Below are 143,033 nucleotides of genomic sequence, written 5' to 3'. Positions count from 1 at the left end.
ACAGGGGGACTGGTTTTAAAGGAGCCTTTATGCCGCTCCCTATACATGCATGTTGGATGCAAGAAGAAAACCAAGACACTTTTCCAAGGATGACCTAGGGGTAAAAGGACTCTGGCCCAGGGCTTCAAAACCTTGTGGGGCTCACATTACAGAACAGGAGGGGCGAGCAGCGGAGCAGTAGGGCTCATGGAGTCGGCTGTGAGGAAAGGCTGCCATTGGGACTCCAGTACAGGCTGGTGGGCACCAGAAGTAGCTACCATCTGCTGGCTCTTTGTGGACTCAGGCCAGGTGCTTATGGGGCAAGTGTTCACCCTGCAAAAGCCATGGGCACAACAGACCATTTCACTGGGCATCTCAGTAGAAAGAACAAGAACTGGGGGAGCCAGAGAGCTCCTGTCCCACCCCCTGGCTCTCCTCCCCTCAGGGCAGGGTGGTGGTATGTTGCATGGAGGAGCTTCAGAGGTCGCTTTTCTCATCATAGGCCTGATCTGAAGCCTTCTGAAGTCCTTGGGAGTCTTTCCACGGGCTTTGGATCAGGGCCTCTGTGAAGGAGAGGAGGGTGTCTGCCTCCAGGGTCGCCATGGCAGCACCTTCCAGCCAAGCCCAAACCAAAAGCCAACCAAGGTGAAAGCTAAACTAGAAGCGCAAATGGGGAACTGTGCTCGTCAGAGACCACCACATGCTCATTTAAACCAGAGGAACTGTCCTAGTTCAGATCCAGCTCTTGGGAGACCTGGGTTCAAGTCCTGGCTGTGCCACATACTTCCTGCATGACCTTGGACAAGTCACAGAGCCTCTCTGTGCCTTGGTTCCCCAGCTGTAAAAATTGCGAGGTGCTTAGATACTGCAGTAATGGGGGGATCATGAATGATCCATTGATCTGAACATATCCTAGGCTTGGGGGCAGTTGGAGCTGGGAATCTAGTTTGGCCCATCCCTGGGACCCAACTGCGAAGATCCACTCCAGACCTGGATCCCACCTTCCCAGGGACTCTGAGCTCCCAGAACGGTGGGTGAGCCACTGCTGTGTGTGTGTGGGGGGGGTCTCTGCAGGGTTCTTGTTTCATGAGCAAACATTAGAGGGTTTCCCACCAGCAAAGCGGACTTGCCTCTGGCCCGGGGCCCGCCACTTTGTGTTGGACAGCACTGAGGTGGAACGGACTCCGTAGCCCATTCCATTTAAAGCAGCTCGTCTCACTAGTTGTTAATGATGATAGACTGGCGGGCTGCTCGGGATCAATAGCTGACAGGCACGCATGACTGCCAGGGCTCGGGGGCAAGCCACCCGCAGGCAGCTACTTTGCAAATGTAGCTCCAGCAACTGCTAGCGCTTGAGCAGGGACCAGTCCGTGAAGGGGGGAACTTCTCCTTTCCATCTGCCCAGTGTTATTTACAGAGGGCCTGATCCTGAGCAGCACTGAGCGCTCTCCTCCAGTTAAAACCAGTGGGAGCATGTGTGCTGCTCCAGCCAGCCCAGGAGCCTCCTTAGAGCCTCACTTATCACCTGCTTTCTCTGACCCTCAAATCCCAGCCTCTCCTCTGCCCTCCAAAATGGGCAGGGGTAGATTGGAACTAAACAGCCCCCCTTCCTCAGCAAAACTTGCCCCACAAAGATTAATTCTCAGAGCACCCTATGGTTAGGGCCCTACCAAATTTACAGTCCATTTTGGTCAATTTCATGGCCGGGGGATTTAAAATTAGTCAATTTCACATTTTCAGCTGTTTACATCTGAAATTTCAGGGTGTTGTAACTGTGGGGGTCCCGACCCAAAATGCGGTTGTGGGGGGGAGGGTCACAAGTGCATTGTAGGGGGATCATGGGATTGCCACCCTTACTTCTGCCCTGCTGCTGGCAGGAGCGCTGCCTTCAGAGCTGGGCAGCCAGGGGGAAGGCTGCTGGCCGGCACCCAGCTCTAAAGCCAGCACCACCACCAGCAACAGTGCAGAAGAGAGGGTTGCAGGGTATGGTGGGGGGGGCGTTACCATATGTCTGGTTTTTCTGGCAGTCTCTTGCACAAGTCGGGGGCTGACAGCTGGAGCTGCAGCCTCTCCACGTGGGGAGGTGACAGCTGGAACCGCTGAGCTTCCTGCAGCCAGGGGAGATCCCAGAGGTGGGTCTGACCTGCCCGGAGAGCAGCTCCTACAGGGGAAGAAGAGGTCTTGCCCCCCTCCCTCCCCAGCTGGTAGTAGCAGCTAGAGCCCTGCACAGGGTAGGAGCCACCGGCTGTGTGCCAGATTTCACAGGGGAGATCAGATTTCACAGTCCACGACATGTTTTTCACAGTCGTGAATTTGGTAGGGCCCTACCTATGTTCCTTGATCTTCCTCCATCAGCCCCACACGGATTCCTTCTCCCTGACCCCCACTGGGGGTCTCCATCTTACCCACCCAGCCTCCTCTGAAGGAAGCTTGGTCTGTCACTAGCTCACTATAGCGCTGGGCACCCTCTGCCCGCCTCTATCCGCAGCACCCTGCAGGGTGATGGTGATGTCTCTCTTTCATTTAGGGACCCTTCTTCTCTACTACCGTCTTTTTCTTGCCAAAATCAAAGGATGGTCCCAAGGGACAAGGTGGGATCCAGCTCCCACCTCTCCAAACGGAGAGGACTGCCTGGAGCAGAGGCTTTGCTCAGAGGTGGGGTGACAGCATGTGTAGATATACCCGAGCTGGCTTTGATCCAGCTAGCTTGAGAACCTGTAATAATGAAGGTGCCAGCACGGACTTCAGATCCTATTACCCAGGGTCCCATGGCTTGCACAGGCCATGCTGAAGCCCACATTGCTGCAGCTTCACTGCTGTTGTACCTGAGTAGCTGGATTAACGCTAGTGTTGGTGTGTCTACAAGTGCTGCGGTCATGCCTCTGGACTGAGGTGTAGATGTTCCCTTAGCGAGAGGCCAGTTGCAAAGCCCAGCTCTGGATCTCAGTTTAGATTTGAAATCCTCATGGAGTTTGTGGGCTAGGAATTAGATTGAGACGTGACTACTTCAAATCTCTCCTCCTGCTGGGTTTACAGCCAGAGAGGCAGGACCCAAACATCCCCAAAGAATGGGGAACTCTGACTCCAGATCCAAACTGTGGGACCTGGGGGTCCATCTCTATAACCAACCTGACCTAGAAAACCATATGGGAACCCCTCAAACTCTGGGAAGGTTTAGATCTCGCTCCGACTCCACATTTGGGCTTTGTGGCTTGGCACCGTTTGTACGTTAAACATTCGCCGGGTTGAGGACTAGCCCTCCCGGGGCAGAAGGCGTGCTGGGTTACATTGCATGGCTGCAAGGAGCTGGATCATGTGGTACGGCCGTGCTGTTCGCCAGCCGCTTGACAAGACACCTTGTTTACCTGCACTGGCTCCAAAGACAGGCTAAATCACCCGTATGTTCAGTGTGGCGTGGGGCGGCTTTTCCCTGCTTCTTCCTGGGAGATAGTTTTCAAGCCACATTCCCCAGAGCTGCTGCCTGAGGGAACTGGCACATACCAGCTGTGCACGGAGCCCTCCTGGGACTGAGATGCAGCAGCTTTCCAGGGCTCAGCCCTCGGGCTCTGCATTAGCGCTGACAGCATTCCCTGGCTCTGGGCTAGTCCCCTGGCCAAGCAGCCGTAAAAGCTAATGGGTGATGCAATATTCAGCACTCACCCACTGAGACAGCGGAGTGCATTAGAGCGCTCGCTGCTGCTTTGCAAACAAACTTCCCCAGAGCAGCCCCCATGCAGCTGTTCATTCAGAGACAGTGGGGAGAGAGGCCTCCCCAACTCAGGTCCTGCGTCTTGGTGACCATCTCTGACCCAAGAAGGGCTGGACGGGTGCTCCATCTGAGCCCACGAGCTCTGCTCCAACCGCTGGCCAGAAAGGGTTGCTGTTGAGAGCTCTTCATTGCCAAGGGCTGCCAGCACAGTCCCTCTGAGAAATAGGCTTCTCCTACCCCTAGCAGCTGAGCTACCTGCCTCTCTGGGGCTCCTGAGAGATGCTTCCTCCCGCTGGCCTGGGGTTCATTGCTGCTGTGGCCGTCTCTGAGGAGCTGGCTGAACAAACCCTCATCCCCACATTCCATATGGGAGCTGGCGAGAGGAGCCCCCCCCGGCAGACTCGGCCACCTGGTGGACAAAGCTTGGGCGTCGGCTCCCCTCCCCTCAGTTTTGTCACAAAGCTCATCGGGCGAGGGGCGCAGCTACGGGAGTGCCACAGGCCCTGGGTTCAAACTCTGGATGAGACACATTGTCCTTCACAAAGAGCCCCCATTTGTACAGACGCCTGGCAGGAGCTGCACAGGGGAGTCCGAGGAGGATGGGCAGGAAGTTGACCAGGTGGGCAGATGCCCTGGCAGCAAGATCAGTCCAACAGGGAACAATTTCCCAGGGGAAGGGGTGGAAGCCCCATCCAGGAATCACTTGGCAACATTAAAGCCTTTCCTGTAGGGAACAGTCTCATCCCAGCTGTAGTGTGGAGCTGGCAGGGGCTGACCTCACAGGCCCTTTCCAGCCCCCAGGGGAACAGTGAGTCACCACCTTTCCTGGGAAGCCCTGGGGAGGGGCCGTCTGCAGCCACTGGCTGAGCTCATCCTCCTGGGTGGGTTTGTCTGCAAAAGCAGAAGCGTGTGAGCATCAGCCTTGCCAGCGACATATCCCACCAGAGCTGCGGGAGCGCCACATCCCCTTCCCCATTAAACCCACTGTCCTGTTGGCTGGCAAGGGGGGCTCCAAGCCAGTCTATGCATCAGTCCCTGGCCTGTCAGCCTGGCTGCCAGTTCCCCCAGGACATGTGACAAGCACTGTGGGCTCTTGCCAGCTGTGGTTTTAGCAAGTCATAAACATAAATCACTAACGGCCAGCTTTCCAGCTTTCCTTCAGCCTCCAACGCCCCCAGGTGATTGCAGCCATAAAACTCACCATTGAGCCAGCTTTCCGAACACCAGGCGTCTGCTGCCTGTAGCCGGGGCCCATGCCTCTGCCCATAGTCACAGCTGGCCAATTCCTGCATCGCCAACCCCGAGTGGCCAAAAAATCATGAGGGTCTAATCCCCATGTGGCCACCCACTTCCCATGCACGTAGTGAACATCTCTGCCTCAGCTTCACAGGGTGCCCTCCCTCACACTGGGAAAACGCGGCATACAATAAACACAGCTCACCACAGAAAGAGGCAGATACAGCTCTGGAGGGAAGTGGCTCCGAGGCAGTTCTGGGTAAACTCCCTTGCAGCTCAGTTTGCAGCCAGGAGTGGCCTGGCTCTGTGTGAAGGAGGGAGGCTTGGGGCTATTAAGCTAGGATACAATTTTGCTAGGCAGGAAACTGAGGCATGAGGCAATTACACATCAGATACACACAGATTCTTTGTGTGGGATGGCCGTAACTGACCCTGAATTATGGAGACCATGTTTGCGAGCATGTAGCTGTACCCAGCATTTAATCTTCTTGGGGGCAAGGAGACTAGCAGAGTGTTTTCTTGTTCTTCATAAGGCCTGTTATCTCTACAGAAGTGTCCTGCCCCGTTTGGAAGATGACATGAGCTGATTGTTATTATTAATGTTTTCAATAGCACCTGGAAGCACCAGCTGAGATTGGCATCTCATTGTGCTAGGTGCTGTACTAAAACTTATTAAGAGACAGGCCCTGCCTTGAAGAACTCACAATCTAAATAGAGTAGGATCCTAGAGTAGGATCACTATTCCCATTTTACAGATGGGAAACCGAGGCACAGGTTAACTTGGCTGAGTCGGCAGCAGAGCTGGAAAGAACCCACATCTCCTGCCTCTCAGTTCAGTGCCTTAAGCACAAGACTGCACCTCCTCTCTGAAGGGAGAGATGGAAAAGATGGAGAATCGGATCCTGTGTCATGGGAGTTCTGCCTTGGAGAAGGAGGAGGTTGTGGAACCTGAGAGGGGCAATAGATTGCTCAGCATGGCTATAAATTGTACATTGCTACCAACAGACCTATCCAGCTTAAAGGAGATGTCCCCAGAACATTCCCAATTGTGGATTCTGAGCCATAGTGGCTCCCAGGTAAATTACACCCTGCTAAATATTTTGAGGTTGCTGGAGATTTTTCTAGCCCAGTGGAAAAAATCTCTTGACGAAGCAGGAACATTACATTGCATTCTGACTCTGCCCAACACAGCAAGTGGCAAGACATGCAAGGGCTGAAGTGCATTCTTACCTTTCAGGCAGGATAACTTAAGTCCCATGTTTTCATCCTTTTAGCATGGAGTGGCTCATAAATTAAACACACTGCGCTCCAGATCTGCTCCTTGGCTTCACTACTGCTGCAAAGAGACGAGTATTTCAGAAAGCGCCCAAACAGGAAGCAGCACTGGTAGGTTTCTCTTGTTTTGCATTTTAAAGGTTTTCTAAGGTGGCTCTGTCTAGCTGTGTGTGTATATACACACACATGGACAGTATCGAACTGGGAAACAACAGGAAGCAGTGGTATTCATGACAGAAAAACCGCTAACTGATGTCATGGCACCTGATGACTCAATCTTGGTTGTTTAGTTTAAAGAGGAACACTTAAACTTGGGGAAACTTTCATACATAGGTTATCTGAGTGTGAATCAATTTGCCCGTATGCTTTTGCATCACCAGTGAATCATGGTTAGGGAGGATTTCGCCACTCCCCTCTTTCTGAAACAGATGATGGGACCATAATCAGAGGAATATGACACACAGGAAATAAAGACAGGTCCACAGCTACAAAGTTTGGGTCTGGGGTTTTGGTTCAGGCTCTTCTCCAAGGGGAGGACTTTGCACCCACAGAGTTCACAGTCTAAAGAACCATATTCTGCCCTAGGTCATGGGTGCATACCTCCTACTGACTGATCGCAAAACAAGCCTCTCATTTGGAGCTCAACTGGGAAGACCCTTGTGCCCAAAGAATCAGAGAAATTTAGGACTGGAAGGGACCTAAAGAAGTCACCAAGTCCAGACCTTTGTTCTGAGGCAGGACCAAGTAAACCTAGAGCATCCCTGACAGGTGTTTGTCTAACCTGTTCTTAAAAAGCTCCAGTGATGGGGATTCCACAACCTCCCTTGGAAGCATGTTCCAGTGCTTAACTACCCTTAGAGTTAGAAGGTATTTCCTGATATGTAACCTAAATCTCCCCTGCTGCAAATTAATCCAATTACTTCTTGTCCTATGCTCAGTGGACATGGAGAACAATTGATCACCACCCTCTTTATAGAACCTTTTACATTTTTTAAGACTGTTATCAGATCCCCTCCCCACCTTCTCTTCTCTAGACTAAACATACACCATTCTTTCAACCTTTCCCCATAGCTCATGTTTTCTAAATCTTTATTTTTGTTGCTCTCCTCTGGACTCCCTCCAATTTGTCCACCTCTTTCGTAAAGTGTGACACCCAAAACTGGACACAGGACTCCAGCTGAGGCCTCCCCAATGCCGCGTAGAGGGGAACAATTACCTCTGGGGTCTTACGTACGACACTCCTGTTCCTACACCCCAGAATGACATGGAGCCCCGTTAATATCAATGGGGCTCTACATAGAGTGCATAGATCTGCTTGCCCAGAGTTCAGAGCAGGATCAGGGCCTTAGACAGATGTAATGCAAAGAATTACGATGTGAGTTTGGAAGCACGTAGTACTGGGAGGCAGAGGGGATCAGCATGGGCAGTGGGATATGAACAAAGCATGATTTTTAAGAAGGGAGGTAAAGGAAGTGGCTTGGAGAAGGTCAGAGGGGTCACTTGTGGCCTATGAGGTGGAGGCAGTTTAGAGCATAGGGGGTGGCATGGAAGAGGTATATAGCATAGGCTGGGAGTAAGAGAGACTGTAGAAGAAGAATAGCTTGGAAGAATAGCTCCTGGACCTGATTCTGATCTCAGCTGTACCAGGTTTACACCAGCTTAAGTTCACTGACTTCAGCCGAGCTACTCCTGATTTACAGGATCAGAATCAGGCTGCTTTGGTGTCTGGCAGCAGAAGAGGTTGGCCTGGGAGGGGCGGAAAATGCTTACCAAAATCCAAATATCTTTATTAGCAGCACAGGGAACTCAGGACACACTGTCCATTTCTTTGTGCATAAGCGTTCCCTGTTCCAGCTGTACCTGTGGGAACCCCCTCTTGCTACCACCTAGTCTAATATCCAGTTCATCCCTCACCGCGGGACGACATCCAGGCTTTGCATTGACTCAGTGACCTAGCAGCAACTTTCCATCTCTGTTGGCTACGATCATATACATCAAAGCAGCCTGATTCTGATCTCTGTAAATCAGGAGTAGCTCTGCTGAAGTCAGTGAACTGACTTGTCAGGAGCCATGTTAACTGTTCATTCAGCTCACATGGTGTTGCATTTAATCATTAACTTCTGCTCAGCACCTCAGGGCTGCCATTCGGTAACAACAGGTAGTAAAATATTAATTTCACTTTACATGCAGCCAGATTTTTTGGCCTTAGAAGTGGCTGCTGTGTGCCCTGCCTCAGAGAATCCAAGTGGCACTCTGGCTAGCACGTGGCAAAGTTGGGAAGGCACCTGTAGATTGTACCCTGCGCAAGGCAATGCTAATGGAACACATGGAAAAGCTGGGATGATGGACAGCTCTCGTGTTCCACGCTGAGACACCATTGATTTCCCTTCCTTAATACTTTACCAAAACCCACGTGCTTCGCTGCTCAGACTAGCGCGAGACAAAACAATACCCGCAAACCCGCTTTGCTATCGCGGCGGGTGGCACAGCTACGGTTCTGCGTCCATACCACTGTAGCACCGTAGTGTAGACACTTCCTACATCGCCAGTTCCATCCATCAATGTAGTTCATCCACCTCTCCGAGGAGCGGTATCCAGGTCGATGGAAGAATTGCTAGCTGTGTCTTCACTGAGGATTCAACCGACCTAACTACAGTGCTCAGAGCAAAACATTTTCACAGCCCCGAGGGATGTCGCTAGGTGGACCTAATTTTTAAGTGTAGACCAGGCCATAGTGAAGCAAGGCCTGTGCTCAATGTGAGGGCATTTCTCTGATGGTAACTTTTGAATGCCGCATCCAATCAATTTCAAAATGTCCAGGAAGGTTTCAGGCATCAGTGGGCAGAATTCTATTGATTTTGGGGAAAACTGTAAAACCAGAATGGGAGAGCAGGGGACGCACCTAGCCCTATGGCATCTGGTTAGCACACCCATCAGCTGGAATTGTCTATAGATCAAAGACCTCTTTGATGGGAGTTACTAACACCCTCCAGCATGGACTCTGCCCATCCTCCCAGTGGCACTTGAAATGGGGACCCCCTGACATCTCTGAGACAGACAGAAAAGAAACAACTTAAATTACAAAGTGTGTGCATTGGGTGGGGCATGCATGGGGGGATTCAAGCTTGGCCAACAGAGGCAATGAAATGTGCGACCCACTAGACCAGAGATGGGCAAACTACGGCCCGTGGGCCACATCCGGCCCGCGGGACCCTCCTGCCCGGTCCCTGAGCTCCTGGCCCGGAGCCTAGCCCCGGCCCCTCCCCTGCCGCCTCAGCTCACTGTGCCACCAGCGCAATGCTCTGGGCGGCAGGGCTGCGAGCTCTTGCTGGGCAGCGCAGCTGCAGAGCCCGGTCTGACCGGTGCTCTGTGCTGTGCGCTGGTGTGGCTGGCTCCAGCCAGGCGGCGCGGCTGTAGCGCCACCCGCCACCCGCTCCAGGCAGCACAGTAATGGGGCAGGGAGGGTTGGATAGAGGGCAGAGGAGTTCGAGGGGGTGGTCAGGGGGCGGGGGCGTGGATGGGGTTGGGCGGTCAGAGGGGGGGAACAGGAGGGTTGAATGGGGACGGGGGTCCCGGGGGCGTAGTCAGGAAGGAGAGGGAGGTTGGATGGGGAGGTGGGGGGCAGTCAGGGGCAGGGGTTTCGGGGGCCTTCAGGGGACAGGGAGAATGGGTGGTTGGATGGGGCAGCGGTCCCAGGGGGGCAGTCAGGAATGAGAGGAGGGGTTGGATGGGGCAGCAGAGGGTGGTCACGGGACAGGGAGCAGGGGGTGGTGGTGGATGGGGCAGGGGTCCTGGGGTGGGCTGTCGGGTGAGAAGCAGTGGGGGGTTGGATAGGCTTTGGGGGCTGGGCCACACCTGGCTGTTTGGGGAGGCACAACCTCTCCTAACTGGCCCTCCATACAATTTTGGAAACCTGATGTGGCCCTCAGGAGAAAAAGTTTGCCCGCCCCTGCTCTATACATAGGTAGGTTAAAACAAGAGCAGTTGCAAGGGGAATGGGAGACACACGAAGCCCCTGCCATGGGGTGGAGTGAGGAATGAGGGGCAGGGGAAACGCAGAGCCCTTGGCAGTGGGGAAAAGGGGCACCCAGAGTCCCAGGAATGAGGAAGGCAACAGGAGGGTTGCAGGGAGTTCCTGAAACACAGGAGGATGTGAAAGTGAGAAAGCTGCTTGGGGGGAAGGGGGGCGTTAAAGAGGACAAGATGCCCTTGGTGTGTGCAATGCATTCAGCCTACAGAAACTACGAAATGTGTGACCCTTCAGTTACATCTTGCTAAACAAGGTTGGATTTTTTTCTTGCCAGGAGACGGATGTTCTTGCTAAGATATGGCACTGGCCCCTTCTAAACAGCTTGTCTGTGTATTTATCAACATTATGTGATCGGATGATGCATTAACAGTACAAGTCTCATGTTTTTCTATAATGCCTTTCATCACAAGAGCTGTCAAAGCACTTAAACAGAAATTGTTCAACACTGAAATGCAGCCAGCTCTGGGGGGAATACGGCAGCTGTTTCCCAGTGAAGAGTAACACCACACAACGAATTAGGCCAGAAGGTGGCAAGAAATGTTAGGAAGCATATTGCTTTATGCCAACACAAGGTTGAAATGCACTCCATTTTGTAGTTGCGAGGCGTATTCCACAACTGCGGATTATTGAAATATTTATTTGCTGCTCTCTTTGGTTTTGTCTACACTAGAAAACTTTTGCTGGCATAGCTACGCTGGCAAACCCTCCCAATGGAGATGCAGTTTATACAGGCATAAAGTGCTTCTGCTGGCACTGCTCATACCTGTTCCCCAAGGGACATAAGCTATGCTGGGAAAAGCCCCCATGTGCTGGTATCAGTGTGTCCACACTAGAGCTTGTACTGGCATAGCTATATCAATAAAAAGCAATCACCCCCCCAACCAAAACAGCTGTGTAGGTGTCAATGGAAACCAAGCCTTAGGGATCATAGAATAAGTTGGAAGTGACAGGGCAAAAGCCTTAGCTCTTGGAAATGGAAGTAACCTCAGTGGCGTTATACCCATTTACACCCTCTTGTCCTCCATCTCCCTCCAGCTGCTTGAACAAGCTGTGCATCGCTCATTCCCTCTAACCTTTCAAAGCCAAAGATCCTGCCAACCCAAGCCACATGTTGTCCTAGTCTTGTTAGGATTCACGTCACTTATAAACCAGTTTGTGGCTTGCTAATTGCAAGAAAGCTATCTGGCAACAAGTCCTGTGCTAGACTGGAGGCTGGGTCCGGCAAGATGGGAAAATACTGTGTCAGTTACATTACATTACATTACATCCATTACAATCTACATACCATACTGACTATGCTGACAGCTTGTGCCACACACTCTCAAAGAAACTGCGGAACCACCTGATCAACATCCTCTACAGCAAACAGGGAAAGATTAAGAATGAGCTCTCAAAACTGGATACTCTCATAAAGAACCAACCTTCCACACAAACTTCCTCGTGGCTGGACTTTACAAAAACTAGACAAGCCATTTACAAAACACACTTTGCTTCCCTACAAAAGAAAAAGGACACTAAGCTATCTAAACTACTATATGCCACAAGGCGCCACAACAATGGTTCCCGTAACCCACCCAGCAATATTGTTAATCTATCCAACTATACTCTTAGCCCAGCGGAAGAATCTGTCCTATCTCGGGACCTCTCCTTTTGCCCCTCCACCCCCACGAACATGATACAGTTCTGTGGTGACCTAGAATCCTATTTTCGACGTCTCAGACTCAAGGAATATTTCCAACACACCTCTGACCAACATATTAACCCACAGAGACCTTCCTGCCAACACTACAAAAAGAAGGATTCTGGGTGGACTCCTCCTGAAGGTCGAAACAGCACCCTGGATTTCTACATAGACTGCTTCCGCCGACGTGCACGAGCTGAAATTGTGGAAAAGCAGCATCGCTTACCCCATAACCTCAGCCATGCAGAACACAATGCCATCCACAGCCTCAGAAACAACTCTGACATCATAATCAAAAAGGCTGACAAAGGAGGTGCTGTCGTCATCATGAATAGGTCGGAGTATGAACAAGAGGCTACTAGGCAGCTCTCCAACACCACTTTCTACAAGCCATTACCCTCTGATCCCACTGAGAGTTACCAAAAGAAACTACAGCATTTGCTCAAGAAACTCCCTGAAAAAGCACAAGAACAAATCCGCACAGACACACCCCTGGAGCCAGGACCTGGGGTATTCTATCTGCTACCCAAGATCCATAAGCCTGGACATTCTGGACGCCCCATCATCTCAGGCATTGGCACCTTGACAGCAGGATTGTCTGGCTATGTAGACTCCCTCCTCAGGCCCTTCGTTACCAGCACTCCCAGCTATCTTCGAGACACCACTGACTTCCTGAGGAAACTACAGTCCATTGGTGATCTTCCTAAAAACACCATCCTAGCCACTATGGATGTAGAAGCCCTCTACACCAACATACCACACAAAGATGGGCTACAAGCCATCAGGAACACTATCCCCGATAATGTCACAGCTAACCTGCTGGCTGAACTTTGTGACTTTGTCCTCACCCATAACTATTTCACATTTGGGGACAATGTATACCTTCAAATCAGCGGCACCGCGATGGGTACCCGCATGGCCCCACAGTATGCCAACATTTTTATGGCTGACTTAGAACAACGCTTCCTCAGCTCTCGTCCCCTAATTCCCCTACTCTACTTGCGCTACATTGATGACATCTTCATCATCTGGACCCATGGAAAAGAAGCTCTTGAGGAATTCCACCATGATTTCAACAATTTCCATCCCACCATCAACCTCAGCCTGGACCAGTCCACACAAGAGATCCACTTCCTGGACACTACGGTGCTAATAAGCGATGGTCACATAAACACCACCCTATATCAGAAACCTACTGACCACTATTCCTACCTACATGCCTCTAGCTTTCATCCAGATCATACCACTCGATCCATTGTCTACAGCCAAGCGCTACGATATAACCGCATTTGCTCCAACCCCTCAGACAGAGACAAACACCTACAAGATCTCTATCATGCATTCCTACAACTACAATACCCACCTGCTGAAGTGAAGAAACAGATTGACAGAGCCAGAAGAGTACCCAGAAGTCACCTACTACAGGACAGGCCCAACAAAGAAAACAACAGAACGCCACTAGCCATCACCTTCAGCCCCCAACTAAAACCTCTCCAACGCATCATCAAGGATCTACAACCTATCCTGAAGGACGACCCATCACTCTCACAGATCTTGGGAGACAGACCAGTCCTTGCTTACAGACAGCCCCCCAATCTGAAGCAAATACTCACCAGCAACCACACACCACACAACAGAACCACTAACCCAGGAACCTATCCTTGCAACAAAGCCCGTTGCCAACTCTGTCCACATATCTATTCAGGGGATACCATCATAGGGCCTAATCACATCAGCCACACTATCAGAGGCTCGTTCACCTGCGCATCTACCAATGTGATATATGCCATCATGTGCCAGCAATGCCCCTCTGCCATGTACATTGGCCAAACTGGACAGACTCTACATAAAAGAATGAATGGACACAAATCAGACGTCAAGAATTATAACATTCAAAAACCAGTTGGAGAACACTTCAATCTCTCTGGTCACTCGATCACAGACCTAAGAGTGGCTATACTTCAACAAAAAAGCTTCAAAACCAGACTCCAACGAGAGACTGCTGAATTGGAATTAATTTGCAAACTGGATACAATTAACTTAGGCTTGAATAGAGACTGGGAATGGATGAGTCATTACACAAAGTAAAACTATTTCCCCATGGTATTTCTCCCTCCCACCCCACCCCCCACTGTTCCTCTGATATTCTTGTTAACTGCTGGAATTAGCCTACCTTGCTTGTCACCATGAAAGGTTTTCCTCCTTTCCCCCCCCTGCTGCTGGTGATGGCTTATCTTAAGTGATCACTCTCCTTACAGTGTGTATGATAAACCCATTGTTTCATGTTCTCTGTGTGTGTGTATATAAATCTCTCCTCTGTTTTTTCCACCAAATGCATCCGATGAAGTGAGCTGTAGCTCACGAAAGCTTATGCTCTAATAAATTTGTTAGTCTCTAAGGTGCCACAAGTACTCCTTTTCTTTTTACTGAGTCAGTTGTGATTCTGCCCTGCCCTCGCCCTGGCATGTCTAGTGAAATGTTCCTTCCCTCAGCAGAGGAGGTGTGCAGTTCGTTTCGGGTTACCCAACTGCCAGATACTTACACTGCATATGTGTGTCACTAGATTTCTACTCCCCTGCAACAGAGACACCCCCATCCAACACTCTGCCTGCCCTTGACCCTCTTTTAAAAACACACCAATCAACCTCTGTGTTACCTCCAGAGCTTAAATTCAGCCAGAGCTGTCCGGAGCAGAGCTCTGGTAAATATTTTCAAACCCACAGGGTAGAAGCCCCGAGCCCCAGTGCCCCCCACTCCACGGGGGCTGAAGCCCCGAGCCCTGGTGCCCCACTGCTGAAGCCCGGAGCCCCAAATGGGGGAGGACATGGGGGGGTTCTGGGAAATACTCTATGAAAATTTAAGCCCTGGTTACTCCAGATCAAACAGCCCAGCAACAAGATGTAATGCAATCCATGTAAGATATGAGCTCAGCTCTCCCATGATGGGCTACCTCTGCCCATCAGCCATCTCCTCACTGGCAATTGGGGAGAAGCCAGCTTTGGAGGTTAACTCAGACTAAGCAGTTAAAGGTACTTACTTATACAGCCCCCATCCCCAGAGCATCAGAGCACCTCCCGATCAGCCCTGGTAGCAGGTCAGGACTGTTGTCCACAATTTACACATGGGGAACTGGGATATGAAGAGACTAAAGGACTTAGCCCTGGTCTACACTCCACGCTTATGTCATCGTTTAGGGGTATGGAAAACCCGCACCCCTGAGCAATGCAGTTAGACCGACCGAACAACCAGTGTAGACAGCGCTGGGTTGGCGGGGGGGCTTCTCCCCTCGCCAAAGCTACCACCTTTTGGGGAGGTGGATTAACTACATGTTGGCAGCATCTTTACTAAGTGTTACGGCTGTGCAGCTGCAGTGCCGTAAGTGAAGACGAGCCTCAGAGCAAGAGATTGAAGCTGGGTCTCCTGAGTCCCACCCAAGCACCATAACCACTAGACCACGCTGCCTCTTTAAAGGGCTGGTTCAGACCTAAGGAGGAAGGGAGTTCCAAAGGTCTGGGGACCTAATGGAGCCTGCCCAGCAGCCACACCCCGCTCTCTGGTCCTAGTGGGACTCCAGCTCAGGCTCCTTTGCTGACTGCAGCTGTGGCAGCATATGACAATGAGCAGAGGTGGCCTCATAGGCTTGGTGGTGAAACTTACTGACCCTCCAAGTCGCATATGATAATCTTCAGAAGTCAGAGAGCCAAGCGCACCTGCCGGGGCTCGTGGCTTCAGCCCAGCTCCTGCTGAAGCCCCGAGTCCCAGCACCCTGCCACAGGGCAGAAGCCCTGAGCTCCCCCCACCCCAGTCTGGTAGGTGGAGAATGGGAGGGGCGTGGGGGGCTTGGTGAGCCGCACTTTAGCTGTAAAAGAGCCACATGCGGCTATACGCTTCCGATTTACACTGGGATAGCCACAGGGCTGTAAACAAATCCTGCCCCCTAGCCGACAGACCTCGCTATGCCAACAACCCCCCTCTGCCAGTGTAGATGCAGCTCTGTGAGTAAAAGAGTTCTTCCCAGGCTGTGTCCCTACCCCTGGCAAAATACTGCGTCTGTTGGTGCACTCTGCATCTACGCGAGGGGGCTACGCTGACGTCAGCTCCGGAGTGTAGACACGGCCTCAGTTCGGTAGGTCCTCAGGCCATTTGGAATCAATGGAGCTACGCGCCAAGTGCGACACTACTCAGGGTGAATAAGTATATCAGAATCTGTGGCTGTGCATTTTCCGTGTACCCAAAATGCCCCTTCCAGCTAGCGTTTGCCGTGCTGTTGTAGCCGTGTCAGTCCCAGGGTATTAAAGACACCAGGCGGGTGAGGTAATAGCTTTACTCTGCCTGGCTTGGAAGCTCGTCTCTTTCACCAACAGAAGCTGATCCAATAAAAGATCTGACCTCGCCCACCTTAACACGAATGTGACTAAATATCAGAATGTTGCAGGAATTCCTGTTTCACGGGCAGAGAAGCCTGCACCCGCTGTGGCAAGAGACAATCTCCCAGTTACCTAGAGCTGCCCCACTCTGTTATCCTGTGCTTAGATTGGAAGCTCTTTGGGGCAGTGAGCATCTGTTGCAGGGGTTCTCAAACTGGGGATCAGGACCCCTCAGGGAGTTGCATGGTTATGACATGGGGTGGTCCCGAGCTGTCAGCCTCCACCCCAAACCCCACTTTGCATCCAGCATTTATAATGGGGTTAAAATTCAGTAGTTCTCAAACTTTTGTACTGGTGACCCCTTTCACATAGCAAGTCTCTGAGTGCCACCTCCCCCCCCCCCCCATAAATTAAAATCACTTTAAAATATATTTAACACCATTATAACTGACAATTATAAATGCAGGAGGCAAAGCGGGATTTGGGGTGGAGGCTGACAGCTCGGGACCCCCCTCGCTGCTGTAGCCAGGGCAGAACAGACGGTTGGATGTAGACCTTCCTGCATCAATGTTTTTACAAGCCCCAGCAGGACGGGCCTTGGAGGGTTGGGATTTTGTTGCAAAGCTCCTGCCTGGGGGCAGCCCCAGCCTGGAACGCGTTTACATTGCCAGCGAGCTCGGCCCCTGAAACCTTTACACGCTCATTGCTCAGGGCGGGACCGGTGTCGGGGGATGGACACAAAGGGACCCGCCAACAACGTGGCGGTGCCTTGCGGCGGGGGGAAGGACCCCGGGGGCTCGGGAGCAGCAAGGGACCCGCGTTCCGAGGCGCAGCCAATGGCAAGTTCCTCTACCCGCGTGGCCCCGGGAAGCAGAAGCGCCGGCTGCGCCCAGCGCAGCGTTGAAAATGCCGCCTGCGCCCAGCGCAGCGTTGAAAATGCCGCCTGCCCAGCTCGCTGCGCGGCCGGGAGGCACCTGGATCCCAGACGGGTCTGCGCTTTCGAACAGAACCCAACCCCCGGGGCCAAGCTGGGAGCCGGCTCTGCCTTGATTTCCTGGCGGCGAGCGCTGCACCTCCGCCCCCCTGGCCGGAGGGGCCGGAGTGGGGCTTTCGGGAGGGATCTGGCCGGAGAAAGTTCCCAGGACGCCCGGGGGGCTGGGGAAGGAGGAACTTACCCGCGCTCTGGTCTCTTTCCCTCCGCTCGGTCCCGCCGCCGCCGCCCGGACCCGGAGCCGGAGCCGGACCCGCTCCCGCACCACGCGAGCCTGAGGAAGGCAGCAGCCGGGCGAGCTGTAGCCGCCCCGCCGGAGGGGTGGGGACGATTTGCATATCCCTGCCTGGTACCACCTTCCTGAGTCACCTCGCCAGCAGCGGGAGGGGGTCCCTCTGCTGCCCCCCCCTTCCCATCTGGGCTCTGCTCCTTCCCTGGGGCTACCTCTCCCCCTAGTTCGGGGGGCTATATGGAAACGGCTGGTGGCTTTCCCTCGTGGGGGGGGGGGAGTTCTCGAACACACCCACAGCAAACTGGGGGACGGGGGGGAGGCTCCCTGACAGATGGGGCAGGGAGGAGAGGAGAGGGAGCAGAGTAAGGTTGAGTTTAGTCTCTCCAGCGTTGTGAGTGGACAAACTGTGCGTTAGAGTAACTGCAGTCTGGTTTGTGGCTGCAACACAACCTGATTTGATCAGATTATTTTATTTATGACAACAGGAGCAGCTTTTCCAGTCCCTTCCATCTGAGGATCTCAAAGCACTTTAAACATGTTTCAATTCATTAAAGCCTCACAGTCCCCTCTGGAGGAATGTTTCATTATTCCTACGTTAGACACAGGTAAACTAAGGCACAGAGGCTGGAGGACCACACAAGGAGTCTGGGGCAGGGGCAAGGCTGGACACTCGGATCCTACTTCAGTGCTTTAAACGCTATATAAACTATGCTTCCTCTGTCTCAACCTTGACATCCTTTCATTTACTGCCTGCAACTGTAGCTACCACTAGTGGTCTCAAGACTGGGATTGCGAGTTGCAATACAGGGTCTGACAGTACTTTTTAGGGCTGGTTGGCGTAACCCGCACAACTGCCATTAGAATGGCTGTAGAGGCAACAGGCTCATGGTTTAGGAACTTATTTATTTGTGTACATTTATCTAGTACCAGCTGTTGTCAGGTGAGAGGCAGACAGCAGCTAGATTCCCTGGATGGCATCCTCTGGATGAGGCTGACAGTATCTTGATTCCCCATTATTCCAGATGTCTGTCTCCAGGTGAGAAGCTGCATGACCTCTGGAGTGGTGAGCAAAAGCATTTAGATTTTCCTCAGACAGTGTGCCAGCTCAAATACTCATTGTCCCTGGTGGCTACCGGGGAAAGCCCTTATAGTCTCATTCCAGAGGAGTTGGGAGGGTGGTAGCAGTAGATCTGTTTCCTGTGATCCAGTAAGGTCTGGCCCTGCTCCAAGGGTTAGTAGAAGCACCTCACCTATTAACCACTAAGGAAAGAGAGAATTGAAATCTATAAGTACATTAGTATGAATTATGAATTCATATAAGTACAATATAACTGCACATTCCAGTACTCCACACTGTGCTGCCTGTAACCCATGCAAGCAATCACTATCACTCAAGCATCCCAAGACATTTCAAACAGGATTATGAACAGAACTTTGCTCATCACATATTTGAGGAGCTAGGTTCTTTGTCTTCCTATTCTTTTCCCTGCCAACCTGCCATTTTGCTACCTGGGCCACCACTCCCTGATAGATTTTCCTCCATCCTATGAACATCTAGTTCTGACCTTACCGTTATTAACATGCAGTAATGGCAGCTGCAGGAGGTAGTTATCCAAGAGCATACTGGGTAAAGGTCTGCCATATAGCCCGTGGGTTTTTTACTGGCTGGTTCAAATGATCTGGTGCATTCAATACATCTCAATCTTCCGTAGTCTAAATGTTAATTAAAACTAACTGAATGTAGTGCTGGTGAGGGGTGCTGTATTCACAGCATGAAGTCTTCTGCATACCAGCATCGTGGGAACCAGCATAAGTGGAAGTTTCTCCACTGTCCAGCTAATGTGCTTCAAGCCTGAGCAGAAGAGACCACATCTAGGAATGTGAAGGTTGCTCAGAACTGGATTAGAAAGCAGATTACTTGACTCCTAGTACTGTCCTTTAACCACAAGACCCTGCTCACATGGTGGGGATCAGAATCTTGGTCCAAGGGCCAATTAAACACTTTGGATCAGTAGGTTCAGAGGACAATTTATTAGCTGGACTTTGGAAGACCCCAGGTTTTTGTCATGGGATGCTTGCTTCAACGGACCATTTGAGATGCAATTTGGGGTGGCCATGTGTACCTCCTTGAAGACCACCGAACTCCAGTAGAAAGATGTGGGAAGCCAAGACAGGATTGTGTCTCATGAATTTTGTGGAACCTCTAGGATACTGATGTAGAGTCTTGGAGAATCACTGAGTACAGAAGCCAGTGTGTCTCATTAGGATCTCACACCCTACCGTTGCAAATATCCCAAGCCAATAATGACTCAAACTGATTTCAAGGAGTTGTGTCTATAAAATATTTCTGGCCCATGTCACAGTGTGTTTCAAATCTCCAAGGCATTCCTAAGATACAATCAGAGTTTTAGTACACCAATTAAACATTTCATGTCCTGTCAGTTCCAAAAATCTAAAGACAGTTGCTATGTTTCCAAAGAAACTTTAACACACACCTGGTAATCAAAGGGCTGAAGAATCATTTCAGTTGGAGAGGTCTTGTCTAGGCATGCTCTGCTCAATTATCCACCAGATGATTTCAGCTTTCACAAACCAGTTTTAAAGATGAAATGGCTTGTGCCTTCCACCTGGAATCATCTAATGGCTTTATATTACTCTGCAATTGTACTCTCCAGGCTGTTGCCTCTCCTCCATCCATAGCCTGACAAGGTTGGGAAAATGCCTAGCCCATCACTAGGTGGAACAATTTCACCTTTCACGCAGTCCTATTATAGGAAACCCCAGACTACAGCCGGTATTCTGTCTCAGACTACAGCTGGTTTTCTGTCTCAGTTCACTATGGTTTTATAACTGTAATCTTTTGCAGAGTCAAAAATGAAATCAAGGATAAAACTGTCAGTGCAGAAGTCTTTCTGATGAGAGAGCCAAGCTGGGTTAAAATGCGGTCTAAAGGGGATAAAGACAATGGCCTCAGTCAAGCCCCTAGTGGATACCTGTACATGGATCAACCACTACCTATTTTGGAATGATTGATTTAGGGGAGGCTAGAATGGCAAGGGATCTTGCAGCATGGAATTAAGATGCATTGGCAGAACAGCATGGGGGCCTAAAACCAGAATTATGAGATGTTATCAGAGGGTGGGCAGAACATGGAGAAGCAACTTGCACAGCTTCCTTTGTTCAATAGATGCCGGTGCTTTACAATTTCCACACACAACTGTCAGTGGCTTAGGCCCATTAGGGTTCTTTCCAGAAGCTACATTAGCATGTACAGCAGAAGCACTGCTCACAAATGCAGGGTAAGCAGATTTCCAAGTTCCAGTAAGATTTAAGTTACTATCTATTAAAAGCTTCCTGCATTTAACATTTCGCTGACTCTCTCCATTGATAGCACCTTCCAGCTGAGGATCTCAAACACTTTACAAATAGAGGCAGCCCATGCCTCTCTTTATCCTTCCACTCTCTCTGTGTCTCTTCTCCATTTAGAGTGTAAGCTGTTTGGGGCAGGGACTGCCTCTCAGTATGGGTTAGTACAGCACCCAGCCTCACTGGGATCTGCCTCTCTGCACTACTGTCATACAAATAAAAGACTAGCAAGTGAAACCTCATCACACACCACTGTCTCTGTCTAGATGGGAAAACAGAAGGAATTTGGCAGCCTGGTTTTCAGAAGAGCTGAGCAACCACAAATCCACTGAAACCCCTGGCAGCTGCAGGGGAGCAGCACCTTTGAAAATAGGCTCTAAGGCCCAGATCCTCAAAAGCATTTAGGTGCCTATCTCCCACTGAAATTAATGGGAGTTAGGTGCCTAAATACCTCTGAGGATCCAACCCTCAGTGATCTGCACAAGATCTCACAGCAAGTTTGTGGCAGATCTGGGAACAGAACCCAGTCTCTGGCATCCCACTCTATTTATCTAGGTTCTTATCATGCTGATGGGCCCCATGATATCTGAAAGTCAAGCCCTGTGTTTTAACCACTGTGCATCATGCATCTCCTTATATAACCATTTGCTCTTTCAAGGAGTACCCTGATTAAAGCTGGCACAAGGCAGCCTTCGTGTCTGGAATTATGAAGAAGAGATGTGGGTCAAAATGTGCCAATTTGCTTAGGCTAACAGAAAACTGACAAAGTGCTCATCCTCCCACTTCAATTGCATGATAGTGGGAAAGGAAAAAAGCTTCATTTTTATTTACAGCACAGCAAACTACATTATATAGAATTAAACATCCCCTGCAGGCCAACCACCATTGCCAAGTTACCAGGTATTTGACATTCCTTTAACCATCACTGAGCACAGCCATCCCAGTGTGCCACAGTACTTTCAGTCACACATACTACTAATTACCAGCACCTTTTGATCCTACAGAGGGAGGCCCCTGCCCACACGGAACTACTTAGTCTGGCACTGCCATGCCAGCCAAGACTTTCAAAAGTGTCCAGTGATTCTAGGTGCCTCTGTTTTTTTGTGTCTAACTGGAAATACCTTTCAAGAAGTCTGATTTCCAGAGGGCAGAGGCTCAAGCCTTTTTGAAAGAGTGTCTCAAGCTAGACACCTAAAATCAATGAGTCACTTTTGAAAATCTTGGCCATGGTGCCTAGTGATTAGAAGAACCAAGGGGCAGAGCCATGGGAGCTGTATGCTGCATGCCCTTTAGCATGTCACCCAGCCTCCATGGTGTCAAGTCAACTTGGACAGCTGCTTGGGAAGAAAGCAGGATTTCCTTCAAAACCATATGCTGCAGCGAGCCAAGCTCCCATCTTCACCCTGAAAGACTCCCGAATTAGTGCCCATTATTGCTCCTGCCACTAACCCGGAGTCTGTAAAGCGGTAAATAGCACATTAAAAAAGCCCAACCACTTTACATTCAAAGTCATTCAGAATACCATCATTTTTACCAAGGGTGCTGATTGCCTGTATTTATTCAAAAGCAGCACTTTAAATCAGATTGAGCTGGGCTTTTCCCTCCTTTTGTGCCAGTTTTCTACACATTCATTTGTTAGAACTGTTCATCAAAATATTTCAAACACTAATATAAAGGGAAAATAGCTTCATAATAATACCAATACAACCAGGAGGGCTTTTCTGCATTGGGTATTATGGAGAACCCTAATGCAGAAAGACAGCGTGGCAGGGCTAGCGTTTGATTTCTGATCACAGGAAATTGGGCTGGCAAGACCAAAAGAGTGGTAGGAGCAGAAACTTAAGACATTTGTCAATGGGAGGAGGAGGGAAGAGACCTCTCTGCATGGCATTCACTGATGGATGATTGGGGTTAATTAAAGGAAAGTTTTTCGTAGGAGTGGGTGGGTGAGATTCTGTGACCTGCGTTGTGCAGGAGATCAGACTAGATGATCAGAATGGTCCCTTCTGACCTTAGTATCTATGAATCTATGAAAGAGGGATATGCTCTGAAAGTAGTCTTTCCAGCCAGAAGCATGGTGGCTGTGACACTGAAGTAGAGGTAAAAAAATCATCAGGGTTCTCATAGGAATGCAGACTTTTCCCCTCCCACCAGCTTTTTCTTCCCTGAAAGTTAAAAAAAATAAATAAATTACTGTGCATTCCTTTAATCCAGTTGCTGCCCAAGCCAAGGAATATACAGCTGCTCACACAGATCAGTGACCTAGATTTGTGGTCAGGTCAACATGTAGGCAGAGATCCACCCTCACAGAGATTACCTGCTTCCACTCTTCCTTTTGCATGTAACCAACACGAATCAAAGCAAGTCCAAGGTTCACCTTTATAACATGGCTTTTTGTCCAGCTTTCAATGCAAATGAGAAGGGTCGGATGGAAATTGTTCAGGTGACAGGGCAAGTCTCATTGGTGCCCTACTGCACCTGCCCTTTGTTGTTTAAAACCAGCCTCTGGCTTTATTGGTGGGCAAATGTTCAATGAACCTGACTAGAAACCTACAAGCAAACAAAAGAGGGTGGGGGTAGGGGAGGATATCATACGGTGCTTCTCTCCTGTCCCTTCCAGCAAAGTCTCACTGTTTAACAATACACTGCTCAGCAACAGCATTTATCATTTCTATCAGAGCCCCCAATGATAAAATTAACTCAAAGCAAAATATGTATTTTACAACAACAAAAAATTGATCTTTACAAAACATTTAGCATTTTGGGAAGCCTTAACTGGGTAAGATCTGAGTATCTGACAGAACAAATTAGAGCGTGCGAATGCATATGTGTCCAAAAACTTGATGATATGACATCTAGTTAGGAAGAATGAGAAATACATTTCCTGTAGCTTCAAAGAAATACCAGCTCGTACTTCAGTGCTGCTTAATGACCCTTCATGTAACCGGTTCAGTTCCCAGTGGCTTGTTAGGATAATGTTATCAGCTAAGTGAAACTCTGTTATGGGTTCAGTTTATACCTCTAAATTGATCTCTGAATGAATCCCCCGTTTAAGTCAGTTGTAAGAGACAGTTAAGGGGCCACCCTTGAAGCAGAGCCTAATAGTCTGCTCAGAAACTAGCACCAAGTGGGCAGATGGTTTGACTGGGTATTGTCATCATGTGCGCATTGGCAGGCGATCACACACACAACTGAGAACAGACTGAGACAGACTGAAGCAGCAGCTGAAAGCATGTGCCTGGACCCTGGAAAAAAAAAAATCTGGAGACTTTTTTTTTTTTTTGAGTCGGGGTGCAGGGTGAAAAGGCTGCTCTTGGCGAGCAAAAGAAGCTGTTTCCTGTTATTTGATCCCTTCTGCATTCACAGACACAGCACTTTGTACATTCTTTGTAAATAAATAAAACTACATTGAAGAAATACCCAACTATCACCAAATTCTGCTCTCAACTGGATCACCCACAGGACCATGAACTTTGACTAGCTACTCAGGTCAAAAAGGGGCAAACAATAACATCTGTCCCTGGAAAGAACAGCAGATCATAGGCTTTGCCTTATATTCTGCAAACATCTTGAAAAGCTCCGTTTATACGATGTGTATGATTGGTAATGTTTTTTCTGTACATGTACTGCTGGGAACACTCCACTAGCTAGTATATTTAGATCTGTGGTATAGCAGCACCTGAAATAAGTTTCGCTGGTTGTCAACTAGATTTCAGTTTCACTTGTTCAGTAATGACTATTCAGCATTTTACTTCCCCAAATGATGTCTGCTTCATCCTTCTCCAAACCAATTTATCATCACTGTGAAACAAAGGGAGCAGTAATTTCTGTAATCCTCATTCATAACAACTATTACTTTAGAGTGGGATTTTGGCCTTAATTCTGTTACCATTGATATCAATGGTAAAACTCCCATTGACTTTAATAGGCACCCACCGAGATCAACTCAAGAATGGTTTTGAAAGTTTCCCTTACTTTTTGCACAAGTTACGAAAGTTTAAGAAAAAAAGCAAAAAATTAGGAGATAAATACAGCATCTGGATTTTCATCGTGAAGGGTTTGTTTTGGTAGGGAACTTAGGAAAAGACTTTGAGCGAACTATACTACAACGTGTGTGTGTACCAAATACTTATTATGATCAAGAGACCAAATTCTCTTCATTTCTGATCTAATTAACAATTGAACGCAGGTCTTTCAAGGTAAAAGACAAGTTAGTGCATTAACTGCACTAAACAGCCAGTGATTGAGTCTCCTTATCTTGCGCTTCTTTCCTCCCTACGCCCCCCTCTCCTCACCCAACCCCACCAAAGATGCCACAAAGTATCTGATTGACATTCCCCATGTCATCAAGTTTATTTTCAGCTGGTGGGGGACAAGCTACAATAGCAGTTGGTCAGCTAAAGCATTTTCCTTCCATTTGTTGTTACTGTTAAAAAGTGTTGAATGATATAAAATTTATCCTTTTGAGTTCATTAGGTTCACCAGGTTAAGTTGTTACAAGTTCTATAGTAACATAATTAAAAGAAAGAGACAGAAGGTAAGGTACAATGCCTTTGGTGTACCTGGTACAAAATAATACATATAAAAATGACAAAAGAAATTCTGCTATAAAGCTTCCCCATCAACTGGTAAACTTTTGTTAGAAACAGATATTAATTAGATAAACAGATAGATTTAAGATGAACTAGAGTGTTTCAAGGTTCCTTTGATCCATATGCTAAAAAGACAGATCAGGTGCCTTTAATTCACAGATAGGTACATTTCAGCCCTATTTGAATGGACAGTGCGAATCAGCTCAGAATTAAGAGTATCTGTTTAAAATCCAGATAGAAAGATTGCATATAATCAAGATGGCATTTTACTCTTCTCTTCTTTGTTTTCTCAACTCCTACAGAGCCTTTTAGTTGATTCAAAACCATTAATGTGCTCTACGTCCTTTTCACAAATCATAAAGTTAAGATTTGTTTTGACCTTGGTTGTAACTATTTCTTAGGTAACAATTGTGGTTGGTAGTCCCAGCATGGTTGGGAATTTCTGCAGCATTTGGAATATTGCTTTCAGTACATGTTATTCTGTAGCTATGATATGCTAAACTGCTGCAGAACAAATGCAATATGTGCACAGAGTATAATCTTTAGCAGTTAGCATTATTCTATTGCATCAATATAATGCCGCTAAGAACCAGGTCAAAAGACCAGTTACCACTGGATTTTGTTTACACATTTGTGACTTAAAGAGTTTAAACATCTCATCTAAGGACAAGATTCATTTTTGAAAGACAGTTCATAAATCTTTAAAAATTACTCTCTCTAAAGATTATAAAAGGTTAGTCAAAACTTTTTAATATGAACAATTTGGACAAGCGGAAGTAGTTCTGGTTTTAAAGGTTATAGCAACAATCACTACAATTGGGACATAATCCACAAGGATGCCTATAACTGACAATTTGTATTTCTTCTAAGGATTCTCATTAAAAAGATTTGACTGCTTATGGGCATGTTACCTTTTCCAAGTGACATGCCACTCTTTTTTAATCTGCTGTTGGCATTCCCCAGAATGTACTGAAGATAACTCTATTTACATTCAAAAATATTTTTTTAAAGTATCTTCAGCATAGTGGAAATGCCCATAAATCAGTCAGTGGAAGCCTCCCTAACATAGGTGTAGGACAGCTTTGTTGATCTCTGGGTTTGTCCAGTCATTCCGGATGTCATCTAGGTGATTATCGAAATCCACAAGGGTTTCATAGGATTTGCTGTCCAAGAGAGATGCGGCGATCCTCTGGGCTTCAGACCAGTCTTCACAATAATCACTAGAATGTAAAATAACTAGGAATTAATAGTTCAAGGAAAATGATCTCCCTAGCTCTTTCAATTAAAACATAAGCCATAGCACTATGCAGTGTGGCTACAGCTAAGGAAGCAGAATACTGACAGAGATTTTGTTTTTTTATAAGCTAGATGTTATCTCTCAACATTATGAAAATCAGAAAGCTTTCAAAGCATGGTCAACTATTGCCTGTTTTCTACTTACAAGGTCATTCTATATTATGTTGTTCGAGTGTAATAAGATAATTTTGCTCTTTACAGATATTTACACAAAAGAACATCTCTATCACAACCTAGATATGAACATACTACTTACAAATGTGGGTCTTTGCATCTCCATTTGTTTTCATGATGCTCATACACATGAATGGCAGGTTCTATGCACTCCATCGTAAATTTAGTGTTATCCACCTAATATGCAACAGAAACAAATCATGTTCTTTCCTTCAAGATCCCAAATAAAGAGATAATATAAAAATGACAGTGTGGTTTTGAACATAATAGCATCTTCCATTCACCTCCATTAATCCATTCAGTGTTTCATCTTGTTGCTGCTTCTGAAGTGCCCATTTCTAAATGGTCTAAAGCGGTTTCTTTTAAACCACCAACATTCCACTGTAGCCCACCATTGCTTTTGCCCCATTGAGAAGGTAAGCCATTATGTCATGAAAGGTTTTGGAAGAATAGACCTTTACTCTCCCACCACATACACAGAATGCAGCAACTCTCTCCATGACCAAGGAGGGCCAAAAGCAGGCTCTCTTTAGAGCACAGTAACTGCTCTGCTGCCCAAAAGAGGTTGCTTGAATGCCCTGCAAGGGACTCCCCATGGCACTCTGAGGGCTCAGCAAGTTAGTCATTACCATTACTTTATTAACAGAGCCAAGAAATGGGATTTAAATGCTCATTCCAATATCGTGATTATAATCAGAAGAGAGATAAATGAAATTATATACCATTATGAGTGCCGGGTCATTAAAGCCCTCTGCAATCCTGGAGGCTACCTTTTCAGCGACCTGGTTTGGACTACAGAAGAAGGTCAAGTTAATTGTACTATATATTTCAGCTGAAGCCAGTAGGAAATAAGAGCTGAGAAGAGACATGAGAAAAACAGTGTAGTTGCAAACAGGAACAAGATATTAAACTGATACTACACTTGATCTAAATCAGAAGGGTAAGAAAACACTGAATCATCTCCCTTTAGCACATGATCTATATCTTAGCTGTGTTCCAGCAGTAGACATGATATATATTGATTTTAGTAAGGCTTTTGCTACAGTCACATATAACATTCTCATAAGCAAACGAGGAAAATGTGGTCTAAACGAAATTATTATAAGGTGGGTGGCACATCTGGTTGAAAGACTGTACTCAAAAAGTAGTTATCAATGGTTCGCTGTCAAATGGGTAGGGTGTATCTAGCGGAGTCCTACATGGGTCAGTCCTGGATCTGGTACTATTTAATATTTCATTAATGACTTGGATACTGGAGTAGAGAGTATGCTTATAATGTTTGCCGATGACACTAAGGTTGGAGGGATTTCAAGCACTTTGGAGGACAGAATTAGAATTCAAAATGAGACCTTGATAAATTGGAGAATTGGTCTGAATTCAACAAGATTAAATTTAATAAAGATAAGTGCAGAGTATTTGACTTAGGTAGGAAAAATCAAATGCACAACTGCAACATGGGGAATAATTGTCTAGATGGTAATATTGCTGAAAAGGATCTTGGTTATAGTGGATAACAAATTGAATACGAGTCAACAATGGGATGTAGTTGTGAAAAAGACTAATATTCTGGGGTTCATTAACCGGACTGTCCTATGTAAGACAAGGGAAGTAACTGCCACACACTATTCGGCACCGGAGGCCTCAGCTGGAGTACTGTTTCCAATTCTGGTTGCCACACTTTAGAAAAGAAGTGGACAAACTAGAGAATGTCCAGAGGAGAGCAACAAAAGTGATAAAAGCTTTAGAAAACCTGACCTATGCGGAAAGATTAAAAAAGCTGGACATGTTTAGACCTGGGGGGCGGGGGCGAAGACTGAGGTAGACCTGATGATATGATAACTCTTCAAATATGTGAAGGGCCGTTATAAAGAAGACAGGGATCAATTGTTTTCTATTTCCACTTAAGGTACAACAAGAAATAATGAGCTTAATCTGCAGCAAGAGAGATTTAAATTAATAAGGAAAAACTTTCTAATGATAAGAGTAGGTAAGCTCTGGAATAGGCTTCCAAGGGAGGCTGTGGAATTCCCATCACTGGAGGTTTTTAAGAACAGGTTAGACAAACATCTGTCAGAAATGGTCTAGGTTTACTTGGTCCTGCCTCAGAACAGAGGGCTGGACTTGATTTATCGAGGTCCTTTCCAGACCTACATTTCCATGATTCTATAATTTTTCTGCAGTAAATGCTTACTCAGACTTGATGTGGATCCAATAGTTTGCAGCCTCCAAACCTTCCCACCAGATCAATATCATAGTTATCTTTTGCTCCATTTCCAGGAACTTGGAAAAGGAGATTTCTAAATTTGCTCACTAATCTACATCTAAAACTCATTCAATACCCAGTTCCACTAATAAGCAAATGTACTGATATTTCTTTAACAAGGTAGTAAAAAGTACAGTCACTGTATGGTGCAAGGGTATCTTGGCAAGCAAATTCATAAATTTAAAGTGAATAATTGCGTAATATTCCTTCAAATTACCCAAGTGCATGTAAAACACATTCCCCTGGAAGATCTAGAAACATAAGAGAAGCACATAACTTAGAAGTCTTTAATGGATTTACTTTGCTCTAAATGATAAGTCCAGAGCAGTGATCCTTAAAACTTCCTTTATGTGTGAAACTTCTAATACAGATCCTCCTGCATACTAGCTTCCCTTCATTCCTAATATTCCAAATGCACAATTTCTCTGCAGGAACCTGAGTGCATAGCTACATGGAACAAGTAGCATTAAAATAGTATTCAGATTAAAAGTTCACTTTAATGGGATAATTGTGGCTATTTAGGCTGTGGAGGAATTTAACCGTTTTGTAGATTTGCTATTTATTTCTTCTGCCTGCATGTAGACAGTTACATTGAATAGTCCCAAATCTCTCCTCATTGCCTACAGCAATTGCTGCTTTACTCCCTTCAGGTCACTTTGGAATTGAGTTCTGTCGTCTTGTGTTTGCCACTCCTTTTAGCCTTAGTGGAGAAAATCTGATCGCAGCTGAATTTACCCAAAACAAAGCTGTGCTGGGTGCAGACAGGTGTGTGTGTGTGTGTGTTTCAGTTTAGTTGGTCCAAAATACCTCTGGAAGTCTTAAAATGTCCCAGACTGTGCTCTTATCAGAAGAATGCATCACAACTTAAAATGTGACAGATGCATCACCACCTGAGAAAAGGAGTTCTGCAGACCACCTGAAAATCCTCCACAGACTATAGTAATATATATAAAGAGAAAGACAGCGTATACAGACAAACTGATATATGAAGTATGGTATTTTTCAGTAGATTCAGTCTTCATTGTGAGTTTACAAACTCTAAAAGGCAGAGGCACATTTGCGTAAGAAGGACTTAACCCCTTATCTATTAATATTATGGTGGTGTCTGGAGGCACTGATCAAGTCGTTGTACATATACAGAGAGAGTCTCTGCTGAGAGTTCCTTAAATGCCTTATCTTATATTTCTGGCTGGTCTTATGGCAATGTGAAAGTCAACAGCAACATCTCCAAAAATTCATAGCGTCTCTAGCAAGCCATATGCTGAAGCATACATAGTATTAAAGTATCGTGGAAGTAAATCCCCCCAACTCCGTTATGTTATAATTAGTAGATTCCAAAGAAAATCTGCTTGCACCTAAATCATTACTGATCAAATGGTAAACCCTCTGAACTCCTCTGACAGCTTCTGAGACATGAGAATTTTTATTTGGAGATATCCCTCAAGACCAGAAGAAACTTTGCTCCAAAAAATGGCTTGAATAAATTAAAATGTTTTACTGTTAATGTTGTTAATATTAATGTTAATATTGATTTAAAATGAAAGCATTCATGTCCTCAAATTAGTCTTAATACTGGATAAGCTTAATGATTTAAACATGGGAAGAAAAAATATTCAATATACATGTGTAAACTTAAAATATTGTCCCTTAGGATGGCTTTTATTGGTTATTTAATGAGCTGAATTAATGAGACGGAAATAGAATATAGAATGACTCAGTTTTAAGATAAGGCATACATTTCAGATGCATTTGAATGTGATTTTGAAGCTTTTCCCCAAAATACTATTTGCTGAACTAAAGAGCCTAAAAAACTTGGTATTAATCTACAGTAGTGATACACAAAGCAGACAACAAATCCATTGTGTCACTACCGTATCTCAAAAAGCATAGTGTTTCTGATAGGACTGCAAATAAAATTTGCTGTCTATAGTGGTTTTCATTTTTGCATCAGTATAGCTAGACCAACACAAACCCCCAATGTGTAGATGTATTGCACTAATGTACAAATTACAAATCACACAATTTAAGTCACCTCTGGTACTGGCAAAGTGTGTCTACAACATTAGGCACTTCCACCACTATGACTACATATCAGTATAGTTATAGTGACGCAAATTTCCTGGGTCTAGATAAGCCCTAAGTGTGTCTTAGTTGTAAAATATTTACAGTGGACTTTACTTTTAAAAAAAGAATTAACACAGGACAGTTAAAATTCTATAATTAATTTACAGTGAAGGCATGTTGGGTAAAATTTACAAAAATAGCATGAGTGAATTAGAAGCCTAAATAGTTCCATTTTCAGAAGTGCATTAAGTCCCACTGACTTTCACTGGAATTCAGACTCCTAAATAACTGATGGTTTTGAAAATTTTACAACTTGTTATTAAAGAGTAATCTTGGGGAAAGTGATGAGTAAGAAATCACATCTGTGCGCTACTTACATGGTGTACCTTGCAAGATAATTCCATGACTAGGAAGCAAAGAGCTTCATAAAAAATTAAAGGCAATTAAATCATCTGATAGAGATTAAATCACTTCAAAATGGGTTCCTAAAAGATCTATAGATTCATGAATAGATCTGTGAATTCTAGAGATTTCCCTGATATCTGCCAGTTAAATTGATTAGCAAGCACTGAAACACCCAGCAATTCTATAACATCTACAATATAGGAGTAATTCTGGAAAAATGGAGGTTTGAGACTACACAAAAGACATTTCACAGATATCTAATAGTATTAAGGAAACAAGGTGAAACCACATGATAGTTGTCAAAGTTAAACAACATTCACAGATTATACATGCAATTATTTTTGTTGGCATAGTACAAAGTGCAGCATGAGAGTAAACAGGAAGAGATATTGCGTCGACACACCTGGCATCTTTCACACGCTCGTTAGCCTGATAATATCCAGCTATCACGTAACTATTCTCTTTGCACCAAGAATCAATCTGAAAGAGTAATCAAAACAATTGTGAGTCCAGAAAAATCACACTAAACTACCAAAAAGTATGCATCTTTCCTGAGGCTAAGATGGCAATTGAAACCTTATAACATTTTGCCAATTGCTAATAAAGTTAACCAAATGCTAATATACTTAACCACAACACAGGAAGAAACACAAGTATTAGGGAAAAGATATATAAAACATTAATTAAATTAAGTTGAACAAGAAGATATTTGAATTGTGAGGTACAGCCTGAAATTCAAAGAACAGTATATGTTCTGAAATGCTTGAGTAACCACTGGCATAAAATTTTAGGTCTTACTGGCTATTTTCTGCTAGTGTTTAGTTGGCAATGGGAAGTAGAGCAATGTACAGGATGCGAGACTATACCCCATTTCACAAGACCGTTGCATCCATTTTTCTCAAAATAGTAGAAGTTCACATAGTGTTAAAATGTAAACATTTTTATATTGTATAATGTTCTCTTTAAAAAGCAACTGATGCCTTAAATTTAAGAACTGAAAGATATGACAAAATTCTGACCATTGTCTCATTCTTCCAAATCACACCAGTTTCTAGGGGGATCTGCATTAACACAAGATTATTTTTTCTTAATAGTTTACCTGTGAGGGTAATTAAACATTAGAACAATTTACCAAGGGATGTTGGGTGGATTTTCCATTGCTTAGTCTTTAAATCAAGATAGAATGCCTTTCTAAAAATATGCTGTAGCGCAGCTGAAAAATACAAGCTTGATGCAGGAATTACTGAGTTAAATTCTATGGCCTGTGTTATACCGGAGGTCAGACTAGATCTGTGGTTCTCAACCAGGGGTACATGTATCTTTGGGGGTACGCAGAGGTGTTCCAGGGGGTACACCAACTCATCTAGATATTTGCCTAGTCTTAAAACAGGCTACAGAAAAAAGCATTAGTGAAGTCAGTACACATTAAAATTTCATACAATGACTTGTTTGTACTGTTTTATATATTTACACTGAAAAGTAATCACAATATTTATATTCCAATTGATTTATTTTATAATTATATGGTAAAATGAGAAAGGAAACAATTTTTCAGTACTAGTGTCCTGTGACACTTCTGTATTTTTATGTCTGATTTTGTAAGCAAGTCGTTTTTAAGTGAGGTGGAACTTAGGCGTACGCAAGACAAATTAGACTACTGAAAGGGGCACAGTAGTATGGAAAGGTTGAGAGTCACTGGACTAGATGATCATAAGGGTCCCTTGTTCTATGAATAAGACTTCACATATGCAAATACTTTAACAAAAAAAAAAAACTATGAAAGGTTATATAGTTTTTTGAATGAAAGGGACAAATTCAGACCTGGCGTAAAGCAGGAAAAAAATAACTGGAAAACAATGGATATGGTCTGAATTTAGTCCATTATCCGTTGTTTTGAAAATACACATCTACCATTCCTGTTGCTCATAATTAAGAGTATCAGGCCAGGATAATCCAGAAATTTGGGAGGTGGAGAAAACAGCTAGTGCTTCCCTCCCCAGTTACTATGCATTTTAAAAAACCCAAACAGATTGATTAAAATGGATTCCAAAATGTATTTGATGTTGAACATTGGCATCCTGTAAATCAAAACAATTTCATATTTAGTACAATAATTACAGTATTTAACTGTCTAAGCAGAAGAAAGCTATGTGAATAATCCCTCATCCACAGGGGATGACACGGATTTATGTTTTATTAAAATGTCATCTTCCGGCACTGAAACAGCAGTTGGCCCTTAACTGGAGCAATTATAAACCCCATTTCAAGGGTTTATGATTTCAGTTTTAATTGCTAGTGGGCTGAAACCCTGGCACTAAAGCCAACAACCCTGACAAGTTTACTTTAAAAAGGAAAATTGTCAATTTAAAAATTACATTTGTCTGATATTTTTACTGTGTATGCTACTAAAAACAATTTCAAACAAGTGTAACTTCTAAGTTGACAGTTTCCTTTTCACCCAGTGAAAAAACTCTTTCTGTAAACAAAGATTATTAACTTTTTGAATTTAACAGCAATTTCACTAGATTTACACTAGCACTTTTCCTTACATTTCACATTGTAGCAATACCACCAATGGTAACCCCAGCGTCAACTGGCCACTGATGTTTCTATTCCTGTTGTCTAACCCTGATCAGAGACAAGTGATAAAAATAACAATACCTAGCTCTTATATAAAGAAAAGGAGTACTTGTGGCACCTTAGAGACTAACAAATTTATTAGAGCATAAGCTTTCGTGAGCTACAGCTCACTTCATCGGATGCATTTGGTGGAAAAAACAGAGTAGAGATTTATATACACACACACAGAGAACATGAAACAATGGGTTTATCATACACACTGTAAGGAGAGTGATCACTTAAGATAAGCCATCACCAACAGCAGGGGGGGGAAGGAGGAAAACCTTTCATGGTGACAAGCAGGTAGGCTAATTCCAGCAGTTAACAAGAATATCAGAGGTTTCAGAGTAGCAGCCGTGTTAGTCTGTATTCTCAAAAAGAAAAGGAGTACTTGTGGCACCTTAGAGACTAACAAATTTATTAGAGCATAAGCTTTCGTGAGCTACAGCTCACTTCATGCATCCGATGAAGTGAGCTGTAGCTCACGAAAGCTTATGCTCTAATAAATTTGTTAGTCTCTAAGGTGCCACAAGTACTCCTTTTCTTTTTAAGAATATCAGAGGAACAGTGGGGGGTGGGGTGGGAGGGAGAAATACCATGGGGAAATAGTTTTACTTTGTGTAATGACTCATCCATTCCCAGTCTCTATTCAAGCCTAAGTTAATTGTATCCAGTTTGCAAATTAATTCCAATTCAGCAGTCTTATATAGTGCTTTTCACCTGTGGATGTCAAAGTACTTCACAAAAGTAAAAATGCCAGTGGCCAGTATACCCACAGGGCAGATCCTTAGCTTGTGTAAACTGTCACAGCTCTACTGAAGTCAGCCTTCTCTAGCAAAGGGTCTCCCCCCAGAGCTTCTACCATTGCTACCAGAAGTGGAGCTGCATCCACAGTGATGCAACCATGGAGGATTTTGAAAGACTTGCGAGTATAGATAAGGCCTGAGTATACAGGCAGTGTCACTGTTGCTCATGTATAACCAGTCAGTGGAGAGCAATTGCACTACATCAGAAAAGAGAGTTTTTTAACTGTGGTTGTAAAACTACAACAACCGGCTGGGGGAGCCGAAGGCAGTACCTGAAACTTTCTGTAACTTGCTTTTTAAAAATGACAATTTCAAATTCAAAACAAGTGTGCAAATTAAGAATCGTGCAAATTTATTCCTTCCAATCCTTTTGCTGAAAAAGCCTGGTAAACACTATGAATGTTTCCATTAAAGCTGTTGTGCCCACGGAAGCTGCTGGCTTGGTACATGTTCCTTTCCCCATATGTACTTTGAAATTGAACTGTGACATCATTTCAAATGTCATTTGATATCAATAGGATTTTTTTTTGTATTACTTTAATAATCATTTTTAGAACTTTTTTAAAATGGACAAGGCTGGCACTGAAAATGTACACTCTGAACTAAGAATTAGATTTGGAAAATATTAACTCAATTTGATGCTCATGCATAACTTGGAAATCAATGGGAGATTTTGTTCATTAAGAGTCTGATCCTAAAAATCCTCATTCTCATAAGCAGTCCATTCACCGCCAGGGTAATAATTACTCACCCAAGGAAGAGTTTATAGTAATAGGCCCTGAAGGGGAAAAAAAAAATACATCCCCTCATTAAATTCAACCAATGCTGCAAGACGCTTTGGATATCTAGGAGTTTCTGGTTAAGGACATCAACTTTAACTGCATGAATTTTATTGACTTGTTCACTTAAGATGGCTCCTTAACTCAGGATTTTCCTTGTATTCACGTTGTTACATTACATGCAAAACAGCCTCCATTTTAAAAGCCACAACAATGCAGTTACTATGAGCTGTTACGTAAATACTTAGCCTTTGTACAAATAGAGAAAGAGACTCTGGGCTCTTGATAAGTTTTTAAAAATTGACAAGTATTGTAATTTGCAACCCATCTTCATTAACTTAATCAATTTTTGCAAGCCCTAATTATAAATTGTGGGAAAGACAGGGATTTCATGACTTTACTTTTAAAATCAATAACCGAGTACAAATAAGAAGTGGTGAAAAGGCAATAAATTGAGGATTTTAAGGTTTCTTAAATTACATAATGTACTAATATTTCAATTTTTCAGCTGTGTAAGAAACAGAATATACAGATTAAGACCCATTTGTAATGAGCTTCACATGTGGACCCATTAAGGATCAGGGTCCAATTTTGGATTTTAAAAAAATTCTTCCATGTCCAGGGTACCTTTTTACAGAGTTGAATCATTCTGTAATTGTGCTGTATCCCAATTTTTCCCAGATCTCCAAATAAAAAATATAAACACCACAACGTTTGGCACAGCAGTCTCCAAGCATGTTTGCAGGATTGGGGCTTTAATCTGTGAAGCTCTTGGTGTTTTGTGTTGGTGTTTTAAAAAAATCTTGGAAGCTACTTGCCCACACAGGGCCCCAACTGGAATCAGCTGTGTTCTGTGGGGCTGCAGCAGTCCCTCTGCAAGCCACACATTGTAGGATCAGGATCTAAGGAAACAAGGCCCCCTTCCTAACAGTTTAGAATCTTAACTCCAGAAAAACAATGCTTCTGATACAGGCCAAACACTGAAATGCTCCACTGCACTTGGGAGACTTACACACTCTAAGGGAGTGGTCCCCAAACTTTTTATGTTGCACCCCACCCCCATTACTTGTAATGTAATCTGTCTGAACTCCCCCAGGTGCTGGGGCCAGAATCAGAGCTGCAACTACGGCTAGGAGTGGAACTGGGGCTGGAGCAGAGCTGAGAGCAGAGCTTCTCCCACCAACATAGCTTTTGTCACTCGCAACTGATGGGAGAGCTCTTCACCAGAGCATAGAGAATCCTCACCCCATGTACAGCTGCGCTGCTGCAGAGCTGTACGTATAGACATAGCCTGATGTACTTGTATCACAATCTGTATGAACTGAGTATTTACCTGTACCTTAAACCAATTAATCACTGGAAATGAATAAATACATAAACTGTCGCCTAGTTCAGCTCATCTAGACAGAGCTGGTGTTTCTCAAAAGGCTACTGCCCTTCATTTTGTCTAAATGTTGCTGTTTCAGGGTCCAGTAACTAGACATTCTACGACTGTGTCCAGTCATTTTAAAAACTAAGAGACATCATCTCTTACCACAGGCTCAGTTTTCAAATTTGGCTGCTTGCAGCTAAGCATCTACGGCCTCAATCATGGAGCTCTGAGTGAGTGGACCCTTATACCCACATGGAACCGCACTGAAGTCAGTTGGCTTCTACACAGGGACAAGGATCTGCCCTTATGCATCAGCTTGCAGGACTGGGCCAAAATCTGTGTATTTAGGTATATTAAAATCCACATCTGGGCACCCATGTTTGAAAGCTGAGCCTTATTTTGTTTCTTAAGCATTGTCACATCTTTTGCTCATCAACATTAATACTTCATTTATATTTTATGATGTCTACTATAACTTCAAGAGGTACACATTTAATATAATGAAAGCCCCAAGTATACATCAGTCTTAAAATATTAGCTCAGTATATTCCAGTGCATCACAAACAATATAATGTGGGACACACATCATCAAAGTAGCAGGCAATCTTGAAAGTCACAATTTCAGCTTGTTTTAGACTGATGATGCCTGAGCAAAAGTTCCTTAAAGCTAGTCATGGTGGGTGTCAGTCTGCTTGCAGCCACGTTATTCATAGACTTGAAGGCTAAAAGTGACTGTTACCGTTGTCTAGTCTGACCTCCTACATAACACAGGCCAGAGAATTTTACTCAGTAATTCCCTGGATCAAGCCCAGAACTTGTGCTTGAGCTAAATCGTATGTTTTAAAAAGACATCCAATCTTGATTTAAAGACATTATGAACACCACACATCTTAAAAAATACAGTATAACATTTTATACTGTACTTTAATAGCATCTTTCATCCAAGGAGCTCAGGACCCTTTAAAAACACAAATAAATTTAAAGTTCATCCATCTGAAGAAGGGTTAAACCAGGCCCTCTCTACATAAAGAAATTCACACAAATGTGACTATATTGGCATGTTACTGGATTAAATCACAGTGCACTGCTGTGGCATAATCCCTGTTTTGCACTGGTGCACCATATATACATTAGGGGTTTGCTTTGGCATAATTACACCAATAGTGTTATACCAGTGGAAGTTTCCTTAATGTAGAAAAGTTTTGAGTTACCCAGGGTATCACAGCAAATCCATGGCAGATGTAGAAAAGAGGACCCTCATCTCCTGTCCAAATCCTGTGCTCTACCAACATCAGGCTATATGTAAATGTGTATTTCTTTAGTTTCTGTGACCCTGTCTTGACTAAGAAAAACTGGTGCATTTTTAGAAAGAAATGTTTTTTTAAGGTAACATGATTAAACTGGAAGTCACTGAAGTCAAGAATTTAAAAGGCTTCAAAAAGGGATTGGATATTTATATGGATATCTAGAATAGCCGAATTTATAATTCACAAGAATAGATCTGGGAAGGAATATTAAAACTTGTGCTTCAGGGTTGAAGCCAATTTCTGTTAGAAACCAGGATAACACATAATATGGGGAGCAAATTATCTCAAATATGCCTACTGTGAGGTTCTCATTCCTTCCTCTGTAGCATCTGGTACTGGCCACTGTGAGAAAGGACACTGGACTAGATGGACCTTGGGTCTGATCCAGTCTGGCAATTCCTATGAGCTGTGTGTCATCATCAGAAGCAATCTCCCCACTGACCAGGGCACACCAACTCAAAGCAGCACTGGACCCTGCCAGAACAACAGATGCAAAACCTGCAGACATATTTCCACTGGTACAATGATCAACATCCACCCACAATACATCTTTCAAGATCTGTGGGTCTCACACATGCCTATCACAACATGTGGTGTACCTCATCCAGTGCACTAAATGCTTCAATAATAACTATGTGGGTGAAATGAGACAATCACTACATTCTCAAATGAACTCACACAGAAAAATGATAAAAGACAAAAACACCATATCACCATTTCACAAAACTATCACTCTATATCTGACCTCTCATTCTCAAAGGAAATCTACACAACATCTTCCAAAGACAAGCCTGGGGACTTAATTTCATAACTTTTCTAGATACTAAGAACCATGGACTGAATAGAGACACTGGATTTATGGTTCATTAAAACAATCTATAACCCACTAACCCCTCCCCATAGCACTGGCCACGTCACCTTGAATGGTCCCTTGCAATGTGTTAACTACTTACGCAGTGTTTATTTATTTCACCTTGTGTTTAGTTGTGACACTTTGGGTATGTTTACACAATAAAGAAAAACCTGCAGCTAGCCTGTGCCAGCCGACTCAGGCTGTGGTGTTGTTTCATTGCTGTGTAGACTTCCAGGCTCAGACTGGAGTGCCACAGGGTTTTCTTTGCTGTGTAGACATACCCTCTGAGTACAGTTCCCAGACCTGAAGAAGAGCGCTGTGTAAACTTGAAAGCTTGTCTCTCACCAACAGAACTTGGTCCAATAAAAGATATTACCTCACCCACCTTGTCTCCCTAAGAATTACCTACCTTGACTTAAAATACCATTTGTAGCATGTAAGCAAAGTTTAATGCCTGTTTACAACATGACTAGGTAACACGATTTAAAAGGTGTTACATTCAGTGCTAAGTGGTGTTTCAAGTCACATTAGCCAACACCATTTTAAAAAGCCTAGGTTGTTTTCCAGTCTAGGAGACAGACCTTGTCTACATAGGAAAGTTATACCTGTAAAAGCAAAGTTGTGAATTTAAACCAATCTAGTTACATTTGTATAACCTGCTGTGTGGGAATTCTTATTTCAGTATACGAGTGCCTTTTTCACTTTAGTTGCTATCACTTTGGAAGGGGTACGTAGGAATAAGTGTGTCCACTTGGGGAATTAGGCTGGTATAATTATGCTGCTATAACTGTCAACTTCCTCTTACAGAGACAATCACTAAGTCTACACTAGCAAAACAAAAAGAAAAGGAGTACTTGTGGCACCTTAGAGACTAACAAATTTATTAGAGCATAAGCTTTCGTGAGCTACAGCTCACTTCATCGGATGCATTTGGTGGAATCCGATGAAGTGAGCTGTAGCTCACGAAAGCTTATGCTCTAATAAATTTGTTAGTCTCTAAGGTGCCACAAGTACTCCTTTTCTTTTTGCGAATACAGACTAACACGGCTGCTACTCTGAAACTAGCAAAACAGGAGCTGTACTTTTCAGCTGGGGCAGTTTTTCACTGTAGTGCAGACAGTGTAGAGCACCCGTCTGCATGAACCCTTGCTTTTCCACGGCTCAGTCTACCAGCTCTTCTGCGAGGCCGAGTTCGCATCTCTCTCGGCCATTGCATGCCTCTCAGGACCCTGTTTGTTTGGGGGCCGTTCCGTGGGTCTCTGCGATGCAGCTGGGTCTGCCTGTGCGGGCGCACGGGCGAGTCTTCCCCCTTTCAGCTTTGTCTGAGGGAGCCTTTCCGCGTCTGGGCTCTACCCCTAGCCCTTCCACGGATCTGACAGGCCACCTCGGGGTGGGGGGTGGGGGGGGCGCTTCCCCACCTGCCTAGCGCTCTAGGGGAGCCGTGAGGGCGCTGACGATGGGCCCAGTGCTACTCTCGCTCCTTACCAGCGTCAGCGCCACCTCCAGCATGGGGGCCAGGGCCAGGGCGCCGTGGAAGAGGGGGATGCAGTCCACGAAAAGGGTGTGGGGCTGCGGCTGCCCGTGGGGCTGCTGGTCCTTGCGGGGCGGGGGCGGGGGCGGCTGCTTCTCGGCCACCAGCAGCCCGTTGACGGCGCAGTGCGGGTACTTGGCCCCGTGCAGCACCATCTTGCAGTAGGCCTGGGTGGTCAGCTTCATCCTGGGGCGCCCTGCTCCGCCGCGGGGGCCGGCCCCCAGCTCCTCACGGCGCGGCGGGGGGCACCATAGGCGGCGGGGGAGGGGACGCTGGGGCTTCTCCTCCGGGCGGCCCCTGAGAGGCCAGCTCCCGCCTACCGGCCTCACGCGCGCGACGCCCTCGCTGCCGGCGGCCGTAAAGCGCCCCCCCCCCCCTCTCGCGGGAACGTGAAGGGGAGGGAGTCCGCCGACGTCCCACTCTGCACCGCGGCGGGGCTCGCGCTATTTCCCTCCAACCGCCTGGCGCTCCTCCGCTATCCCGGCGGGCCGTGCGCCAGAGCGTTTCCGCCTCGCCGCTCTTTCGGCTCCGGCACGGCAGTCGCGTAGAGGACGGTCGCCAGGTCGTTGGCAGGGGCGGGCGAGAGAGGCCTTAGGGTGGGTCAGGCTCCGGCTCCGTGGAAAGGGGGAGCGGGGGGGAGGGTCCGCCCGGAGCTATCCCTGTGTGGGGGAGGGGGGCCCGTGATTCCCCCCCCCCCCCCGGGTGTTCCTGTCTCCTGGGCTGCACCGCCTATGTCTTGCCCCCGCTGCCCAGGCCCCTGCGGCCTCCGCTTCCCTCGAGCGCGCCCCGCCCACCCCTGCGGGTAGGGAGCAGCCGGGCTCCCCGTGCGCTGGCGGGCCCTGCACGCCGCTGGCTCGGCAGGGGGGGTCGAGGCAGTGGCCGAGTGGCGCTGAAGAGCCAGGTGTGTGGGAGGCCGGGCCCGGGAGATCGAGCTGGGAGCTCAGCCCTAATCAAGTGGGGGTGAGGTCCCTCCCAGGAAGAGATGATTTAATAACTGAAAGCTGATCTGTGCTGGACAGGACACAAAAGACAGACCGTCCCTGCTCCAGAGAGCGTCGTGCTAGTCTGGAGAGGTCGTGCTCATTTATTGGCGTCTCAGTGCTCCCATCACTGTAGTATCCGAGCATTTTGGAAACGTGAATGAATTTTTGTTTGGGCTGCTTGTGGTGGGTAGGGTACAAACACAGAGATTGTAACTTCCTAAAGTTGCAGTCTGAGTCATAGTCAGACATAGAATCCATGTTTATTTTAGTCCTAGATCAGTGTTTCTCAGTCAGCGGATTGTGGCCCCTCTCTGCCCCCGGGAAGTCCCAAAAGGCACAGGGGGGAGTGGTGGTGGACAGGGTTGAAAATTTTATAACAATAATGCAAAGACAAGCTGGCTTCTCCGCTTCCCCATACACTGTTACCTTTCAAGGTCATGTATTCTGTCTGCCTCTTGTAACACGCACAAATTATATAGGCATATTATAATTGATACTTTATTTACAGTAAATGTAAGGGAGTCATGACAACTTTTTAATAAGGACTCAGCACATGAAGAGGTTGAGAAATCTGGCCTGAACCAATGCCTTTAACTATACAGTATTTGGGATTCACTGGGAAGCACTGAATAAGGTGTTTAGGATTTTTCTAAATGTATTGATCTTATTGATTTGTCAAGATGTCTTCATCACATTCTCCTCAAAATGTTAAAGAAAACATAAATTTGCCTACAGAATTGAAACCCCAAAACAGCAGCATCTTGGTAGTGCAAATAATTATTTTTAAGTGGTTTTAGTAACACACGCAAAATATATTAAATATTCATCTTCGCAGTGACCATTGGCATTGTGCCTTTTTTGGATGCTTTTTCCACTGTCAATCAAAATCTAGTTTTTCTGTTGCTAATAGGTCTTGTAATGACTCCATGCACAAAACGCTAGGATATATTTCACAACTATTGAAATAATAATCTTAATTATTTGTAACTTCCCCTTCCAAGATTGCATCTGAAATCTCTTTCCTTCTTATCACCCCTTCTGCCCATGAGCCCTGGTTTGTTGAAAGGTCATGACAGAGTTGAGGGGGTTTGGGTAATTGTGATTTCTTGGGAGAAGAAGCCTGGAAAAAAACACATCGGTCTTCAAGTACATTGTTATATTCTAGTAGATGGAGGACAGCATTCTTCCAATTGTATCTATGAATTTGATATCTTTTAACTGGTAATTTTCTATTTTTTCTCCCCTTAGAATGTTGGCGTCTAGGGCATTTAGCCTAATTGGCAAGCGTGCCATTTCCACCTCCATCTGCTTGAGAGGACATGGTAGGTAACTTGTTTAATTTTAAATATGACCGCAGAAGTAACTTAACATTTTAGGTGCCTCTTCTTAAATCACCCTGTATGAGCAGCTTTAAATTTTCTGTATTTTCCACCAAATGCATCTGATGAAGTGAGTTGTAGCTCACGAAAGCTTATGCTCAAATAAATTTGTTAGTCTCTAAGGTGCCACGAATTCTCCTTTTTTTTTTAAAATTTTGTAAAAACAAGCGTTCTAAAGTCCAAGCTAATCACTGGTTCAAATAGCAAAGACTGGAAAATCCACTTAACAGAAGAAGCTGTTTTTTTTTTTTTTTTTTTTTTAAATGAAGTGTTTTGAAACACTTCACAAGAGGATCACAGAATTGCATTTAAGGAATTTTTGTAACAATGGCCATTAAAAATGCAATTTATCCTCTATCAATGTTCTTGTATGCTGAGCAATATGAAATTTCTCTAAAAACTTGAGATAAAAGTGCACTGAGATCTGTAATTGTTCTGAATTCAGACCTAGCTCTGCTATCACAGCAATTTCTATGAGAGCCAAATGTGCTTTGTTGGCAGCACACCGTTATTTGGGAATCTTTTTTTTTTTTTTTTTTTTTTTTTTGTGGTGGTGGTGGTGGTAATTTGGTACTTTAAGGATATTATTTATTGACCCAGCACAGGCTGGGCATTTCAAACTTAAGTGTGTTTGGAGAGAAATATCAAGTAGTGACTGTGAAAACAAGGCAGCAAAAACCGAATCAAGGAGCGGTGACACACTCTGATTTAGAATTTATCTACCCTAAGGACTTGTCTATACTGGCAATGTTAAAGTGTTGTCGCAGCAGCGCTTTACTGTGGCTTGTGTAGTTGCGGCAGAGGGCTGGGAGAGGCCATGGAGGTTTTTTCACACCCCGAGCGAGAAAGTTGCAGTGCTGTAAAGTGCCAGTGTAGACAAGCCCTAAAAAACTACATCAGCACAGCTGCACCTGAATTCTTCTGTCAACCTAGTGCTGTCTACACAGGGATTTAAATTGGCTTAGCAACGCCACTCAGAGATGTGGATTTTTCACACCCCTGACAGATCTTAAGTGACCAAATTTGCTAATGTAGACCAGGTTTTACTTTTCCAGTAGCAAGAAAGTTTAGTTCATAATCTGTGCCATCACCAGTAGATGGCATCACAGAACTACAATAGCCTTAGAGGGATATTGGATTAATAGAACCTAGAAAGGGTAATCTCATGAAATTGTATAGGAAAATATAACTTGAGGGCTTTCTAAATATTTAAAGGAAGATTGTCAACTTTAAATAGAGTAAATTTTGAGAGGGGGAAAAATAGTTGAAATTAGTTTCAGGTACTACAAGTTCCACTGAGACCCTTTGCCAATTTTTGTAGTCTGAAAGTATTTACTAATGGGTATTTAAAAAAAAAAAAAAATCTCTCCTTTGATGCTGTGATACACACACAGTACACAAATTGGATAAAGAATTACTCTTTTAATCTTTAAATTATGGTAATCTATGGTGTTTCTTGTAACAATAGTAGTTTAAAAAAAATCAGACAGAAGCATTTCCCGCCTTTAAAACTTCTTTCTTGGCTTTTTTACCATAGAAGTTCAGGTCTGCTGTCCTGGTACTTTTGGATTCTGCACATGTGTACATTTGACTCTCTTGTCTCTTAAGCAGGTGTTGCAAAAGTGGAAGACTTCAGTCTTCCAAGTTACACTGATCGTCGTGACATTCCCCTTCCTCAACTGGAATACGTAAGGAATCTATCTGCTGAGCAGAAAGCCCTGAAAGAAAAGGAAAAGGCATCATGGAGTGCCCTCTCCACTGATGAGAAGGTTGGATGTAGGTACTCAGGGCATTGGAAAAATAAAATACAACCCTACCGCTGAGGATGATGTAATCTGTTCTGTTGTGCATACTGTATTGATAGACATCTCTCAGGAAACAGATGAACAAAGAAGGAAACCTCCAACTCTCTAGTCTTAAGCCCTGATCCTGCAAATGGATCTGTGTGGGTGGAGACTCTTGGGTCAGTTTGGAGCCCCACTGAAGTAATTGGAACTCCTCTGTTTGCAAAAGCCCTATTCTCCTCCCCTCCCCAAATCTGATTGCAGTATCAGTCATCTACTGTAGCAGTCTGAGTCCTGATTGTCTCAAAGGCTTGCCTTTTTTTAACTCCCCGTGGTACACATTGATTTCTTAAACTCATTGATAAAGGCCCCATGGTAGTTTGTATAAAGCTAACTCTGTTAGCAAATAGTGATGTAGGTGCAGTGTCTTGGGGTTACTTCAGAATCACCCTGCAAGTTCTCTCCTTCACTTTGGGGTGTCCCAACTGATAGCTGTTCTTAAGAACTGCAAAATAACTGCTCATTTTTGATTCCCAACTTAAGCTGTGAAATGAGTTTAGGCTGTACGCTATAGTCAAGGACATCAAGCTGTATACGTTGCTCTACTGCTTACTCTGGTTTTTCGAGAATCCTCCTGCTCTCCTTAGAGCTTTAGAAGCTTCTGCTTCCTCCCCTGTTCTCCTCCCTTCTACTTTACACCCATTTTGCAGCTACCATCTCTGTCTGAATCCTTCAGCTGGAGGGGTCACTGCTGAGCAGTCAAAGGCACTTCTTAACTCCTGCAGACTTAAGTTGCTGGCTGAAGGAGAGGGAAGCTGGTGAAACCCAGGTTTCACACTGGGTAGTGGAGAACATTAACACCTCTCAACTCCCCTGCTTATGTAATTAGAAAAGCTGAAAAAAATTTATTATATGATTCTTTATTCCGTGATGGGGAAACAGCTGGAATATATAATTTGTTTTTGCTTGTTGCTAACAGCAGCTGATATTAATTGCAAAGTATACTCCACAGAACGGAAATATTTGCATACTTTTAGTCTGTGATTAATAAAGTATTAAACGTTAACATTATTGGCTAAGTCTCAGACTTAGACACACAGGCATCTAGAGTTGCAGGTGAAACTGTATCTTTATACCAGTCTGTTGTGTGGAGGTATCTAGTGAGGGTTCCCAACATCTTGGGAGCTATGTACAGTGTGTACTGTCATATCCTCTTTGCCAGTGGCATGAGTCTTGCATCACTTCACCATTGTAAAGTGTAATATGTTTCTTTCTGAAGCTTCTCTACATATATTTTTCAAGATCCCTTAAACATGGATGAAATTAAGACTCTTTAACAGAGTAGAAATAGCCTTTTAAAAAAACCTTAAATGCAATTCAGCCCCCAGATTAGCTACAAGACAATTCCTATTAAAACAAAAGAACTATGCAGGGAGTCAGGAGATGTGGACTTTATTCCTGATTCTGTCACTCACTCTGTGACGTTGGGCAAGATCATACAATCACTCCAGTGCCTTGACTTTCCCATCTACAAGTGAAGCTGAAAATAGTGTCTGAACTCAGGTGTGATGAAGCTTAATGTTTGTAGAGAGCCATGAGATCTTTGTGTGGAAGATGGTCTAGAACTGAAACACTGTTATAACTTCTGTGCAATCTAGAACTGCTCTACAGATTAGTGTCCTCTCTCTATATATTCCCCAGCCCGCTGCACAAGGATTTCAGCCACTTCTGTGCCAAGCAGAGTGATTCATACTGTTTGTTTGAATAGGGGATTAAAATAGATATGGCACAGTTGAATTCCACTATCTATAAACTTGTGGAGAAAATAAGTGATTAAAAAAATATTCCAAAAACCTAATAGACTCAAACACACGTTCTGTGGTTTCTGTAAGATGCATGCTCAACCTCAGGAGCCATGTGCTAGTTGTTAAAACTCAGGGGAGAAGTCTTTTGTGTAGCTTACAAATAATGCAGTAAAAAAGATTGATGCTGTCTCCTTTTCAGTGTATCGTATCAAATTCTGTGAGACCTTTGCTGAAATGAATAAGGGATCAAATGAGTGGAAGACTGTTAGCGGTGGTGTGCTCTTCTTCCTTGGCTTCACTGCCTTAATTGTCATTTGGCAGAGACTGTATGGTAAGTAAACAACATGTAAGAACAACATGTTCTTAATTCTTGCACACTAGCTCATAACTATTTTCAGTTAAAAAAAAAAAAAAAATTTCCTACCATAAACTGTGCTTAGAACTCCAGATCTTGCATGATGCTGATAGACACTGTGATTCAGGAAACGCTGAAACCTTAAGCCATTCTGGTTTCTACAAGGTTCTTTTCTATCTGCTTTAAGCAGGTAAATAACTTGGCCACCCAGGAATCTTAATGAGATGTGCTTGGGGAAACCGTATTCGTATACCAGTGATCACACAGCTTTCCTTTCCTCCTTCAAAACACACTCCCCACGCGATAGAATCAAAACTCACCCCCTTCTGAGAGTCTGGCTTTATTTACAAGAAAACTAAGAACCATAAAGCAGACTCCAGCCCAAGCCTTCTCAGCATGGTTGGTTGCTCCTAGGGTTCTTCTAACCCTCAGAACTGCCCAGCTCAGATCCTGTCTCTCAAAGATAGCCACTCTTGCTCTCCATCACAGAGAGCAGTTAACTGAACCACCCACAACAGTGAGTTGGCAGGACTCCTCTTGCATCTCCCTGCTGTCCTGACATCTGCTAACAAGGTGAGGTACAGGAGAAGGCTGCCCCTTCTTACAGCATCCGTGCCAATCAACAGATCAGTAACTGGACATTTAGAATTCATGCAGGAAACTAAATAGATTTGATGGGACTTAGTCCCTGGGTGGGTATTTTAGTGTGCATTATCAGCTTTGAGTTGATAAAAGTGCATTTTTCATGAGATCAAATAGATGACATTGAACATCATTGTGTCACAATAAAATCCCAACTGAATTTTGAATTTCAGTTTACGGTCCTGTTCCTCACACCTTCTCTGAGGAATGGGTGGCTATGCAGACCAAGAGAATGCTGGACATGAGAGTTAACCCAATCGAGGGCTTCTCAGCCAAATGGGACTACGACAAGAACGAATGGAAGAAGTAAAATCACTCCTGGGATCACTGGACCTGCTGTCCACTTGAATTTTAAATGATTCCATTATCTACATGTGACCTCACTGCTTATGTACTGGAACAAACTCCATTTAAATGCTAATAAATGTCTGGTTTACTTGAAAGTTTCTTGTATTGATCTTAAGTGCTTTCAGTTGTGTAGGCTATAATGATTAGTACAATTTGCTAAGGGGCAAAGTCTAAGTACTACTGTATTGTCATGGATTGATGGCACAGCATTACAGGTTCAGTAAAAGGGAATGATAAACCCGTGTGTCCAGTTATTTTTAATTTAGGAGGTCTTATTTTATCAGAGAATAACACCAAAATTAAAAATGCAGTTTAAAAAGCTCCAGTACATGAGCTCATCCTCACTTATTTTACCGAAATAGTGATGTTTCATGCCACTGCGTACCAAGTGCTTTTATCTAAGCCATTGGCCCTGGAAGTCCCAATATTAAGTGGTGGTTTTAGCTTTCATTAGCATAAAGCATTTGGAATTCTTATGGCAAGGGTTTAACAGAAACAGTCTGAAGAAAATATATCTAAAGTGTTTCGGTTGCACAGCCAGAAATCAGTATGGCTACATAAAGATCTGAACTGCATTCAGTACAAGCAGATCACAGCTTCCAGGAAAGCTGCTGTGGGCTATCTTCGTCCGCAGATAGAATTTCAGTGTGCAGAACACAGTAGCTTGACAGATTTCAATCTAACTCTCCCCCCTCCCTTTTTTTTTTTTTTTTAAAGGAAACTTGGCTGAGTATTTTCATTGTCTAGCTTTTGACCTCCATTTTCATTGGCCCATCATCAGTTCCACGCTTATACTGTCATTTTTGGAGGGCAGGGGAAGTTTATAATAAAGTGGGATAAGGAGAGGCCACTAGCTCATCTGTGCTTGGGCCTGGACTATTTTGTTTTTTTAAATGCAAATTAACAAAACTTACTTGAGGGAGAAGAGCAATATCCAAGATGTGGCAATGACTATATTTCAATATACACATTTAATATTTATAGTCAGCCTCTTATCCTAGAGGGTGACCGTGTAGATGGATCGCTTCTTCATCTCTGGAAGAACGTCAGCAACACTAAAGTTTTTAGAAATGAGTAATACCTTATCCAATAGGAATGAGCTGTTTACCTAAAATCCCTTTGTATTTACCTAAGCTTGGTCTGAACACATTCCAAGGTCACACCCTTTCTCTTGCAGCAATGGCATAATGTGTGAAGCAATTTAGATGTAAAAACAATGCATCCAGCTGGGCAGGGGGAAGTGCTTAGATAGTATGCAAAAAGAAAAAGGAGTACTTGTGGCACCTTAGAGACTAACAAATTTATTTGAGCATAAGCTTTCGTGAGCTACAACTCACTTCATCCGATGAAGTGAGCTGTAGCTCACGAAAGCTTATGCTCAAATTTGTTAGTCTCTAAGGTGCCACAAGTACTCCTTTTTCTTTTTGCGAATACAGACTAACACAGCTGCTACTCTGAAACCTGCCATTAGATACTATGGTGACTGGTGCTAAACAAATCCTAAAGTATCTAATCGGTGCCCCATAACACATCATATTGGATCAGAACTAATGGGATGGTGGAGTGAGCCACCTCTGGGGTCACTTTCTACATCCTGTAGCTGCTGGATTTTCCCTAGGGAGACCCCGTCTAACTGACCTGTGCCATAAAATTCCTTTGGGCAAGTTTTCGGGCTCAAATATTTAAAAGTGGTCTCTGTTTGTGCACATTAATTTTTGGGTACCATGCTTGAGTGGGATTTTTTTTTAAAGTGTTTTACAGTAACTTCCTTTGTCAGTTTGCCTGCCTGCAAACTAGGAGACAATACTCCCCCTTCGCGTGTGTGTGTGTGTGTCTGTCCCCTGATTCTAAAACCAGTCACGTGTTTGGCATTCCTGTGCAGGGGTGAGGATGGTCAGAGAAAAAGCAATACATCAAATAATTCCTGGTCCCTTCCTTGTGCATATTTGATGTCTACCCTACCAGAGGTCAAGTGATCAATCTTTGTTTCAGGAAATGAACTTTTCAATATGCATTTAATATAACAATTAGGGGGAGATTTTCAAAGGCAGGCAGATGCCCCTCTCCCATTGACTTTCAAGGGAAGTTGTGTACCAAACTCACCTTTGAGCATTTTGAAATGTCTCCATCTATGTACACCAGGCTGCTACAGACTACTGGAATGTACATCATAGAGGTGAGTGTGGTATGTCAGTTTAGCAGATTCACCATGTTAGTTGGTGCAAAATTCTGTTGCTCCTGACTCTAAGCCTGGAAGAGAATGATGACTGAAATTCAAAGCACCTGTCAGTATCCTGTGGACCAATGTTGGTGCTTTTTGTAGGTCATGTCATTCAATACATTTTTTTTTTCAGCCTAAACAGGGGCATTGTCACTCCCCCCCCCCCCCAACTCCCATCTGTTTTGGGAATTAGAATTAGGTCTCTACCATTTTATTGTTTCCAGAGAATCCGACTGATTTGGAAGATGATGATTTAGGGGATAATGCAGACATTCCATCCAATGCTGGAGTGTAGATATTTGATTGTCCGGTTTTAACTACTATGCTGAACTGCTGCTGTTTTGTTTTTCTTAGTGCTAAGGGCCTCTATTGTGTGCTACTGACACTTTCACGGTGAAAAATAATTTTGGGCCTCTTCAGAAGAGAGTTTATTTCGGCTTCCTTGGAGGGGTTGATTGGTCTAACACCTCCTTTCTCCCTCACCCCCAATAAATGCTCAGGTTTCAGAGTAGCAGCCGTGTTAGTCTGTATTCGCAAAAAGAAAAGGAGGACTTGTGGCCCCTTAGAGACTAACAAATTTATTTGAGCGTAAGCTTTCATGATCTACGTTTACTTGAGCATCTCTCTTTCCCCTCTTCCCCCCATTGCAAAAAATATTTAAATACCATGGGCCAAATTCAGACTGTATTTCTCTGTAAATCTGGAGTAACTCCACAGGTGAGAGAGACATGCTTTGGAGCTTACAGGGAGCACTTCAGGTCTGGGAAATATAAGGTGAAACAGATTGTTTAGCAGCAGCTAACATATTTCAAGGGATTATTCACGGTGAAGTGGCCTATTAACACCCCTCCATCATAGGGAGGAAAGGAAGAAGGGAGGGCTGTTAGTTATAATAACCCAGCGCTAGGGGTTAATTCTCTAGTTATAACCCTGATAGTTGTAAGAAGCTATAAATCCAGTGTCTCAGTCCATGATTTTTAGTGTCTAGCAAAGTTATGGATTTAAGCTCCCAGGCTCATTTTTTTAAGCTGTGCCATTTCCCTTTGAGGAGGTGGCCTGACAGGTCAGATATAGTGATTGCTTTGTGAAAAGCGTTCACCCAGGTGTGGTGGTGGTTCCCTGTGTGAGTTAATTCGTGAGTATACACCACGTGCGTAGGAGCCATGGATCTCGAAAGGGGCGTTGATCATGGTAGCAGTGGAGATTTGTCTGACTATATCTTAAGTGAGAATAGAACCCAGCCCTAAAAAAGGAGAGAAATGAATTGGCTCGGTAGGAGTTATAGTCCAGACAGCAGCTTGGCAGAATGTTGCCCACCAGGTGAGCTCAGCTGTGCCATGAAGCACTTGGGAGAGCAGTGAACAGATGTCTGGAGCAGATGGTGGGGGAAGGGAGGGAGATTTAAGCTGTCAGGTGAAAGGGACAGAATGCAGCAGCCCTGGGGATAATAGCCAACTGCAGGCGGGTAGGTGTCCTGCTGAATGCCCTGGAAATCAGCATAGGGATTGCTTGCTGCTGCTTTGGCCCTGTACTAGCACAGACAGTGTCTCACTAAAATATTTAAGTCCTCTTCCTGTGCTACATTTCTGCATCACTACCGAGATTTTGAGCACCTTCCTTTGCAGCAGCAGCTGCTGCAGTGAGATCCAGGACTGGACTGGCAAAGGAGAGGGGAAAGGCACCGTACTGTGATGAGTGAATGACTAACTCCAAAAGCTTCCTAGGAGCCGGTGTGCTTGCAAGAGTCTCCAGAGGGACAGAGAATCCGGAAGAGAAACCGGAGCCCCACACATCCTGGGAACCTTCCTTCGTCCAACTCTGCCCTGCACTGGCTGTAGTGCACAGTGCTCCCTCATCCCACTGAGACCTAGGCAGAGCTGCTGCAGCTGGCAGGTGAGCTGAATTTGCTAGAGCTTTGCAAACTCCTACCTAGTGCATGCGATCCGCTCTCTCCTCTTGGCAGCTGCTCACACAGCTTTGGTTTGTTCTTTTGGAGGAGGCAGATCTCACTGTCCTGATTTGTTTGTTTGCAGGGAGTCCTGTTTACTGAGAGGGAATCTGCGCCCTTTGCCTGGGGAAAGCGCTGTCATGGGGACTGGAATGAGCAAGGTACATGCACCTCAACACTGCAGCTGTTACATTTGAGGCAATAACCCTGATGCTTATGAAGAACCTTTTACTCCTGTTCAGCCTGCTGCACTAGCCAGTAAGGAAAGATGGGATGCCCTAAATGTGATCTGATAAGTCTTTCACTTCTATGCCCTGTATGATTCTTACAGCTTAGAGACTTACTGTAGTTTTCCCTGGGAAAAGAAAAAGAGATTTTAAAACAAGCAATGATCCTTGGGTTGCTTATACCTAGATAGTAAGCTCCTTGGGGTAAGGACTGTCTTTTTGCTCTGTATTTGTACAGCACCTTGCAGAATGGAGTCCTGACCCAGGACTGGAGCTCCTAGGTGTTATCACAATACAAATAAACAATTTCAGGGAAGGGAATGATAAAACCATTAGGAAAAAACGTTAAAGTTAGACTGGGTCTGGACCCTCATTTCTTGTTCTTGGGGTAATAAGAACTCCACACCATTAGCATCTCTAAAGCCAGTACTCACCAATCCAGTGAGCCTATTAACCCTAATTTGCTATTGTGCCCATGTGGGAGGGAGGTTGTATTTTCCCCACTTTTTAGCCAGTTATATATATTTTTGATATGTTGCTGTCACCTGGATATGATTCATTGGGAGAGAAAGAAGATTTTGATGGAGTTTTTGTTACTCTAGTGCAGGCAGTGGAAGGATCGATTACTGTTCATGTCCCTAAATAACTGGGAGAGGCATGACTTATCTAATTTAAAATTAGATCCTGGAACTAACATAGAGACACTGGATCAGCACAGACTCTTGCCATCCTGTTCTCATGCTGCTGCATCGTGGTATAACACCAGTTTCACAAACAGGATGGCTGGTGTCTCCGCAAGAAAGGCGGGGGCATTTGTTTTATGAGAACTTCTCCAAAGACAGCCTGGATTTAAAAACTGTCCCTCGTCTGACAAACTGTGGCCCTGGTCCTGCAATAAGAGCTCTGCAGGGGACACCCTTTCAGGATTGGGGCTTATGTCTTATGGCTCCAAATGCAAACCTCAGAACTGAAAACTCCAGGGAATATCAGGGCTGAGTATTTGGGGACTTGCTATCCTGGCAGATCCAGCACTCTGCTAACAGCACTTTTATCTCCCAGAGATGGGGGTAGGTATGTGCAAAAAGAATGAGGAGTACTTGTGGCACCTTAGAGACTAACAAATTTATTTGAGCATAAGCTTTCGTGGGCTAAAACCCACTTCATCGGATGCATGCAGTGGAAAATACAGTAGGAAAATACATATATACACAGAGAACATGAAAAAACGGGTGTTGCCATACACGCTATAACGAGAGTGATCAATTAAGGTAAGCTATTATCAGCAGGAGAAAAAAATGTGTTATCCTTAGGGCATCAACACTAATACAGAACTCAGATTTCTAATTCAGAGCCATTTTCAGGTCCTCTGCTAATCTTTTGAGAGCTCAGTAACTCCATACAGCCATCAGAATCAAATAATACATATTTTTACACATTTTGGGGACCTATTCCACTGTTAATTCTTGTGGTGTTAGATTCTTTAGGTTTAAAGTGGGATTAATTATTAGGAATTATTTTCCCCCCTCTTTTGTGAGATTTTTCTACACTAGGGTGTGTTGTGGCCATACCTACTGCTGACTGGGTTTATTATACATAATGATTGGACTTTTATGGGGATAATATAGTTGTACTTTGTCATTGTTACAATAACTTCAGTAGTCCTAAGTAAAAAATACATCTGAACTGTTCTTCCTGTGTCAAAAGAAGACATTGAGGTGTAGCGGATTGAGGTATAGGTAACATGTATGTTGCAGGGCAAATCTCTGGGAAAGGGATATGTTTCCGGGGGTAGGTATTGGCTCTGCAGCAGTGACTAAGCCAGAAGATGACAAGGCGAAAGCATGGCTTCCCTCTTTGTGTCCATAGCCAGAGGAGGGAGCAGCTAAACAAGTGAGATGAGTCATGTTGCAGCAGCCTCAGGGAAAGATCTCGGCCTCTCTACAGGACAGAAAACAAGTGCACTGAGTTGCCAGTGGAATGATTATTTACTAATGCTTTAATTTTAGTATCCAAGCTTCTGCATGAGAGATCAGGAGTTTTTAGTGATGATTTGTAGAAGCACAGAGAGTGTGCTTAAATCATTTAAGCAGCTCTATGGCATTTAAATATTTATTAGCCAGGGAGACAGCATAGAGGGTTTGTCTGTGTATTTTTCTGATAAGTTAATATTTGCATCACACAAACTGCAAACTTTTCTGATTTAGCAAAAACCAAACTGAATGACAGAGCAGGTCTGGACAGAGGTAGAGTCCATTTCCACTAAATGTGCTGGTGTGACATTTCTATGCATAGAATGGCTTGTCATTTGGATGCCAGGAGCCCTAATACTGTTACGAACCTGTGCCATGATCACTTGGGAAATCAGCGGTGTGGCTACAATTCAGATCCTCCTACTCCAAAAGCAGGAGTAGCAGACTACTGACGTCTTACTTGAAGGAGAATCTGTTAGTTATTAGCAGTATGGGGCCAAAGATACACAGTTGCACTGTTCTGATTTCTTTTAGTAGATGACAGTGGTGCACATACATGCTACACAGTTCATTACACTAATTAGCACTAGAACTGGTAGAAAAACCAGGAGGAAAAAGAAATCACAACCAAAATAAACAATTTGAAAAATTTCAGCCAGCTTTTCATAGTACATATGATCTTAAAGGACTCTGCAAACACTCACTCCCTATTTCCACACAACAACCCTTCCTCATATGTGCTCATGGTCCTTTGCCCCTGTTCCAACTGTACATCAAAGCGGGGTCAAGATTTCATGGTGCTTCAAAGGTCAGGGGCTGACTGGAATAAAAGCAAGAGCTTACAGGGCATTCTGGGTGGTTGAGGACAGGCTGCAGCAGGACACTGATCTGAGACAGGGAAAGGACACCAGTACTGTCAGACCCAAATATTCAAAAATCATGAGTCCAGCCCCTCCCCCAAATCATGATAATTGGCTTACAACATGAGGTTTTAAATAAATAAATAAATAAATAAAATAACAGTTGGTTCATTTTCATTTGCCTTAGGGCTTTTGAGCCTCTCAGATATTCTGGCTTCCTGCCTTTCTCTGCAGCCATGAGGGCTAGCAACTTGCTGGTTTTGAAAGTGAAGGCTGAGACTCTTCTGCAATAGCATGGGGCTGGCGGCAGGGAATTTATGAAAAGTGCTAGAACTTACTAGACTCGTGAAAGTTGCAGAGCCCCAGATCACGGCTGCTGTTTCCTTTGAGGGTTGTGAGCCTAGATAGTGCAAGGCTTCAGAGCAGCCCTTTGCAAGAAACTCAGGGAAATGTTTACCCTCCAAGGAAGGATCCTGAAAAGCCTTTCTCAGGCTGTATGTAAGGAGCCCTGCAGCAGCCAGGGTGACCTGCATGGCCTAAGGGAACTCACAGACCTAGCAAAGTGTATTATGATTTTAGTTACAAAAAGAGCACCCTGAGCCCCATAAGGAGGAGCTCTCTTATCTCAGCCCCTAGGGACACACATCTCTGGGGCCCAGTCCCAGCCTTAGTGCAACCCAAGGGCGGTCCCGCTGCTGTCTCAGGCCTTGGGCACGCAATCATAGCTTGGTAACTAGCGCTTTCCTCTATAGTTCCCTGCAATGCTCCCACTCGTGCAGGAGGCCCAACGGCTAGTCAGAGGTCGAAAGGAACTGCCCCCACTGACTCAGGGCCTCACACCTTCCATCAGACAGTGAAAACTACACCCCATTTTAAGGCCTCCACGCAGTCAGGGGCCCTAAGCCTCGGCCAGCCCCTGGAGCCCAGGTAATTTGCTTATCAGCAGCAGAATTTCAAAGGCAAAGCACAAACTCCTTAGGAAAATTAAGGGGGAGGGGGAAGAGGATGCTCCCAACTCCCCCCAGTAAGACTAAAATCTTCTTCATCAGTGTGAATAGCTACCACTGTCCTGGCCTGTTGATCGATAGCCCTGTCCAGGCCTGCTCCATGCCTGATGAGCAGGAGGAGAGGCAAGGCACTTCCCCAGTAAAGAACTAGCTGGAATAGGGAGGCATTATGCCCTCTCTCCTTGGCAATATGTTTCTTCCACCATAGCGGTGAGCTTTATCGGACATTACTTACAGCAGCCAGCGTTCTTGCTAGGGCCCCAGAGTGAGACAGCCATGCACAGACAGGAGCCAGGCAGCAGGTGGAGGGCATCTCAGCTAGCGCAGGGAGATACATGACTGTGCAGAGAGAGATGCCCAGCTGGGCATTAGGTAGGGTAACCTGCACCCCAGCGTGAGGTGGGGCTGTGCAGCCATCAAATGGTGTCCCACGGGAGTTCCCAGCAAGATAGCAAGCAGTATGTTTCCCAGCAACCCCACCAAGATGCCCAGCTGTGCATCGCTCCATGTTGCCGAGGAGATATACAGCTTTGCCATGACTACCAGAGCCCTGCTTTTCAGCACTTGGAGTTTTCCTGCTGGATGGGGACTCACACCTGCTGCAGGTTTGTGTTGTCCTGTGCCAGATCCTGCCTGTAGTTAGGGACTCAAAGCTGACACGCCCGAAATCGCTCTTAGCTACCTCATCTCTCTGATTGTGGGCTCAGTCAGTTCCCAGCAGAGCGATGTCTTTTCAAGTTGCCTCTGTGTAGAGCGTGACCTTGAGGCAGGGATCCATTCCCGACTGTAGCAATGTCCTCGCAAGGTCCTCCAGCTGGCTGCAGGGAGTGATCAGTCATGATGACGCTGCTGGCTTGGCTGTTCTACCAGGAGCAGCACAGTGCTTGAAGACAAAGTGCCTGGTTTCTTTTCCTCCCTCCTCTCTCTTAGCTCCTTAGAAGGGCAAAGAGTTCAGTCCTCTGATGTCACGAGAGCTAAAGCCACTGCATAGCCAAAATCATTCCCAGACAGAGTCTAGACATGGCCAGTCACTGATCATAAACCGTAGGCCCTGTAGGCCAGCCCCAATACTCTGAGCCACCTGGCCCCTGGCAACTCTGCTCCTCCGGTCTTTGCCTTTCTGATGATACACTAGAGGAGCAGAGCTCAACTAAGTAGGTGTGCTGCCTCTGTCCCATCTCCCATTGAGGTGGGGCAGCGCTGGGGGAAGGCAGAAGGAGCTGGGGAGCTCCTGCCTGGAAACCCCCCAGGCTGCAGGGCCTTGTGTGGGATCTAAACAGCTTCTGGGGCTGCAAAGGAGCAGCCCGGGGTTGGGTAGAGGCATTAGGTCATACCTCCCCTTGCCTATGATGGCTGGCTTATACAGCCTGCAGCTGGCCCCAGGGAAAGGGGGCTAGATGGTGACTAGCAGTGGCCCATAGGCTGAGGCAAGATGGGGTTTGGGGGGTTCCCTGGGGAGGGGAGACCCAGAGACCGTGGGGGTACTGCCAGAGGGCAGACCCCCCAGACAAAGGGGCACCGGGGTCTGGAAGGGACACGAGTGCCAGCAGCGGTGATGACACTGGCCTGCAGAGGGCACTCCAGAGCTGGAAAACGAGCTAATTCCCAGCAGGAGACAGCCAGCCAGCAGGAGGCGCCGCGGAGATGAGTCTCGCATCGCTACAGGAAAGTATTAAAAATAGGCCAGGCCTTTCCACCTCTTCCCAGTCCTGGATGCCTCCCCAGAGCCAGCGCTTAAAACTGTTTGCAAGAGGTTGTTGCTATAGAAACACAAAACAAAGTCCCAGTGTCTCTTGGCACAGCCCTGGCTCATCATCGTTTAAAGTCAAGCCGAGTCTCTTAAAAGGTCATGGCAGGTGCTGCTTGTGTTTTGGTTGCCATGCAACTTGACATGCGCATGGAGCTCGGCAGCGGGTCGGGTGATCTGGTTTGGCATTTGGGCCGCATTCCCCATCGGAGTCACTGGCTGGTTGGATGAGTTTTGTTGCCTCTTGCAGCGGTGTCGGATGGTTAACATACTGGATGCTAGGAGAGTGGACAGCCCGGGACATTGGGATACAGGAACCTTTAGCTTCTGCTGCAGCTCACGGGGTTGTTGGTGACCTTGGGTCACCTGGGGGAAATGAGCTGAGATTCTCAGACCAGTTCCTGGTGCTCAGGTGTTCTCATAACCCCACCTTCGCAGCTGGCCCCCTCATTGGCAGCCTCAAGTGGAGAGGCCAAGGGCTGATTGGGCCATGGAGACTGAACTCCCGTCTCACCCTTTGAACTGGACTCACCCTGTAAAGGTGGAGACACATTGACTTGGCAGCATGGGGGCAAGCTGGTACCTGCTCTGGTGATAAACAGAGACTGTCCAGCTCCAGGGCTATTGACCAGCACTAATATTGGGTTCCTGACCCACCCATGTTGCAAAAAAAAAAGCAAATGTCATTCTGGGATGTATTAGCAGGAGAGTTGTAAGCAAGACACGAGAAGTAATTCTTCCGCTCTACTCCATGCTGATTAGGCCTCAACTGGAGTACTGTGTTCAGTTCTGGGGGCCACATTTCAGGAAAGATGTGGATACATTGGAGAAAGTCCAGAGGAGAGCAACAACAATGATTAAAGGTCTAGAAAACGTGACCTATGAGGGAAGATTGAAAAAAATTGGGTTTGTTTAGTCTGGAGAAGAGAAGACTGAGAGAGAGGGGACATGAGAACAGTTTTCAAGTACATACAAAGTTATTACAAGGAGGAGGAAGAAAAAATATTCTCCGTAACAACTGAGGAGAGGACAAGAAGCAATGGGCTTAAATTGCAGCAAGGGTGGTTTAGGTTGGACATTAAGAAAAACTTTGTAACTGTCAGAGTGGTTAAGCCCTGGAATAAATAAATAAACACAGGGAGGTTGTGGAATCTCCATCATTGGGGATTTTTAAGAGCAGGTTGGGCAAACACCTGTTGGGGATGGTCTAGATAATCCTTAGTCCTGCCATGAGTGCAGGGGACTGGACTAGATGACCTCTCGACGTCCATTCCAGTCCTATGATTCTATGTGTAAAAATGTAAACCAGCAAACGAAATGTGTTAACGTCAAAGACCTTAGTTTGACTGAACTCTGTATTTCTCCATTGCTGGACTGGTGTTGGGCAAGACACCCAGAGTCTTTGATACCACTAGAAATTTTTACACCCTAATGCAGTTTTTTGCTTATTAATTAAGATGGTTTTTAATTATACACGTAGCTTATAATTTCTCCAAAGGGTTTGCAACCCCAGGTCCTAATCCTACAAGCCCTTACGCATGTGTTTAACGTGAAGCCTGTGATAATTCCCGTTGAATTCATGCCATGGGACAAATCTTAGGCTTCAAGCTAAGCATGTGTGTGTTTGCTGGATCAGGGCTCGAGAGAAGGAAGCATGTGCTGGGAAAGGAGGGAACAAAACAAACAAGAAAAAGTCAGTTACTCCCTCCTCTCCGCTGTGTCAGGGGTTCACTACTCCCTGCTGGGGCACCTTCTTGTGGCTGTGTCTGGGGAATAGCTCCGCCTCTTATACCCCCTTCCATGTCTCATTCGTGCTGAGCCCCCCATCACACTATAAGAGTTGCCGTGCTTCCCCGTTGAGACTCAGGATGCTTCCTCTTTGGGACTGGGCCAGGTTATTCTAGCAGTCCCTTTCCTGGGTATCAAAGTCTCACCGGACTGGCTGTCCGGGTATCATTCCCAACAGTCCTCCAGTTCAAGACTAGGCCACTTCATTTGTGGCTAGAGGGGAATCCGGGCCTGCCTACTACTCAGGGTTCCAGCCTAGGGACCTTACAATCAGCAGCCAGGGTCTGCTCCATCCCAAACCTTGCCGCTGTTTCCCTGGACTGCTTCCTACTCTCTCTATCAGGCTTCCTTATCCACAACCCTCCTGAATAGGTACGCCCTTGTCTTAGGGTCAGTGTCCCAGGGCTTCTACTCTCCCCCTGGGTTTCTCCTTCATTCCTCTCTAAGCCAGGAGAGTGACTGCAGGTTTCCACGCTGAAGTCTCCTTCTGCCTTCATGCTTGGCCTTATACCAGCCCCCTGCTCCTGCTCAGCCGGGTGAGGCTTATCAGGTAACTTAACCCCTTCTGAGCCACATTAACCCTTTTCAGGCTAGTGTGGGGTAAACACCCCGTCATACTTCAGCCACTGCCATAACCTCAGCATCTGTCAGACTGTTAAACCATTTGGGACCACCGAGCACACTACTGACTAAGCAAATCACGGTAACAACACGGCATCCTTTGTGTTAGTCATTGACTAACAGCACCACAACCTGCCCTCACTCCAAACAGGAGACAAGCTGCTCCTTGTAGTCTGGTGCCCTGTCTCTGTCACAGGCCAGAACCTGATGCTTTCTAAGAAGGCATCTCTAGCCCTTAGATACCTGCTCATTGTGCAGTGCTGGGGATCACCGCAGACCACCACATGTCTCCCCCTAAGTGTGAAGTTTCATTGCATAGCTAGGAAGGACGGTAGGGGTCAGAAATGATCCAACCCACCTTTTAAAGTCCTGCCACAGGATTGGTGCCAGGCCGAGTGACATCATGATCACAAGGTTTAATGTCACCATTGGTATCATTGCATAATCCTGCAATTCACCTGCTCCAGCAGCAGGATTCTTACACTGAGGCCCCTCTGACATCTCTCCTTTCTCTGTCTCTTTCTCAGGTTGTTGAGGGCCTCTACCTGGGAAACATCCGGGGTAAGTATCTTTTGCTCATTCCCTCTCCCAAGCACCATGGGAGATTGTTGCCCGAGCACGATCAGTGCACTCGGTGTTGTACAGGAAGACATGGTTCCTGCCCCACCAAGTAAAGAGTCCAAGGGCCTGATCCTATCGGGTACTGAGTGCCTCCTGCAAGGTGCTGAGCATCCTCAACTCCCAGTGATTTCATTGTGAGTTGAAGTCTCTCCACACCCACCCAGGACTGGGCCTTTATGAGCCAGAGGCTGTAAATGGGTCACGCGCTATGAAAAAGGGTGCTCCCTCCTTCCCAAGGAGGCTTTCTTCTCAAGGCTCTAGAGAGACCCCCCTGTGCATACACACACTCAAACATGCCTGACAGTCAGTGATGGTTCTGCAGACAGGTTCCTTGGCAGGGTCCTGGGAACTATTCCCCATCGCTGTGCCACAGAGAATCTGCCTTCTGCAGGACCCACATTGTGAGACAAAGCAATGTCCCTCGTCCCAGTCCTGCATGGCCTTTTGCAGAAGGAGCTACAAGCAGTTCTGGCACTGAGGAGAGAGACCCACTCACTGCACTGAGGCCCTTGGCACATGGCTAGCCCTGGGGAAGTTCAACAGACACATTGGAGCCCACACCGTTGTATTTACTGTGAATTTCCTGCTGGGCCAATAGTTAGACCTTCTTAGCCATGCTTTCCAATCCGCTGGCAACTTTGCCCTTTGTGGGCTGGGAGCCAGCCACAGGCATCTTGCATGAAAGCTGCTGCCTTTTTAAAGCTAGCATGTTAGCTGTTCTCTGGGTGGTGATTAGGTGATGCTAGGAGACCCACTGGTTGTTGGCCCATCAGAACAGCCAAGCTGTTGGAAGTAGGGCCTGGAAGTGTTTTATGTATCTCTTGTACTGCTGATGGCGCGGTCATTCCCCTTTGGCTGGGCCAGGAGTTTTTCCACATAGCGTTAGGAGGATGAAGAGTAAAGAGAAGAGGCAGGATGAGTGAAAAAAGTTGAAAAGAAAATGAACTACAGAGCTGAGTAGGGTTGCCAATTTTTGTTGGACGTGTTCCTGGAGGTTTCATCGCATGACATAATCTTTCATTAAAGATTATTCTTTAATACCTGGAGACCCCAGGACAATCCTGAAGGGTTGGCAACCCTAGAGCTGAGGCTCTTTGGACAATGTTAATTCTGCTTTCAATCTGCGTGCTTGGCATGGAGATGGCAGCCAAGTGGAATTTACCAGGTTGGTTCCCTGAGCTGATGAGAGCTAGCACGGTGGAGTATGTGCCCCGGGTTGCAGACCTGACCTAAGTAAACCCACCCCCCAGGTTACTGGCTCCTTGTGTCAGCACTGCTGAGACTGGTGGGATTCTAGCAGAGAGGAAGGCTGCTTGATGTTCTCATTTGCATATCATTACCCAGCATGCCTTTCCAGCTTGCAGCTGTTCTCTGGGAAGAGGCTGAGAGGCACCAGGGTGCTTTGTCTGATGAAAGATATGAACTCATTTTAAGTGTTCCTCAGGAGGACTGGGCAAATGGGGATAATTAATTATTAGACGAACCTTTCAGAACTGCCATGCCATTGCTGCTATGAAACATTGCCAGGATACTGTCTGTGGGCCCTCTCTGGGCACCTCACAACCATTAATGTGTTTATCCTGTGAGGGAGGGCAGCATAGGTGCTGGCACTCAGGATGCTGGGGTGTGGCAGCACCCTCTGGCTTGAAGTGGTTTCCACCATATACCAGATTTATAGTTTGGTTCAATGGCTCTCAGCACCCCAACTATTCAAATTGTTCCAGCACCATGGGAGGGCAGTGCTATTAACCCCATCGCACAGCTGGAGAACTCAGGCATAGAGAGATCATGTGATTTGCCCACAGTCACATGGGAAGTCAGTGGCAAAGCAGGAGATTGAAGCGGGTCTCTGAAATGGCCACTAGTGCTCTAACCACTGGACCATCCTTCCTCTGTGTGTGTTTTTTTTTGTCCATCTGATGTGTTGATCTTAGGTTTCTCCATCTCTCTATCCCCGTACTATCTGAGAGCCAAGCAGGGAATGTAAGCATTGTGTGCATTAGGCAGAGATTCCATAGCAGGTTGGCTCAGTTTACAAATAAAACAAAATATTTTCTGGTGCATTTTTAAAGGCTGGTCCTGCAACTGCACTGTAAGGCCGCTCGCTACCCATTCCTCCTTTATATGTCCCCACTGGACCCAGCTCTATGAAATCAGCTGCGTCAAGGGAGGGCAGATGTCACTTCATCTGTTTATAATCAGGTAAAGAATCTCAAATGTGTGTCTCTCCCTAACCCTTGTATGGTATCTATTAGAGTATACGCCTACCCCCACACTCCCCAACCTCACACACCCCTTAACTTCTTCGACTGTAAACTCCTTAGGGCAGAGACTGTGGTTTTGTATGTGTTTGTACAGCTCCTAGCACAATGAGCCCTTCTGGGTGCTACCATAATATAAATATTTAAAGAATAATAATACCCAGGTGATATAATCTGCCTATTGCATTTATAGGGGACGGTAAAGAGATGTCACCCCTATGCTCAAACACACCTATAAGGAACCAGCAGTATATAGGCACTGCAATATATAGGCACCAAGGTCTTTATATTTACACTAGCATAACACAGAGCCTGCTGTGTATCCCAGGGCTTAGCCACTCAGGCCGGGTGTTTTGTATTTATTTTGTAAGGATTGTTTTCCAGGCAGCCCTGCACTTTAAGCATGAAGTCTGGGTGTCGCTGTGGGCTTGCCTTGAATGCCAGAGCAGACAGCCTGCATTTACCAAACAGGGTGACATTTTTTCCAAAAAAATTTCCATTTTTTTGCTTTCCACAAAATGCATCTGATGAAGTGAGCTGTAGCTCATGAAAGCTTATGCTCTAATAAATTTGTTAGTCTCTAAGGTGCCACAAGTACTCCTTTTCTTTTTATTTTTTCCAGAGGATGTGAAGGGCTGGGTTTGGTTCTTCAGTGATTCACACCCTCCTGGATTTCTCTCCCCTAGCGAGTTAGTGATCACCATGCCTGGAATGGTGGCTGCCACTGCAGAGCTGGTGTCCTCTGCAGGAGCAAGTAGAGAGGAAACATGGGCCAGTGGTTTGGGTAACTAGGTTTAATTCCCTGCTCCAGCAATGCCTCCCTGTGTGACCACAGCCTCTCAGTTTCCCCCATCTGTGCAATGGGGATAACAGCAGTGCCCTGGCTCCCGGGGGCATTGTGAGGGTGAGTACCTGAACGGTTATGGGGTGCTTAGATACAGCAGTGATGGGGGGCCAGAGAAGTAGCACAGAGAGGGGGCTCTAGGTGACTGGTGTGTTTTCAAACTACTACGCCTGTCCTGATGGGAAAAGCCCCTTGTTACTCAAGCATCTGGTTACCTGGACTATGGGATCCTTGCCTCCTGTTTATATAAGAGGTGCACTGTCTCTAAAGGTCAGGGAAGGGCTAGATGGAAGCTCCATTCGGGAGCTTTCTTTCCGGTTAAATGATTTCTCTTCCCCCAGTGCTGGTTTCTAAAGGTGTCTGATGCGACTGGCCATTGTTTGTGTTTAAATGCAGCAGTGGGGCCACAGAGCAGAGAAAGGAATGAAGAGAGAAGGGCTGTATGTTTGCATGTCAATAGAACCTCTCCATGGAGAGACTGCAGAAACCAGAAAGGCCACAATGGGTACGTCTACACCACAATCAGGAGGTGTGATTGCAGCACGGGTAGGCATGCCTGAGCTAGATCAAAACTCACTTGAGCAACAATAGCAATGATGCCTGGCAGCACAGGTGGCTGCATGGGTTAATTCTGCCCATCCAGGACCTAGGGGATATACTTGAGTGGCCATTAGCTCAACACTAGTGTTGAGCTATGTCTGCAATGTCAACTTACCCGCTGTGTGTAATGTGTAGGCAGGGGAAGCCGCCAAACGTATATTTTTAAAGAGAGAGAAAAGAAGCATTGCAAAGCTGTGAGCCATCTTAATAAGGAGAGTGGTCTGTGGTTCTGCGGGATGCAATCTGAATTATGCCCATGTGTGGCAGAGTCCCCAAACTGCTAATGGAAACTCTCCTGTGGCAGGGGCCAGGACTGTCAGAGCAGGAGGAAACACGCTATCTCTGGAGTAGCGGCAAGGTTCTGAAGGACACTTGTGCGCAGCAAAGAGACAGATGCAAAGTCCTGGGTGGGTGTGGATTTGTTCTAGTTATCAGCACTTTTCATTCTCAAAGCCCTTTGACATTAACTTGTTAATCCTCGCTCTCCCTCAGAGAGGTAGGTGGAGAACTAAGTATGAGTTTCCCATTTAAGAATGGGGGGGAAACTAAGGCCCAGAGTAGTTGAGTGGCTTGCCTGAGGTCACAGAGGGAGATGGTGTCAGCGCTGGGATTAGAATTTGGGAGTTCTGGCTGTAAGCGCTAGGCCTCTCTTTGCTTTGTTAGATATAGCAGCACCATTTGCAATCCTAAGTGGACCTATAGGGTATGTCTACACTGCAATTGGAAGCGAGCCCCCCAGCCTGGGTCCACAGATTTGTGCTGGGGGGGCCTGAGCTGCAGCTTCTACACAGCTATGTTTAGCATGCTAATGTGAGCCCTGCCACAGCAAGTCTGTGGATCCAGGCTGGGAGACTTGCTCCCAGATGCAGCGTAGATGTACCCACATAGCTGCTACTCTGAAACCACATAGACTAGGTAGTCTTAGGAGCTGTTCTCCTAGACCTGCTTGGAGTCATAGCCAGTCATCCCGTGCTGCTGGTGGGTTTATCCCTTACCCAGGGTCAGGGACTCCTGAAGGAGATGGGCAGAGGGAACCGAAGAGGAGATGGTGATGGGGTTTGGAAAGTGTGTGGTACTGCAGAACAATCCAGCAACAGGTCATGATGCCTGAGGCTGGGCAGGATTTGGGTCACAAGATGTAGCCACTAGAGGGAGCAGTTTATGTCTCTCTAAGGCTAAGCCTTGTTGAACTAGTGACTACTGCCTTTAAACAGGAGAATGGGCTGTAATTCCTATGGGCTGGGCACATCTCTGTGCATGTTTGTGCAGTTCCATGGGGTCCCAACCATGGAGGGAAATCTAAATCATAAGAGCACTCCAGACTTGTCAGTTTTTCAGCTGGCTACAAGTCGGCTCGGCTCCACCAATGTGGCTGGTGGAGGTATGATCTTAATGCTGAGAGCCCTGGCATCTTCCAGAGTGAAAAGACATCAAAGCAGTATGGAAGAGGAGCTGTATCTGCATCCATGGTCTCCAAAGGGCTGGGAAAGGTGACTGTAGGATTCAGAACATGTCAGATGTTGCTTCTGTTTAAATATGAGAATGTACAAAGCCCCATGACCTTTCCCACTGTCAAAAGATTGTGGGATTGGATTGAAGGATCCTGTCCCTGAATGGTCCCTCAAATACAAGGAACCCAAGCTGGCACTAGTAAACAGGTATGTTTCTCATAGGGCTGATGACATTTTTCTATCAACTTTTTTGGGGATGAAAATTGGATTTTCAATGAAAGAAAAATTTTCCGGCAAAATGTCTTTTCTCTTCAGAAGCGTTTCAGTTTTTTTTATTTATCAGAAAATCAAACCCCCCAAAACTGATTTTTTATTATTATTATTATTATTACTATTATTTATTATTTATTATTTTGGCTGAAAATTGAGCAATTGGTTTTGGTCATTTTTGTCCAAATATTTTTTTTTGGCAAAGTCAACATTTCCCACAGAAAAATTTCCATGAAAACCAAACAAAACAATTGCATTTTTGTTGAAATTTTCCATGGAGATGGGGGGGAGGGGATTTGTGCAGTTCCAGGGGAGGAGAGGAGGGTTTCAAGGTTCAGTTTTAATTTCTAAGATCAGAACTATTAGCAATGGGAAAGACCTATTGGATCATTAATTTCCTGCCCCTCTGAGCGCAGAATGTAGTCGATGTAATAGAAAAGACCTAGCATGTACTAAACTGACACTCACTTGATCTTAGCCCAAAGACCATTATGTGTTTAGCTGCTGCAATCTAATATTCCTACTTAATGCTTTATGGGCCAGCTTTTAAAGAGAGGGTTGGGTGTTTATGAGACTTTTTCTGCCTACAGATTCTGAGGACAAAGAAAATCTGACAAAGAACAAGGTCACCCACATCCTGTCGGTGCATAACAACGCCAGACCCATGCTGGAGGTGACTGGGAGTGCATTTGCAACCTGGGGAGCTGGGAAGGAGGGAAATGTGAGAGGCGAGCATTGCTGCTATCAAGTGGGGATAACAACGCTTCCTGTAGCCAGGGTTGTGCAGCTCAGTTTGCTAATGTTTCTAAAGTGCTTTGAGATCTCTGGATGAAGCTCTGCGGCTAAAATACCAGCAAGGAGGATTGCAATGCAAAGCAGAAGTGCTAGGCATAGACAGGGCCACCAGAGGGCACCCCAGCTCTGTGCAGCGTTACAAGGCTTCTTCCAGGCCAGAGAAGGAGCCATGGATGCGGGAGGGGACGTGGCAGCCATTCGTGGGTAGGGTGACCAGATGTCCCAATTTTATAGGGACAGTCCTGATATTTGGGCCTTTTACTTGTACGGGTGCCAATTATTTCCCTCCCCACCCCATCCCAATTTTTCACACTTGCTGTCTGATCCCCCTATTAGTGGGTGACTCGAGTGTTCCTCCTTTGGGATCCTAGACTGTGCAAATAGCTTGGTGTACACACACAAGCTTGAATCCAGGCCTTTGTCAACTCCAGGCTTGTACTTCTGCCAAGCGCTCCACACAGGTCAGATTTGCGTGGCCTGGGGCCACTTGGGGCACGTCTCTGCTGGCAGCCGCTTTGGGCTCAGGAGCTGGATTCGTGATGGGGAGGGTAATGAGTGGGGCAGGTGCCGGTGCCTGGCTGCCATCTGGTAGAGGGTTTTGGGGTTAATCCCAGACACTGTTCCCCAGGTGCTGGCGATGGGAGTGGGGCGAGTTTTGGACACCAGCCCTTTGTGTGTCATTGAGATGGGAGGCCAAATCTCAGAGATCTGTGGGTATACAGGGGTGGCTCGCCCTCCTTTCCAGGGCAGGGGCTGGGCTGGGGTTCCTGGTGAGAGCGAGGTGCAGGTAGAATTGCACAGTGGAAAATAGCAGGTTAGAGTGAAAAAATAATCTGGAGGAAACCCAGATCCCACTTAGCCAGCCCCATAACCTCAGGCCCTTCTGCAGCACCCGCTATTGTGTAAGTGCACAACTGACCTCTAGTGGATAGGAAAGCAAATGTGTGCGAACTTAGTACCCCTGCCTGCTGCTTCTGGGGGGACCATGGTTCTGCTGGTTGGGGATGCATTTAGCTTATGAGATAAATCCATACATCTCATGTGTCTCTCGGTTTCTGCAGCTTGGCCCTCTGTGTTTGTGTTCCCCACTCCCCTATCTGCTAGTCACTCCCTTCCAGCAACTGTTGTTGTTGTTGTTGTAGTTTCCCTCGAGTGAGATGAGGGCCCCATTGTGCTAGGTGCTCTACACACACTTAGCCAGAGACAGTCACTGCTCAGAAGAGCTTTCAGGGCAAAACAGACAAAGGGTGGGAGGGGAAACTGAGGCACAGAGCCGGGAGGTGACTTGCCAAAGGTCACCCAGCAGGTCAGTGGTAGAGCTAAGAAGAAACTCCAGGCCTCTGGAGGCCCAGTCCAGTGCATTACCCACTGGACCATGCGTCCTCCCTGCTGGGACACTATTCTGTTCGTCTTCTACCTCCTCTTGGGCAGGGAGTAGGCTCAGTCCATATTGCAGTGCGGGCAGGACCTTCTGCTAACCCCATGGGCTGGTATGGTAACCTGAGGGGAACTCTTTCGGTGAGGGCAAAAGATCAAAGGGCATTCTCCTGTGGGCTGTTTAACGGTAGCGATAGCCGCGCTGATGGCAGTTGTCTGTTGTCTTCGGAGTGGAAGGTTCTCAGGTTGATCCCTGCTGACGGCTGTGAAGTCCTGTGTGGCCCTGTGCGGTCGCTGAGGATGCTGAGACTGTCCCAGCAGCACTGGGCCTGCACTACTGGACCTTCCTCCTGCTCAGGAGGATTACAAAGAGAAATAACAGCGGGAGCATTTTCCTCGTGAAGGGCCATTGAGAAATTTGTGGGGTAAAATCAAAGATGTAGAAACTGCTGCGGGCGCAGGGGGAGCAGCAGCAGCTGCCTGGGAGCCGTCCCTGCCAGAGCACGGCCCCGCCAGACGGGTGGCAAACCACAGTGAGAGCTTACAACACGTTCGAGCACGTGGGGCCGGGGGAAAAGGGGAACCGGAAAGGCATGGTGGGTTGAGCAATGTGTCAATCACAGAGCCAGGCAGGGAACCGCAAACCCCAGTGCTGTTCCCAGGCAGGCATCAGTGCTGACATCTTCCCTCCTTGGGCTGGGGGACCTGTCTCCAGCAGGGCAGAGGAAATGGCTAACAGAGCAGCAGTTAATCCTGGGGTGTGTGTGTGGGAAGAGGGGACCTGCTGGCAAGAAGCACCGAGGAGCTAGGCGGTCTCCTGGGTTGGAGACTGTTTGCAGTGCGGCTTCCCTGGCTGCTGGGAAGCTGCATATCCCGGCCAATGTGTTTTTGGTGCAGTTGACTGCTTAGTTTGTTGCTGGGAGTGTGGCGTGAGGCCAGCAGGTGCCAGGCAAGCTGCAGCTACATGGCCCTGTCAATGCTGCAGCACCGTGTGTTGTTCCAGGGCTGCTCCTAGCCTGGTTCTGCCAGTGCACCTCACCCCTGAGCAGTGCTCTCCCGCTTCACTCCCCTCCTGCATTCCCTGCTATTCTGACAGTCCACTTCTGTCACAGCTCTGCCAATGCATCTCACTCCCAACTTGCAGCCCCCCGGCCTGTCCAGGCCTGGGCTTGCCCCCCCACAACCCACTGTGCCAATGCACCCCACTTTCCTTCAGCTCTTTGGCAGCAGCTGCCAGTCCGTGGCAGAACAGACAGTGGTTTGGTGATGTGTTGGGATGAGGAAACCACCAGACGCCTTTTCTCCAAACTAATTTGGACTCTCTCAATTGTGTGAGAGGCGAATTCTCACGCTATGCAGAAGGCTTATGAAAGGGCAGGGCTCCTGGGTGACACACCACAGTGCATTACACCCAGCCCTCTCTTTCCGGCTCCTCCGGGAGTTCTTCCAAAATGGGGTGTGTGTGTGTGTGTGTGTGCACATTGAGAAGCTCTGAAAGGAAACAGTCAGCCTCAGGGTCAACAGTTCTGATGGTCCCCAGACACCAAGGTGATGGGCACAGCATAAATCTCTAGAGAGGGGAGGCAGACCAGTATAACTCTGCTCCAAGGGAGACAGTTGAGGAGAGCGCATGGAGATCCCAGAGCAGCCTCCTCCACCTCTTACAGTCTGAGAGGTGGACCCGGAATATGGTTTTTCTCCTAAGAAGGCCATGCTGAAAAGGAGCAGAGTTCTTGGCAGATGCATAAGCAGTGCACGCGTGAGAGAGATTCCCCAAGGGTGGAGTGTCCCATTGTTCTTTGGCCTGAATCTGCCAGTGGATCCTAGCCAAAGACACGGCCTTCATAATCCCCACCTGTAGCAGTACTGATCGGCACAGCATGGGCCAGGGCACTGCTGGCTTCCCTTCACCCGCAAGGGTCAACTCTAGAGGTACAAAGGTGGGTAATTCAGTCTGTAGCTCATTTGAACCTTGGCTTCTTAGTGGAGAAAGCCAGTGGGGTGTTGCCGTTGAAGGTAACCTTTGAGATCTGGACAGCTGCCCCTCTAGAGACTGGACTGAGTACCACCAAACTGCTTTCCCAGAGCGACTGTGCTCTCAGATGCCTGTCTCTGCTGACGGCTCTGGTATTGAAAAGCTCCATCTCCCATTCAAAGGCTCCCGCACCGCCTTCAGACTGACCATTCGTTAGGCCCAGTCCATCCAAGATCACAGCAGTGAGGAGCTCTCCATTCGTAGCTGGGTCTCAATGAACATTTGTGCTGCTGGAGACAGGAAGACGCCCTGCACTGGCTGTGCTCACCCTACGAAAGTGGCCTTGTTGAGGCCCATGTCTGTGGGAGACTGCGCAGCAGCTGCCCCCATTGTGCCTTGCTCTAGCTGCTGCGTTTTCACAGCTCCATGTTCACGGATTTCTCAGATCACTAGCTATGTCTTGTCCAGCCATCACGCAGGGTGAGGGTCTTCCACAGGGCCTTAGAAACACAGGTGAGATGAACGCATGTAGAGGAGATGCACAACCTTGCAGAAGACCTCTGAGCTTAGGGCGAGTGAGGAACTGCTTTCCCACGTCTCGGGGGTGGTGGTGAAGAGAATCCCTGAGATTCCACATGTACCGGCTGACTCCAGACCCACTTTCCCAGCAGTGAAGTGGTCCCAGTCCTTCTGCAGCACAATGGGCACCTCCAGCGTCTCTGACCAGGCAATGAGCGTCTAGAACTGGCCCAACTTGAGCTGACAGTGGGGTGTGAATCCCGGGCCTTCAGCCCTAAAAGCCTCTATTCTGGAAGTAAGGAATGTGGGCCCAGAGTTTTAAACATATGTTGCTTAAAAACCTTTTGAAAATGAGATTTAGGCTCCTAAGTCAGGCGTTGGGATGCTGAGCGCAGCAGTGGCTAAATGCCTTTAAAATCTGGGCCTAAGTCTATTAACTGGCAGCAGTAGTAGACTTTTATCCTCTGATGTGGAACAGCCCTTCAGGAGGACTAAGACCCACCCACTCCTAATCAGAATGACATCAATGGAGGGGAGCTCCCCTGGCAGTGCTGCTGGCTCTGCCTGCTGTGGCCGGGACAGCCCATGCGTCCCAGGTGAGGGGGATAGTTCTAGCCAGCGAGTTTAAAGCCCCAACCTGCAGTGACACACTGAAGTGCTCTCCAGGCAGCTGGGGGAGAGGGAGTAAGTCCCAGCTGTGGCACAGGCTCAGGTGCTGCATGGTCCCTTGGCCAGCCTGCATACTAGAGATAGGGCTGAGAAAGCTATGCAGGCTGCAGACGAGCAGGGTGAGGTGGGTTGTGAGTCCCAGGGGAGACCTCTCCATAACTGACCAGGCAGAGCAGCTCCCAGCAGTCGGCCCCTCAGTCCTGGCCCGTCCTGGAGACTGGACCCTGTTTCCTACCATGCCCTCAGCAGCATGCAGTGCAGGGGCTCTGTCCTGCTCTTGCCAATGGGAGATGTGGGTCTCAAATCCCCACGGCCCAGCTGAGTCATTGCTCCCGAGAGTCACACACCCTTGCGGAGTGTCTGCAACAGCATTGTCTGGGGGGGCGGGTCACTGTCCATTCCCCATCCGTCATTTCCAGGTGAGGTTTGCTGGCCCTGCAAACTCAAGGCCTGGCTGCAGCTAGTGTACCCACTTCTTGCCAGAGGGCTCTGGCCTGCAGAACTCCCTGCCACTAGGGTTTAAGCAGAGGCCTGAGCCTGGCACTTTATAGGTGAATGCTTTGCACAGGCCTCTCCTCCATAGCGGAGCATCAGAATTGCCTGGCTAAACTGGAGACGGTCCCCAGGTAAACCCAGGCTGGGGCGGGGAGGTTAGGCCCTGCTGAGAGATTCAAGGTACATCCTCTATGGGAGTGGGAGGGCTAGAAGAAAAGATGAGATTAGGGGTAACAAGCGCCGCCGGCCCATTGGCTTTGTGTGACAGGGCAGTGGGAATTCTGGCTTCTAGTGTGCGCTCGCACGTCAGCCACCATGGGACACGTGCCCTGTGGGCTGGTTTATACGTGGTCTCGTTGGAAATCCCACGGGCCTGGATTCAGTGTGGGAGCAGTGCCCAGGAGGGGATTCCCAGCCTTGCAGACCTTGGAGGCCAGGGTCACAGGGACAGAGGCCTGAGCTACTTCATCACCACAGCCAGGAGGGGGCAGACACAGGTGACTCGAGGCTCGAGTTTCCTCCACAAGGAGAACAACCGACCGGGGTCCCCAAATCCCGTCCGACCTGAGTCCCGTGGGGGGACCGGACTCCCCCCCCTCCTCCCTCCAGGAAGAGAGGAGAGTCTCAGGAAAAGGCAGAGAGCGATCTACAGCCCTAGGAGTGAGCTCCGGTTGTCTGCAGCGTATCGTGAAGTGCACAGGGCGGACCGAGACGGGGGTAGTGTCGGCTCTGCGATGAGGGCTACGTGTGCAGGGCGGGGTTGCGTCTCTGTGCTTGGCTCGTCCCGTGGAACGAAACGTCTCCTTTGTGCGGAGAGGGGCCGCGTGGGAAGGTTCTGTGGCCCGTGTTCTCATGGGCGGTGGGTGGAATAGGCCAGAGAAGGCTAAGCCTCCCCAAACCCAGGCTGTGGCCCCAACCACGCTCTGCCATGAGGTCTCACCCTCGTTTTGCGTCTCCCCCCCCGCCCCCCCCGAAGCCAGCGCGAACTCAGCTCTGGCCGGTGGCCTGGGGCTCAGGCCCACCGGCAGCTCGGGCCAGCTGGCAGCCAAGGGCAACTTGGGCTAGGCAGCTCAGGCAGGCGGGCTGGTGTTTGGTCCGGCCGGCGTGGCTGGGGCAGGCCGGCTGGCAGCTCAGGGCAACTTGGCCGGGGCTCCTCCAGCTGCAGTGGGGTGCTTGGGGGGGCAGAAGGGACAAGGTAGGGCTAGGGAAGGGACAGAAGGAAGGGGCAGAGGTGGAAGGGGCAGAGCCAGGGACTAGCCTCCCCTAAGGGGGGGTTCACATGCCGCCCATGCGTGTGGGGCAGGTCTGACTTGATGGTCTGTGAATTGATGGTCTCTGTTTCAGACGTTCGGTCCCCTTGTGTGTTTGTAGCACAGTGGGGTCCTGCTTCACTCCTAGCTGCTATGATAAAACACATAAATAAATAATAATCACAGTATGTTTCCCTTGGGCCTGCTCCAAAGCTCGCAGAAGCCAATGTGAGTCTTTCCACTGACTTCAGTTTGGCTTTGGCTCTAGCCCGAGTTGCTTATGGGTTGTTTTTATTGAAAAGTCCACTGCAGCTGATCACCGCCACCCAGCAAAGAGACTGAAGGAGAACTGCAACAAGCTGATGTTTACCTGCTCAAATGCTGACTGGCAGGATTCTCATCCACTTTGCTGTGGAGCAGGAGCCTTAAAAACATCCCACTTTCTAATTTTAGTGCAGTGCTGGGAGGATCTGGGAAGCATTGCTTTAGAGAAAAGAAGTCAATTTAAACCTCCCCTCGCCCCCCAGTGCAGCAGGCCTGATTTATATCTATATAAAGGTAACTAGAAAAGGAAATAATGCACAGATGAGAGTGATTTCATATGTACATGTTTACACACCATCTTTGTAATCCAGGTGAGGCCCCCATCTCCATGACAGCTTGTTCCATGGCAGGCGAACTAGTTACAACACCTCCTCCCCCAGCTTCAATACAGCATGATTCCACATTGGTGGGAACTCTCTGTGTTCTAACGATGTTCCCGAACTGTGCCAAATATTGGCTTTAGCGTAGTCTCAGCACTTGGTTAAAGTCCTATTTGCAGCACAAGAGGAAACCATGTTGGAACTGGGTCAGGGAAAACTGTTGTAACGAGGGCCCCTAAATATGGGCTTGTGAGATTCCCATATGCTTTCAGTAGCTTCACCATGGGAATCACAAGTGCTCCAGAGTGTGTGCCTTGGTTGCACCATGTGAATTTCACTTTATTTTAGGTACTATCCATAGAACGCTTGACCACGTTAAGAAAAATAAGCCCCTCCTCACTGGGCTCAGGATGGGGCTAGCTATTCCGATTATATGTTAAGCAGATACAGTGGATGAAATCCTGGGGACATGATGATGTTAATGGCAAAAATCCCATTAAATTCCATGGGGCCAGGATTCCACCATGTGTTTTAAACATGGCTGCTGTTAGCTGCATTTTAGTGTGTTTACATTGTGAGCCCCTTGGCACAAGGGCTGTTCTTAAGTGCTTGGAAAGTGCCTGGCACATAGTGGATGCTACCCTTAATAACTCCTTTCACTGGTCTGGATAGGGGCTGAGGTTGTCTGAAAAGCATGTTCTAAATCATCCAGGATCTACAAACTGAATTAAGTCAGGAAATTCAATGACATTTTCTCATCCTCCTCTGGGGAAATTTTACCCATATTCCACCCTGGATTTTGTGTGGCCAGCCTTTTGCTGAGACCTTTGACTTCAACAGGGCCAGGATTTCATCCCAAGCTGGTTGTCATGCAGTCTGGAGTGGCTCGCGACTGTGAGTGCCAACCTCAGGGCAGACTGTCAAAAGCAGGGCAGACACCCCAAACTGGTGCTGTGTTCTGTAATTAGATTTCATCAACCCAATAACAAATGTGACCTCCTGGATCCCTGTAACAGTCTTACCATGGAGTGACAGACAGCCCCCTTGGGCATTCGGTCTATCTTGCCACCCAGGCAAGTTGCACTTGGAGATAAATGGTCACTTACACCAAAAAACAACAAAATATTCAGGTTGCTCCCAGTCCCAAGAAACCAGTCACTTACCCCAGATCAATTTGTACCTTAGATCTCACACCAGAGACAATGCTGGTAGTCAATCCTATAGCAAACTAATTAAGGATTTATTAACGAGGAAAAAGAAATGAGAGCGTTATCTATAGGTTAAAGAAGGCAACAGATATGCATAAATGAGTTGCAGTATATGATTCCAAAAGTGACAGAGATGTAGTAATCTGTCAGCATTTAATGACTTTTCAGGGCTAATCCAGGTTGATCTTGGGGATCTCTGCTTTTTGTTTCTTAACTCCAACCCTTGTAAGAGTCGAGACAGCAAAGAGATGAAAAATCTTCATGTCAGCTATCTTTATTTTCCTCTTCCAGCATTCAAACCCATGGGACGAGGCCTTCTGCACATAGTTTCCCATGTGTGCATGGGGCAATCAGCAAAGCTTTTGTTCTAGGATGGCTCACCTAAGTTTGATAATCTTTCTGGATGGGCGGAGGGAGCCACTCTTCCCATCTGAGTTCACAAGAGCAGGCATTTTTACAATTATAAAACAAACATATTTTACCTGGTAGCCTGGAATACAGCCATTACAAGTGAGATTAATGCAGGCAGCAATTTACAGGCATTTTATAGAGACTAAACACATCCTTACACGTCTAACATCTATCTTGAACAATATTAACATAGGTGAACTGGTCTGGTTTCCAGCTATAAATTTGTCAGTGCTCACCTGATGCTTACAAACTTGGCAAGAGTTGGCACCTGGTTTAAAAATGTCACACGGGTGATGCTGCAAGAACAGTCGGGGGGGGGAGGGGTTTAAGAGGGTCGTAGGGGTTAGAGATTTCTGGTTACAAGCTTGTTGAAGGCATTTTAATGTTGTCTCCTTCCTTCTGTTTCAGGATATGACCTACCTCTGTATATCAGTGTCAGATTCGTCCAGTCAAAACCTGTAAGTTCTTTCCAAGTTTTTACACAAATTGTTACATGGGCAGCAAATTGTTAGTTTTCAATGAATGAATGTCCCATCAATGAAGGGGTGATCATTAGAATTTGAACTATCTTTAGATCATTGCTGAGCTTAAACACAGCCTGCATATTAATAACATTTCTAGATTTGATATATATGTACATGTATACTCATACATAGAGGTATATATGTATGTGTGCAGAGCTAATCAAAAAATGGCAAACTCATTTCCCTCAAGATTTCCAAGTTGATTTTTTGTCAAAGGATTTGAAATGGATCCATTTTTTATTTGCTTATATTTTTCAATTGCCATTTCTCCCCGATTTTTCCCTCCAAACTTTCCTTGGAAGCATTCCTGAAATAATTGTCAAAACTTTGCACAAACAAGTGTCAATAAGCATTTAGATAATGTTTTCAACACTAACTCTAAAAGAAACATTGAAAAAAGGCACAACATTTTTCACAAAACCCCTCCCCACAGCATCTGACCAAGTAGACAATTTTTTGCCCAAAATATTGTTTCTGAAAAAAGGCCATTTTTAAAAGTGAAAATGCCCCCTTGGACACAGGAGAGACAGGGCGGGTGAAGTAATATCTTTTATTGGACACTGCATACAACCACTGGAAACATGTTGACAGGTCTGTTTGTGTGTGTGTATACACATAGATACATAAAAACATAAGAACAGCCATACTGGGTCAGACCAAAGGTCCATTTAACCCAGCATCCTGTCTTCTGATACTGGCCAATGCCAGGTACCCCAGTGGGAATGAACAGAACATGTAATCATCAAGTGATCCATGCCCTGTCGCCCACTCCCAGCTTCTGGCAAACAGAGGCTAGGGACACCCTGCCCATCCTGGCTAATAGCCATTGATGGACCTATCCTCCATGAATTTATCTAGTTCTTTTTTGAACCCTGTTATAGTCTTGGCCTTCATCCTATGGCAAGGAGTTCCACAGGTTGACTGTGCGTTGTATGAAGAAATACTTCCTTTTGTTTGTATTAACCTGCTGCCTTTCATTTGGTGACCCCTAGTTCTTGTGTTATGAGAAGGAGTAAATAACACTTCCTTATTTACTTTCTCCACACCAGTCATGATTTTATAGACGTCTCAGTCATATGCCCCCTTAGTTATCTCTTTTCCAAGCTGAAAAGTCCCAGTCTTATTAATCGCATCTCATACAGAAGCTGTTCCATAACCCAAATCATTTTTGTTGTCCTTGTCTGAAACTTTTCCAATTCCAATATATCTTTTTTGAGATGGGGCAACCACATCTGCACAGAGTATTCAAGATGTGGGCGTACCCTGGATTTATATAGCGGCAACATGATATTTTCTGTCTTATTATCCATCCCTTTCTTCATGATGCCCAACGTTCTGTTTGCTTTTTTGACTGCCGCTGTACATTGAGTGGATGTTTTCAGAGAACTATCCACAATGACTCCAAGATCTCTTTCTTGAGTGTTAACAGCTAATTTAGACCCCATCATTTTATATGTATAGTTGGGATTATGTTTTCCAATGTGCATTACTTTGCATTTATCAGCATTGAATTTCATCTGCCATTTTGTTGCCCAGTCACCGTGTTTTGAGAGATCCTTTTGTAGGTCTTCACGGTCTGCCTGGATCTTAACTATCTTTAGTAATTTTGTATCATCTGCATATTTTGTCACCTCACTGTTTACCCCTTTTTCCAGATCGTTTATGAACATGTTGAATACGACTGGTCCAAGAACAGACCCCTAGGGGACACCACTATTTACCTCTCTCCATTTTGAAAACTGATTATTTATTCCTACCCTTTGTTTAGGAATAAATGGCTAAAATGAGAGGCAGTGTACTGGAGTGAGTAGAGTACTGGATTGGCTTCTATGCCTGGCTCTGCCACATGACTTTGGATAAGACATTTCCCCTCTCCGTACCTCAGTTTCCTCATCTGTAAAATGGGGACGATGATACTGACCTCCTTTGCAAAGTGCTTTGAGATCTCCTGAAGAAATGGGCTAGCTAAGAGCTAGGCATTATCATCTCTGTGTATATGAATAGCTGCATGTGCATTTGGGGCCCTTTCAGGAATCCTGTCACTCCAGCACACGGTACTGTACTCTGCAATACTAAGTGTTTGCTGAGGTGCTACTGCTTTTGCATCCATGCATGATTGCCCTGAGTCAGCCTGGCATGCTCTGAGGTTCATGCAACTGCTTTCATACTGCAAAACCCTCTTCCCAGGTAAGATATGGCTGGGGGCAGAGCTGATTACAACTCCTCCTTTGTGCTGCAATGCTTGGAAGGAATGCACTGGTGAGGGAGCGTTGGGGGTGTTACTCTCCAGCCACTCTGGAACCTGACTTCTAGGAACTGTTGCAGCGTTATAACCCCAGGGAGATGGCGCGGAGTAGTGACTTTCTGCATCAGACTGGGCCATGGGTCTCTGTTCAGTTCTCTCTGGTGCCTGAGTGGGAGGAGCTGTGCAGCTCCGTCTTTGGGATGCGAGTTCTCTCCTTATCTCCTCTCCTCACCCACAAATCCTTTCTGTCTTGCTTTGCTCCTTCTCACCCCACTTTCCCCTGCTCCCCTGACCCCCATGCCCAGGATGGAGTGTGTATGTGTTTGTGTGTTGTGGGGGTGCAGTGGATTTTCTCCCTCCCGGGCCCCTGTGGGATCTGAAGAATGGGGCTGGTGGACAGGTCTTTTCCCACTGCTGAGCTTTACTCTGCTCAAGGCCACACAGCGTCAGCAGAGTGCCTGTCAGTGCCCTCTTGATCCCAGTGGATCCATGTTAAATTCAGGATTATTCACAGTGGTGATCCCTCACTGGTGGATTTAATGAGCCACAAAACCCAGCTCCAGACAGAGGGTTGTGTGTTTGGAGTTGGAGGTTTTGACTTCTCTTCCCAAGACCCCCTGCACATGCTGGCCAACTCTTGGTGAGGTACCATCATCACTGAAATGTTCATGGTATCGGCCCCCACTGAGCATAATCCGGTGGCAGAATCTCAAAGTGGCCTCTCCACAACATTTAAATTGCAACCCTTCTGTTCTGGGGCACATACCTGTGGGTGCTCCAAAGCTCATCTTTCCATTCACAAATAGTAGTGGGGTGCCCCATGAATGACGCCAGTCTGACATCATCTCGCCACCCCATTTCCACATAGAAATGCCACTTGTACATGCAAACCTGCAGTTCTGAGTGCCCAGAACTGTGGGTGTGCAAGTTCAGAGGCTGCTTTGGAAAGTTTGTCCCTGGGTATTTGGAGAGCTGCTAGTGTTCCACTGGAAAGTGCATCTTTCGGAGAAAGAGACATGTCTCGCCCTACTAATTCTGCTTGCTCATGTTCCCACTGAGCGGAAAGAGAAGCTTTACAAGAAAACCTTTCCTCAGCAAGATCAGGATTTTTTTTTTTCCTTTGTAACATATCTACACAAAACTGGCCACAGGAAGGAAGAGTTGTTCAAGGAACTATTTTTTGCACATTGCTTTATACCAGAGATTTCACAATGCGGGTGAACTTGCAAAGGATTTCTAAGAAGGGAGGTTTGTGACTGGAGACCTTGGAGACTCATAATGACCTGCATGTAAAGAGGGAATCTGTACCGATTAGTCTAGGACATGACTGGAAATTGAGTATGTTCCTTGGGGCTGATGCCTGTAGACATGAGATAGAGGATTTTGGTGGCTGACATGGTCTGGGAAGTCAGCTGGGGTAAAGAGTCAGCAAAAGTGGGTTCCCATGGTGAGGAAGTCAGCACTACATTAAAAACCTGAACCAAACAATTACACAAAAAGGCTTGGCCAGCAGTGCATTTCCGGGGCTGTTGTATTGTGGGACATGAAGCCAAAGGCTTCAAGCTACTCAAGAAGAGCAACAAATCCATCATAACCGAGGCCCTGTGTTTTTGGTTTTTATTTTGTTTAAAATTTCCGGGGAATGTATCTGTGTTTATTACAAAAATTAAAAACTGGGTGAAAATTGGTGCAAAAAATTAACTTCACAATTTTCTGGGTAAAAATCCATGTTAATATTATGGGATGGGAGGGCAGAAAAAATGCAACAAATAGAGAAAAGTAAGAGTATTGAAAGTGAAAGCTGTTTAATGCTGTGGTTTATTTTATGAACTGTACATTAATAGTACGTACATATATGCACACAGTGTCTTATTCCTACAATGGAATGGAAAGTATTACAAAGACATTCTTGTGGATATATGAGCTGGGAGTTGTTGACTCATGGAAGATGTTACCCAGTCAGATAGCTGTATTTGGGCTAGTTTCGTGACCTAGCCATAGGGCTTTGTATAAGACAACTCAGGCTTCCTTCACATCCTTTTCTTTTCACTTCCTTAGCCAGTAAGCATGGGAGAAGGTGGCAGCAGTAGTCAGTCCCCTGGAGATATGCGGAAGGGGTGGAGGCATCTTGTGACTCAGTCCCCCCTCATGGCTGATTAAAGCGTCAGCTCCAAATGGAAACTTTCTGAGTTATCGTTTGGAAGGATGGTGGTGAATGGCTGTGACAGGTGGGATGGTTAGAAGGAGTGAGTTCAATGTGGAGAAAATAGGGGGCTATTCCAGGGCTGTGTCAGGAATGCAAAAGGTCTTGGGATGGAAACGAAAGAGAATATCTGAGAGATGATGATAATTTACAAAGCCATCCATTCATTTTTATATGAGAGACAGCAGGGGGTGGGGAACTATGTAGCAAGAGAAGAGGAGTGAGAGGGGAATTGATTGAGGACTTCAGAACATTGAATGACAGAGTCTCTTTCCCATAACATGGAAGCAACGGGTCCCTGCATGGGATAGTTCTTCTTCAAGTGACATATCCAATATGGAGGCTGTCCACCACCACCACTACCACCCATCCTTCGCAGTCGCAACAGAGTTATAAAACCTCCCCTCTTCTTTGGGTACCAGTCGATCTGGTGCTGTTTCCAACGTAGCTGGCTTTCTTTCCTTCTCTTACTGGTTTGCCTGCCATCTTGCCTGATAGTATGAATGCTCCAGTCAAGTCACTCTGAGATCAGGGTGTCTACAGAAAGATGTGATTGTTTTCCTAGGGTCTCAAGTAATTGGTCTTTTTAACAATTCATACTTCTCATCACCTCGTTGTTCCTAGTTTTGGTGATCCAGCTAATTTTAATGTTCTTCTGTAATGCCCAAACTCAGACCCTCTGAGTCATCTCTCTATCCTCCTTAAGTGTTCATTTCCCACATCCCTGGTGGAGGGGGTAACCACATGCAGCCTGTCAGCAATCTAGTGCGGCTGAATCGTGTCAACTTTCAACAACCCAGCTGCTGAATGGGGAATGGGAGACTTAGCTACAAGGCGTGACAAGGAATATCGGTTAGCTCTAGCGAACAAGGGGTTAAATTCCAAGGAAGGTGCTACCACCGGTTCATAGGAGTCTGTTAAACATCAAGTTACTGCCAACAGCTGTTTTTTCCCACCCACTATACCTCTTTAGGTGCTATAAAATACAAAGTCTTATCAATTAATAAGATGATAAACCTCACCCTGCAGATTTTTAGCTGATTGCCTATGGGCTAACTGAATTATAGGGAGTTGGGTTTTTTCCCCTCCTTCTCCTGAAGCATCAAGAATTGGCCACTCCTGGCAGGAGGATAGCACAGCAGATGGACCGGTGGTATGATGTGGCTACTCCTATGTTCCCAAAAGCAGAGAGACTTTACTTGCCATGAGTCAAGGAGGCGACTGGAAATCTGCATGGGGATAAGCTTTTGTTCCAAGCCCAGGGGAACGCGGGACATTTCCAGCTGACTTTTAGCCAGCCTGTATCTGCTTCTCAGTCCAGAGAAAGAAGGAAAATGTGCTGAAGAGCTAACTGCCTTTGCTGTAAGACAGACTGGAAGAGCCTGTTATAACCCAATGGAATTAGGGCCTTGAGTGCATCCAACCCACCCTCCTCTCTCTACACTAGCTTCCCTTCCCATAGAATTTCAAATCAACTGCAACGTCTCAGTCTTTATCTTCAAAGCCCTCCATGGCCTGAGCTCAGGGTGTCTAAAAGACCATCTAATGCTCCAGCACAAAGCATGGTTGACAACTGTGCTTTAACACAATGGAGCTCTAAGCAACATGGGTAGAGCGCATCTTTGTGGGAGACAGAACTTTCTCTGGGGGTGGTCCGAGACTGGAATGAACTCCCCCAGGAACAAAGATCCATCCCAAAACTCACCACTTGCCACTTCAAATGCAAGGTGCATTCCTTTGACCAGCCTTCTCTAACAAATGCATAGCCGCAGATATATTTATATTAAAAAAAAAAAGACCCCTACCAAAACAAGACAAGTAACATGTGACAGATGTGTAGAAGCATTGCTTAATGCACTACGGGAAGATGCTCAGGTATTATGGTGATGAGCGTGGTAAAAAAACCTTTATAGGATAGTAGTCTCTCTCTGAGCTTTGGGCAACTAAAACATTTGCTGCCATTGGCACTGTCTTTGGATAGTTTCTAGAAGGTGTGTGAACTGTGTTCTTCCAGGAGGTGGGCAGCAGCCCTTCTTAGCAGAGAAGCTAGAGATGGAAAAGATTTGCCAGATCCCCTGAGCCAAGATTAGAGCCTGGACTCCCACTCCTGTGGTCACTCATGAATAACAAGCCCTCCAGTACCAGTGTAGAATGTTCTACAGAGAAAAGCCACTGGTCTGGTTGCTGGGGAATGGCTTCACTGTGGCTTTGTACAATCAAGCGAATCTTATCTTAACTTCTGAGAAATCAGGAAGGCTGTGGGAGAACATCCCCACCCTTATCATGAGAAGGCTGAGGAAGTCAGGGTGATGTCTGAGAAAGCATGTGTGGTTGGGGGGGGGGGAGAGGAAGGAGAGGAGCTTCTGATGGCTTAACCTTATTCCTGCAATAACAATAGCCCTTATCTCGGCTCCAAGGGTCCTGTTCCAGGAAGAGATGCTGGACTCATTTAATAAATCACCAATTCACTTGGATGGTGACAAAGGAAGCATTCTGCTGCCACGTATGCAAAGGGTTAATGTCTCCTTGGATGGGACTGGTGTTATGCCAGGCTGGCTGGTTGCCAGACCTCGGCTTGCTTTGTTTTTCTTAGATCTTTTGTTAATGGTTCACATATGCCCAGGAGCTCTGCAGATCCAAGAAGGGCTGAGATAGCAGGGCAGAGAGAACAGATCAGATGCTTTTCTCTGGCACACATGGGCATAAAGCCAGGAGTAACTCCATAGACATCCGTAGAGTTACTCCAGGTATAGCTGAAGCCAGAATCTAGCCCCGTATATTTATGCAGAGGGCAGGAATCATCCAGGATTTCCCCTACATCTTCCCCTGGCCATTGTCCTGGCTCATCCTTATGGCTCCTAAGTAAGCCTGGACCAAACACCTTTCCAGAAACCATCCAAGTATCCCAGAGGAGGCTCCCTGCCTTCAGAGTTGCACCCATCGACACCAGGTCTGCATTTATCCCAAAGAAATGGACAGGGAGAGCATGAGGTAGAGAAAGGAACAGCTAATCTGGAACGTGAATGGAGAAAGCAGTGGTGGGGGGCTGTTGGAAACAATGATGAGGGGCAGCCACACACCTGCTATCCTGGGCATGGGCTTTCCCTGCAGTTTCTCCCCTCGGTTACCTCTCCCTTTTGGATTGAAAATGGCCCCTTTGTTTTTTTAATGGTGAAAAAGGTCTCCAAAATTCAGCCATCAGTTCCTTGGCTTAGCGGCAGCATCTGGGCCAGCGAATAACAAGGAAACATTTACTGTAAACACTGATTTAGAAGAAGAAGAAACACAGAGCTTTGTACCCTACCATTATTCTTGAAATGTTCTTTGTCTTTGATGGGATTTAGCCAGAATGACGTTTAAATTGGCACCTAGATACTATGATGCGGGGCATGGACGGATGTTTGTGATCTGAATCAGTGTAACACCCTGCCTTTAAATCTGGTAATTATCACTGACTTGCATGGAGTTCTTGTTATCATTTGTATGAGGGTAATACCTATAGACGCCAGCTGAGATCTGGGCCGCACTGTTCTGAGCTCTGTAAGGAACAGTCCCCGCCCAAGAGAGCTGACAATCGAATTAGACGAGAAGTAGGAGAAAGGAATCATGATTATCCCCATTGTACAGAAAATCAGAGAAGTAATAGAAATGTCAGGCAGGAAGGGATCCTGAGAAGTCATCCAGTCCAGTCCCCTGCGCTGAGGACCCAGTAAACCTATACCCTCTCTGACAGGGGTTGTCCAACTCATTCTTAAAAACCTCCAATGACAAAGATTCCACAACCTCCCTTGGAAGCCTCTTCCAGAGCTGGCCTGATCATTAGAAAGTTGTTCCTAATATCTAACCTAAATTGTTTGCTGTAGGTTAATCCCATTATTTCTTGTCCTACCTTCAGTGAACAGGGAGAGCAATTGATCCCCATCCTCTTTATAACAGCCTTAACAGATTTGAAGACTATCAGGTCCCCCATCGGTCTTCTTTTCTCAAGGCTAAACATGCCCAGTTTTTAAAATTTCTCCTCATAATAACAATACCTAGCTCTTATCTAGCACCTGTCATCAGCACATTTCAAAGCACTTTACAGAAGAGATCTGTGTCATTATCTCCATTTTACAGATGGGGAAACTGAGGTACAGAGAGGTGAAGTGACTTGCCCAAGGTCACTCAGGAAGTCTGTGGCAGAGCTGGGGACTGAGCCCCAATTGCCCGAGTTCCAAGCCAGTGCCTCATCCCCAAGACCATCCTCCCTTAGTGGAGGAGTATGGGCCAGTGTACTGAGTAGGGGACTAGTGACCAGGGAGTCCTGGGTTCTAGCCCTGAGGTGCAGGGGAGCTACCCAATGAAACTCTCTGAGTCTCAGCTGCCTAATGCCACAAAGGGGTTAATTTGACACTTCTCTCTCACAGGGTTGTGGGGAGTGTCCGGTTAATGGCTGTGCATCGCTTGGGTACATAACCGGCTAGCCAGATGCAATCTTTTTATTATTGCTGGCAGCAGTGCTCACTTGGCCCCTATGCTAACTTGCCAGGTCAAGCAGGGCCATGCTTAAAAACAATCTGTAAAACCAGCGTCTTCCTGCAGCAGCATGAGACTTAGCAGCTCTCTTTATTACACCTGCCCATAGAAAGGAGCTCAGCGTCTTGTCCAGAGAGCCAGGAGGGTGCAGGTTCTCTGGAAACGGGCTGAGCCAGAACCACATGCGCCATAGAATGGGTGACCTCTGCCTAATTTCGCTGTTTGCCTTCTCTCCTAGGATCCAGCATTTTAAGAAGAGCATTGGGTTCATTCATGAATGCCGGCTCCATGGGGGAGGCTGCCTCATTCATTGGTCAGTGCTGATGTCAATTGCCCTCTTTGCTTATATTCACTGTTTTTTTCATTGTTATCAAAAGCTCTGTTAATACTACCATTTCACCCAAAGGCCCCAGTGAGACCAGGGCCACATTGTGAAGGTGCTGCACAGACACACAGCCTGAGACAGGCCCTGCCCCGACTGGGACCAGGGTCCCATTGTGCTGGGCACTATACAGAGACACAGTGTGTTACATGCCCTGCCCCAGCTGAGATCAGGGCCCCATTGTGCCAGGTGCTGCACAGAAACTAAAGGAGAGACAGACCGTGCCCCGACTGGGACCAGGGTCCCATTGTGCCGAGCGCTGCACTGGCACAGACAGAGAGACAGGCCCTGCCTTGAAGAGCTTGCGGTTTAAATAGACAAGACAGATTAGTGGTGGGAGGGGAAATAGATGCCTAGAGATTGGAAGCCTCATGCCTAAGGTCCCAAAGCAGATCAGCGGTAGAGCTGGGAACAGAATCTATATCTTTTGAGTCCCAGTGCAGTTTCCTATCCACTGGATTAATGATAGCTCTCGATAGGAAAAGCATTCTCAAAAGAGGCCCCCTCTGAAACAGGGGACTGCCTTTTCACACACACTTTGTGTCTTTCACAGGGTGTTGGTGCAGGGCTGACTGATGCACTCCATGCAAGATGTACTTTTAGCCAGGCAGCTGAATTGGGGTTGCTCCTCCTGGGCTCTCCCACCTCCTGAGCGCACTTTGTCACCGTGTGCTCTTCTTGTTTTCAATCCTTCTGCTATGACAGCCTGGCTGGAGTTTCCCGCAGCACCACCATCCTGGTGGCTTACCTTATGACTGTGACTGACCTCAGCTGGGAGGAGTGTCTGGCTGCCATCAAGGTCGTCCGTTCCTATGTCAGTCCCAACTTTGGCTTCCAGCAGCAGTTGCAGGAGTACGAGATGACTCTGCTCAAGGAGGTACATCCTTTCCTCTCCTTGCTCGTGGGCTGGCATTTACGCATGGGACAAAACAATTGTAGGCCATGACTCTCAGATGTTCCCATTTTACTGGTGTGATTGTTGGTGCATGATATGACTGCACATGCATGGGGTGTGCTGAGAGTAAGTTGCAATGTCATTATGTCTCGGCCTCCAAAATAAATCAAGAACCAAATTTGAGAGGGTCCCTTGTCTGTGTTAGCAAAATTCGCAGGCACATCTGTTTTGTACGCATAAAATAGGTAACTGATCATGCAAATACCAAATGCTTGCACAAGTTGGGGGTTGGGTCTGCTACTTGTTACTTGGGGATTTTGTTTGTTTTATGCATGCATGCAAAAAAAAGTACCTACAGTAACTCCTCACTTAACGTTGTAGTTATGTTCCTGAAAAATGTGACTTTAAGCGAAACAATGTTAAGCAAATCCAATTTCCCCATAAGAATTATAAGTTTTAAACAAACAATTTAATACTGTACACAGAGATGATGATTGTGAAGCTTGGTTGAGGTGGTAAAGTCAGAGGGTGGGATATTTCCTGGGGAATGCCTTGCTGCTAAATGATGAACTAGCAATTGGCTGAGCCCTCAAGGGTTAACTCATTGTTGTTAATGTAGCCTCACACTCTACAAGGCAGCCCGAATGGAGGGAGGGGAGACAGCATGGTAGACAGAGACAGACACACACACATCCTGTGTGTCAGAGAGAGAGATGCGCATTTTCCCTTTAAGTACACTGACACCACTCTTAAGTATAGGTTTCAGAGTAGCCGCCGTGTTAGTCTGTATTCGCAAAAAAAAAAGGAGTACTTGTGGCACCTTAGAGACTAACAAATTTATTAGAGCATAAGCTTTCGTGAGCTACAGCTCACTTCATTGGATGCATTTGGTGGAAAAAACAGAGGGGAGATTGATATATACACACACAGAGAACATGAAACAATGGGTTTATCATACACACTGTAAGGAGAGTGATCACTTAAGATAAGCCATCACCAGCAGCAGGGGGGGGAAAGGAGGAAAACCTTTCATGGTGACAAGCAAGGTAGGCTAATTCCAGCAGTTAACAAGAATATCTGAGGGGGAGTGGGGTGGGGTGGGGGGGGAGAAATACCATGGGGAAATAGTTTTACTTTGTGTAATGACTCATCCATTCCCAGTCTCTATTCAAGCCTAAGTTAATTGTATCCAGTTTGCAAATTAATTCCAATTCAGCAGTCTCTCATTGGAGTCTGTTTTTGAAGCTTTTTTGTTGAAGGATAGCCACTTTTAGGTCTGTAATCAAGTGACCAGAGAGACTGAAGTGTTCTCCAACTGGTTTTTGAATGTTATAATTCTTGACGTCTGATTTGTGTCCATTCATTCTTTTACGTAGAGACTGTCCAGTTTGACCAATGTACATGGCAGAGGGGCATTGCTGGCACATGATGGCATATATCACATTGGTAGATGCGCAGGTGAACGAGCCTCTGATAGTATGGCTGATGTGATTAGGCCCTATGATGGTGTCCCCTGAATAGATATGTGGACAGAGTTAACAATTAATTTAGGCTTGAATAGAGACTGGGAATGGATGAGTCATTACACAAAGTAAAACTATTTCCCCATGTTATTTCTCCTCCCCACCCCACCCCACCCCCCACTGTTCCTCAGATATTCTTGTTAACTGCTGGAAATAGCCTACCTTGCTTGTCACCATGAAAGGTTTTCCTCCTTCCCCCCCTTCCCCCCCCCCCCCCCCGCTGGTGATGGCTTATCTTAAGTGATCACTCTCCTTACAGTGTGTATGATAAACCCATTGTTTCATGTTCTCTGTGTATGTATATAACAATCTCCCCTCTGTTTTTTCCACTAAATGTATCCGATGAAGTGAGCTGTAGCTCACGAAAGCTTATGCTCTAATAAATTTGTTAGTCTCTAAGGTGCCACAAGTACTCCTTTTCTTTTCACTCTTAAGTACACTACCTTGTTAAGTTAATCAGCAAGCTGAAGTCCCTCTGTCCTGAGCCCTGTCCTGTGTCCCCCCTGCTCTGTGGAGATGGGGTAAGCGGGGTGCAGGAGCAGGGGGGAGGAGGACACCCTGACATTAGCCCCACTCTCCTCTCCCCACCCCAGAAAGCAGGAGGCTCTGGAGAGCAGCTCCAAGGCAGAGGGCAGGAGCAGCACATGGAAGTGGGGGGAGGGACAGGTGAACTGCCGGGAATTGATAGCCTGCAGGACCGACTCTAGGCACCAGCAAAGCAAGCACATGCTAGGGGTGGCATTCCGGCCGTCCTTTTATTCCCCCTGGCCCTGCTCAGTCAACCAATGAGCCCCTACATGGGGCGGGACGGTGGGCTCAGCGCGGGGGTCCTGGCCCAGGGGGGGTCCCTGCCCTGGCCCCCCACCGCCGGGGAAGTGGGATGATGCGGCTCCTCCCCCCCAGCCCACCCCTGCACATGTGTCACAAGCAGTGGAGGAGCCGGAGCCGAGCGGAGCCCGGGATCGGGGCAGGACCTGTGGCCAGTAAGGGACCCGCTGTCCCGGGCGGCTTTGTGCTGGGCGGACACACCTGATCTGACCCACCCCCCCAGCTGCTCTGTCAGTTACTGTCCCCTCTGCGGGGGTGGGGCTGGGTCTGAGATCAGGCTGGGGGCCCACGGGCAGGATGTACAGCCCCAAGCACCTCACTCCAAACACTGCTATATCATTACACATTCTTTTAACATCACCAGTATTAGTGGCTTCTGGTGAGCGCAGTTTCTCAAAACTGAAATCACTAAAAAATTATTTGAGGTCCACCATGTCTCAAAGTGGTTTGTCAGGACTCGCATTCATTTCAATTGAAAGTACCATTGCAAAAAGTTTAGATTTCACTGAATTATATGCAAGTATAAAAACCAGAAATATTCAGTTCATATAAATTCTTTTAATTTATGAGAAACTGGGCGCATGGGCAGACACTAGCGTTTTTCATTACGGTGTGTAGTTGAACCCAAATTGTTTGTAATTGTGATTTTGTTAAAATGAAATGAATACACTCGTAGGAAATCGTTTTATTTCACTAACTACAAATTCTCTGTTTTCATTTTTTTTATTTTAAACAGTCAAAAACAAAACCAAACCAAGCCATTGCAAAGTGCAAACATGCGTAAAATCGAAAAGAAGGGGGGAGGGGCGGCCAAACCATTGTTTTGCTTGGGGCTGCAAAAAACCTAGAGCCAGCCCTGATAGCCTGCTGGGCGGGTGCTGCACAGAGGACTTAGGGGAGTGAGGAGCTGATGGAGGGGGCTGCCGATCCACCTTGGTTCCAAGCCCCCCCTCAGCTAGCTGCGACGGGCTGCTCTTCCTGCAAGCAGTGGAGAAAGCAGGTGGCTGCCAAACGGCGTTAGAAGGGAGCATTGCGCAACTTTAAATGAGCATGTTCCCTAATTGATTAGCGACGTAACAATGAAACGACGTTAACCGGGGACGACTTTAAGTGAGGAGTTCCTGTACAAATTTTGTGGGTGCATTTTGTGGGTATAAATTTGGTACTGTAATTGTCTGATGAGCTCTGTTTGTGAGACTGGCTGGTGAAAAAGAAGACACTGCTGGGTATTCCAGGATGGATGATGAGTGCTGGCTGGGGCCCCAGCAGCAGCCCAGAACTAGAATAGTGGAGCGGGGTCAGGTAATTGCAAGTCAGGGTAGAGATGCTTGGAGAGTGTGCGCGTCTAAGCAGGGCTTCATTTGACAGCAAGTCTCCAATGTTCAGCAGCACCTAAAGGACATCAGCAAATGTTAATTAAGAAACCCAACCTCCAGTAAACAAAGCAGAGGATCAGGCATAAGGAAAACACGATCACTGGCTGAGCCCGGCCAGGTCCGATCAAAGAGAAGGATTCTTTTTGGCTAGCATTAGATTATCCTAGAAGTCAGAACAGGAGATGTCATGAGTAAAGATGATGATGTCTGCATAGTTCTTCTGCTTCTGAACCACTTTGCGCTCTTGAGCTGGAATGCAGCTCTTTAGAGACAGAGGCTGAGGATCTGCAGCCAACTCAGTGTGAAGAGGGTTGAGGTTGGCTAACTCTGGCAGTAGCATCTTACCCCCAGAGGAGTCAGGATCAGGCAGGAAAGACCTGGGATCAGATAACCAATGTTACTCCTCCTTGGACATCTGCTAGTGCCTGCAGGCCAGCAGTGCATGGTGCACCTCTTGAAGTGTTTAATAAATGTCACTTCCACGCATGCTCCCCTCCGTGTCCCCGGAGCCTTTCTGTCTGCCTCTCCCTCATGCAGGCAAAATGCCTCCTGCCAGCATCACCAAGATATTTCATGTGACGGTCCTTAGTTTTGTGACAGGTTGTAGCTAGGGCGTACTCTGTTCCATTCCAAGCCCCAGGGTCTCTGGAGGGGAATTTTTCCTCTTAGCCAAAGAAGCCAGCATGTGACACAGCTCAGAATGTCAACAGCTTCCCATTGAGTCCTGGGCTATGTGGATCGGTGCCCTGTTACTTCCTTTCTGGGCCTGTTGTTTTGATGGGTGAACTTAGGTCAGGCCCTTCTGAGCAAACTCCGGTGGCGGTGGACTGTTGTGTCACATGATAAGTAGCAGTCTGACAGTCACCAGCCTGTAGGAACTTCTCCAGAAAAATGTCAAACAAATTACAAAAGATGCCACACCCTGGAGATTCCCTGGGGCTTCTCTCCAGTGAACAGAGCTTGCCCGGACATCAGGCATTTAGCAAGGCTGGATGGAGTCCTAGCAGAGAGGGCTGTCAGGACACTGCTGTGATGCAGGGTCCCCTGAACTAAATCCCCAGTGTTCAAAAATCATGGGTCAGCCCCACCCCAAAAATCATGAGATTAAAAAAAGAATCCGTTTTGCATTCCTGTTCTTTGCCTTTGACTTTTTGAGTCCTTTGGTCACACTCGGATGCCAGAGGTGCTGGAAGTAAGGGTGTGGGGGTGCTGCTGCATCCCCTCGCTTGAAGTGGTTTCCATTCTATGCAGGGTTACAGTTTGGTTCAATGGCTCTCAGCACCCCCACATTACAAATTGTTCCAGCACCCCAGCTCGGGTCACATTTTTCAAGCTTTTCTCTGCAAACATGAAAGCTAGAAGTATTTAAAAGAAGAATGCTGAGAGTCTCAAGTTAATCACATGACTCCAGAAGCTGAGCCTTTAAGAAGACCCCAAAACAATGTCAAGGTTGGAGCCTGTGCTGCCGTGTCTTTGCTATTATTATTATTATTGTTATTATTGTTGCTTTGCTTTTATTATTATTGTTATTATTGTTACCTGTGCTAGCTAGATAAGAACTGACCGGGGTATGCTTACCCATGCTGCTATCACACCTTGATTTTGTGGTGTAGACATACCCCTTGTCCAGTGTCCTGCCCACTGCACCACACTACCTCTCATCCTATGGGCCCCCCTTATCTTTTAGACACATGCTGCCTTGTTCTCTGACTGCAGTAACAGATGAGTGGCCTGTTCCCAGGCAGGTGCTGATGTTGATCTGTGCACCAGCATGTACAGGAAATATTTGTAAATCCATTGATTTGCCTTCCCCACCACAAAGCTTCATGATACAGCGGAGCTCCCACTGGCCCAAGGAGCCCCAGGCCTGAGAATACAGATGCTCTAGGATGTGCCACCCCTCATACGTTCAGTGGGACGGACCCAGCTGCATCAGGTGATGGAGATAAATGTGGTCCTGAACCAAGGGCCAGCTGTGAGATGTGAGGGGCAGACTGGCTCATGCTGGAGAAATTGCATTTGAACCACACCTGTATCTGACTTGATAAACAAACACTTGGCAGCAGCTACAACTCTCAGTCATGCTGGCTCTCCCTTTCCCTTGTTGGGAAGTCAGAGACAGCTCAGGGGCTGGGTACCCTAGAGCCAGGGAGTGGAAACTTGGGCCTGTCAGGCTGCTGCATGGTGGTGGTGCCTCCCTTCCTCGCCCCAGATTATTTACCCAGGAGCAGTGATTGGAAATGTACCTCTGGGAGGCGAGCCGCACTGTACAGTGAGAGACTAGGAACATGCTGCTGTAACATGCACAACAGTCACTGCCAAAAACAGCTGGGTACACCCACCAGTGACCTGCTCTGCAAACTAAGGCCCTGGCCTGCGCGGTGCTGAGTACCTCAATCTCCAGTCCTAGCCAATGGGAGCTATGAGTACTCAGCATCTCACAGGATTAGGCTATCAAAGGGTTAACATTGGCACTGTTTCAGAGCTAAGCTTAAGGCAGAGATGGCTTCTGGCAATGAATTTCTTTCTGGGAGCTTCCTCTTGGCAGGAAGCAGCCATGCTGTCTGTTAAGGCAGGTCTCCTTGCAATACATTGTCCTAGTGCTCTCTCCAGTCCTCCGGTGACCCACTGATCTGCCCTGCTGTTAGTGAACAGTGCAGATTGCCATGTCAGATAAGCCATGTGTAGTGTGAACTCATGGTGACCTGACCTGAACTGGATGTATAACTAGACTCTTTCCAAGATCTAGTTTCACCAGGACCCATGGAAACTTCTCGCAGAAAAGCTTGTGCAAGGATATCAGGCCTGATTCTTCTCTCACACTGGGATAAATCAGAAGTAATTGAATGGCAGTGCAAAGAGGAGGATGAGGTCCATATTATTTCAGGGCAGTGTTCTCTTTGCACTGAATAAGCATGCAGGATATCCTGCTTGGCCACATTTTTGGGAGGCCAGTTCCCATCAGTTGTTTTCTAGCAAGGAAATTAAGCCTTGCCTTCTGGCCTATGGCCAATATAGTGATGTCTCCAACCTTAACAAAATGTTGAATGTCTTCCTGATTCAAAAAAAGAAAAGGAGTACTCGTGGCACCTTGGAGACTAACAAATTTATTTGAGCATAAGCTTTTGTGAGCTACAGCTCACTTCATCGGATGCATCTGATGAAATGAGCTGTAGCTCACGAAAGCTTATGCTCAAATAAGTTTGCTAGTCTTTAAGGTGCCACAAGTACTCCTTTTCTTTTTGCGAATACAGACTAACATGTTCCTGATTCAAGGCAAGGAGTGCACATTGAGTGGGTTCTGCAGCCTGCAGGCCTGGGAAGTAATTAGACCTGGAATTTCAGAAATCCCCACTGGAAAGCCCCCGGATTTAAGTGGAAGCCACCACTCACTCAAAAGTTTGTATTATCAGGGATGGCTCAGCTTGGTGACAACCAATGCTGCTCCAGAGAGCAGAAAGGTCACCTAGCAAGGGATTCCCCCTGTCACAGCCTGATGAATGCTGCAAAGGAGTTGCTCTCAAATTTTTCATTTTTGTGCCCTATTTGAGACCAAGACCCCAGTCATGGCTATGCCTCTTCCCAGGTGCTCCCAGTCCCGATTCCACATTTTTCGCTGCAGCAACTAGAATATTTGGCTATACAAAAATGTAGGATGATTATTTGTATCGTGGTAGTGTCTAGAGGCCAGGGCACTGTGCAAAAAGACAGTCCCTGCCCCCAACAGGTTACAGCCTGAGGAGTTTAGGAGAGTATATGGGGAACACAGGAATAGCCATACTGGGTCAGACCAATTCTCCATCTAGTCCATTATCCTGTCTCTGACCGTGGCCAGCACCAGCTGTTTCAAAGGAAGGTGCAAGAAACCCCCTAATTGGACAATTGACGGTAAAGTTTGCTGACCTTGCAGAACCCTAAACTGGCCTCCTCCTTCTATCTGTGCATTCAGGGATGGACTCCCAGAGCATAGGGCTCTTCCTGATGGCTTCATATTTGCAGCACAATGGGAGGGATGGGGTGTGTGTGTCACAAAGATTCATATTAGCAATATTTTGTTTTCAGACAACCCCACAGTCTCAGCCCAAACCCAGCTGACCATAGACATTAGCAGGAACTGGAGACGCTGATGAGAAATCAGACTGAACAAATATGGTACAAAACCAAATAGTATGACAGGCAAGAACCGACTGGTGTTGGTGACCTACTGCAGTGATGCTGGTTGTTCCCGGAGTCACCATCAAATAACAATGTGAGGTGTTTATTTATGGTAATTTGACTGCACTAGGAACCAAGAAGTAAATAACCCCATTGCACTGTCATGACATAAAGTGAAAACAGGAATGCGAGTGACTGTGGTGTTATATTTTCCAATGGTGTCACCATTATGTTTACCAAGCTGGACGTTGTACAGGAACTTGACAGTATTTATCTTGCCACTCTTTGCCTGTATAGCACTAGGAGTGGGAAACAGCTTCTGAGACATGCAATAAACAGGTCTGCTCTTAATGGAACCACTGTTGACTTAAGAACCTTCTTCTCTGTAGCTCCCACAGCTTGTATCAGTCTCCTTGTATCCTTCCCCCCTTTTTTACTCACAATCTTCTTTCACCTCTCATCGACAACATCTCTCTTCTTCTTTATGTTTCCCACTGTGTTTGGCCTTGGGAATGAAGGCTTTAATTTATTCCCCATGCTAAACTTTTGCATGATTGCTTTCTTCAATTTATATCACAGCCTAGTATCAGAGGGGTAGCCATATTAGACTGTATCCACAAAAACAACGAGGAGTCCGGCGGCACCTTAAAGACTAACAGATTTCTTTGGGCATAAGCTTTTGTGGGTTTTAGCTTATGCCTAGATAAATCTGTTAGTCTTTAAGGTGCCACCGGACTCCTCGTTGTTTTTGTTTTTATATCACAGCCTGTCCATTGTCCATTAGTGCTTAAAGTGCTTAGGGAGACAGTTTAATGAAGGATGCTATAGTAGAAAAGAAAAAGGGTTGTGGCTTCCCTTATTAACTTAACTACAAGTTTAGTATCTAATCATTGTGGGCCTGATTTCCACAATTGTGCATGTCCAAAAGTGCATGCGCAATTGCACACCTAACTAGAAAGTGCAATCGCCATTGCTGTGTGCACAAACTGGATAATTGCAGGTGCAAATTAGTGCAGTTAGTAGTTTGCACATGTACATGCAGCAACAAATTAGGTACACAGTGGTAGGTGCAAAATTCTGCAAATCAGGTCCTTTAAATGCTGTATGATGATGGACGTCCAGCAGCACAGTGTGGAACCCTCCTATAAGCTTTTTTCACAGAATTTCATGGAAAGCAAAGATTCGCCATAATTTCAGTTACAGTGTGCACTGGGACAAGTTAGGATTTCATTCTACATCCCAATAATTCTGATTGCCTCTTGTATCTGGATCTTTATCTGCAGGTTCTGATGTAGGGCTAATGATAAGCAGAGGCATTTTTCACCTTATCAGTGGCCTTCACAACTCATTTTGGTTTTGTTTTGGCAGTACCGAGCCTGGGTTCGACAAGAGTATGGTAAGAACCCATTTAACGACCAAGAAGAGCTACAGCGCTTAATCACTGAGCAGGAAGAGAAACAGAGAGAACAGCAGCTTGGAAGCAGGGAGAATCACTGGATCAACTCCCCAACATCCACTTACCCGCTTCCCTACAATGTCTATGGTACCAGCAGCAATAGATGGATGAACAGATAAAAAAGGACAGCTAATTCCACAGAGCTGCTATCACTGTTGGATGAAAGTCTCTGCATTTATCTTTCAATGAGAATTGCTTTGATGTCTATGGCTAGGGTGCAGAGCAAACTGAATGCCAACTTCCAAAACATGCTATGTCAAGTAATGTTATTTAGTGGTTAGAGCCGAAGATTGCAATCCGGACTCCTGGGTTCTACTTCCAACTTTGCTACTCACTTATAATGTGAATCCAGGCAAATTGCTTGATCTCCCCATGTGTCAATGTAACCATCTCTCGGGGTGTCGAGTGGCTTCACTTATTAACGTTTGCGAGGGTGTTTTGAGACCCTCCGATAAAAGATCCTATGGAAGCGAATTTATTAATGTTACTGAGTTGGGTTGAACCTTTTCCTGTGAAACTTTTAGCACTATTGCACACATGAAGGGTGAGTTTTCTGCTTTGCAGATGGATCACTTTATGATCCAAGCTTGTTTTGTTGTAGGGCTGCATTGGAATGACGGGCATGCTCTCAGTTACAGACAAAGAGCCAAATTCACTGCATGGGTAATCAGACATCAATCCGCTGAAGTCAAGAGTTCAAGAATTTACTCCATCAGTAGGTTTGGCCCGCAACATGTTTTCAGGGTGTTTAGAAAGCAACCAACCACCATGTTTCAGTAAGAGGACGTGTGATAGCTTTTGAAACTCCTTCCTAGGAGCTCTTTCTGCCTGCTGGGACTTCATCTCCTTGGTCTCTGGTTTTCCTATTATTACTGGTGTGATAAATCCCATGATCTCTTCAGTTGTTGGACACTGAGGGCCAATACAGGGCCAGGATCTCTCAAAACAGAGACAGCTGCTGCTCAATACCACTCTCCATTTTACTCCATGCACAGTACAGCAGATATACAGATTTCACTCGCTGTCCTAGTCATCATCAGTTCAGATTGACCTTATGCTACAGATGTGCCTATCAGAGCCTGATGAGGCATCTACCCATCTCAGAAGAAGGAAGGCTTGGACTGCAGAGAGCCAGTTAGGGGTTGGGGGAAGGATGCTGGAGAATTTTCACATCCACAGCGCTCTGAGGTCCATATCCTGCAATGACAGAACAGTTGCAATCACATTGCTGTCACTTTCTTCAGCAAGCAGACCCATGCCTCTCACAAACATGCCATAGAGACACAGAAACTGGAGATGGAAAAGGTCCATTAGCCCACCTTTTCTACTCCCCTAGCCTTTGCAAACACGCATTCCCTAATGCTTGGTGAAGCCCTGTTTTAAATGACTCAAGCAAAGGGCTTCCACTGCTTGCTTGGGGCTGGATTGCACAATCCCTTAGCTTCAATAGGACTGCTTGTGTAAGTAAATGCTCACCAGCATGTGTAAGGGTTGCACTACCCATGCCTTGGGGGTACCTTGCAGTCTGGAAACTTTTCCTCTTGTCTAGATTATATTTTCTTGTGACCTGTTTCCTCCTATTCCTCCTCACTGGACCACTCCAAAGAAGTCCTTTGTTTCTTGGGTGTCTCCACCCTTCAAATTCATGGCTCAGAACCCCTTGGAAAATTCATGGTCTTGGGCTCCTCACCTGTGTCCGATGCATGAACTGTGTAAAATCTTTTCTGAGCTGTGCTTTCTTTTATAACTGTCATTGTGAGGATTTGATCACAGAAGCCAACATCAAATCCAGTCTATAACAAAGGCTCCACACACATTCTCAACTGGGGTAACTCAGTGTAGTTTCATTAGCTTCTTACCCCATCTCCCTCACAATGTTTGTGTTGCTATTGTTGAATGTTTTGACATTCAACAACAATTCAACAAGGGAAGCTTGCAATGCTGCAGGCTGTGTGGCTTTCAGTGTGTGGATAAACAGAGTGTGTAGTTGGCAGAAGTTGTCAGCCAGCTACTCAAAATTCACAGATTTGTTTTTTTTTTTCACACAGTTAGGGCCAGGTTCTCATGTGCACCAAGACCCCTTTGCACAGCTCTCGCAGTACAAAGGGGCTTTAAAATGAAAGGAAATGTAGTAAAGTGGGGGAGATTTGCATTGGTTCTCACCCCTTTTACAGTGCCAAAGTTGTGTGAAGTGGTGGTTAGTGGAAATGAGAACCAGGCCCAATGCTATTAAAAACTTTTAAAAATCCAGGCGAGAACAATGATTGTATTCAGACTTAGAGGACCTGATCCTTCAGTCAATAATTCAGAAAGATACTTAAGGAGGTGACTAACTTTAAGCAATTGAGCAGTCCCACTGACTTAAATCGACTACTCGTGTGTTTAAAGTTAGGCATGGGGAAAATACTTTGCTGAGTTGCAGAGTATTCCTGAGTAAGGACTGCAGGATCAGGAATGAAGTACCCCTCATTGTTTATGATCCTACATAAGATTAAGGGGAAAATAGCAGGGACTATTTTATAGAAACTTGCCCTAAAATGTAACCAGCCTTTGTTTATTATTTGTTCTGTTTCATTGCTAAATACAGGCTACTAGTTTTACGTATTGACTTAAAACCCAGACGTAATTTCCATCCATCCATCCATCTGTCCAAGAACGTACGGGACTCTCACTATTATAGCATCAGCAATATTTAAAACCTACATGACTGATTTTTGTCTTTCACTAAAAAAATCCTGTAAATAACCTGCTTGGAGTCTCAGAATTTTCTGTTATCTGCTATCCATTTTTAGACAAAAAGTTGTTCAAAATATTTTTAATAATTCAGTTTATGGTTGGTTCTGGATGCTGGAATGTTTTGAGCGTGACAAAATGGTGGATGACTTGAGAGATCTTTAACTGAACATTAGAATAAAAATGAGATTTATTACACATTCGGAATCCCTGTTCTTGGTCTTTGCTTTGGCCTCATTAATTCCTGGCATAACTTCAATGAAATCAGTGGAGTCTGGGTATGAATTGGGGGCCTGGGCACTATTCCGCTGATGTCATGTCATGCGTATTTTTTCAGAGAACCACGATCAACATCAAAATAATTTTATTTAAAAAGAGCCAGATTGTTTTTTTCTTCAGATACAAATTAAGATTCTGGAAAAGAAATTGATGGAGTTTTTCTTCCCCTTAAAGCAGGAAAAAGGCCTCTTATCTTCTTGTCTTTCTCCATCCATTACTCTCTAGCATTCAAAATGGGAGCCTGAAAGCCAGCTGAAAACACTAAAAACAAAACCTGCAACATACACTACCTGGGAATGCGCCCTTAACAATTAGCTAGATAAACCATCATAAATGCTCTTAATCAAATTGATTGAGAAGAAGTCAAACTCTTAGACATTGCATCTAGTAACTTGGGTAACATTTAAGGAAGCAGACAATGGAGCTTGTGTATAGGAAAAGAGAAGAGAGTCGGTTTCTCTGGTATTAATAGGAAGTTATAGTAGATATGTGATAAGCAGAGATTACATGTGCAATAGGTGTTACAAACTCCCATGGGCAAGCCAGAAGCAACTGCTAAACCATTGCCATGCTAGTCATTTATGTGTGGCTGTATCACTCAGCTCTTTTGACAAAGAAATGGTCAGAAGTTCCAAACTATTGCGAGTTGCAGATTGTGCGATTCGAAATTCATGTCTCCCTAGACTTACCACAAGGTCTCAGATTTGGCTTAAGGTCTCGATGTCACAGGGTACAAATGAGATCCAAGTGGGTATCATATCACAAAACAACTGTCTCACATTTAAAAAAAAACCAAAACACTGTCACATTCAAGAGTCAAGGGCAGTACTTCTAACCCAGCAGACACATTGTTCAGTGGTGTTACTGAAATCTAGGTTCTCAGCGTGGTCTGTGTCCAACAACAAACAATAGCCTGCACAATTTCTCATGTATACACATTGCTAGGTTAAAGGACACCACGTCAGTCCAACTCTTAGCTACTCATCTGCCAGGATCCAGTACGCTGAATGGGTCATTAATCAGAATTTTATTCTGTGTGTGTAAAGTTTTACATAATAGAGTTAGTGGATCTAATGGTTCTTTCTAGTAAGAATTTTCCAAAGCAAAGCAGCCTGGTTTACCTCTAGAATCTGGAGTTTGCAGTGTTGTTGTAGTCATGTGTAGATCCCAGGATATGAGAGAGGAAAGGTGGGTGAGGTCATATCTTTTGTTGCCGTGACTCTCAACCTTTCCAGACTACTCTACCCCTTTCAGGAGTCTGATTTGTCTTGCATACCCCCAAGTTTCACCTCACTTAAAAACTACTTGCTTACAAAATCAGACATAAAAATACAAAAGTGCCACAGCACACTATTGCTGAAAAATAGCTTACTTTGTCATTTTTACCATGTTATAAAATGAATCAATTGGAATATAAATATTGTACTTACATTTCAGTGTATAGTATATAGAGCCGTCTAAACAAGTCATTGTCTGTATGAACTTTTCATTTGTACTGACTTCGCTAGCGCTTTTTATATAGCCCGTTGTAAAACTAAGCAAATATCTAGATGAGTTGATGTACCCCCTGGAAAACCTCTATGTGCCCCCAGTTGAGAACCACTGTTTTATTCGACCCACTTCTGTTGGTGAAAGAGATGAGCTTTCAAGCTTCACAGAGCTCTTCAGGTCTGGGAAAGAAGTGCTCTGTGGAGCTTGAAAGCTTCTCTCTTGCACCAACAGAAGTGGGTCCAGTAAAAAGAGATGACCTTGTCCACCTTCTCTCGCTGTGATCTGGTTGCAGTTGGTAGATGTCACTGTAAACATAAGGAGAATTGGATGCAAGGCTGATGGCCTGGCAATTTTGAGAATGAATACTATGTGCCTGATTTGTCAGAAGCGCTGAGCGCCCACAATTGTAGCTGAAGTTTATGACAGCTCTGTGGATGCGTCAGCACTTCTGAAAATCAAATCTACGGGATTGACCCAGTGAGGTGCTGTGCACTCTACTTCAATTGGCCTCAAAGGTGCTCACCGTCTTTCGGGGTTCTTATGTTGCTTAACTGTTGTCACACACACACACAGTCCTGGCAACAAATGGATGACTCCCCATCCGCTGAAGCATTCCACCATTCAATAATTTTCCTAATGCAGAATTCACCATTTTTCAGAATTCACAAGTTGTCCATAGGCAGCTTTCCCAAATCATCACAACTCTCTTTTATTTCTGTACATTTATTAGCTGTATTTTGTGTGTCGTATCTGTTGCATATTTGGAAGTCATACGATATAAATAAAGGTCTGGCACTCTTATGTTATTCTCATATGGGGAAATAGGTCTTTTAAAATAAATACTTGGCAGTTCCATTTGCACAGAAACTGGTTTAGCTAGTTTTGTCCAGCCGTTGCCAACTGCTGATGGGAATGATTTGGAGTATTTATCAAGTGCATGTGTTTTGGTTTCAGGCATAATAAGCTTCCAAATGTTAATGTGTAGATATGGCAATTTAAGCAAGTGTTACTGGAAAGGAACTACATGGAATGAGATTTTGAAAAACCTCCAAAGCATTTTCAGGGAGGTTACTATTCGACAGCTAGTAGCTCTGTAACTTCTTTCTAGAATCACCTTTCACTTATTACTACGTCAATCAGGTCACCACTATGGTATAAAGTGCCTGATTCTGATCTTGCTTATTCTGGGTTTTGTGCTTGTGTAATTCCATTGAGTTTGGTGGAGTTACTCCTGATTTACAGCAGTGTGAGAGCAGAATTTAATTGAGGGTCTATTTCTGTTTGTCTTCTTTTTTAGATTGTCATTGTAAGGTCTTTGGGGCGAGGACTGTCTTTTAGTCTATGTTTGTACAGTAGCTAGTACAATGGGTCTGGGACTCCTAGATGCCACTGTCATGCAAATAGTAATAACAAAGTTCTGTTATTATTAAGAAAAATGTACAGTGATCTATGAAAGATCTCTATTGCTTAGGGATGATTTGAATGGCAATCTGTTCATATGGCTCACTAATGCTTTGGGCCCAAATTCAGACTTAATGTGAATCAGTGCAACTCCTTCAGGCCTGTTTCTGATCTCACTTACATAGGATCGTTATACATGTAACCCCATTGACTTCAGAGGAGTCACTTCTGATTTCCATGGGTGTGCATGAGATCATGACAACAGAAATAGACCACTGGCTTCAATGGAATTCCTTCAGCATACAGCGGGATTGGATTTTGTCATCATTCCAGAGGTTCACAGTCTGTGTTGGACGTGGGATAGATGGACAGATAGATTTGGCAAAACAAAGCTCATTTTACAAGGTAACAAAATGTTGTTGCTTTTTTTGGAAAAAGAAATGTATATTTATACTCTTACGTTTGCAAAGTATATACAGCCCAAGGGCCCAATCCTGAGTGATGGTGTTTCCCTCTTGTCCAAGTTGTTGAACATCTCATCTTCCAAGGAAGTCAAAGGGACTACTTGTGAGTATGTGTTTGCAGGATCAGGTGCCAAATGAACAAATGATTTCCCACTAAATTAATAACAATCCATATAGTTGCATTTGACCCCTAATATTTTTATAGTTATTACCCAAATCTCCCAGAGGATATGGATCATGCTTCAAGTGTGGGTATTTAAAAAATACTTTAAAGATTAGGGTTGCGATTTAGGTCATAAATTAAATCAGTGTTTCTGTAACCTAGGTCCTAATTTTTGTTATATTGTTTATGTGTATAGCTCCATACACTCCCCTTGTGGATAGCAATGTCATCTCTCAGTGTTAGCCATAGTGAGATGTACGCATATTTCTTCGTCTAAAAACCATGTATATAATTTGTATGCGGTGTGTAGGCCCCCTCTTTTTGTCCTATGATTGCAGAGGTGTTAATGAGCCACTCTAACTTGAATGGTTTCAGAGTATCAGCCATGTCAGTCTGTATCCGTAAAAAGAAAAGGAGTACTTGTGGCACCTTAGAGACTAACAAATTTATTAGAGCATAAGCTTTTGTGAGCTACAGCTCACTTCATTGGATGCATACAGTGGAAAATATAGTGGGGAGATTTTATATATACAGAGAACATGAAACAATGGGTGTTGTTCTCTGTTAGTCTCTAAGGTGCCACAAGTACTCCTTTTCTTTCTACCTTGAATGGTCCCTTACAATATGTGCTCACTACCTATGCTAAACAATCTGTTCCAGCTCGCATTGTGCTGTGATGCTGGGAGTGCCTTTCCCAGACCTTATGAAGAGCTCTGTGTGGCTGGAAAGCTTGTCTCTCTCACCAACAGAAGTTGGTCCAATCAAAGATATTACATCGCCCATCTTATCTCTCTGTATTTAATTTGGCAGCTCTAAAAACAAATGTCTAAAATCATCAGGAAGCAGAAGTCCTCTTGTCTCTGTTATCACAACTAATCTACTTGGGGAATATCTTGGCACATTTCTATTCCAGATAAAACATGGAAAGGCACTATTCAGTTTGATAAAGAATTTTCTGTTCAGATCTACAGGTGGAATGGAGACCAAAGTGAAAAACACTGGCAAAAAAGTCACGAAATGACATTTCCCCTGCTTAATTTATTTTTCCAAATCATAAATCATAAGTGTGCATTTCAGGTCATCTTACTCCTGAGAATCCTTTTCAGCTATGGGCTGGCCTTATCCTGTGCAATGCTGAGTACCCTCACTTCTAGTGACTTTAATCAAAATGGTACTTCATAGAATCAGGTCCTTAATCCCTAAATGTTATAGAACAGTGATACTCAGACTGGGAGCTGCAAGTGGCTCATTAATATGTCTCCTGGGGCTCTTTGTGGCACATGATATTAAAACACTATGTAATTTAATTATTAAGCAATCTAAGTTATTAACTAATCAGGATGCTTTTATTATGTTTATTAACCCATTAAGTTATCAACTTGCACTAACAATGAATTCATTCTAGTGTGGCTTTTTTGGGTAACATTGATCACTAATTCAGCTCCTGAACCTCTGAAGGTTCTGTGTATCAGTTTTAGACTCTCCAGCTTATGTAAAAGAAACTGGCTCTAGTGAATCTTGGTTTTACAAGATCCGTGTTTTTTTCTTTCTACTTTATAACCAGCAAGCAATTCCAGTGTTTCCAACGTATCCATTAATAGTAAGCTGCACCTCCAGAGTCAGCTGCATACATTATCCACCCATTGGTGTACAGCTATTTTACACATAGTGCATACATTTATTTACATGCTGATGATCTCTTTGAATTATATTTTCTTTGTGCCAGTAGTGCAATAACTATAGGAAAGACAATAAAGCTGGTGAAAAGATCTCCAAGATAGGTGCCTTATACCTCCACTGATTATAATCAATGCCCTAGAGGTTCTACAGCTTCAGGATTCCGCAAGAAATGCTAGGTTTCAGAGTAGCAGCCGTGTTAGTCTGTCTCCGCAAAAAGAAAAGGAGGACTTGTGGCACCTTAGAGACTAACAAATTTATTTGAGCCTAAGCTTTCATGAGCTATATCAACCTTAGTATTTTAACAGTGCCCATAAATCGGAAATTAAAGGAGGTATTGGGTCATGTGAAGTCCATTTTCCAGTCAATGCAGGATCACTTGCTACAGAATCTCCATCCGTGATTTATTTGTCTTGCTTACGTTTTAAATGTCACACAGTGGAGTTTCCGATCCTTTCTCTTGGGATATTGCGCTCTAAAATTGTCCCGGTGCTGCTGCAACTACACAGAACAAATATCTGTGTTATTAGACCCCTCCATTGACAGTCTTATTTCTCTTCCTGCATGGTAACCTGCCGCCTGGGTGATGGCTCTGGGTATCCCACCTTTCCCATCTCACTGTTTGCACTGGAATCAGCAAATGTGAGGTGCTGAGTGAGTTAACGGTGCAACTGAGCTGTAATTTCGCGGCACAGAGAGCTGCGCTGGAGAGCCACCCTGCTGCCCGGAGCGCTACAGAGAGTCACTCTCCCAGGCGCAAGGTGCCTGGACCCGCTCCAGGAAATTCCCAGCCACACTGCAAAGCGGGGGCAGCCTTCCAGCAAAGCTTTTGGGTTTCGACGAGAAATCCCCTCTTCGAGCTCTGCTCCCCCCCCCCCCCCACACTGAGCAGAGTTTCAGAAAACGCCCCCAGTCGCTGGCTCCCTGCCTGTCCACCTCATGCAGCCTTGCAATCGACACCCCCGGCGAACGAAAGCCAGGCTGAGAGCCCTGCCAAGCCGCCAGGGATCCTGATGGGAAAGGGAGTTAGGCGCATGCTTGCTGCGGCTCGGTAGCCCGGCGCTACCTGTGGCCGAGGAACGAGCCACGGGCGAGTTCCCGGGGGGATGGAACACGGTGGCCCAGGAGAGGAGGCTCCAACCTCGAGACCCCCTTTACGCCGCCCCCGCGGCTTGATTTCTCGGAAAAGAAAAGGCTTAGAAGAAATCACTCAATGCTCTCCTATTCCCATTGGCTAGCCGGAGGCTTTCCGCCGCTGTGCATTGGCTGCAAGCTCCGGGGGAGGCGGGATACAGCAGACCCTCCCCCTGCTTTTTAATAAATGCGAGGAGGGGGGGGGGGAGAGCCTGCTTTCACTTACCCTCGCTGGCCTGCGAGCGCTGTGCGCCGAGCGAACCAGCTGCGCGCCGCCGCTGGGCACATCTGGGTGAGCACCGGGGCGCAAGCCGATTCTGCAGACCGCTGACAGGTATTTGCATCTCCCCCCTTCCTCCTCCGAGCAGAGCATTCCGCAGCCGGCAGGGCTGTTGCTAGGTGGGCCGGGCAGAGCCCAGGTGGTGCCTTAGCACAAGGGCTTTGCTAAGCCTTGCCTCTTCTTTTTAAGACCATTGACTAACGTTGGCATTTGCGACTGTAACGTGGCCCGCGTTGGCATTGATTTGAGGAGCTTTTTTATTTCTTTGCAACCTCAGCTTCCTTTTTGCAGGTGAGACTTGAACTTCGGAGGTGGCCCGCCGCTGCCTCACGCTGGCCAGCGCTGGGCTCCCCCCGCCCATGCTATTGCATTTTGACCTAACTTTAGATGAAAGCATGGAGTTCGCTCCAGGCAGGAATCAGAAATGATGCTTAAGAATGTGGAGTGCAGCGCACGTCCCAGGACATTGATTAAAAACAATTACCTGCTCTGTTGACAAGAAATAAATCAATGATTCCTCACTGATGCTATGGAGAGGGATAATTGCAGATATTTTCCATTTTTGTTCTCTTTTATATTTAAATAATGTAATCTGGACTACACCTGGTGAAACACACTCAGACTGGTGTCTGGGAGAGCATTTGCTAGTTTGCAAAGGCAAGGTAAAAGTTTTTGCCCATAGCCAGCATACTAAAGTACCGGCTGGAGGAAAAGCAACATATGTAAAGCTCTCTATTAACTTAAAACAAGATCCCAACAAAAATGACACCAGCAGTCTTACCTCTTGAGCGGTTTCATGAAACAATGGAGAAGTTGGGAGCTTGGAAAGTTTTCCCCCTCTTCCAAAATTCCAAACTTCCACCTTAGGTCTCTATTTATTTTTTTTAAGCAAAGTTAATTGGGCACAATACACACAAGCTGTGAGGGTAACTGGTTCTTTGAAACTGCTTTGGAGGGATGTGCAATACCCTGTGATTCTGCCTAGTGATGGGCTCCATCACTGGCTATGGGTCAAGCTGGTCAGGGACCCAGGCCCATGGTCTGGGTGTCCCTAAACCTCTGACTGCCAGAAGCTGGGACTGGATGACCAGGGATGGATCACTTGGTAATTGACCCTGTTCTCTTTATTCCTTCTGAAGCACCTGGCACTGGCCTCTGTTGGAAGACAGGATACTAGGCTAGATGGACCATTGGTCTGACCCAGTATGGCCAGGCTTATGTTCTTTTGATCCCTATCTTATTGTCTCCTGTTCCCTAAACAGTACAATAAAGTCTTCTTGTTCTAACTGTACTATTGTGAATCCCAGCTGAGCACAAAATAGGAACATTTAGGCAAGACACAGCTTATGGGGTCTATTCAGCACACCCTCTAATTAGACAGAACTCTGGCTAACCTTCATAGGAATCTGGACAGAATGAATAGTGAGCAAGCAGTGCGACAGAGCCCTGTTGTTATCTCTTGCCCCCAAATCATATTATTGAATGGAGCTGATCTCCTCTTATTTAAGCAATAGGTATGGTGGCAACTTTTTGGCTCTGGGGTAATAAAGACAGAGTAATATTAACGGATTGGGCTAAATGTACAAAAGGCAAAGTCATTCCTATGTCATGTGTACACTCAGTCTTTAACTAGCTCCATTGTCCCTACGTTTTGTAAGGGATCTCCAATCGCATGCCACCAGCCCAGTTCTGTTAAACTCCATCTAACTGTTATATCTTGTAAACCCAAAATATCAGTCATTCGGGGTTTGCAGGCCTTGCATGGTGTGGAAGCCAAGCCAAGGTGTCAGGGAATCTGGACTAACATGAAGGACAGCATTTATGGACAATCAGATGAATTAGAGAAGAGTTGTTACCTTTAACTGAGTATTTCCCTGATGGCATTGGTTAAATTGGACAGTTAACATTAGTTTAATTAGTCCCAAAGTTATTTGGCCCAAGTTCAGCAATGGCCCCAAAATGTACCTTGTCAAGTAAGTGCCATTGGTCCCTATTAAAAAGTTACAAAAGACAATTTGAAGCATTAACAGTTTATTCTCAAATAGAAGAATTTGCCTAAATATCACTGAGTAATTCAGAGACAGAAGAGAAGTGTGTACATATGATCTTTTTGACTGTTTACATGGTTTGTCTTTAATGTTACCGTGGATCCTCTTTCAGAGGAATGAGCCACCAAATCATAATTTAGGTGGTCTTGGACTTTGCCATGGACTTCCTAATGATTAAACTGTTTAGGACCTGCTTTAAAAAAGGAAATGGGAGGGGGTGGAAAAAATGCCATTTCTAAAAGAGGAAGAGACACTGAAAACTGATCAGTTGTTTGAGCCCTTGTGCTGCTATTCAGGCTGCTCCTGTCTCTGGAGGCCAGGGAGGAAAATGCTGGTAGTAGCACCCTGGGAATCTCTAAATCCTGATCTGCGGCTCCCCTTGGAAAAGAAAAAGTGATGCTAATTGGTGTCAGACAGGAATAAAACCACTGTTCAACAACTGGAAGAAATGAGTGGTTGAAATCAGGAAGCAGGTGGGTGGGGGAAGTTAGACTAAGTTTTGGGATTATTTGCTTTACATGTTTATTTGCAGCAATGAAGTCCCTGGGGCCTCCCACCACTGGGAGATGTTGCACAAAGTGACATCATCAAAAAGAACCAGCCAGCCAGTGCAAACATTGGTTTGGGTGATCCATTCCCTAACCCATCCTTCTGCAGTCTTAGGTCCTACTTTCTAACACCGGTTGGAATATTGTGATTCCTTAGGTGTGCAGGTTCTTAGCATACAGTTGTAGAATTAGGACCACTCTTCCATTGACATTGTCATGGCTCTGAATCTATTACTTGAATTTTTGCATGGTGTCCTGAGTGTGAGGATTTGGCCAATGGAATAATCTGTCACTCAGAGGAACCTCTTGAGCTTGGTCCACAAAACCCAATTGAAATCGATGTTTGGAATGTAGGTTATCCATGCATAATGTGTGAACAGATTTTCCCTGGGATAGACCCACACAATTGCCATTGACTTCAGGTGTGGGCTACTGTGGAACACAATTCTTGTTAAACTTAGTTGGGTATGTGCATATAGGTGCTTTTCAAATTGTGCCTGTTACCAGCAGGTCAATGACCTGCGTGCTTAATTGTTTAAAAGAATACTTCCCCCCCCCCGTTTTGTTTTCTATAAAAACACTTTTCTTAATTGTTACCAGCATGTGCAAAAGCGGCTTTGGAAATTCAAATAATTTACACACCTATTCTCATGCAACAAGACACTGATCCTGGAGGACTTGCTCACATGAGTTATCTCATTGAAATCAATGGGGTTGATTGTCTAACTAAGGATTGGGCCCTAAAACATAGCCAAACTGACTTAAAGCCAAAATGGAATAAAATTACACTGAGGCAGAGAATTCTGTCTCTTTCAGCATGATGTATATTAAAACTGCTGAGCTATAATGAGAGGCCCAGTGATTAGGGGAAATTCTCCATTTCTAACTATAGTGATGCTGAATGCACTATAATTAGATGATTATATGAAATGCTAGCTGCATTTTACTTTAGTTCATTTGTATATGTGCTCATGGCTCAGTCCTGTGTTCCTTGCTCAGCCAAGTACCAGTGAGAGGTAATGGAGTCTGTGTGAGGAGCAAGGACAGGGATATAGTAAGCCAAGAAATGCTGACCATTAAAGCATATCAACTTACTAAATAGACTTCAGTGCAAACTCAATGGATTTCATTCTCCTCTCACACCAGTGAAGAGCAGGGATAACTCCACTAACATCTCTGGAGCTTAAGTGGTATAAGTGACAGCAGTATCAGGCCCCATAGTCCCTAGTTCTGTATGCAATGAATACATCATGTAATTGGTAAGATCTTCAGCTGGTGAAAGTAGATGTCGCTCCATTGAAGTCAGTGGAATTGCATCAACTTACACTAGCTCAGGTTCTGGCCCTCAGTGTAAAAGGCCGAGAGAACAAATTGTAATAATCCAAGGGAACCAACTAATACAGTGTGGTTTTTTGTTTCTTGTTACTCTGGCTACTCTGATTCAAATGAGGCTTCTTTTCAATAGTGCTCCTGAGAGTTTCAATCCGATAATTGGATAGCTTTCATCATCTCTATTAGCCTGCTATTAGGCAGGCATCCAACAGTCTGAGGAATTTTTCTAATCAAAAATAACATGGGGAAATAGTCTATAGCACTGAAATGTTGGCAAGACAAATGTTTAGTTAAGAGCTGAGCATCTTTCCAGGTATCGGGGGGATTTCCAGCTGTTGTGACTGGCACCTGAATTACAGAGAAGATGATTTTGTACAATACAAAGCAGTCTTTTCATGGCGTTTGTCAAGATCTGCTGCAACGTGCATATTATGTGAAGAAGCGTTTGGGAGCGGGGACAGAGGAGTTGGGGAGGAAAGCTCTAAGCTTTCTGTACCGCCTGCAGTTTTCCAAGAGAGACAGTTCTATGGAAGTGTTGGACACGTCTGATTCACAGAGGCTCTGCCTAAAAATGCTAGTTCTATGAAATGTCTATTTTATTTATTTCTTTGGATCCTCCCCTCCCCAATTTACAAACAGATGCATATGGGCCCTGCAGACTGCATTTCAAGCAACTTTAGGCCAGATTCTGCTCTTGGCTATTAAATATTCTCTCTCCACTGAAACCAATGGAGTTACTGTGCATTTACACCAGTGTAACTGAAAGCAGAATTTGGTTCTTTACATCTAAATTGTGCTCTTTTTCTTATTCATTAGGTGTATTATGGTAGCACTTAGGAGCTCTGTTCAGGACCAGGACTCCATTGTGCTAGGCACTGTACAAATCCAGAACAAAAAGATAGTTCTTGTCCCAAAGAGCCTTGAAATCAAGTTTCAATCCACAGTATGAATAATAGGTGGCATGGTCTAGCGGTGAGAGCTGGGGAGTTCTTGGTTCTAGTCTTGATACGCACTCCCATTGTGGCCTGGGGCAAATCACTTATCCCCTCTCTGTGCCTCAGTTTCTTTATTTGTAAAATGGGGATAATAGTGAGCGTTGAGTTCCTTGAATGGTAGTTACTATACAAGTGCAAATTATTGCTATTATAGTAATTTATAATGGGCTGTCACAGAGTATTGGGGGCATTTAATAGTTTTGGCGTTGGTTATGTGTACACAATAATTAGGACATTTTGATATCTCTGTATATTGTTCGTTAAGTGCTGACTGTGTACCAGACATAGAAAATGAAGACAGCCCTGGCCGATGGTGTGTCGTGTAACCCCCCTCCAATTGCTGCTGATTCCTGATGTCTGTGTACTGGACAGAAGAACTCCTTGAAGTATGACACTTGATTTCTGTATGTGGCAGGAGTGTGACTGGTTGGAGGCCTTTAACTGGATCCTGCGAATTTCCCTTTCAGGATGTGTGACAGGAATGGTGGGAGGCGGCTCAGGCAGTGGCTGATTGAACAGATCGATAGTGGGACGTACCCAGGACTGATCTGGGAAAACGAAGAGAAAAGCATGTTCCGCATCCCGTGGAAACATGCTGGGAAACAGGATTACAACCAGGAGGTGGATGCTTCTATATTCAAGGTAGGAGAGCTGGTAAATTTCTTTTCTTAACACTGCTCATGCACCGTGACTTTCTCTTTCATTGCAAACACATTGGGCACATCCCCTTTCTGCCTGAGCAGCACTGCCACTGGCTCTGATTCTCTAGGCTGCTGACTGCCTCTGGAGAGTTGCCGAGCGCCCTTGTCTCCCATTGACTTTGCAGAAAGTGCTCAGCCTGCTCCTATTTTTGGCAGTGTAACAGATTTCCATGCTTGCATGATTTTTTTTTCCAGTGAGAATTGCCTAGAGCTGCAATCCTCCTTTAATTTAAAGTAATTTGGGCATTAATAATACATCTCCTACCTCTTCCTAAAGGTGCTGAGCACCCACAGCAGTTATTGATAGGGCTGGTCTAACATTTTTTTGATGGAAAATTGGCTTTTACAAAGATCTGCTTCTGTACAGAGATGAAATTACCTACAGCTATCTGGGTCCCGATAAAATGACATTACTATGGCAGTAAGCTAAATCTGGCTCCGCCATACCGCCGCAGCCCTGTTGACTGCACTGAGGCTGCACAGGTGTAAGGTGCAGAGTTTGACCCAGTAGGTTAGCGTCTCCAACTTTTCAGGAGCTTATGGTTCCGAGTTGAAAAAGGCTAAGATATTGAATATGGAATATATAGGTGGTACCAACTTGTCTTTGTCTGGTTTTTATTATGAATAGTTGCCGTAGACATTTATTTATAAACAGGGCTGCAGCCCCCATTCTGCAAATGCTTATTCATATGCATAGCTTTATTCACTGCGAAAGGTCCCATTTATTTCAGTCAAGTCTCTGCGGGATCAGGGCCTAAAGAAGTATTTTTATGGCACACCAAAACTGCTCCAAAGGGATCAAGCCTGCTAAATTAATATTGTTTTCCAAATTACTATGTGCACATTATATTGCGAGACACTATGTTGGTAAGCTTTTTCAAATGTCCCTAAATATGAATTTTTACTAGCCTGTAATAATAAAAATACCTAGCACTTACTTAGATCTTTTTGTCAGTAGATCTCAAAGCGCTTTACAAAGGAAGTCAGTATTATTATCCCCATTGCACAGATGCAGAAACCGAGACACGGAGCAGGGAAGTGACTTGTCTAAAGTCACCCAGCAGGCCAGTGGCAAGCAGAGACTAGAAATCAGGTTTCCTGAGTCCCACTTTTGTGCTGTATCAACTGAACAACACTGCCTCCCCTGCAGTGATAATCATGCCAGCCTTGAGTGATAGCTTTTTTAAAAGCACTTAATACTGTGGATGTGATTTCCAAGAATGAATGCACCATTGTGCATCTGCTATGCAAAAGCAATTTAAAAACCCCCAATTATTGCTATTATGCCTGAGCTGAGCACAGTTGTGTTAATTGTAAATGTATTTTTTGGAAATCTGACCTTCCATGGGCAAGAGTATTGAGCACACAGAAGATTGTTTAGATTAGTTTAGAGCTGGGACACACCAATGAAAAGAAGAGTGTGCAAAGCTTAAGACTCTCCCCACATCTCTCACTCACCTGTCCATCATGATGAGGGTAATTACAAGGCTAATTCTGGATGGTGGCAAATTGTGTAAATCACAATTTGTGCAAAATTCTGGAAAGAAAAGAATTTCACGTCAGGGATATGGTGGCCCTATCCAGGCTATTCGCATGCAATAGTCTCCCCTCTTGGCTTTTCAGATTTTGGGGCAAGAGGTTTTTTGTTGTTTTTTGAAAACTTGATCGAAACCTATTGCAGCTTCCTCTTTGTAAGCTCTGACTTGCCAGTGCACTGATATTATGGGCCAGATTCTCCCGTGCCTTGTCCCTTGAGTGGTCATTTCCACCTGGACAAAGTGACTGTAAAACACTACTCCTGGGATGAAATGAATGGAGAACTCTGAATGGGAAGCATTTTGCATGGGTTAAATGATAACTGCAGAAGCTGCAGTGCCCTGGAGAATCAGGCACTTTGTGAGTCAGTGTGAAGGATAGTACAATAGTTAGGGCTCTGACCTAGGAGATGAGGCTTCAATTCCCACCTCTGATGTACTTGCTCAAGGTTATCCAAGAAATGTAACTCTGCCCCTCAGTTTCCCATCAATGAGAACGGGATAACAGCCCTTCTCTGCCTAACAGCAGTGCTGTAACTGAGGATAAATCAAGTGACTATTATGAGGAGCTCAGACACTGCAGTGACAGTGGCCAGGCAAGTACCTAGGAGTGGTGGTTAGATCTGCGGTGGAAGTCACTAGGAGTTTCCCTGAGTGAGAACATTAGGAAATGGCCTTGAGGAACAAATGTGAGATTTGGCTCTGAAGTTATAAACTGGGCTTCTGATTTTAGCCTTTAACCAATCAGAAGACAATGAAATTGGCGTTTAGCCAATAAACACCAAAAATGGTTACTTGGATTTAAGGGTTTGTCTACACAGAGCTGCAATACGGACTATGGGGCTGTGGTTTCTAAAGTGCTCGAATGTGCTGTGCATTAATTAGTCTGTGTAGACCCTGCTGGTGCTCACTGAAGACTCCCTAGTGTGCTTGAATATAGTGCTGTTTGAAATGGTACTACATTAAAGCATCACTCGGGAATATTACCAAGAGATTACTCATTGCTGTATACACAGAGAGAGCCCCAAATCCCCTGGATTTTTTTGCAAACTGCATAAAATTCAAAAATTGCTAAAAATAAACCCTGAAAAATGAAACAAACCCCATAAAACAGAGCTCTAATTGTAAAGCTGGTTCTTCAGCTCTGTGGTACTTTTCTCTTTTGTTTTAGGCTTGGGCAGTTTTCAAAGGGAAATTTAAAGAAGGTGACAAAGCCGAGCCAGCCACATGGAAAACGAGGCTACGCTGTGCTCTGAACAAGAGCCCGGACTTTGAGGAGGTGACAGACAGGTCCCAGCTGGACATCTCGGAGCCGTACAAAGTGTACAGAATTGTCCCAGAGGAAGAGCAGAAATGTAAGTGTCCTGATAAACTAAGTGACTTGTTCCATAGCCACCTGCCTCCTGAGCATTGAACCTCTGAGGGATTTATAGGAGAAGAGAGATTTTTGTCTGGTTATTAAAGCAAAAGGAAAAACAGAAGTGGACTTACGCCAGCTCTGACGTGCATTCAGATACCGAGCTGCATTTCTTGGGCCACATTCCACCTTCACTTGTGCCAGTGTGAATCTAGATGATTCCACTGGGTCAGGCTGTACTTCCTAGATCAGTGACCAGGGAGCTGCCTTGGTCATGGGATGGGTGGGAAAGGAGGGAGTCAGCATTGTCCCATTCTTCCCTAGAGCTGTGGGGCAGGGATCCATGGCTGAGGAGGGGCAGGCAGAGGGCAGATATGGGAGATCAAGGGGTTGGGGAAGGAGTGGCCAGGGAGTCGTGCATCCTTTCTTCCTCAAAGCCAGCAGGGGGAAAGTTAATGTAGCCGTAAAACTGCCTTCACTTTACTGCAGCCACGTGGACTGTGGAACCTTTTCAGGGAGGGTTCTGGGGTTGCCTCTTAGCAAGGAAAGGCCTGGCAGGTGGCCATCTGCTGGGGAGAGGGACAAGGGCCCCAAGGCCACTTCAGATGCACAGGACCTGCATGTGGAGAGCCATTGGAAGCCCATGCCATCAAGATCGTGTCCCTTCTTCCTGGGGTGTGGTGGGGAGAGCAAACACTCCTCATCTGCCGCTGGAAGAATCTGGGGAAAACGCCATGTGGAAAGTTTGGAATTCACCCTCCTCCCCATGGCCTCATCCCACAGCTGTTTGAGTAGGAGAGGCTGTTCCCGCCGAGTAAAAAACCAAACAGCAGAGCGTGCTGCCTGACATTAGCTGACAATACTCCATGGCAGTCTGGCTCAGAAGGTCTGATCCTGTTCCCACTTACACCAGTATAAACACAGTGACTCCACTAAAGTTAATGGAATCCTTCCCAGGTAAATCTGGGCTGAGATCAGAATCAGTCCCGAAGTCTGTCCTGGTGAAGGTTTTAGTTGTGGTTTTGGCCTTACATTCAGTCCTGATGCCCCTTCTAACCTAAAGTTACAGCTGCTTTAATCTGTACAGATGCTGAGGAAATAGAATAACTCCCTCGCATTGCCCAACAGTAAAAGCAGCGATTATAGTAACAGGGGTTCAGAAGAGAACATTTGTTGCTGTGATGTCCGGTCTGGTGTTAGCTGTGCTAAGTTTATTTTTATTTGTGGTTTTGTTTGTGCTTTTTTTTTTTTTTTTAAAGCATGCAAAATCTGGTTGTCAGGAAGTCTACCTTTAGCATTTTGGTCTCTGTAAACTTCATTCACGCAGAAGGCTTTATATTTCTGTACACTTGTTACAAGCATTATGCAAATGGCATTACATTTCTTCCTCAACAATGCAGAGCTGAGCTTTGGCAGGGAAAAAATGTCGCCAGGGAAGGTTAAATTGTTCCCAGCTGCAGCAGAACTGTGGCTGTTTTCTGGATTTAATCTTTTTCACACCCATGCAATCCATTGGGCTCAATCCTGCAGTCCTTGCTCTGGCAAAACTACCATTGATTTCACTGGGAATGGAAAGGACTACAGCTGCAGGGCCAATGGGGTTGCACAGTTGTAAAGTGACAGGTTGGCTCTAAAGTGGTACATTGTCAAGTGAATTCCCCATACATGGCAGTGAGAGGTAAGACCCTATGAAGGATTCTATGTTTCTTTATTTTAACAATGGTAAACATGTCCCCAAAGCAAGGCACCCTCATCCCATGGCCTTCTCTTGCATGTTTTATGGTCTGGTTCCTTGTTAGATCACTGCACATGGTATGATGCATTGAGCACTGAATTCTTGTATTTCTTTCTAGGCAAAGCGGGTGTTGCTAATGGAGGCAGCTTGAATGAAGCCACTGACATAGACTGCAGTCCTTCTGCGATAGATGACCTAATAAAAGAGGTAACTAACTGCTATAGAGAAGTGATCTCTCTTTGGTTGGAAGGGCTAGATGGTAAAGTTTCTCCATGAAATTGTGTATTGCATTTTTCTAATAAGATCATACCGCCGCGGGAACTAGTTTTTGATATCACTGGGGCAAGAAGAACAAATCTGCATGTTTTACAGATATGTTAGTTACATTCATTCATGTAACAGTGCACAGACCTGTGGCCGTTGCGTGTCATATCAATGCATCTCACGTTTGCATACAGCTCCATAAGAGTTTCACCAGCGGGTCAGACTTTTGCAGCTCTTGTCTCCCTTCATTGTGATGCAAAATTGTTGGGGTAAATTCTGCTCTCAGCATCCCTATGAAATCCAAGGCCCCCTCCTTCTAACCAGTCACAAAGTCGAAGAGTTCACCTGTGTCTCAGTATCCCTGCTGCCCTACTATGTTTGTTTTTTACTATTCCTGTTCAGGGGCCGGCGAGCAATTTAGATAACGGCTTGTTTCCATACCACATTGATTGCCATTGATACGATGTTGATTGCTTGAAAGTGCAAAACTGCTTAATCTCGGTTTTGTTGCCTGGATAATGTAATGGCTTTTCTGTCTTTCTCAGTCCCCTGGTGTAGAAGATTACCTTGGTATAATAAAGAGAAGCCCTTCCCCACCTCAGGAGAATTGTAGAAACCCTCCAATACCAGACTGGTGGATACAGCAATCTAGCCCTGGTAAGACACCAACAACATATCCAGGATTTATAGAACAGAGTACCTAGTTTGATCGGGTAATCCTTCAAGGACACAACCAGGATAGCAAAGACTAATTTTGGTGATCTCTGAATAGCTGCCTCTATATTTGATGCTTGTGGAGGATTTTTTTGTTTGAGGAACAAGTTTATTAAGAATGCCTAAAATATCATCATACCTCGAATTTAAATCTTGCTGTAAGTACAGGAAAAATTATCTTTGCAATGGCATGTGTCATGACTGTCAATGTTTTGTAGTTGCTCAGGGAGTTACGTCTGACTCTACATATATTCAGAAGCCCCAGATCTAAAGTATAAGGTTCATGTCATCATCATATTGGCAGTGGCTGACCTTAGTTAGATTGTAGTCCTTGCTCTGGCAAAACTCCCATTGATTCCATTGGGAATGGTAAGGATGACAGCTGCAGGCCCAATGGGCTTAAAGCAACAGGTTGGCTCTAAAGTGGTACATTGTCAAGTGAATTCCCCATACATGACAGCACCATTCTGGATCCCATGTTGGGAATCTCAGTTCTGTCGCTGCTCATCTGGCTGGGGAAGTGGAACCCCTGATGTGGACAAGGCTCCTTGCAGGGTTTTCTTTTCTCATGAAACCATGGAGGGATCAGGACGATGTCGAGAGGAAGAATTTAGGGGTTGAGAGGAAACAGCTCCTGGGTGAAATGAGTGGGTGGCCAGGTCATTGGATTTTACCAGAGATCCAGGTGCTTGTGTCAAAACTTAGCACACAAATATAACTTTATTTCTTTTCCCGCAGCAGCTGTGCCCCTGATGAATGGGTACTCCAGCTATGAACAGCTGCATTCAGGTACCAGAAATCCCATTCCACTGCATGTTTCCTTGCTTAGTTACATGCTGTGCCCTCAGTCGGTATGGTGTAAGCTACCTCTCATGTGACACTCCTAGCTGTTGCCTGACTTCGCTGCCGTTGTGGCCCTGTTCATGCACACACAGAGAAAATAATCATCAAAAATGGCAGAGCCACCGAAAATGGCAGCTTAGGGCTTAATTGCTCAGAAACACTCTGACTTCATAAGCCACTGTTCCATTCTCAGCACCCAGGCAAAGGTATTAAAGCTTCTAAGCAGTAGCAGAGATTCATGCGCCAGGGAGGAGGCCAAATCCTGCCCAATAAGATGATGCCCTTGCACTGCTCCAACAACACGTAAAGTTGACTTAAAAAACCAGCTGGGGATTCCCTGGGCGTTGGGAAGTCCCCAAGTGGCATGAGGCTATCATAGCCCCGGCTCTGTGCCAGTCCTTCCAGCCCTCCCCTTGTGTTGAAGATACGCCAAAAGCTGGAGCGACTGTGGCCAGAGCACTCCATGCTTCGGTGATCTGGCCAGCACAGCAGCCCATAAGTGGCACCTTGAGGCTGGTCTGACTTGTGCTGAGGACCAAACCAGCTCCTGGGTGCCACCAGGATTGGGGAAGAGGAGTGTAAAGGTGACATTAAGCCTCCTTTGCCCTCTCTACCAGTCACAGCGAGAACTGGGCTCTTGGTTGCAAATCCGCTCTGCAGATTGCTTACCCACGGCAAATCCACTTTGCATCGGTACAGGCATTTGTTTGGAGACCTAGCAGGTTGTTTAGATAAACAGTAGCGTGAGTGAAAGGGCAAATTTCAGCTGAGGTGGCAGACGCAAACCCACAGGGCAATATAGATAGCTAGCAAGGGACAAAGTCTGACAGACACCCTTAAGGACAGAGAGTTTGTTGGTGGAAGGCTCCCAAGTCCACAGGGGATGCCCTCCTGCACACCTATGTGGCAGCATAAAATGACTGTCCTGGTCTCAGACTCCTTTACGTTTGCTTCACTAAAGGCAGGAGCAGTGCAGTCCACTTGGATGAAGGCTGTTCCAGGATGATTGTTCCCTGGATAATGGAATCTGGAGTGGGTGGGGAGTTTCCAAGGGGCAGTTTATAAACCTGTTACTCCCGTGGCTGAGCACTTACCTGAGTCGTGCTGTTGGCTTCAGTGGGGCTGCTCATGGAATGAGAAAATATTTAAGGGGAGGAAGGGTATTCGAATCTGCCCCAGGGCAGCCACTGCTTGAAGTATGCAGCCATCTGCTCCTCCAGTTCCCAGTGAAAAGGTAGAAGGGTTCTGGTGCGTGTAATTGGTGCCCACCACGCCGACATGCGTAGTCACGTTTGCAAACTGTTCTGCTGGCATGTTCTACCTAAATCTAACCAAGGAGTAACTGCTAAAACTAGTTAGGAAAATCTAACTGGTCAGCTGCAGAGAGACATGTGGGACTCTGAAGGACTGGGAAGGCAAAAGGTTGTGTGCTAGAGGGCATGCTGAGTTCAGGAACCCTGTGCCAAAAATCTGTGTCCCCAGTGGAAAGTCTGGGAGGGTCAGGGAGGAAACAAGTGGAGTTCTTCCTCACAGGAGAGTCCCATTAAAGGCCATGCTTGCTGAGTGAGGTCTGCCCAGGCGTGCTGGGGCTGCAGGAGCGGCCCTTGACTATCCTGCTGATTCTGGCCCCAGAGAGCTGTGATGCTGACTCTACATTCCCTGCTGTCCAGCTGGGCACACAGCATCTCAAGGGCTTCGGCGCTTAAGTGGAGCTTTTCTCTCCTGTGCAATGGGCTGGTTATTCCTGCAGCGTGGAGGGGGTTAGCTGCGTCCTCTGATTGGCTATGTGTGGGCATGTCTCCCTGCAGTGCACTCACAGATGGTGATCAGTTTCTATTATGGAGGGAAGCTGGTTGGCCACACTACTACCTCTTACCATGAAGGCTGCCGAATTTCCCTGAGCCACATGCCCGCCCACTGTGACAAGCTGTGTGGCCCGGATAGCCTGGAGCATGTGCAGTTCCCTTCCGCCGACGCCATCCCGAATGACCGCCAGAAGCACATCACCAAGAAGCTCTTCGGGCACCTGGAACGGGGGGTGCTGCTGCACAGCAACAAGCAGGGTATCTTCATCAAGAGGCTGTGCCAGGGGAGAGTCTTCTGGAGCGGAAACAACGAGCTGTACAAGGACAGGCCCAACAAGCTGGACCGGGATGAGGTGGTCAAAATATTCGACACCAACCAGTTTGTCCGAGGTTTGTGGAACTTTCCCACCTCTCTTGATCCATCCTCTTAATTACATCTGACTTTTCTGCCCCCCTTATTGTCCTCTGAGCACTGACATGGATAGAGCCATGTTGCTTTAGGATGGTGTCTACATCCTCTTGTACTGATAAGGATCAGATCCTCAACTGGTGTAAATCGGCTCCAGTGAAGGGCCGTTGTTTTGAAGGCACTTACAATGGGAACAGGAGAACATTTGTCTTGTTCTTTGCAATCTTAGCATATTTATCCTCATAGCACCCATGTAAGGTGGGGCAGCAGCGAACGGAGCCTCAGAGAAGCTAAGTGACTCGCCCAAGGTCATACAAGAAATCTGTGGCAGAGCAGGGAACTCTACCCAGGTTTCTTAAGTTCCATAGTAGTGGCCTAACCACTGGACCATCCTTTCTATGCTTGAAGTCAAAGAACCCTATGCTGATTTATGCCAGTTCAAGATCTGGCCCAGAATGTATAGAGTTCAGCCCCAAAGTGCTCACATAGTCTATATGTCCTTGCCAACACTTATAAAAATAAACACAGCAATATCCCTTCCACCAAATGCTGTGGCTTCTCTTGGGAGCTGTGGCGTTTGGAGATGTATAAAAACCCCACTGCACTGTTTTATATCACAATTGATAGGTTACAAAAAAAATCTAAAGATTACAAAATAACATTCCTAAAGGCACTGTATGTGATCCTGAATCTATGTTAATACATATTAATGCAGGGCCCAATTCTTTCTTCTCAGGTACAAAGAATGTCTGTAGACTTCCCTGAGGTGGGAAGATAGGACCTTTAGTCATTCCTCCTTTATTAGACCTCCCCTGAAAGTGCTAGATCAACAATTCTTAATCAGGGGTCCAGGGCTCCCTGGGGGCCACAAAGAGGGGGTCCGCCAGGCTCGGCTGGCATTAGGCTCCATGGGCCCAGGGTAGAAAGCCCACACTGAGCCTGAGCCCTGCCAAGTGGAGATGAAACGAAAGCCTGAGCAACTTAGCTTTACAGGGCACCCTGTGGTGTGGGGTCCTGAGCAGTTGCCCTACTTGCTACCCCTTAAGGCCAGCCCGGACTTTTATATACAGAAAAGCAGTTGTGGCACAAGTGGGCGGTGGAGTTTTTATAGCATGTTGGGCGGGGGAGAGGGAGGGCTCAGAAAGAAGAAGGTTGAGAACCTCTGCTCTACATTAAATCAGTCTTCTCTCCAGAGAGGGGAGAAGTTGCTGCTCCATCAGCCTCCTGAGGGGGTCGCTACAGAGGGATGGGATGTGTTCGTTGCCAGACTCCGAGAGGCAGAGGATCTGCATCCAGGGGCTTGACTCTTCTCAGTCTAAATGACTACAGAAGCAGGACAGCCGGTGCACTGGACTGGCCAGGCACTGCTGCTGTTGAATCCGAGATTAATTTAGCCTGCATCTCAGCACAGTGTCGCTTCTACAGCTCTTTAGCAAGGATTTCCTGCATTGGGATTTTTAATCCCCGCATCCTCTGATTTTCTCTCTTGATAAAAACTAAATGCCTTTCGCTGAGTGTGCATGCAGTGCTTCTGGCATGTATGTGTGTGGGTTTGTATACAACACTTGCTGGCGAGGTGTGCATACGCAATTCTCCCGGCAGGTGAATAAGCCACCTGCTGCAGCTGCATGTGCTAGTGTCTCACTGAAGTTGGTTGGTTTCCATCCTTTCCAACCATCTGTTTTTCTCCTTTTAGAGCTGCAACAGTTCTACAGCAGCCAGGGCCGTTTCCCTGAGAGCAGAGTCTTGCTGTGCTTTGGCGAAGAGTTTCCAGACACAGTCCCTTTACGCTGTAAATTAATCCTTGTGCAGGTAAGGCACATTCATGAGAAACAGCCATTGCTTGAGCTTCCCCTTCATTCTCCTACAACTCAGAAATGTATCCCCAAGACTATCTGGTTTGTCTCTTAACATTCAGAGCCAGATGTTTCCAACCTCAGAAGCATAGGGCTGCATGCAATTTGCGTACCTAACTTCAGGGCCGGATTAACACGGGGGCTTTAGAGGCTGTAGCCCAGGGCCCCGGGCTAACGGGGAACCCAGTGCCGTAGGGCTCAGGCAGACTGCCTGCATGCCATGGCCCTACGCCACTCCCAGACGCAACTGGCTACTGGCATGTCTCTGCGCACCCCTGGTGGGGAGGTAGAGGCAGCTCCGCATGCTGTCCCTGTCCCCAGCACTGTCTCCACAGCTCCCATTGGGAGCCAGCCAATGGGAGCTGCATGGGCGGCGCTTGTGGGCGTGGGCAGTGCACAGAGACATGTCCCCCTCCCCCCAGGGGCGCGGAGAGACGTGCTAGCAGTTGGCCGCTTCCGGGAGCAGCATGGGGCCAGGGCACGCAGGCAGCCTGCCTGAGCCCTGCTGCACCGCCAGCCGCGAGCTGCCCGTGGTAAATGCTTCCCAGCTGAAGCCTACACCTCGCACCCCCCCTTGTACCCCAACACTCTGCCCCAGCCTGGAGCCCCCTCCTGCACCCAAACTCCCTCCCAGAAAGACTCTAATATAACAGCTGTTCTAAAGTAAGAAGTAGGCTATTTTGAATTAACTTAACTATATTCTACATGTTTTAAGACTGAAATGTAACCACAAAACAACTTTGTTAATTAAAAGGCAAGTTTCGTATAGCATTAATAGCCTCAATGCCATAATTGTGATCATTTTGTTTTCAGTTGGAAAAAGACTTGTTTACAGGGGCCCCACAAAAATCTAGTAGCTCCAGGCCCACAGGAGAGTTAATCCAGCCCTGCGTAACTTGTTTACATATGTGCATCAATTGCATGTATAAAACAGGTATTTGCTTGCACAAATCAGTTAGGCATCCAGGCTGCCATTTAATTTTCTTAATTTGCATGCACAAATCCCCGAATGGCCCATGTAATCACATTAATTAAATGAACAAATTAAGCACAAAACTGCACACAAACTCCGGTTTAAAAATCTGGCCCTAAATTAGGAAGAAATGTATTTTTTTTTCCCCCTTCCCCTCTCTGGTTTTTCTGTTGTGCTTTGCATAGTCATTTGCTAAATACTTTAACTTTGTACTGTAGCCTTCTAGGCAACTGTAAAATAAATCACTGCAACTGATTGTGTTGTTACCAGCAGGATTAGGGCTTCATGCAGAGAAGGAAGTGTAAGGGGTGAATGAACTTGAGAGTAATGGGTAGTTTGCATGTAAAAATCTTACAGTACAAAGAATATGGAAGAAGTGAGTGGGAAAAACTCTGGTGGTAAATTAAAAACAAATAGGAAGATTAGTTTTACACCTAGAATGGCTTTGTTCAAAGACTATTAAAAAAAAAATTCAAGACCACCAAATCTTTGTTAGACATCTTTGCTTTCTTTTGTTGACATCCTAATATATTCTCCATGTTATTGATATGTATTATAGCACAGCCTATAATCTCCAGTCAACATAGGCCACAGAGCAGGCGGGGCCAACCTGGGTCACGGCACGACCAGTTTTTGGCTGGGCCAAACCTAAGCGGTGTTGTGATCCCATGTGCCAGTTCGCAACACCATTTACTCAAATTTGGCCCAGTCATCTGTCTTTCATGATGGAGGGACAGCCAGGCCAAACCCGAGTGGTGCTATGATCCCATGGACTCCTAACTGAAAATTGGAAGGAGTTGGTGTAGAGGCTTATGGGTCAGACTGCTGGTGAGGCAGGGCATCTGAGAAGGGAAGAAGAGAGCCAGGTAGGGTGTGGAAAAACTGCACCCTCTCAGACTTTTAAATGGCTCTCCGCAACCCCTTCCAATTGAGATTAGAGCCCCATTGTGCTAGGCACTGGGTATATAGAAAGAAACATTCTCTGCCCTGAAGAATTTCCAATTTAACTAGACAAAAGAGGGGGACAAACGAGTTAGTGACTTGCCCAAAGCCCCATAGGAACTGAATCCGAGACCAGTTGCCTTAAGCACAAGACCATCCTTCCTCTCTTTTTTCCCAATTTCTCTTTTGAAAGAGGTTTTCCGTACCCATCAACATCTTTCTGTGCAGTTAGACCGTTCTGTTCCTTATGGACTGTTGTACGGTATTGACAGTATCTCGTGTACCCGCACTAGAGTGTTCAGTGAAGTCTGGGCAGTGGTGGTTATGGTGAGTTGGAGGAAGATGTATGTCGTAAGTGTTCTCATCTTATTTAAACATCTTGGTGGTCTTTCCTTCTACTGTAGGTTGAGCAGCTGTGGGTTAGACAGCTGGTGGAAGAGGCAGGAAAGGTCTACAGCAGCGGCCCGATGCTTCCGGTTGCTGATGAGAACCAGCATGACCAAATATTCAGGATCTTCCAAGATATCTGTGGGACACACCAAAGACCCCTGTTTAGAGAAAATCAACAGATCACTGTCTAAGAGCTTTTAAAAACAAATAATGATGGGGTTAATTTAGACCCTGGTTGGTTCCAGCACTGTTTGAATTCCCCTGTGGAAAACATTCTGATTTAGAATCTATATGCCCATGGCTGTTCTTTGTTGTTGTTTAAAATAAACTCAGCAATTAAAATTTTCATTTGTGAGCAAAGGAACTAGACCAGAACAGTGAATTCTGGCTACATTTTATTTATATGGATGGCTTTTATACCATTCTTTGTCTTCATCTAGTGCCAACAGCAAGTGGATGAGGAAAGTTTCTTGAGTGTTGTGGGAGAGTGACTAGAAAGATCAGTAATGCTAGTATAGTATATTGAGGCTGTCAGAGAACAGCTCTTAATGTCTGTGACCCATCTGGCAGTCACAACACTTAAGAGCAGACCCTCAGCTCAGTTGAGGTCAATGGAGCTATGATGATACAGCTGCTAAGGATCTGCCACTCCAGTTTCATCCTCTTTTCCGAAAACCTCATTTTGGAAAGAACTGAATCTTGGGAAAGATTTTTAAAAGCTGAGACGTAGTGGAATGTCACCAGGGATCAGGTCATCCCACTGACTTCCAAACAGTTTGCAATACCACTGATGGTAAAAGACAATGGAAACTTTTTTTAGAGCAAATATCCTTTAACTTCCAAAGGACCCGCTCCTGAAATAATTTCTTGTTTGCCTTTATGACCGAGTTTTTTTTTGTATATTGAAGTATTTTGCAATTTGGAAATAAATCCCCAAATTATTTGTAAATATTGAATGTAGGGAATGATCATTTTAATTGTCTTAGCCAAAGAGATAGAGGTTTTTATATATGTAAATGCAAAATGTTTTTTTAAGTTTGTAGTAAAATGTTCATGTTTAGTTGGCTTTCACCTCAAAAATGCATGTGCCCGACATCCAATGTGTGTGCAAGTTGTGTGTGCCTGCTAGGGTATGTGTGTGCATGTCCTGACTAACACGCGCTTCTGCAACTAGAGAATGTGAAATTTTTAAGAAATGGGGTCGTGTGCCTTACAGCCGAAAGCCCAAAGCCAGTACTGTGTGTGTCTCTCTCTGCTAGGCTAAGTATTTATTTTGTGCCGGTTTTTAAATGATTTTGTAATTTGTATCTTGCAAATAAAATGCTCTATTTTGTATCTCTTTTTATCTCCATTCTTCTTTAATGTCCTAATGACTGGTACCAATGGGAACCAGTTTCCCTTCTCAGGGGCGGTGTGCTGACAATTGCATTCTTTTGGGGTTAATCATGGAGAGGGATTTACTAACCTAGCCTGCCAAGTTTACTATCCTGGCCTGCCAAAGCCCACCGTTCTAAGGAACTGACCCTGCGAGCTAGGCGCTCGCAGTACCCACTGAATTGATTTCGGCCCCACTTTCTCCTCTCAGCCCTAGTGTGTGAAAGGAGAAATCTATTTCCGCTTGCAGTTTCCTAGTCACTAAGGCTATACTTGTTGGCAGGGATTCTAGTTTATGGACCAAACAATTTGAAGTCAGCCTCTGAGTTTTGCCCTTGATTTGTACATGCACATTTTTATTAATGTGCAAAAGTCAATGATTAGTCTTTATTATTTGTGGTACTGTCACGCCCAAGAGCCCTAGCCATGGCCCAGGATGCTACTGCACTAGACACTGTACAACCACAGTGTAAAACCAGCGTGCAAGTATTTATGAAGGGAACTGCGGCTTTCTGCAGGGGCAGAAAGTGTTGATTCCAGGGATGGGACCTGAGACCTGTCCCAGCTGAGGGCAACTGCACCTGTATTCTCCTTTTATGGTCCAGCAAAGGCACTCAACTCCAGGCTTCTGGCTCCCCTGCCATTCATAGAATCATAGAATCATAGAATATCAGGGTTGGAAGGGACCCCAGAAGGTCATCTAGTCCAACCCCCTGCTCAAAGCAGGACCAAGTCCCAGTTAAATCATCCCAGCCAGGGCTTTGTCAAGCCTGACCTTAAAAACCTCTAAGGAAGGAGATTCTACCACCTCCCTAGGTAACGCATTCCAGTGTTTCACCACCCTCTTAGTGAAAAAGTTTTTCCTAATATCCAATCTAAACCTCCCCCATTGCAACTTGAGACCATTACTCCTCGTTCTGTCATCTGCTACCATTGAGAACAGTCTAGAGCCATCCTCTTTGAAACCCCCTTTCAGGTAGTTGAAAGCAGCTATCAAATCCCCCCTCATTCTTCTCTTCTGCAGACTAAACAATCCCAGCTCCCTCAGCCTCTCCTCATAAGTCATGTGCTCTAGACCCCTAATCATTTTCGTTGCCCTTCGTTGTACTCTTTCCAATTTATCCACATCCTTCCTGTAGTGTGGGGCCCAAAACTGGACACAGTACTCCAGATGAGGCCTCACCAGTGTCGAATAGAGGGGAACGATCACGTCCCTCGATCTGCTCGCTATGCCCCTACTTATACATCCCAAAATGCCATTGGCCTTCTTGGCAACAAGGGCACACTGCTGACTCATATCCAGCTTCTCGTCCACTGTCACCCCTAGGTCCTTTTCCGCAGAACTGCTGCCGAGCCATTCGGTCCCTAGTCTGTAGCGGTGCATTGGATTCTTCCATCCTAAGTGCAGGACCCTGCACTTATCCTTATTGAACCTCATTAGATTTCTTTTGGCCCAATCCTCCAATTTGTCTAGGTCCTTCTGTATCCTATCCCTCCCCTCCAGCGTATCTACCACTCCTCCCATTGCCTCTCTTGGGTGGAGATGTGTGTCTTTTTCCCTTCTGACCAGAGTATACAGTGCACTAGACACTGTACAACCACAGTGTAAAACCAGCGTGCAAGTATTTGTGAAGGGAACTGCGGCTTTCTGCAGGGGCAGAAAGTGTTGATTCCAGGGATGGGACCTGAGACCTGTCCCAGCTGAGGGCAACTGCACCTGTATTCTCCTTTTATGGTCCAGCAAAGGCACTCAACTCCAGGCTTCTGGCTCCCCTGCCATTGCCTCTCTTGGGTGGAGATGTGTGTCTTTTTCCCTTCTGACCAGAGTATTTCCAGGCTGCATGGTTTCCTATTGTGAGAAATCCCCAGCGAAGGCCAGGCTGCCTAAGCAGATTTCTTCTGCCCTCTTTTCAGAGGCTAACCGAGAAATTGCCACCAGTGGTAAGTTACCACACAGCTCTTTCTAAGCAAGCATGTTTTATTCTTAAAGGTAAAGCAATACAGAGAAAACATTAAAAACAATAAAAGAACCTACACGCATGCTAATAAACCTACCAGAGATCAAAACTAACTCCAGCATGAGTTCTGGCAGGATGATTAACCCTTCAAACCCAACAAAGAGGTCTCTTCTATGATCACAAGTTGAAAACAGCCTCCCCTTAGAACCAGCACACACGACAAATTTAGTACATCCGTTGTACAGTTCAGGTGGATTTGATCTGGAGTTTTCAGGTACAGGTAATAAGTAGACAAGGAGGTTTTCTCCTCAGGACTTAGCTTCAAAAGGCCTCCCAAATACTGCCTAGGATACCCACGTATTCACATGTATTGTCCCAAACAGTTCTACCATTTCCCCAAGGTCTGTCGGAGTTACAGCTCCTAGAAAAATTACACACAGTCCTACACTAACCCATACACAACTGCATTTTTAATATAATGGACCCCCCAAAGGTCTTACACTATATTCAATAGGGTTTAGTTTAATTCCATGAGGTCTACCTAGGGTAGTGCAGGAACTTGCCTTCTGTCACAAGGCCTTCTGGAGAATCTGTCATCTCCCACCAAAGACATTACTGTGGCCTCTTTCCAGTCCCATAAGCACCTGCTCCAGACACTCTGGGTCTCTGGCTAATGGGTGTATTCTTCTTGCTTGGCAAGGTGATTTCAGAAACCAGCCCAGCTTCCCTCAAGTGCCCTATTCCTCCTTAGGGGCTTTGTTCTGCAGCACAAACAGAAGCCAACGGTGACTCCACCAAACCTAACCAGGTTTGTTTGATGGACTAGATCAGTAAGTTTGCCTACACCAGGGCTTAGGTTCCTCCTAAATCAGGATTTTAGGGGATGAAAGAAGACAAGAATAATCTTTATCCACTCTCTGGGTGTCCTATTCCAAATAAATGTCTTGCAAAGAGCTGGAGGGTGTTGTCCTACCAAAGAGGGCTTAAGCTAGCTCATGCTCCTTTCTGCTTTAAAGAGGAGTCGTTAATTTTTCACATTGCTACATGGGATCAGAGGAGGAGGGCAAACAGGAGTGGAGGCAAAGGGGTGGGAAGGAGGCAGTGTGGCACCAGATCTGGGTTAGCTGTTCGTGCAATGGAACAGTGCCTGCCCACTTGTGATACTCGCATGCCTTGTGCTTGGAACAAGTCCTTCTGCAGAAATCACCAGAGGGTGCTAGTCTGGAACCCCTTTCTGTATCTTCTGGTTTTTCCTCTGGCCACAGCAATGCTGCTGAAGGGCATGAGTGATAGGGCGCGGTGTCACCTTTGGATGGATCAGGCTATATTATTATTGTATTACAGCAGTGCCTATGAGCCCCCGGCAAGGACCAGGACCCTAATGTGCTAGACGCTATACAGACAGTCCCTGCCCCAAACAGCTTCCAGTCACCGTATAAAGACAAGCGAAAACTGATGGATACAGACCGACGGGGGGAGTACAGGGAAACAATAAGCCATTATTGGTCAGCATGACAGGCAATGGTCTCCACACAAGAGTGGTCGAACCTTTGTCAAGTTTTTTGTAGGCCTCGTGGCAAAGGAGAGTTGTAAGGAGGAATTTGCAGGCGGCTAATGTGGCTCAGTTTCTGATGAGGACATGGATAGCTCTAACAACAACAACATGGGTGAATCATTCCAGGCTGCACAGGCTATTTGCCCCAAGTGAGGGCATAACTGCTGTATTCCCCTCTAGACATCGGAAACAAAAAACCTTCCCACACTGAGGTCACAATGAACGGCATTTCTAGCTGTTTGAAAGCAAAGGGAGGTGCAGCTGATGTAAATTGATTTCAGTGGTTTTACACCAAACCATGAATGATGAAGCTCTGCCTCAAAGTTTTAGCAGCCCCAATAAATAATATGCAGTGTTGCAATATCAATACTTGGCTTGTATACTGAACTTTTCAGTGGTAGCTCTCCGAATGGTTTACAAAGGAGATCAGTATCATTATGCCCATTTTACCCATGGAGAAACTGAGACACAGAGCAGTGATATGAATTGCCAAACGTCACCAAACAGGCTAGTGGCAGAGCTGGGATTAGACTCCAACTCTCCTGAGTCCCAGTCCAGTGATCTATCCACTAGGCAATGCTGTCTTCCCATAATGAAAGCTAGAAATGTAAACTCTACTGTAGATGCCCATCGTGACTCTCTCACAATGCCTTACAAACACTTTTTAAGCCTTGCAGCAGCCCTGTGAGGAAGCTCAGTGCTAGTTCCATTCTACAGATGAGAAAAGCAAGGCACACAGAAGTTAATTGACTTGCCCGAATGCAAAGTGTCATTGCCAGAGCCACATATTTTGTACTTGAATCAACCTGCACTGCCTCGCTTGAGCATACAGACAGACCCAGCACAGCTGCATGAAACTTAGTGGTTTGGGGCTGCAGGGAGCTGTTCAAACACTTTCGTTGATTTCTGTTCACTTGGGTTCTTCTCTCTGGTCCCACTGAAGTGAAACCTTGGTGCCTTGCATTTATGCTTCTCCTCCATTGGCACATCTCAGTAAGGACCCTCACCCTTCCCAGCTGAGCAGTTGTAGGCTGAGCGCAATGCTCCAGTTGGGTCTCTGCAGTGCAGGTGGCGTTCTTTCTGCTACTTCCATTCGGCACCAGTGAAAAGGACTCCAGGTTCAGAATTCAGTTGTTGATGCTACTCAAGAGCTTGCCCCTCCACAAATATGTGCCCTCCGGCTACCTGTCAGGTAAAACTTGCTTGTATAAAGCAATCAGTGTTGCATGGGATTTAGCTGCTCTATTCCGACACCGTTAGCCAGAGCTGCTGTGCAGCTAAATACCACACAGGTCTGAAACCATAAGGGCTGGGGAAGATGCAGCCAAAAAAACATTTCTCACTGATCCTCTTGGGACCATCCCTGCCCATGTGAACAATGGACATTCTCTTTGTATGCGACTTGAACCGAAGTTCTGACCTGAGATGGTATAGGGACCCTGCAATAATCCTGGCAGAAAGGGGGTTAAAATCCCCTGGAGTGAAGGAAGGGAGCAGACCGCACTCCTTTGATGTCTTAGCATTCGTGCATGGAGGTAAGGGGCTACCCAAGAAGCCATTACGGTCTCCCAGCAGAGCAGGCAATAGCTCAGAGTCATAAAGGCCCCAAATACTGAAAGCAGAAGAACCTGGGCTTTCTTGGAGTTGGGCCCGACCTTTTCCCTGGAGGGGCTGTTTGAATCGCCCTGAGGGTTAGGGGAGCTGTGCCTTCGCCAATACACCCTCTTAGCAGGATGAGCTGCCTTTTAACCCTTTCTTAAGAGCCTCACACTGAAGGGATGTTTTTTGCATGAGACAGAGTGGTGCTCACTGCCTTCTGGGGGCACAGAGAGGACCTAATACCAAATGTAACACTGCAACCATGAGCATGACCTGGCCCACTCAGGCTTGGAGCATTCTTGGGGTTCAAAGGCTGCGTTAGGACTGATAAATTTAATGGCTACAATTCCAAGACTTCATGGAGAGACAAGTGTTCTGGAAAGAGAGGAGCATGACTGACACTTCAGTATAATTCAGGCCCACTATTTAATAAGCTTTACGTATTGCTCCAATGTTTCCAATGGCCTGGTCTACGTTAAGGCAAAAATGGGCTACCCTGTACTGCTATAGGGCTGGGGTGTGTGTGTGAACTTATAATTTAGGGTAAGGACCAAGTAGCAAAGCTTAGATCCAGATCCATGCTTCCCCAGATCTTGGGAACATTCAGATCCTGGAGTCCAACCAAGCAATGCCGTCACCATTTAAGGGTGTTTGGAATGGACCCACCTCTATCGTCAGTAGTTGTGTAAAGTTCTACAACATCCTGAAGAAGACAAGTGTCTTTGCCTGGGACGCAGAGGATTGTATATGGAGAGATGGCTAGCCATCACCTTTTATAAATAAATAGACCACCCAAACTTGCAGTTGAACTGCTCAGGAATATGAAATAAACCAGCTACATCTGCTTCCTCTAAACCTTTTGCCTTTGGTTTGGCCTCCTGCAGCCCCCCTGCATTATAAAACAAACAGTCACTTTTTATTTCTAGATACTGGGTTTCCAACTGGTTTGATTGCTCAATGCACCATTTCAGTGTGACAGCCTGTCTACGAAGAGAATCTCTGGTTTCTTCCTGTCCTCATGTTGTAATATGGGAAGCGCACTGTGGATGCACTCTCTTCCTCATGGTCAGCAACCTCAGAGATTTTCTCCTCTCCATCTGACTGAAAGAGAAAAAGAGAGAGAGATTGAGGGAGGGAGGAATGGACAAGTCTGTTTGCTCAGGAATCCTGGCTGCCCCATGTCTTATTTACCAGATGTAAACAATGAAAAGTCAAGGAAACTTCAATAACTCAGGGAGACCTGAATGGGGGAGCTAGTTCAAATCAGAAAGGGGTCCAAGACTGACGAGTTTGGGTCCAGATCTGAACAGTTCTGGGGTGTCGTGATGTGGTCTATTAGTTTGGTCAGTTACAGTCTTAGACAATAAGACTCATGAAAGCTTATGCTCAAATAAATTTGTTAGTCTCTAAGGTGCCACAAGTACTCCTTTTCTTTTTGCAAATACAGACTAACACGGCTGCTACTCTGAAACCTGTCTTAGACAATGGGACTGTAAGGGGATTTCTTGCTCCTTCCTGGGCAACTTTGAGCCCTGACATATTCTGGGGAGATTTTTAGAAAAGATTTCCTTAATGCTCATTTCACCTGGCACACGACCACCAGCCAGAATGTAACAGGTGGCAATCAGAGCTCTGCGAATCCTTCGTTGTCGGACATGAAGCCACTTGAAACTGTATTTCAGGTACCTTCTCTGCCTCATTTGGATCAGGGATTGGATGTGGTTTTCCCCCATCAGAAGTGAGTGCTCTAAATAGCTGTTGGCTATTTTAGGGCAGTGCTCTTTTTCTCATGCACAAAAGGTCTCATTTTCCACTCTCCTCCCACATTGGATTGAAAATTAATTTTGAAACCTCAACATTTTTCGTGAAGCAGAATTTTTGTTTTCCGCTCAACCCCACTTAAAACTCATCTGATTTCTGGAATTGGTGACACATTTGAAATCTGAGGTTCATCTGAAAGTTTGTAAAAGTTGGAAACAGTTTAGAGTCAATCTGGGTTGGGTTTCAAGCAAACCACCTTCCTCTTGTCAGGGTGAGATTTATAGTATCGCTTGAAGTCACATGAAACGAGGCTGGGCTGAGCTCAAACCAGGCACAAACTCTAAGTGGAACATGGGGAGTGCACACACACAAAAACTGAAAAGGCTACTAAAATGGTTCATCCCCACTATGCGTGCTGGAGCCACTGAGTTTTGTGCAGATCTAGAAGTAAGAGGAAAGGCACAAGGACCAGTAGGCCAGGGTGGGGTATACTTGAAATCCAGCCACCATCTGGTAATTTAAACCTCTGACAATAATGCCAGGTACCTTTTTCTCTTAATTCATTTCTGGTTTATGACATTTTCACACTGATATTTAACCCTTCTCTTTATTATTAAATTATGAGAACATGAAAATAGACCCCGCTCAAACCACAGATGCAAAAATACACAGGAATGAAAAGAAATACAGCTTTAATTATTATTTTGCTTCATCATACTTCACTTTTATTTGGGATAGAAAGTCTGTGAAGGGTCCTGATCTGAATCTTCTCCATATATTGTGCAGACAGAGGGTCCTGATTTGGATCTATCTTTGATTTTTCATCAGCAGTTTGTAATGACAAATACACTGATGCATCAAGGTGAAAAGAAGGACACAATATGTCAAATTACACAGGAGTGTCCTGCCTCTTTTCTATGGCAGTTACAATGGTAATCTGCTTCACTTTAGGCTATTGATATTCTGAGTCTGGTTTACATTTAATAAGAATAAGAAACAAGAAATTTCTTAGCTGAGTCTAATGAATGGACCAATGAATAGCAACAAGGAAAAATAGTGTGTTTAGGATTAACATAAGGAGAGATCCTTAAAGGACATGAAATAAAAAGTATGAAAAGGAGAACAACTTCATAACTTAATATTCTTCCTTGCTGCCTAGAAATAGATGATACCAACACAAACAGAAATTCAAAGGAGTTTGGAATGGTCCTCACTATGACTGTAACACACATGAACTATGCAAGGGCTGGTCACAAAAGCAAATGATTCAGGATTCAGAGGAACAGCTTAATAACTGAAGGCTGTAATAGGGCATTGATTTGCAAACAGATTGCCTCATTCATTTCAATAAGAATTTTTGCTTGATGCTGGGTTATGGCTTTTGATTTTGCTTCTGACCAAGTAACATCAATGGGAGTTTTGTCTGAGTGAGGACCGCAGGATTTGCCCAATAGGCTTTACTGGTTTTATTTCATTAAGAGACGGAGAAAACGGAGGACGCAATGACACAAACACAGAGCTGGACTCCTGGCGATCATGCACCCACTGGTTTGATCTGCAACTTTAAACATTGCCAAGTCACACTGAATCCAGCAGCTTTACCGTGTGTCTCACGTAACTAGATACGGAGGCATAGCAGATGGCGATGATAAATTGCTTTATATCAGATCATGATACATATGTATAACTCCAGAAGGGACCTTTCTTATTTACATCAAGCTGAGAGTCTAGTGACACGAGAGATAGCTGCTCTCTCTGCCAAACAGATGCTTTCAGAGTCCTGTTTTTGTTTGGAAAGGGAGAGGGAAAGACCGAGCAGTTCCAGCATCCCAGCTGGAGGATGTTTTCATTTAAACGTCACTCACTAAACAGCACTCAAATACTGTAACTAGCTGGATCCCACTGTAATCAGCAAGGTTTCAGAGTAGCAGCCGTGTTAGTCTGTATTCGCCAAAAGAAAAGGAGGACTTGTGGCACCTTAGAGACTAACAAATTTATTTGAGCATAAGCTTTTGTGAGCTACAGCTCACTTCATTGGATGCATCTGATGAAGAGAGCTGTTGCTCACAAAAGCTTATGCTCAAATAAATTTGTTAATCTCTAAGGTGCCACAAGTACTCCTTTTCTTTTTGTAATCAGCAAGTGTACCTGACTTTTAGATTAAACAAAGGCCCCAATGAAGGGGTCACAGGTGTAATTTGTTAATGATCTATGAGCTCGTGCCTTAGAGCTGTACTGGAACCAACACCACTTTGACATATAATGCCCTAAACTGGTCTGGACCTTGCCTCCTGGAGAGACCCTGCCTCTGTATCTTCACCATACAGCGCAGCTGAGATCAGAGGAAACGCTTGAACTTTCTGTTGATAAAAAGGAGTGGCCAACTCACAATGCTTTACGCGCTGGCATAAACCAAAGAGTCACAGGGTCAGTCTTCTCGGCTTGTTAAACCTAGACACACACAAGGATTTTGAGAGGGGTCCTGACCCACTTACACTATGATCCTGCATCACTTCTCATCATGCATCTTGTATCTCTCCAAAGCCCTTTGTAATCTTTCCCTCCTAGGCCCCTGTGGGGGCCAGATACTCTGATTAAATATCTTGAGCATGGGGGTGAATATAAAGTCGCACCTTGGGAGGAGTATGAAAAGGACACTGAAGAATCCTTGCACACCTTGCTCAAAAGGGGGCTTTGTTAGAAATGCACCTGGAGCTGCAGAGAGAGGATAAGGAAGCCTCTAGCAAAGTGGTTCTCAACCTGGCCCATCAGCACACAGCTGCGGCCCATGTGACATCCTCAGGGCCATACAGATAGTGTTGGATGTGGCCCACAATGGTAAATAGGTGGAAAACCACTGCTCTAGCAGAACTTCGGGCAGCCAGAGTTCAGCTGATGTGTCTCGCTGTAGGCATTTCATGTGGGGCCTGATTCAGAGCCCACTGCAGTCAATGGGAGTCTTCCCATTGATTTCAGCGGGCTTTGGATCAGGGCCTTAGCCTATATTGCTCCAAAGCACAAGTGGCTACAGGAGTAGTTTTCAGGCCATTGTAACACTCCTGGCAAAGCAAATGTTTCCCATTTTCACACATTTGTTTCTATGGGACAATCAATTCCAAATTAACTTGGCATTTCACTGATTTACTACAGGAAACTGGAGACCATCAGGGCGTATGTGAAAGCCATACAGAGGTTCTGAAACACAAGGTGATTCCCTCCCTGCAGACTTTCTGTTCTGTATTTCTCTTTAGAAGTAACCACTTCTCCCAAAATAAATCTGGTTCATGAATGTTCATGCAGGTTGCAGAGAAGGCCTCCAGATTATTCTAACCCTGCTTCCCAAGGGGTGAGATTAGAAAACAAAATGTCAGAGAAGTTAGAGCAGAGAAAGACGTCATGCTCTGGGAATTTATGGGGCTGTATAATTTTGTAAAGGCATCACTAATGTGGCCATTTTTAGGGTGGAGAAGGAAAGACATCAGGATGCATTTGATTCAGTTCAATTTTGCTTTCCAAAAAAAAGCTGTTTTTTAAACAATTCACCCTGCCGCCAATAAATGATTGAGGAAACCCCAGAGGAAGGTGTGTCATGGAGAAGAGGCTGATGGTGGTATCTGGGGACAAAGTAGGCGATGCCGATGATAGGGATGTGATGGGGTGACAGAGTGGTCAGTGTGGTGGAGCAAAGAGGATGGGGTGGGGGAAGGTGGTACTGGAGGTGGACAAAGAGAATGGTGATCATGAGAAGAAAAGAGAGGCAGGGGACAGGATGACTGTGACAAGAGATGATGGACGGGGTGGTTCCAAGGTCATGGCGATGGTGCGAGGAGGGGAGGAATCTCACAAACTCCTCCTGTACATTTTTTAAAGACCTCTACGTGCAGCTCTATCTCAGTTCCTCTTTTTCAGCCACCGCAGATTGCGATACCAAATCTCATCCTCTTTGTGAAGGTGAGATGTGAAGGCTGCAGACTAGTGTAACACCAAAGAGAAGGGGAAAATAAACCCTTCATGCCTGGTCCGAGACACACTCTGTTCAGGGTGGATGGGGAAACTCTCAGTCTCTACAAGAGACTGGAAATTCTGATACAATTATAACCTCGCCGTGGGTTGTGAGAAATGAAGGGGCTTTACAGGTTGCCACGCTGGGTAGTCAAAGTCACGGTCTGCAGCTCCTACAGGAGAAAGAGCTGAACATTGGTCCAGATTAGAGCATTATTGATCAGAAACTAAACCACAGCCTGGACAGCACGGCACTTTGGAGAAGTTCTTAGAGCCTTCAATGTGACTCTCATAAAGTTTTCAGAAATAATTCAGAAAACGACTTCCCATTGCTAGGCGGTACTGTAACGGAGTGGCTCAGTCTGTAACCTCATGGCAACGAAATGTGTCATAACAATAGCTTGGGGAAAATAGGTGTTTGAGAAGCAAATGGAGCAGAAGGTCCATTGCTTGGGACATTTAAAACAAGACTAGACAAAGCACTAGAAAATGTGCTCTAGGGGATGATCCTGCACTGGCCTTTAAAGGATTTGAGGTGGATTTTCTGTCTCCAATTTCTCTGATTGAAGTATGACAAGGAGCACAGTTCTCTGCTGTCCTTCATTTTCCCGCTGTGCAGAGGGCCAGTCACAAGACCCAGGCACCACTCAAGCTCCACTTAAACTCTGCTTTGAGGATGTACGTGCTGTCTAGACCTTGCGCTGCATCTCTGTACAGGGGAGACTTTCAGGCGATGGGCCTAACCCTGCAAGCCTTCAGCACGCAGAACGCCAACTGATTTCAGGGCGAGGCCTTGACACAGAAGCGTTGCAGGATTCTACCTTGCCCAGACCTGGAATCATCTTACTGTTATGGTAAATAAGTGACATCACTCAGAAATGCGGAATCAGAAAACAAATTCCTTTTATTAAGAGATCTGGGTTTTGGTGCAATGTTTTGCTTGAGTCCAAGGTTCACGGGCTCTCTTGCACACATCTGGCCTCAGGCATGACCAGGCTGAGCCCCAGTACCTGTTTTCATTACAAACTAAGCACTGGGCATTGCATACTCTTCGGCCACGTCGCCAGGATGGGCAAAAACAATCTCAAACTCCCCATTGACATGTGAAAGGGTGAATGCCCCGATTCTACCTAGCGCTGCCCATGGGGCTACTCCAGAGACTGGTGAATTCACAGGATTCAGCCAGATCCAGGAACTTCACTACACACTGTCCAATGCAACACCATCAGTTGTGTTCACTCTGGCTGGCGTGAGAGCCCTTAGGCGTGTTTGATGATGAGGATGCCCAGATTCTCAAAGGTATTTGGGTGCATAAATCCCATTGAAATCAATGGAAGCTAAGCACCTAAAATCACTTTGTGGATCCGGGCCTGGCAGATTAAGACATGTACGGAGGTGGAATAAAACCCTGGCTAACGTTTTGCAATGAATATGTTCAAATGTGATATCATGACTCTGATTTTTATTCAATCTAATTATTTACAATAGCTTGTTGTAAATGTAGGTTAATAGTGATGATCTCTGCACATTAAAGGGAATCAGTGAGGGTCTGGCCATTGGCTTCAATAAAGGCAAGTGCAAATGCTGATACAATGACTGCTTATTGAAAAATACATGTTTCTGAGGATTAACAGTGTGTTAATTGCTAAAGCCTAAAAATCATTTGGGGCCAGATTCTGAAACACAACTCATGTTGAGTGTCACCAGACCCCCCAAGTAGTGCCACTTAGTTCAATAGGACTATTTGTGGAGCTGGGTGTTAGATTGTCATTTTGTTCTGTGTTTGTACAGCGCCTAGCACATCGAGTCCCGGTTCATGACTGGTGGTTCATAGATTCAGAGATTATAAGGCCAGCAGAGAACACTGTGATCATCTAGTCTGACCTCCTGTACAAAACAAACCAGAGAACTTCCCCAAAATAATTCCCAGATCAGATTTTTTGGAAAAACATCCGATCCTGATTTGAAAATTGTCAGTGATGGAGAATCCAACATGATCCTTGGTAAGTTGTTCCAATGGTTAATTACTCTCACTGTTAAAAATTTATGTTTTATTTCTAGTCTGAATTTGTCTATCTTCAACCGCCAGTCATTAGATTGTGTTATAGCTTTCTTTGCTAGATTGAAGAACCCATTATCAAATATTTGTTCCCCATATTGATAATTATAGACTGTAATGAAGTCACCACTTAACCTTTTCATTGTTAAACTAAATAGATTGAGCTCTATGAGTCTAACACTATAAGAAATGTTTTTTATTCCTTTAATCATTCTCATGGCTCTTCTCTGAACCATCTCCAATTTATCAACATTCTTCTTGCATTATGAGCCCCAGAACTGGACACAGGATTCCAGCAGTGATTGCATCAGTGCCAAATATAAAAGTAAAATAACCTTCCTAGTCATTAATTCATAGATTCATAGATACTAAGGTCAGAAGGGACCATTCTGATCATCTAGTCCGACCTCCTGCACAGCGCAGGCCACAGAATCTCACCCACCCACTCCTATGAAAAACCTCACCCATGTCTGAGCTATTGAAGTCCTTAAATCATGGTTCAAAGACTTCAAGGAGCAGAGAAGCCTCCCTCAAGTCAACCATTCCCCATGCTACAGAGGAAGGCGAAAAACCTCCAGGGCCTCTCCAATCTGCCCTGGAGGAAAATTCCTTCCCGACCCCAAATATGGCAATCAGCTAAACCCTGAGCATATGGGCAAGATTCACCAGCCAGATATCCAGGAAAGAATTTTCTATAATAACTCAGATCCCATCCATCTAATATCCCATCTCAGGGGATTTGGCCTATTTACCCTGAATATTTAAAGATCAATTACTTACCAAAATCCCATTATCCCATCATACCATCTCCTCCATAAACTTATCGAGTAGAATCTTAAAGCCAGATAGATCTTTTGCCCCCACTGCTTCCCTTGGAAGGCTATTCCAAAACTTCACTCCTCTGATGGTTAAAAACCTTCGTCTGATTTCAAGTCTAAACTTCCTGGTGGCCAGTTTATACCCATTTGTTCTTGTGTCCACATTGGTGCTGAGCTTAAATAATTCCTCTCCCTCTCCTATATTTATCCCTCTGATATATTTATAGAGAGCAATCATATCTCCCCTCAACCTTCTTTTAGTTCGGCTAAACAGGCCAAGCTCCTTGAGTCTCCTTTCATAAGACAAGTTTTCCATTCCTCAGATCATCCTAGTAGCCCTTCTCTGTATCTGCTCCAGTTTGAATTCATCCTTTTTAAACATGGGAGACCAGAACTGCACACAGTATTCTAGGTGAGGTCTCACCAGTGCCTTGTATAACGGTACTAAAACCTCCTTATCCCTACTGGTAATGCCTCTCCTGATGCATCCCAAAACCGCATTAGCTTTTTTCACAGCCATATCACATTGGCAGCTCATAGTCATCCTATGATCAACCAATACTCCAAGGTCCTTCTCCTCTTCCATTACTTCTAATTGATGCGTCCCCAACTTATAACTAAAATTCTTGTTATTAATCCCTAAATGCATAACCTTACACTTCTCACTATTAAATTTCATCCTATTACTATTACTCCAGTTTACAAGGTAATCCAGATCCTCCTGTATAATATCCCGATCCTTCTCTGAATTGGCAATACCTCCCAGCTTTGTATCATCTGCAAACTTTATTAGCACACTCCCACTTTTTGTGCCAAGGTCAGTAATAAAAAGATTAAATAAGATTGGTCCCAAAACCGATCCCTGAGGAACTCCACTGGTAACCTCCCTCCAACCTGACAGTTCGCCTTTCAGTAGGACCCATTGCAGTCTCCCCTTTAACCAATTCCTTATCCACCTTTTGATGTTCATATTGATCCCCATCTTCTCCAATTTAACTAATAATTCCCCATGTGGCACGGTATCAAATGCCTTACTGAAATCTAGGTAAATTAGATCCACTGCATTTCCTTTATCTAAAAAGTCTGTTACTTTTTCAAAAAAGGAGATTAGGTTGGTTTGGCACGATCTACCTTTTGTAAAACCATGTTGTATTTTGTCCCATTTACCATTGACTTCAATGTCCTTAACTAATTTCTCCTTCAAAATTTTTTCCAGGACCTTGCATACTACAGATGTCAAACTAACTGGCCTGTAGTTACCCGGATCACTTTTTTTTCCTTTCTTAAAAATAGGAACTATATTAGCAATTCTCCAATCATTCGGTACTACTCCTGAGTTTACAGATTCATTAAAAATTCTTGCTAATGGGCTTGCAATTTCAGGTGCCAATTCCTTTAATATTCTTGGATGAAGATTATCTGGGCCCCCCGATTTAGTCCCATTAAGCTGTTTCAGTTTCGCTTCTACCTCTGATATGGTAATATCTACCTCTATATCCTCCTTCCCATTTGTCATGCTACCATTATCCCCAAGATCCTCTTTAGCCTTATTAAAGACTGAGGCAAAGTATTTGTTTAGATATTGGGCCATGCCTAGATTATCTTTAACCTCCACTCCATCCTCAGTGTTTAGCGGCCCCACTTCTTCCTTCTTAGTTTTCTTCTTATTTATATGGCTATAGAACCTTTTACTATTGGTTTTAATTCCCTTTGCAAGGTCCAACTCTACTCGACTTTTAGCCTGTCTCACTTGATCCCTACATGTTCTGACCTCAATTAGGTAGTTTTCCTTGCTGATCCCTCCCATCTTCCACTCCCTGTATGCTTTCTGCTTCTTCTTAATCACCTCTCTAAGATGCTTGCTCATCCAGCTTGGTCTACAACTCCTTCCTATGAATTTTTTCCTCTTTCTTGGGATACAGGCTTCCGATAGCTTCTGCAGTTTTGATTTAAAGTAATCCCAGGCCTCCTCTACCTTTAGATCCATAAGTTTTTCAGTCCAATCCACTTCCCTAACTAATTTCCTTAATTTTTGAAAGTCAGCCCTTTTGAAATCAAAAACCCTAGTTGCAGATTTATTTTTGTTAATCCTTCCATTTAGTTTGAACTGAATTAGCTCATGATCACTTGAGCCAAGATTGTCCCCTACAACCATTTCTTCTATGAGGTCCTCGCTACTCACCAAAATTAAATCTAAAATGGCATCCCCTCTAGTCGGTTCAGCAACTACTTGATGAAGGAATCCATCAGCTATCGCATCTAGGAAAATCTGAGCCCTATTATTATTACTAGCACTGGTCCTCCAGTCTATATCTGGGAAGTTAAAGTCTCCCATGATCATGCAGTTTCCATTAGTATTTACTTTATTAAAGACATCATTAAAGTCCTACTCATGAGTCCCATGTTTATGCATCCCAGGGCTGGAATAGCCCCGCTGGCCACAGCATCACACCGGGAGTGCATGCTCAGCTGATTATCCATCACAACCCACAAATCTTTTTCAGAATCAGAATGACTGCTTGCCAGGGACACCATATAAAACACATATTTCCTTGTGCCCAATTTACCAAGCCATCTAGATCACGCTGAATCGGTGGCCTGTCTTCTTCATTATTTACCACTCCCCCAATTTTTGTGTCATTTTTATCAGGGATGATTTTATGTTTTCTTCCAGATCACTGATAAAAATGTTAACTAGCACAGGGCCAAGAACCAGTCCCTGCAGGACCCCACTGGAAACAGACCTGCTTCATGATGATTCACTGTTTACAGTTACATTTTGAGACCAGTTTTTAATCCATTTAATGTGGGCCATGTTAATTTTATATTAGTTAATATTGTTAATCAAAATGTGGTGTGGTTTCAAGTCAAATGCCATACAGAATTTTAATGATGACACACTGCACCATAGTAACCCTAACTCAGGAAACAATCCATGCAACAAACCTCGATGCCAACTCTGCCCACATTATCTACACCAGCGACACCATCACAGGACCTAACCAGATCAGCCACTCCATCCCCGGTTCATTCACCTGCAAGTCTACCAATGTAATATACACCATCATGTGCCAGCAATGCCCCCCTGCTATGTACATCGGCCAAACTGGACAGTCCTATGTAAAAGGATAAATGGACACAAATCAGATATTAGGAATGGCAATATACAAAAGCCTGTAGGAGAACACTTCAACCTCGCTGGACACACAATAGCAGATTTAAAGGTAGCCATCCTGCAGCAAAAAAACTTCAGGACCAGACTTCGAAGGGAAACTGCTGAGCTTCAGTTCATTTGCAAATTTGACACCATCAGCTCAGGATTAAACACAGACTGTGAATGGCTCGCCAACTACAAAAGCAGTTCCTCCTCCCTTGGTTTTCACATGGCAATTGCTAGAAGAGGGCCTCATCCTCCCTGATTGAACTAACCTCGTTATCCCTAGCCTGATTCTTGCTTGCATACCTGCCTCTGGAAATTTCCACAGCATGCATCCGACGAAGTGGGTATTCACCCATGAAAGCTCATGCTCCAATATGTCTGTTAGTCTATAAGGTGCCAAAGGACTCTTTGCCGCTTTTACAGATCCAGACTAACATGGCTACCCCTCTGATGCTTAACGATGATTAGTAATAATACTGACATAATTCAACATGAGCAAGCATATAACAGGCTTTCTCTTGCTATTTAACATCCCAGCGTCATACTTGTCTTATTCAATCTAAAAAGTGGAAGG

General features: G+C 45.7%; 4 protein-coding genes across 12 annotated transcripts; 3 read left to right on the top strand and 1 right to left on the bottom strand.

Moving 5' to 3' along the window:
• Nucleotides 1–25,194: 25,194 nt before the first annotated feature.
• On the bottom strand, nt 25,195–41,341 carry EMC8 (ER membrane protein complex subunit 8). Of its 2 annotated transcripts, none has more exons than XM_038368110.2 (5): nt 40,882–41,341; nt 32,064–32,140; nt 27,651–27,783; nt 27,011–27,105; nt 25,195–26,678 (listed from the first exon to the last, which is right to left on the bottom strand). In XM_038368110.2, exons 1-5 carry the CDS (start codon nt 41,110–41,112, stop codon nt 26,519–26,521), a joined length of 696 nt encoding a protein of 231 aa, XP_038224038.1. In that variant the 5' UTR covers nt 41,113–41,341; the 3' UTR covers nt 25,195–26,518. The 2 variants fall into 2 exon arrangements, with proteins under 2 accessions (XP_038224038.1, XP_038224039.1); XM_038368111.2 differs by having other exon boundaries at nt 27,651–27,720; nt 40,882–41,298.
• LOC119841091 lies at nt 41,331–48,318 on the top strand. Of its 7 annotated transcripts, XM_038368115.2 has the most exons (6): nt 41,407–41,523; nt 42,419–42,544; nt 43,159–43,232; nt 44,901–45,065; nt 47,078–47,209; nt 48,049–48,318. In XM_038368115.2, the coding sequence occupies exons 3-6, from the start codon at nt 43,160–43,162 to the stop codon at nt 48,183–48,185; spliced, it is 507 nt and encodes a 168-aa protein (XP_038224043.1). In that variant the 5' UTR covers nt 41,407–41,523; nt 42,419–42,544; nt 43,159; the 3' UTR covers nt 48,186–48,318. The 7 variants fall into 7 exon arrangements, with proteins under 7 accessions (XP_043351375.1, XP_043351377.1, XP_038224042.1 ...); XM_043495440.1 differs by lacking the exon at nt 42,419–42,544 and having other exon boundaries at nt 41,331–41,506; nt 44,898–45,065; XM_043495442.1 differs by lacking the exon at nt 42,419–42,544 and having other exon boundaries at nt 41,379–41,506.
• A 3,364-nt stretch (nt 48,319–51,682) lies between these two features.
• On the top strand, nt 51,683–98,172 carry LOC119841267 (dual specificity protein phosphatase 22-A-like). Its single transcript, XM_038368571.2, has 8 exons — nt 51,683–52,337; nt 52,478–52,553; nt 61,140–61,173; nt 67,250–67,332; nt 76,411–76,460; nt 85,728–85,802; nt 86,577–86,748; nt 96,017–98,172. Exons 2-8 carry the CDS (start codon nt 52,533–52,535, stop codon nt 96,221–96,223), a joined length of 642 nt encoding a protein of 213 aa, XP_038224499.1. The 5' UTR covers nt 51,683–52,337; nt 52,478–52,532; the 3' UTR covers nt 96,224–98,172.
• Nucleotides 98,173–105,223: 7,051 nt separating this feature from the next.
• Nucleotides 105,224–125,508, top strand: IRF8 (interferon regulatory factor 8). 2 transcript variants are annotated; one of them, XM_038368921.2, is made up of 9 exons: nt 105,224–105,780; nt 111,117–111,291; nt 114,057–114,240; nt 116,096–116,184; nt 116,787–116,898; nt 117,694–117,744; nt 119,607–119,993; nt 121,709–121,824; nt 124,188–125,508. In XM_038368921.2, the coding sequence occupies exons 2-9, from the start codon at nt 111,118–111,120 to the stop codon at nt 124,362–124,364; spliced, it is 1,290 nt and encodes a 429-aa protein (XP_038224849.1). In that variant the 5' UTR covers nt 105,224–105,780; nt 111,117; the 3' UTR covers nt 124,365–125,508. The 2 variants fall into 2 exon arrangements, with proteins under 2 accessions (XP_038224849.1, XP_038224851.1); XM_038368923.2 differs by having other exon boundaries at nt 105,255–105,780; nt 117,697–117,744.
• The last annotated feature ends 17,525 nt before the right edge of the window (nt 125,509–143,033 follow it).

Source organism: Dermochelys coriacea, chromosome 12, assembly GCF_009764565.3.
Source record: "Dermochelys coriacea isolate rDerCor1 chromosome 12, rDerCor1.pri.v4, whole genome shotgun sequence".
Classification (NCBI taxonomy): Eukaryota; Metazoa; Chordata; order Testudines; family Dermochelyidae; genus Dermochelys; species Dermochelys coriacea.
The sequence above is the reverse complement of the archived record's forward strand: the minus strand, read 5'-3'. Positions and strand labels throughout refer to the sequence as shown.

Coding starts and splice junctions, on each gene's coding strand:
- EMC8 (XM_038368110.2), bottom strand. CDS start 41,112: ATGAAGCTGACCACCCAGGCCTACTGCAAGATGGTGCTGCACGGGGCC. Junction 32,141..40,881: donor TGGAGGTGGCGCTGACGCTG/GTAAGGAGCGAG, acceptor TTACTCTTTCAG/ATTGATTCTTGGTGCAAAGA. Junction 26,679..27,010: donor AGATGCAAAGACCCACATTT/GTAAGTAGTATG, acceptor TTTACATTCTAG/TGATTATTGTGAAGACTGGT.
- LOC119841091 (XM_043495440.1), top strand. CDS start 43,160: ATGTTGGCGTCTAGGGCATTTAGCCTAATTGGCAAGCGTGCCATTTCC. Junction 43,233..44,897: donor CATCTGCTTGAGAGGACATG/GTAGGTAACTTG, acceptor TTGTCTCTTAAG/CAGGTGTTGCAAAAGTGGAA. Junction 45,066..47,077: donor CACTGATGAGAAGGTTGGAT/GTAGGTACTCAG, acceptor TCTCCTTTTCAG/TGTATCGTATCAAATTCTGT.
- LOC119841267 (XM_038368571.2), top strand. CDS start 52,533: ATGGGGACTGGAATGAGCAAG. Junction 85,803..86,576: donor GGAGGCTGCCTCATTCATTG/GTCAGTGCTGAT, acceptor CTGCTATGACAG/CCTGGCTGGAGTTTCCCGCA. Junction 86,749..96,016: donor AGATGACTCTGCTCAAGGAG/GTACATCCTTTC, acceptor TTGTTTTGGCAG/TACCGAGCCTGGGTTCGACA.
- IRF8 (XM_038368921.2), top strand. CDS start 111,118: ATGTGTGACAGGAATGGTGGGAGGCGGCTCAGGCAGTGGCTGATTGAA. Junction 111,292..114,056: donor TGGATGCTTCTATATTCAAG/GTAGGAGAGCTG, acceptor CTTTTGTTTTAG/GCTTGGGCAGTTTTCAAAGG. Junction 119,994..121,708: donor CACCAACCAGTTTGTCCGAG/GTTTGTGGAACT, acceptor TTCTCCTTTTAG/AGCTGCAACAGTTCTACAGC.